This window comes from Cetorhinus maximus, chromosome 23 (genome assembly GCF_964194155.1).
Source record: "Cetorhinus maximus chromosome 23, sCetMax3.hap1.1, whole genome shotgun sequence".
NCBI lineage: Eukaryota > Metazoa > Chordata > Chondrichthyes > Lamniformes > Cetorhinidae > Cetorhinus > Cetorhinus maximus.
The window spans coordinates 15,286,881-15,431,059 of record NC_135901.1 but is presented as its reverse complement, the minus strand read 5'-3'; the positions used below and the strand labels follow the sequence as shown (position 1 = coordinate 15,431,059).

At 45.2% G+C, this 144,179-nt stretch overlaps 2 protein-coding genes, 1 long non-coding RNA gene, 2 other non-coding genes and 1 gene segment (V, D, J or C); 2 read left to right on the top strand and 4 right to left on the bottom strand.

Annotated features, from left to right (window-relative positions):
- Positions 1–17,344, top strand: part of LOC144696944 (Ig heavy chain C region, membrane-bound form-like) — an 18,301-nt gene extending 957 nt beyond the window's left edge. The window contains 7 exon segments of the C gene segment in view: positions 274–364; positions 10,656–10,955; positions 11,169–11,480; positions 11,885–12,193; positions 12,897–13,226; positions 16,635–16,762; positions 16,901–17,344. Of these exon segments, the coding sequence occupies positions 322–364; positions 10,656–10,955; positions 11,169–11,480; positions 11,885–12,193; positions 12,897–13,226; positions 16,635–16,762; positions 16,901–16,909 (1,431 nt within the window).
- Positions 17,345–23,187: 5,843 nt separating this feature from the next.
- Positions 23,188–23,269, bottom strand: trnal-uag (transfer RNA leucine (anticodon UAG)). The gene has a single exon. It is a non-coding gene; the product is annotated as a tRNA-Leu (tRNA).
- A 12,308-nt stretch (positions 23,270–35,577) lies between these two features.
- On the bottom strand, positions 35,578–42,787 carry LOC144697604 (uncharacterized). The gene is made up of 3 exons (XR_013580401.1): positions 42,713–42,787; positions 42,023–42,138; positions 35,578–35,784 (listed from the first exon to the last, which is right to left on the bottom strand). It is a non-coding gene; the product is annotated as an uncharacterized LOC144697604 (long non-coding RNA).
- A 3,220-nt stretch (positions 42,788–46,007) lies between these two features.
- On the bottom strand, positions 46,008–130,737 carry LOC144696927 (uncharacterized). The gene is made up of 6 exons (XM_078568643.1): positions 130,036–130,737; positions 129,475–129,699; positions 124,789–125,302; position 124,534; positions 52,622–52,872; positions 46,008–46,737 (listed from the first exon to the last, which is right to left on the bottom strand). Exons 1-6 carry the CDS (start codon positions 130,191–130,193, stop codon positions 46,150–46,152), a joined length of 1,737 nt encoding a protein of 578 aa, XP_078424769.1. The 5' UTR covers positions 130,194–130,737; the 3' UTR covers positions 46,008–46,149.
- LOC144697603 (uncharacterized) lies at positions 59,587–61,421 on the top strand. The gene has a single exon (XM_078569642.1). The coding sequence runs from the start codon at positions 59,927–59,929 to the stop codon at positions 61,349–61,351; it is 1,425 nt and encodes a 474-aa protein (XP_078425768.1). The 5' UTR covers positions 59,587–59,926; the 3' UTR covers positions 61,352–61,421.
- A 7,751-nt stretch (positions 130,738–138,488) lies between the features above and the next one.
- On the bottom strand, positions 138,489–138,653 carry LOC144698588 (U1 spliceosomal RNA). Its single transcript, XR_013580535.1, has one exon. It is a non-coding gene; the product is annotated as a U1 spliceosomal RNA (small nuclear RNA).
- Positions 138,654–144,179: the final 5,526 nt, after the last annotated feature.

The window sequence follows — 144,179 nt, the reverse complement described above, 5'->3', positions numbered from 1 at the left end:
CTATGTTTACAGTAAAATATTATTTTTGTCCAGCACTGCCAAAAAACATGGTTTAAAATGGAAAAACTGTGATAATTATCCATTCATCAGTTGGTGATTTCAACAACATATTCACGTGTTACTCTGTGAATTATAAAACATGAGGGTCATTTATGAATACCTAAAGATATCTAGAAATGCAAATAAAATTTCGTGAAGATTCATCGTGACCTTACTTTGCTCCTGACTTATGAATATTTTAAATAATGTTGGATTTCTGTCTTTTTCGTGCAGGGACAGTTATTGTATGGCACAGCCCAGGGAATGTAACACTGTGACGCTATGGACTACTGGGGACAAGGGACCATGGTGACGGTGACTGCAGGTAAGAACCATGCACTTATTTAGTAACTGCTTTATTTGAGTCTTTGCTTTACATTTTTGTCTATTTTAATAATTCATTCGTTCACTGAAACATGGGTTTGGTGGATTCTTTATGCGGATTTTTTTCACAATGCTTCATGTGATTCTGCTGAAATTGAGTTATATAATGGCGCTGTGTCTTGACAAAAAGTGCTGCTGAGGGATTCAGTCCCTGGTTGTTGTGATTTGGAGTTTATCTGCTGAAGATGCTGTGTAGCCGGGCTATTTGAAATATCTAACGTTTGTAAAAACAGTTTGACGTTTCTGCAATGTTTAATCTCGGTGACATCTAATGGCTGTGGGTTTTACCGTCTACTGCACGAAGGTTTAAATATGTTCGAAATCAAACCCAGTATTAGCAAAATATGCTTAAGTTTCAATAATAATTTATTAAAGATGTTCCTACTCACAATGCTGTTGACATTATCCCATATTTCTGTTTAGTTTAACTATTCATTCATTTGGTGACGAGCGAGTTGCCTGGATTCGATATTGAGATTTACCTGCAATGTTACATTGGATTCTGTTGGAAGTGTTTGTAGAATTGAGCTGCTTCACCATGAAACGGATTTCAGCCCCTCGGTGATGTGATTTGGTGTTTTTCTGCTGAGGAGATTGTGTGTCGGGCGACTTTGAATGAACAGAATTTGTGAAACGGTTTGGCGGTTCTGCATCGTTTAAACTCGGTGACATTGAGCGGTTACACATTTTGTGATTGAATAGAAACAATCTACCTGTTTGTATCTGCTCGAAGAGTGATTGTAGGCAGAAAACAGAGTCTTCAGAAATGGGGAAAAAGCGTTTAAAGATGTGTTAGAACATCCTGTTTTTATTTTAAGCGATAATCGCAGATTAAATTTAACCATGGATTATGACGCTCATTCAGAACATAATTACTTACTGCAATCAGAAGCTACATAGTTTCCAAGTTTTCAAATTGTGGAGTAAAATTAATGTAATTCCAACAATTATAATGTGGTAATATTTCTCCATATTGACTGAACAGCTTTCATATTAACCCAATTGATCATTAATCGCTTTTCACAATTCTGCTGTGCACTGCGCACAATTGACATGATCTGGAAAGTTTTTAGGCTGGAAACATTTTGTGATTATGCATGATAAAAATTCAATAAGAATATACTGATTCTACAGAATTGTTCAGTTTCACAAGAGATTTTGGATTACTTTTTTATATCCCTGATAACATTTGTATTGACTTAAAGAGGAGTTTGACATTGCAGTTTGGCAATATGTCTATCCAGTTATTATATTCTTTCTGTGCAGCCGGAACCATACTATTCCTTCAATGTCATTGGGATTTGGATAGCGAGATAGTTGTCACTAATCTAACCTTAAAGAGTTTTCTGGGGAGGGGGTGGAATTCGCTGGCAGTAAATGAATAGTTCTTACATTTTATTGAACTGTAGGAAAGTGCAGACTGCATATGAATAGAGATTGACAAGTAAAAGCTTGAAATGCAAACAGGTTTAATGGCAAACATTAATGTTAGTTTTGAACTGAATAACAAACATCCTGTCCCCCATAGCTGTGCTGTACACAGGATAGAATTATACGAGAAGAATGGATTATATCTGAGATTCATGCTTAATTCTTATTAAATATTAAATTGAAGAAGAAAATCTCGAAACAATTTAATGATATTTCAGTGTCGCAGATGATCTGAATGAATTGTTCTCATCAAGATTTATATTGATCAATTTGGATCTTCTTTCAATGAACAATATATTTAACAGTTAAATTATAGGGATTGTTATCTAGGAAGCACTTTTATTGATAATAAGTAACTGCCAGGAACATTTTTTTTACATATAGTTTCGAGTTAAGACAAGTTTGCTTTTGCAAACAGATGATGTTACAGTTCATGTTAATGCGATGTGACCCCGGCCAGATATGAAAATATTCAAAATGTTCCACTGATAAATTCGTCGTGTGAATTACTCGATGAGAATAGATGGAATTTGTGATTTCTCAATGCGTTCAGAAACACGCATAGTTTACAATTTTGTCCGTTAAAACAGAGCAGTAGAAGTAAAAGTAAAATATTAAATAGTGATTAGATTTAAGTAAAATTGATATACTTGCCTGAATGTTACCATCTACTAATTTGAAGTTTATTGTTTAACATTGTTTCAGTGTCAGGTTGATTTAAATAAACCCCAATTATTTCACAATGTACCAGGGAGAAACAAATTTTCAATTTTTGAAAACCATTTTTTTAATATTAGAGAGTAGAAGTCAGCTAACAAGAAAATGAATTGACAATAACAAGATAATTAACTTACAATATAATATTGGTGATAATTAATTCAACATAAATGAACTCCAACAATTAAGTAGTACAGTGGTCATTATAGTGAGTGCAAAATCTCAAAGGATGGAGAGAATTTGTCATTGTATCCAAAATGAATTTAGAAAATAATACTTTTCTTACTCAGCTGTGCTCAGCTCGATAAGGTGTTTCGCCTCGATGAGTTTATTGGTTATATTTATACCTAAAATCAAATCAAATCAGCGGGTAATCGGTTTTCAATGTGAGTGTTTCCTGATTTGTTTAATTCTTACCCTGTAATTGAGTGTCTGTTACGGACACCAAATTATCCTGAATCTGTACTATTTGCTGTGCTCATTTTTAGTGTACAATGCTATGGGCCAAGTGCTGGTAAATGGGATTAGATTGGTAGGTCAGGTGTTTCTCACGTGTCGTGCAGACTCGATGGGCCGAACGGCCTCTACTGCACTGCGATTCTGTGACTCTGTAACTTAAATCTTACACTGTTTGGAGATTTGAGACACATAGGGAGAATTAGATGGACTTCAAATGGAGTTTTGAAATGGAAATCAGATTAATTTCAAACTAGTTATAGAATAATTGTACTAAATTGACCATTGATCAATTATAATCAAACAGCTATAAAGAAATGGACAGATTGAACAGATCTATCTGCTGGGAACTCGATTGTTGCATCATTTGTGTCTGTTCTGTTTCTGTGCGCGTGGTCACTGTGCTGGGACCAGGAATCTTCCTGACTGGTTGTTAACCTTCTGGTTCGCTCTCCTGTATTTCAGGAAGTGCAATTTGATTTATTTCTTCAAAAAACTTGTATCTGTGAGAAATGTGAAAGTTTGACTTTTTGACCAGGCGCCTCAGAAATGAGATACCCAACCCATTGTGACAGTCAGAAAGGACAATTCAGAAACGACAGACAGACTGTCGAAGGAGGTTTGGCCTATTTTAAACCAGTGATGTATCTGCCTTGGGAGTGTTCGGTTAGGCAATGCAGAGACAGCTTTATTCTATTTTAATCCGTGCTGTAGCTGTCCTTGACCTATTTGGTTGGACAGTGTGGAGGAAGAAATTAGTCTGTATCTTATTTTTAATCCTATCATAGGGTATTGGGGTCACTGGCAGGGCCAGCATTTGTTTCCCATCCCTAAGTGCCCCTTGGGGAAGTGTTGAAATGGCGCCTTCTTGAATAGCTGCAGGTACACTCACAGTGCTTTTAGATCGGGAGTTCCAGGATTTTGACCCATTGACAGTGAAGGAACGGCGATATAGTTCCAAGTCAGGATGGTGGGTGAATTGGAGGGGAAAGTAGAGGTGGCGGTGTTTCCAAGCACCTGCTGCCCTTGTCCTTCTAGTTAGGAGAGGTTGCGTGTTTGTAAATTGCTGTAGAAGGAGCCTTGGCGTGTTGCTACAATACATCCAATACAATATACACACTGCTGTCACGGGCGGTGGGCTGGGGGGGGTGGTGGGGGGGGAATGTTTTAGGTAGTGGATGGGGAACCAATTCTGTGGGCTGCTTTGTCCTGGATAGTATCGTGTTCTTTGGGGTTTTTTGAAGTTTCACTCATTGAGGCAAGTAGAAACTATTCAATCCCAGTCCCGACTTGTGCCTTGCAGATGGTGAGTTGTCTTTGGGCAATAGGAGTTGAATTACTCGCCACAGAATTCCCAGCCTCTGACCGGCTCTTGCAGCCACAGCATTTATTTCAAAACCGGAATGAACCCTCTCCTGGACATATTTGATGGGACAATGTTGAGGAAGTTTTATTTTATATCAAACCGGTGCTGTACCTGACCTGGAGTGTTTGACAGTTGAGTGGAGAGTTGGCTTTCTGTTGAATCCCACCCTTGCAGCTGATGACAGGAGTGTACTGGGGGAGGAGTGGGGGCTTTCATATCTTACCTTGTCCTGTCCCTGACCCGAGAGTCTTCTCCCCGCAGAAGTCAATCAAACTGAATCAGCATCGAACTAACTGGCTGTGGGTTCTCGAGCCAGATCTGTAAAAATAAATTGCGTCATTGCTCTGGTGAAATGACGCACGATAATTATTTTTAACAATATTTCTGGAGAGAACATGTATAAATTTTAATGAATTAATTATGTTTCAGGATTTTGAGTATCAGAAAATCATTGAATGTGAGTGACCTGAACTTGAGCACAATTTCAGAACAAACAGAATCAGGGAGTGACAGTGAGGCTCCAGAGAGCAGCGCCTGTTCTGATCTGGTCAGAGGCTGCGAGTTATTTAAACGATTGAAATGGACAATGACCAGATTCCCGCTCCAAACAACCAGCCGCGGGGGATTTGGGGAAAAGGAGCCGCCATCAAAAACTGAGTCATTGGATTGCCACCTGCAGGGAGAGGAATGAATGACAGAAATGAGACCATGAGGACGACATTCGGCCCTTCGATCCTGCCCTCCATTCAGTAAGATCATGGCTGATCTACCTCGACACACTCAGTCTCTTAATCACTCGCTCACTCTCTCTGTCACACACGCTCTCTCTCACACACGTGCACACTTTCTCTCACACGCACTCTCTCTCACACGCACTCTCTCTGACAGACACATACTCTCTTTCTCTCGGTGTCACACACACACATACTCTCTCTCAGATTCTCTCTCTCACACACAAACTCTTTTTAACGCGCACACACTCTGTCTCTCACACATTGCCTCTCACTTCCACACATACTCTCACACAGACACTCAAATTCTCTCATATACATACTCTCTCAACTACACACACTCACACTTGAACACTATCTCTCTCACACACACATGCGCTCTTTCTTTCTCACACATGCAGTCTCACACACCCATTCTCTCTCTCTCACACACACGCACACCACAACCATTCTCCCTCTCACATACATGCACCCTATCTCCCACACACATACACACTCTCACACATGCACACACATCTTAATTCTCTCCCTCTCACACACGCAGAAACACAAACACATTCCATCTCACACACACTTTTCTCTCACACATGCACTCTCTCTCATTCTCTGTCTCTCTCACATACGCACTCTCTCTCTCCCCACTCTCTCTCTCTCTGACACACACACTGGCTCGTTCACACACTCGTTCTCTCTCACACACACACGTTCGCTCTCTCACACACTCTCTCTCATACACTTATCCTACCAACCACTCACACCCCTACAGATTCTCTCTCTCTCACACACACAGTAGCTCTCTCTCACACACACACATTTCTCTATCTCAGGCTCTCTCACACTTATACTCCCTGTGACACGCACATAAAAACACACTGCCCCTCTCTCACACACTCTCTCTCACTCTCTTTATCTCTCTCTCTCTCTCACACACACACACACACACCCTTTCTCTACCACACACACATTCTCTATCTCACACACTCTCACATTTAAACTCCCCATCTCACACACACACACTCTCTCTGTCACATACACAATACTGTCTCTCTCTGTCTCTCTCTCTCTCAAAAACACACATACACTTGCATGCAATCTCTCTCTCCCTCTCTTTCGCGCACACACACACATTCTCACACACAGAAAATGCTAATTGCAGAATGAAAATCCATTAAGCTGCATGCATGTTCATTGTTCCATTTCTGTGGTATTTTTGTGTAAAATTAAATTAAACAGGTGACATCACTATATATGTGGAGAATTTCCAAGTGTTGAACCAAACACAAAGAAACAAGGAAAGGGGAGAGATGTGATGGAGACCATGGCCTCCTGGATCCCCAACACTGGGGCACACTTGGTGCAAGATGCCTTCACGGCCCATCCTGGTTTTGCTGTAACTGTCCCCCCCAGCCCCCTCAGTCTGCCTATTCGCGCACTGACACAGGTTTCTTAAAGAAAGACATCGGCATTAAAGCAGCTGGCCAGCGATCTACATTGCTGCCTGACTTTACACAGCCGGTGTTACTGATAGCTGATCAATACGGAGAATCGGGACAGGATCGATGGAGAGGAAGGGGAGGAGGTGGAGCCGAATGGAGGAGCCTCCGGCTCGGCTGTGAACAACAGGCAACAGAAAGCTGAGCCGGGGTGGAAAATCATCCGGAGAAACATCGCCTTGATGAGCCTCCTGCACCTAGGCACCCTCACTACCCACAATCACTCACTCACCCTCACTCACTCACCCTCACTCCCTCACCCTCACTCACTTACCCTCACTCACACGTCCTCATTCCCTCGCTCACCAACCCTCGCTCATCCATCCTCACTCACTCATCCACCCTCACTCACCCACCCTCACTCACTCACTCGCCCTCACTCACGCAGCCTCACTCACCCACCCTCACCCACCTTCACTCATCCTCATTCACTCACCATCAATTATTCATTCACCTTCACTCACTCACCCTCACTCACCCTAACTCACCCTCTCTCACTCACAATCAATTACTCACTCACCCTCACTCACTCACCCTCACTCACCCAGCCTCATTCACACTCATTCACCCACCCTCACTCACCCACCCTTACTCATCCACCCTCACCCATCCTCACTCAGCCACCCATCCTTACTCATCTACCTTCACTCACACTCAATAACTCATGCACCCACCCTCACACGCCCACTCACCCTCACTCACATACCCACACTCACATACCCACCAATCCTCACTCACCCACTCATCTACCCTCATTCAATGACCCTCACTCACTCACTCATCCATTCTCACTCACCCACATTCAGACACCCACCCACGCTCACTCAGCACCCACCCTCACTCACTCCTTCACTCATCCACGCACCCGCCCTCACTCTGTCACTCAGCCACCCTTACTTTGTCAATCATGCACACGCTCACTCATTAGATCACTTTTCCTAAATCGTTGTGGGGAGGGCGGTAACTGCGAGGAAGAGAGAGCAGGAAGCGAGGCCTAAGGCCTAGCAGGGCCGAAAAGTGGAGCATGGCCTTAGGGAGAGACGAGCGTCGGTTGGAAGGGCAGAGGGGCGGGGGGAAAGGGCAGGGAGCCGGGGGATATTAGGGGGGAAGGGCATAGAGACGGGGCAAAAGTCAGCGAGCCGGGGAACGGGCAGAGAGCCAGTGGAAAAGGTAAGAGAGCCGGGCGAAGGTGCAGAGACCCATTGAGTAAGTGCGGAGATGGGGGAGAAAGGGCAGAGAGGCGGGAAGGGGAAAGGGCAGAGAGGCGTAGGGGGGGTGGGGGTGGGGGTGGGGGAAGGGTAGAGAGGAGGGAGGGAGGAAGGGCAGAGAGGCGGGAGTGAAAGGGCAGGGAGGAGGGATGGGGGGAAGGGCAGGGAGGCGCGGGGGCAGGGACCGACCGGGCAGGGAAGTGGTTGGTGGGAAGGGCAGAGAGGCGGGGGGTGGGGCGGGCAGAGAGGCGGGGGCGAAGGGCACTGAGGCCGGGGGTGGAGGAAGGGCTGAGAGCCGGGTTCTCGCGGGGAGAGCTGGGCGACAGCAGTTGCGAGCGGAGGCACCAGACGCCCTGGGCCCCACTCTCCCTATCTCTCCCTCTCTCTCCCTCCTTGTCTCTCCTCCTCCTGAAATCCTTTCCATTCCTGGGGAAAAGTGCTAAGTGCCTGGGATAGATGGGAGAGAATGTCTCTGTGCGCTTCCCTCCGGCTCCCTGCGCCTTTCTCCAGGGGGTGGTTGCTGACCCTCCAATCACAACCTGTTTGTCTCCCACTTTTACTGCTGATAGGCCCACTAGTCAGCCTATCAGCCGCTAACGTGGTAGAAGTCCCGCCTGTGATTGGAGGGGGCCATTTCAAGGGGCTTCGGGGGCCACAATCCAGCCACGGGACACGGATTGGACAAGCCCGTTAGAAAGGAAAGTAAGGAAATGGGCAGAGAAGTTGGCTAAATATTTTGGCCTCAACGAGGTGGATGCTAAAATAGCAGGGGCATTGGTTTTAATTTTCCAAAATTCCTTAGATTCTGGAAAGGTCTCTGGAAAATAGAGAATGAGGCTTTTAAATTAAATAAAGGAGGGAAAGGGAAAGCAAGGGACTATAGGCCAGTTAGCTTAACATCTGCCCGAGTGAAAATGCTGGAATCTGTTATTAAGGAGCCTCTCACGGGTCACTTAGAAAATCCAAATGCAATTATGTAGATCCATCATGGTTTTGTGGAAGGGGAATCATGTTTGGCTGATTTATTTGAGGCCTTTCGAGGAAGTAACAAGGAACATGAGTAAAGGAGAACCTGTGGATGTGCTGTACTTGGGCTTCCAGAAGGCATTGGACAAAGTGGCACATCAAAGGTTACTACACAAAATAATGGTGTCGGCAGTAACATTTCAGCATGGGTAAAAGTTTGATTAGCTAACAGGAAACAGAGAGTAGGGATAAATTGGTTATTTTAGGTTGGCAAGATGTGACAAGTGGAGTGCCACAGGGATCAATGCTGCAGCCTCAACTATTTACAATTTATACCAATGACTTGAATGAAAGGGCTGAATGAATTTGCTAAATTTGCTGATGACACAAAGATAGATAGGAAAGTAAGTGGTGAAGAGGGGATAAAGGGTCAACAAAGGGATATCGATAGGTTAAGAGAGTGGGCAAAAAAAATGACAGATGCCGTATAATGTGGGAAAATATAAACTTGTCCACTTTGGCAGGAAGAATACAAAAGCTGCGTATTATTGAAAGGGAGAGAGATTTCTGAACCCTGAGGTACAGAGGAGTGTGGATCCCTTATTGCATGAATCACAAAAAGTTACAATACAGGAACAGCAAGTGATGAGGAAGGCAAAGGGATTGTTGTCATTTATTACATGGGGAATAGAATATATAAGTAAGGATGTTTTGATGCAGTTTAACAGGGCGTCGATGAGACCTCGTCTGAATTTCTGTGTACAGATTTAGTCTCCTTTAAGAAAGGATATAAAAGCATTAGAAGCTGTTCAGAGAATGTTCATTCAAATGATACTGGGAGGTGTCGTCGGTTATCTTATGAGGAAAGTTTGGATAGGCTGGGCCTGTATCCATTGGAGTTTACAAGAATGAGAGCTGATTTTACTGAAACATATAAGATCCTGAGGGAAATTTACAGGGTGAATTCTGCAAGGATGTTTCCTCTTGTGAGAGAGACGAACGATAGGGAACACAGTTTGAAAATAAGAGGTCTCCCATTTCAGATGGAAATGAGGAGATTTTATTTTTCTCTCAAAGGGTCGTGAAACTTTGGAACTCTCTTCCCCAGAGAGCGATGGAGGAGGAGTCATTAATATTTCAAAGCAGAGGTAGAGAGATTCTTCATTGTCAAGGGAGTCAAAGGTTGGCGGAGAGTAGGCGGGAATGTGGAGTTAACGCCACAATCAGATCAGCTATGATCGGAGTGATTGGTGGAGGAGGCTCGAGAGGCCGAATGGCCTACTCCTGCTAATGATCCGCATGTTCACATGTACCTACGATTGGAAAATGTCGTACTTACTGTAACTGGTATTCAATTTAGAGTTCTATGGTCATATTTTAGTTACCATTACAAAGGTACTTTCGAAGGGCCGTTGCTATTCTTTGTTTTGGGGGAACGTGGAGAGAGGAGGGGGCATCAGTCAATTTGAACAGAGCCAATTTCCAAACTTCAATGATATAAATGACGAGACACTTTCTCTATCACTAAGTGCTGTTGATTGAGAAATAAATGGTGGCCGAAATAATGGGGAAAATGCTCTGCTCTTCCATTTTAATCCAATGAAAGAAGCGTCATTCAGATGATATCAAAATGTTCTCTTTTAGTAATGGGATAGAGGCGGAAAAAGAGGTGTGGGTTTCTAAAGAGGGAACCGACAGGTGAGGGTCACCAAAAGATGGAAATAATAAATGATCAAATGTGGATGTGGGTTTTAGTTGGAATATATTAGGATATGTTTATAGTTATAGTCACATTTTAAGCTGTTTGGTTACTTAATGATCACAAATGAGAGTCTAACTTGTTCAATCGGCCATTCTTTCCCAGCGACACCGTCTTCGCCCACTCTCTACAGCCTGGTCTCCTCCTGTCAGCAACACAACACCGACGGCTCCGTCACCTACGGCTGTTTGGCGATGGACTACTCCCCGGAAATCACCAAAATGATCTGGAAGAAAGATGGGAAGCCGATCACCACTGGATTTAAGACTTACCCGTCAGTGAGAAACCAGAAGGGAACCTTCACCCTGAGCAGCCAGTTAACCATCACCGAGTCAGAGGGGGAATGCAGCAAAATCAAGTGTGAGGTTCAATACAGCGGCTCAGACAAGAGCATTGGAATGCAATGTAAGTGTTGGGGAACCTGTGAGAAACAGAAAGACTGTGATTAACCTGTATGGGGTCTTGGTTATAACGCATTTATAGTGCTCTGCATAGTTCTGATCCCGGGAAAATCCAGGTTAGTGTCTATTAACGGGAGAAGCCTGTTAAAATATACGAACTCATTGTATCTGTTATCAATTTCTTCTGCAAGAAATGTCTAACCTGTGTTTCTTGAAGGTACTGAAACCTTCCCTCCAACTGTTCTCCTCACCATGAGTTCCCGGGAAGAAATCACAACCAACAAATTTGCAACCGCCGTCTGTTCAATCATCGATTTCCGACCAAAGTCAATCACCGTGAAGTGGCTGAAGAATGGACAACCCATGGATTCAGGAATTGTCACCTCTCCCGCCTTTGAAATGAACGGGAACTTCTCGGCGACCAGTCGGCTGAAAGTCTCCGCTGGGGAATGGTTCACCGACGCGGTCTATACCTGTCAGGTCACTCATCAAGGGGTCACCCAAAGTCGAAACGCCACCAAGTGTGAGGGTAAGAAATAAAAACGGAGGAAGCAATCGAGCATTCTGCACTCCGATGTTAATCAAATCTGGAATTTATTAAAGTTGGCAACACCTTCGGGATAGAGTGTTGGAAAGTGCAGCCACCCTATTTATAAAACGGCTTTCAGTACTGCATTCCAGGGCCCAGGAATGGTATATTTGTATTGGGACTGAGGCAACGCAGATTCATCAGAATGTTACCGGGGCTGAAGGACTTAAATTATGAGAACAATTTACACAGACCAAGCTGGCTTTGCATTGTGTAAAGAAGATTAAAGACGATAGTTCGAGGTTGATATATCGAAGGTGATATATTCTCCTTTAGAGAGTGAAGGCTGAATACTGCTGATTCTGAATGTGAAACTTTGATTGATTTTCATTTCTGTTTCACAGAACATTCCCAATGCAACGATCCCACAATTACTCTGCTGCCACCGCCAATAGAACAGGTCTTACTGGAGGCGACGGTGACATTAACCTGCATCGTTTCTAATGCCCCTTATGGAGTCCTCGAGTCCTGGACCCAAGAAAAGAAGCCTTTGAAATCAGAGATTGCCGTCCAGCCGGGAGAGGATCACAACAGCGTGGTCAGCAACGTAAACATCTCGACACAAGCCTGGCTGAGTGGGGCTGAGTTCTACTGCGTGGTGAGCCATCAGGATCTGCCGACTCCTTTAAGAAGCTCCATCCACAAAGAACCAGGTGAGCGGTGAAATTGAAGCAATAAGTGAGTCATTGTGTTTATGTCCAATGTGAGGGTCAATATTTAGTAGTCAATGTATTAAGGTCCACTCCGATTGGTAATTCCACTAACTAAACGCTCTGGGCCTGTAGACTTCAAGAAGGAAATTGAAAAGTAGATGAATGAACAATGAATTGAAGGCTGTGCTATTGGGTTTAGATGAAGTCAGGTGGGAGGAGCCTGGTGTGGAGCTTAAACACCAACACAATTGGGCCGAATAGCCTGTTTCTGTGCTGTAAACTTTGAGAAACTTTCTAGTTCAACCCCATAGGTTCTTAGGGAAAATGATTGTGTCCACCTATGTTCCGAGCTGGAAAACCGAACAGATCCCAAAATGTTTTATTAATTAATTCATGGGATGTGGGCGCCGCTGGCTCGGCCAGCGTGTACTGCCCATCCCTAATAGCCATTGAGAAGGTGGTGGTGAGCTGCCTTCTTGAACCGCTGCAGTCCATCTGGTGTGGGCACACCCACAGTGCTGTTAGGGAGGGAGTTCCAGGGTTTTGACTCAGCAATAGTGAAGGATCGGTGTTCTATTTCCAATGAGTGGATAATGTAAACCTTTAATATTCATCACAAAAATATTTCTCTCACATCTAACCAGCCATTTCATTGTCTCCGATATTCTCCAGTTGATTGACATTTATCGTATATTTTCTGCAGTTAAAAATCCGCGGGAACCGTCCGTGTCTGTCCTCCTGCCCTCGGCAGAAGATGTCTCCGCTCAGAGGTTCGTCTCCCTCAGCTGCTTAGTGAGAGGTTTCTCCCCCCGAGAGATCTTCGTCAAGTGGACCGTCAATGACAAGCCGGTGAATCCCGGGAACTACAAGAACACCGAGGTGGTGGCGGAGAACGGCAATAGCTCCTTCTTCATGTACAGCCTGTTATCCATTGCAGCGGAGGAGTGGGCCAGCGGCGCTTCTTACTCCTGTGTGGTGGGACATGAAGCGATCCCCTTAAAGATCATCAACAGAACGGTTGATAAATCCAGCGGTAAACCGAGTTTTGTGAATATTTCCCTTGCACTGATGGACACCGTTAATTCATGTCAATGAGAATCTCTCGGTCACATTTCAAACTTCAATAAATAAATAATAAAGTATTTTTCTCCAATCGTAATTTAAATTCACAATCGCTTAATTAATGTTGTTTTCCACTTTTGCTGATGTTAGACCTGTTCATTTAAAATCGGATATTTCCAGGGCTCAGAACCAAGTCTTGTACACCCAGTGCTCCCAGCTCAGATACATCCTGGGTTAGAGACAGAGTAAAGCTCATTCATTTCAGGATTCTGCAAAATAACTTCACCAGCTCTCCTCCCACTGAGGGGAAATCTAACAATTTCCCATTTCCGACAAACAAACTCAGCACATTTAGAACTCGGTGTTACTGCTTCTCTTGTTGCCCATCCCGTTAAAATGGATGTCAGCTTTAAGCTGCTGCACCACACCCACTGGGAACTGAAGTGAGGGTCACAGAGAAACATGTCCCAACAACCCCCCAACAGAGAGAGGGGGAAGGAAATTGTTAACCCACTGTACCCCAACTTCCCTAACAGAGAGGGGGGAAGGGAAATTGTTAGCCCACTGTACCCCCACTTTACCAACAAAGGGTGGGGGGGAATTGTTTGGCCACTGTGCCCCTACTTCCCCAACAGAGAGAGGGGAAGGGAAATTGTTAACCCGCTGTACCCCCACTTCCCCAACAGGGAAAACTGAAAGGAAAATTGTTATCCAATTTTACCTCCACTTACGAAACAAAAAGACGAGGAAGGTCATTGGTTAACCCGGTGTGCCTCCATCTTCTCAGCAGAGAGAACCGAAAGGAAAATTGCTTAGCCGACTACAGGGAGGGAAACTATTAACTCACTGGACTCTCAGTCCCCGAGCAGAGAATCTAGAAGAGAACAGGCCTCTGCTGTAAGGACCCAGTTACCAATAGCACAAGTCGGCTTCCAGCTTACTGTCCGCAGGCATTAACTTCCAACATGCTGAAAATGAAAAATGTAAAGTTTTAACACTCTTATTCCTATTGACCTGCTGCTAACATTGATTTCTTATAATCCGAATCTAAACTGGTGATTGAATCCTCCCTGCGTTTTTCGTGGTTCTTGCCTGAATTTGAGAGGCACGCCGTGGAATTTTTGCATTTGTTCACCTGATATCACCTTGCATCTCACAGAAAACACGTTTATATACAGAACATTGAAAATATTCACCAAACGTTTCACTGTCAGGGTCAGACTCGATCATTGGTACCCGGTGAAACTTGGAAAAATAATAAAAATACAAACAACTGACACAAATGGACACACACTCATACCTAGGCACAGCCACTCACTCACAGATACTTAGACACAGACACGCACACACACACAGTCACAGGTACACACACAGGCACGCACCCACACACCCGCACGCACCCATACACACAAACACACACACACAAACACGCACTGGCACACACACATACAATCACACACATACACAAATACACACACACAATCACACACACACAAACAAATGGGCACAGACGCACAAACACACACACACACAAACACATGCACAAACACAGACACAGACGCACACACATACGCAATCACACACGCAAATACACACACAGACACATCCACACATAAACACAATCACACACACAAATGCATACACACTCACACACATATACACAATCACACACACACAAACAGATAAAACCAGACAAGCAGACTCATACTAGGGCATAAAGCACAAATGTAATTATTAGCATATACATTATCACACGTTCATAATGACAGAAATACAGACATAAAGACACACACTGTCAACCACATTAAAACAAATGCATGGGCACACCTTAGCACATGCACACACATGAGCAGACAACACCCAGACACGCAAACACAGAAGAACAAACTAACACATTAACAGACACACATGTCGACACAAACATACACATGCACACGAGAACACAAAAAACAGACGTTAGTACATATGAAAACCTAAACACACATTGATACATAGTTCTTAATATCCATCAAGACACAAATGCACACATTAAACTCTCTCTCACACACACACATACTCACACACGCTGTGACACAGACATAAATATGCTGACACATACGTGGAACACAAAAATAAACATTAATACTCATATTAGCAGGCAAGGACGCATAAACACACAGTCACACAGATAGTAATAAATAAACATAGACATCAACGCATAAGCACACACCATAACACACTCATAATACAAATTAGCAGAAAAACAAAGTATACACACAGACGCAGACACTCAGATACACAAATCAGCACTCATTGGCGCATGAACACACACATTAACACTCTTACACACATATGGACACACAAAGAAAGAGTAATGCAAAGCACGAGATACTCATGCACACATAGACAAAAACTAAAGCACAACACAAACGCCAGTGTATTGAAGAAAGTATAATTCAAATGTACTTTTTTAATGGGCATATCCTCCAACATAAAAACAAAAATTGCTGAAAAAACTCAGCAGATCTGGCAGCATCTGTGGAGAGAAAGACAGAGTTAACATTTTGAGTCCAAATGACTCTACTTCAGAACTATAGAGAAGTAAAAATGTGGTGAAATATATACTGTTTAAGTGGGGTGGGACAGGTGAAGCTGGATAGAAGGCCAGTGATAGGTGGAGGCAAAGGAGAGATTGCGAAATAAACAAAAGGTCGAAGGGGTGTTGATGCTGGTGATACTGGTTGAAGGAGGTGCTAATAGTGACATTAAGGGTAGAAAGCAGAATGAGAAAGTGACAGGTGGCCCTAGTGGGGTGTGGGAAAAAAATCAAAATAGGCAAAAAGGTGGAGTTAAAACAATGAATGGAAATAAATTTTTAAAATAATAATAATAGAAATAGGTGGGAAAAAATATATTAAAAATATCCTCCGGCAATTGCCTCGATTACATAATGACCCGATAAACACACTGAAACAATGTTCTTACTGAGAAACTGATTTAAGTTAATGACGCACGTTGATCACAAATAAACAAACAAGATGGGAACTCACATCCGAGCTTTTAAAAAGCAACGTTCACAGTTTCCAAATAAGTAGCTCAGTGAATCTCTCTCGATATCCATCATAATATTCTCCAATAATAGATCGTACGAAATTGTTGGAAAATAAACTGCTGCTGAAGATAAGTTGTCACATTTTCCGACATGGGCTGTACGAGGAATGTAAAGGAGAAATAGTTACAGAGATAGGTTACTGAGATTCACGAACTTAACATCATATATACATTGAACATTAAATTAGAAAATACATTAATAACTTAGGAAAGAGTAAAGAGAATATTGAAAAAGATATCCTGGACTAATAAACAATCTAATTGTATTTCCTTGGCTATATCCTCGTAGATTCCAATGATGGCATCTGGATTGAAGACTCTGAGGATGATAACGGCAACATCTGGACAACCGCTTCCACGTTCATCATCCTGTTCTTCCTGAGCATTTTCTACAGCACTGCCGTCACTCTGGTGAAGGTCAGAAGATTCAATCCACTCACACTTCAAACTGACAGAAGCGGTTTGAAAAATCTCTCAATGTTTCCTTGATTAAAACACTAACACAAATGTCCCACATTCTAAACATCTGCTTCATTATTTTATCCTCTTTTTCAGATCAAGTGATCGGTTGCATTTTGGACACCGTAGACTTTCCTCAGCTGTTTACTGAGATTTCTGTGTTACAAATTTAAAATATGCCTCTTTGGTGACTCTGAAAATAAAATACCTTCTGTTTATGTTTCCGAATCTGTAACTGAGACAATCATGGGCGGTATTTCCATTTTTCTGTTTGAAATGCGCGAGGTAATTATGACTGTATTGCAATTATGGCTTATAATTTCCCTTTAATTCGAATTCCCTGTGTAAATAAGTAACTTTCCTCATTCCTCATTCACATTTATTACGTTCTCTTTATGTTGAGCTCCTATTTCCTCTTCCTGGTGTCTGTTACTGTTGTACATATAGTTGGCAGCTCAGGGCTAATGTGCTCTGTTCTCAATGTGACTTTCAGTCGTTATATTCATTTCAGTTTACTTTAAAATAAACTTTTCTGTAAAATGTTCTCTGAAAATTTTAATAAATCGCGAATGTGAAATGAACTGGCTTTTGCTGAACTCCTTCCCCCAAGGCCCATCAACACTGCTCCATTTTCCCCATTACACGGTTTTCCCATCTTTCCCAGAGAGGTATTTTTCACCAGCCCTGTCTGAGATGTGTTTGAACCCAAGGCCCTTCAGTGAAAGAGTCACTGAGCCACCCAGCGACCCATCGGTGTTAATACATCTTTCCCTCTGCCTTTTTATGGCAAATCCCAGAGGCAGAATGATTGCAGAGCGAGCAGAACCTCGGTGATTTCACTCCCACTCAGGTCTATCACAGTCACATGTCAGGTAATTGTAAACAGCAGGGATCTGCTTCATCAGAGGCCCATACAGGACAGCATATGGAGGACGGAAGTTTCCTTTACACTGTCCCATCTAACACTCTCAGGGTCGGTGCAGCAGGGGTTAGATAGGGGGTAAAAGTTTTTTCTCTCTTTATCCTTTGATGAGATGTGGGTGTCGCTAGCAAAGCCGCCCAGAACAACCTGGTTTCTGAGGCCGTTTCAGAGGGCAGTTAAATGTCAGTCACATTGCTGTGGACCTGGAATCACATGTTGGCCAGGCCGGGTAAGGATAGGAGATTTCCTTCACTAAAGGACATTAGTGCAGCAGATGGGTTTTTACGACAATCGGTGATAGTTGTCATGGTCACCATTCCTGAGGCTAGTTTTCAATCCCAGGTTTTACTAATTGAATTCACATTCCAGCAGCTGCCATGTTGGGATTTGAACCCATGCGCCCAGGGCATTCGTTTGGACTCTCTGTACCTTGTCCAATTAAACACTCACAAGGCAGAGACGTCACAGTCCACCTTCTCAATGCAATTAGGGATGGGCAATAAATGCTGGCCCAGAAAACCACGCCCACATCGCATAAATGTATAACAAAAAATACATATATGAGGCTGACAGGACAGTTGACACAAACCATGGGATAATTCCTAGAATCTAGGGCCGATCTGACACAGACACATTATCGAGCAGTAATCCTGCAAATTATTACCACAGTTGGGGTTTGTCAGGAATACCAGAGGGCACAAATCGTGGAAATTCCCAGACTCTGCTGCCTGCCTGACGCAACAAACAACTAAGCTCACTGAACATCACCCCAGGAATCATCTCGCCCTGCTCCATTCCCTCTGATACCATGCTCCTGAACTCACTGAACATCACCCTAGGGATCCTCTCTCCCTGCTCCATTTCCTCTGATACAATCCTCCTAAACTAACTGAATGTCACCCCGGTGATCCTCTCTCCCTGCTCCATTCCCTCTGATACCATCCCCCTGAACTCACTGAACATCACCCCAGGGCTCCTCTCTCTCTGCTCCATTCTTCCTGATACCATCCTCCTGAACTCACTGAACATCACCCCAGGGATCCTCTCTCCCTGCTCCATTCCCTCTGATATCATCTCTCTGAACTCACTGAGCACCACCCCAGGGACCCTCTCTCCCTGCTCCATTCCCTCTGATACCATCCGCCTGAGCTCACTGAACATCACCCCAGGGATCCTCTCTCCCTGCTCCATTCCTTCTGATATCATCTCTCTGAACTCACTGAACATCACCCCAGGGATCCTCTCTCCCTGCTTCATTCCCTCCGATACCAGTTCTGATGCGAAGTTTCAATTCTTACTCCACTGACTCTGGCAGAAGCTGTTATGCCTTTTCAGTTTTTAACCAATAATAAAATAACTCTGTTTAAGCAGTGTGGACATGCACAAAGAACCCTCATTCCCACACCTCAAATCCAACCCAGGCCGCGGCAGTAAAAGTTTTTTATTTTAAATTTTTCAATGGAATGTGGACGTCGATGACTGGGCCAGCATTTATTGCCCATCCCTATTTCAGAGTGCAATTAAAAGTCAACCACATTGCTGTGGGTCTGGAGTCACATGTAGGCCAGACCAGGTAAGGATCGCAGGTTTCCTTCCCTAAAGGACGTCAGTGAGCCAGATGGGTTTTTAACAGCAATGGTCCCTCGTCGTCATTAGACTTTTAATTCCAGATTTTTATTGTATTCAAATTCCACCATATGCCATGGTAGGAATCGAACCCGAGTCCCCAGAGCATTACCATGGAAAGTAATTGACTGACATCAAGTTCCTCCACTTTCATGTCACATCTTTTAACTCCTAATCTCCATCTCAGATATTTCCAGTTCTATTTAATACCCACGTAGAACTTTTAACTCTGGTTCTCATTCCACTGATTGTGACGACTTGCCCTGTATTTTATGTCCTGATAAAGCCATTCGTGCTATAATAAAAACAGGGGACGCTGAAGTTCACAGCAGGCCAGTCAGCATCTGTGGAGACAGAAACAGTGTTAACGTTTCCAGTCATATGACTCTTCTTCAGAACTGAAGGGAGGTAGAAATGTGCTGGGTTTTCTGCTGCTGAGGGTGGGTGGAGCAGCTGCAGCAAAATAGAAGGTCAGAGATAGGTCGGAGGTCAGGAGAGAATAAATGACAAAAATGCCATGGAACACAAGTCAAAGGGAACGGTAATGATACTATTAAAGACGAAAGCATGTGTTAATATTTTTTTTAAAAAAGGTCAGCACTGACTGGAGGGAAGGCGGTGATATTGTCACAGGACTGAGACCCCATTCCAGAGACCACAGGTAATGCTCTGAGGACCCACGTTCGAATCCCACCATGGCAGATGGTGAAATTTGAATTCAATAAAAATATGGAAAGGAACCATCGTCAATTGTTGTAAAAACCCATCTGGTTCACTAATGCCCTTCAGAGAAGCAAATCTGCCGATATGTGACTCCAGACCCACAGCAATGTGACTAACTCTGACAGATGCCCTCTGAACAAAGGCAATTAGGGACGGGCAATAAATGCTGGCCAAGCCAGGCCACATCCCATGAACAAATAAAAAGAAAGGAAACAAAGTGGTAGAATGTGTTAATAGTAGAAAAAGTGTCAGCGCTGTCTGAAAGCAAAACATGAGAACAAGATGCAGACTGGCACTTGGGGGGGTAGGGGCTGCAGGGAAACGAAAATGGAGGAATAGTTCATTGTCTGAAGTTGTTGAACTCAATATTGAGTCCAGAAAGCTGGAGAGTACTTGATGAGAAGATGAGATGCTGTTCCTTCAGTTTGCGGTGGGCTTCACTGGAATATTGTAGAAGGCTTAGGACAGAAATGTGAGCATGAGAGCGAGATGGTGAATTGAAATGGCAAGTGACAGGCAGATCTGGGTCATGCTTGCGGACTGTGTGAAAGTGTTCTGCAAAGCGGACAGTCAGTCTGTGTTTATTCTCCCCAGCATAGAGGAGACCACATTGGGAGCAGTGAATACAATAGCCTGAATTGCACGAAGTGCAAATAAATCTCAGCTTCACCTGGAAGGAGTGTTTGGGGGCCTTGGACGGTGAGGAGGGAGGAGGTAAAGGGGCAGGTGTTACACCTCCTGCGATTGCAGGCAAGGTGCCGTGGGAAGGGGATGAGTTGTTGGGCATGATAGACTTTTTCGAATCAGTAATTAGTTTCTGGTTGTGATATTTTTGCACAACAGCGAGACCGGGAATCAAACCTGGGCGATGAGAATATCGAATCCTAACCACTAGGTCACCAGGGTGTTTGTGAAACATCTTGTTTAGCGAATTCAGCTGTCAACCCAAATATTGGTGGTTTGACACCATCTAGGGCGAGTAGATTCTCTCTGTTGCTGCTTCTACTTATATTACCGACACAGTTCTGCTTTGTGTCCTTTGGCCACAAGGAAACGTTGCCCAAACTTTGCCAGTCCTGCTGTTATCCAGTAAGTTCCCAGGCAAATAATTTTCTGAATATTTATTTCGAAGAAAATGAGATAAATTAGATCAAACATGTGCATAGCATCCAAGCTGTTGGGAAGTAGCAAATAGAAATTGATTCTGTGATTGCACATATAGAACTGGAACACACCATCACACCGAGTGAATCCACTGTCAGTTGCTCTGTGAAAATTTCAATCATCCTTGACTTTGTGGCATTCGGACACAGAGCTGGTAAGCAATCTGGACTTAAAGAACATGCAAACATATGAACTCGGAGCAGGAGTAGGCCACTCGGCCCTTCAAGCCTGCTCCGCCATTCAATAAGATCACGGCTGATCTGATTGAAACCTGCTGCTTACCCTAATAACCTTTCACCCCCTTGTTGATCAAGAATCAATCTAGCTCTGCCTTAAAACGTTTCAAAGGCTCAGCTTCCACCGCATTTTGTAGAAGAGTTCCAAAGACTTACGACCCTCCGGGAGAAAAAAAAATCTCATCATCTCTGTCTCAAGTGAGCGACCCTTTATTGTTGAACAGTGGCCCCTAGTTCTAGGTTCTCCCACAAGTTTTGAAAGTTTGGTATGAAATTAGCTGCATAAATACATTTTTTGGTACAAAAACTGTATCAGAATCTCGATTCCAACTCTTCATGTCATTGGATCAGGGAAAGTCCCACAAGAGGAAACATCTTCTCCACATCCACCCTGTCAAGGCCTCTCAGGACCTGAAAGATTTCGATCAAGTCGCTTCTTAGTCTTCTAAACTCCAGCAGATAGAAGCCTAGCCTACCCAGCCTTTCTTCATAAGACAAGGGCAATTAGGGATTGGCAATAAATGCTGGCCTAGGCAGCGACGCCCTCATTCCATGAAGAATATAAAAACAAAAACCTGGCCATTCTTGGTATTAGTCCAGTAAACCTTCTCTGAACTCGTTCTAATGCATTTACATCTTTCCTTAAATAAGGAAGCCAATACTCTACACAATACTCCAGACATGGCCTCACCAGTGTCCTGCACAAGTGAAGCATAACTTCCTTACTTCAATCCCCCTCACAGTCATGATAATTAGCTTTCCTAATTACTTGTTGTGCCTAAATAGTTCAGATTTTTAAAATTCCTTTAGGTCCTTCTGAATAGCTTCGCACATCCCGAAACTCCACTCCATTTTCCATCTTTGTTACCCTGACCTGTCTAAATCTCTTTGCAGCCTATCTGTGTCCCCCCAACAGTTTACATTTCCACCGCTTTTATCAGCTAAACTTTAATGGCAGGCACTAGCAAGGATAGACCTCACAACTCCTGGTTTACAATACCAGTATTTTAACCACTGAGCTATGCTAACAGCTCCAGTCGGTAGAGAAAGGCCAATCTCCTCTTGCAACTTTTAATCCAACTGTTATTCTCTGTACCATTTACCATGAAGATACATGACGAAAGTGAATAAAATTTGCAATGGTAAAAATGCGTTTACCCCCTCAGGGAACTGAATCACATTGACACATGGAGAGGAACACACAGAGACATAGACACCGATAGTGACAGAGGCGTAAGGAGAGGCAAACATCCAGAAAGAATGGATATCACCAAATTGTCTCTGTTTTTGTTACACTTCCGGCTGCAAATTTGGTGAATGCTTGCGGTTGAACAGAAATGAAAAAGACAGAGAAACGTTTGAAGGATTTTGAGTCAATTTAATTGATAATTAGTTCTGAAAATCAAGAGTAGTGAGAAATGCAGTCTGGTAGGATTTGAACTTGTATCAGGAAACTCCAGAAGATTTCAAGCCAATTACCTTAACCACTCAGCCCTGTACACAAGGACCAGGTATCCTTTAATGTTCTGTACCTGAAATCATGCAATGGTTCAGCAGAAAATGAAGGCAGACAACCCGACCTATTCCTGCCTGGCCTGTAATTCCACCTGTGTCTCCTAGATCTTTCCGCCAGAATAGAGCACTGCACACGTCCCGAGCGCACACTGAAGGATTTGGCTACATTGATTGAAAAGGTGAATCTTGTAAAAAATTGGCAGTGGTGGGATTCGAACCCACGCCTCCATGGAGACTGGAACCTAAATCCAGCGCCTTAGACCGCTCGGCCACACTACCACAACAAAATGCGCAAATGCCATTGTCTTGACTGAATTTTTTTTTTAAAATACAGAAAGAATCAATCTCTTGCCTCTTTCAAACCTGCTTTTTCTCTCTGAACCTTTTTAATATGAAGGTGCACAACTAATGTGAATGAAGTTTGGGGTGGTAAAAATACCTCCATCCCCTCATGGAACTGACCACATTGATATATTCCAGATCCGAACCACTCACTGTGCAAAACAGAAGCCCCTTTAAAATTATAACCATTATTTTCTGTTTCCTCTCCTCTCCAACCAAAATTAATCACTTCACACTTCCTCACATTAAATTTCAGCTGCCACTTGTCCGTCCAAATGGATTTGTTGAAGAGCCCGAAAGGAGAACCGACTCAAACTGGGAATGAAAGAGTGAGAATGAAGGAGGAGAAGTGACGGGTTTTGTCGATCCCGGGGAAAGAGACTCCGGGATCAGTTCATTGTGACAGTTCACACAGCAACAAGAAAACAACATTCCCTGATGAGGGCCCAACCCGGGCGGCAGGAGTGGGAGCGCCGAATAACAGCCTGTTTCGTTAAAACACAGAAGACTTGTTCAGCCAATAACAGCATCGAGTGTGTTCGACATGAACATGAAGTGAACAGTGAGGGGAAATAGTGCCACAAGCTGCGGATGGACAACTTTCAATTTCCAAACCTACCAACAGAATCAATGCGGCTTCTCTGAAACTTTCAAGGCAAATATTGATCCTTTATAAGGTGCCGTTCCCAGAACTATCGACAGTCCTCCTGGTGTGATCTAACCAAGGCTTTGTGTCGTTGCAGCAAACCTTTCCGTCTTTTCTATAACAGCCTCTCTCACAGTGTGTAGAGCAAGGGGAATTGGATTGTGTAGATCGACTGAGAAAAATGAGGGCATGCTTGATCCCAATAAACTTAATTTGAAAGTTCGTATGAAATCAGCTGCATAAATACATTTTTTGTTTCAAAATCTATGAGAATCTCGAGTCCAACTCTTCATGTCATTGGGTCAGAGGAACTTTGTTGATGATCACACAGTCCGCATGGGCACTGCAGAAACTCCTGCACCTCTTTCAGTATTGTTTCTCTTCACTCAGAGTTTTCAAAAGCGATTTGATTATGACTTGAGAGGGGGGAAAAATCAAGGTTATGGAAAGATATCACAGACACGATGGGCCGAATTGTCTCCTAATGTACTGTGTCATTTTATGATGACATTGTTGGATCAGTCTGTCTCCAGCATTCCTATTCATAGCAGCTGAATTCCATTTCCTCAAAACAAAGATCCGAAGTGCATGACTGCACAGGCTAACATTGTGGGCAGGTCCATTGCGACCTTAGCTGCGCATTGTTTCTGCAGTGTAATGGTTACTATATTTGCCTAACACTTAACAGGTTCCTGGTTTGAAACTCAGCAAAATAAAAGCATTGTTAAAAACCCTTTTGCTTTGTTAAGTGTGAAGGGAAGCCCGCTAATTCACTTGTGTTATGAAAGACAGCGTCATACAGCCACGTGACTCCTCTTGTCCAGGTAAAGAGCATCCAACAAAATAAAAACAGCCGCCATTCCGCTGCACACAAACTAGCAAAAGTTATTAAACATTTTCAACCGTCACTCGGCAGATCTATTAGCAGTTTGATCGGTCAACAAAAGGGAAAGGATTGAATTTATTGATGCGGATTAACATTCCCTGTCTCAAAAAGTGGCTAATGAAGCTTCAGTGGATCATCCAGTCTGTCGAGACACAAGCGGAGTCACACCGATGAGAAACCATATCAATGTACAGACTGTAGAAAGAGCTTCAATTACCCGTGTGAGCTGGAGATTCATCAACGCAGCCACACTGGGGAGAGACCATTCACTTGCTCCATGTGTGGGAAAGGATTCACTCGGTCATCCATCCTACTGGAACACCAGAGAATTCACACTGTGGAGAGGCCGTTCACCTGCTCGGTGTGTGGGAAGGGATTAACTGATTTCTCTTTCGTGCTGAGACATCAGCTGGTTCATACCGATGAGAGAAAGTTTAAATGTTGTGACTGTGAAAAAAGCTTCAAACACCCTTCGACACTGAGGGAGCACCAGCACATTCACATTGGTTCCACACCGTTCAGCTGCTTTCACTGTGAGACGAGGTTCTGGGGACCTTCCAACCTGCTGAAACACCAGCGAGTTCACACTGGGGAGAGGCCATTCACTTGCCCCGAGTGCGGGAAGGGATTCACTGATTCAGCCAACCTGCAGAAACACCAGCGAGTTCACACTGATGAGAGACCTTTTAAATGCCCAGACTGCGAGAAGTGCTTTAAAAATTCTGGGGAACTGATGTCTCATCAACATGTCCGCACTGATGAGAGACCATTCAGATGTTCTCACTGTGGGGGTGGGTTCAGACGATCATCTGCTCTCACTGTACATCAGCAAGTTCACACTGGGGAGAGGCCATTCACCTGCTCCATGTGTGGAAAGGGATTCACTCAGTCGTCACAGCTCAGTAAACATTAGCTTATTCACACTGATCAGAGACCTTTTCAATGTTCTGGCTGTGAGAAGAGCTTTAAAAGCAAAACGGATCTGCTGAGGCACGAAGCCACTTACACTGGGGAAAGGCCATTCATCTGCTCTGAGTGTGGGAAGGGATTCACTCAGTCATCCAATCTGCTGAGACACCAGCACGGTCACAAGAGACTGCAGGAATTGCATTCTGCTGTTATTGATGGTGTTAATCACATCCAGGGCTGAACCATAATCACTCTGGCAGTTGTGGTTTGTTTCTGTTGATGTCATACTCCAGCCCCATTGTAGTGTTATTAATATTCTGGATACATGTCAAATAAATCAGCTTTGTTTAAAACAGATTGTTGATTATTTTTGTCTTTCCCACCTGGGTGTTTAACATCACCTGGCTGGAGCTCAGAAAGGACAATCTGGGAGAGGATCATATGGCAGAAGCAGAACTTCAGCTTGGACACAGTCCCTCAGGGTCACACTGAGAGGGACAAACGGCATTTTTGTCTTTTTCATCTCTCTTCACTGACAATAACCTCCCCAGGTGAGTGAATCCTGAGGTGTGTAAAAATGTGTCCCAGCCTCTCTCTACAATGGTTCAGAGCTCCTAGACACGGAACAGAAGGCTTCTTTGCAACTGGGTTTAGAGTCAGGAAGAAAAACAGTGCTGGAAACGTGCTGTCAAATCATAGATTGGTATTGTTGTCGTTTGCTTCGACAAACCAGGAGACTCACATACAGGTTTCGATCATTTATTATTCAAGTGTACACAGGGAGAGACATCCTTAAGCAGTCCAAGACCATACTCTAAAAAGTTACCAGTGTTCTCTCCTTATTTACACCTTGAGTCATGTACACATGTTCTAATCTTGTCAATTTACAATCACACGCTTTCCAGTCTCAGTTACATGTTTCCGGTGTGTACATACATTAAACATTGTTCTAATCCATGCAAGACCACCATATCTTGCTGATTGTGTTGGAATCTGGGCCTCCTTGATTTCAATACCCACTTCCTGGCCTTGTCCTTTGTTCTACTAGCTTGTTTATCTCTTTCTTAACCTGCCTAAACCTGCTACTCTCCCGCTCTGCTTTTCTGATTATATTTTATTTTTACTAAAAGACACTTCTAAAACCGTTTAACCCTTTCAGTGTAAAATTGTGATCTGTTCCTCACTGAAAGTGAAACGGCAGCTTTAAGTTCCCAGTCTAAAAAACGGCTCTTAATTCTGTAAAGATTTAACATGTTTGTATGACAGTCCAGAGACTAACATTTTCAGACAGATGTAAATTCACTTAATAGAAACCCACTTCAAACAAGTTGGTTAAAGTTTGTAATAAAATATCAGTTGGAGGAAATTACAGGAACCTGTCCATTGCTGTTACAATTACACAACATTTAGACCGCCAGATTAAGGACCTGCAGCGTGTTTCTAAGAATCCCCTAATTAATTGATGTGTTCAAATATCCACCTCACTTTTATAAGCCTTTAACTGCCAAAAATATAATGTAGGGAAGGGTGAAGCAGTGTCTGCTACTCTAACTGAAAAATAACTAGTGTCAGATCCTCTGTACTGTCCCTTTAAGAATGAGTGATGTCTCAGTTAATAGTTTTCTGGGCGGTCTCTTTATTTTGATCATTAGTTGTGTGTTGCCATGACCCAGCGAGCCTGGGGTGTGTGGACCCGCTCTATGCGGTGTTGGGCCGCGGACTCTTGTGTTTCTCTCCATTTCATTTATGCTGGCTCCTGCTGGCACATTTAATCTGATAGGAGATCACTAACACCCGAGTAATCAGTGGTGTGGAGCCTCCTGAGAGTCCAGCCCCTTTCCAGTCAGTATCCAAAGGAGCTGGGACACAGAAAAGAGTCTCGGTAAAATCAGGGAGACACTTGTTCACACAAACCTACCTCCCAAAGATACTGAGTTATTTCACCTTCATTCATAAGCACTCCGAATCCCCGGCTGCCTCTGGACCAATAGGGCAAAGGGGTGGGGCTGGAGGACCGAGTGGAAGCGGCTGGTCCTCTGACCAATCAGAGTGAATGAGGGGCGTGGCTGAGCTGTACTTTATCTCCCATCAGGGCTGATCACCCAAGGTGGCAATGGACAGCTCATTTTTCAAGGTTTGCTGTTGTCTCTGTCTCAGATGTTGTTCAATGTCGGTTTAAAGTTCAGAGAAAGGGTGGAACTGGATGGTCAAAACTGCTCGCAGTTTCTGCAGGGTAATTTTTTTTTGTGGAAAATATACTTTCTTCATAAAATATCTGGAAGAACATTCCAAAACATTTCAAAATCGCCATCACAAAAAGTACAATCAGATTCAACTTTTACACATGGATCACGAGGTGCATCAATACAATCAATGAATATTACAATCATTTCAATATGGTCATTTCAGACAATCAGACAATGGTATTGGAGTTATCAACATCCATCATGTTTCACTCTGAGGTGCTTCAATACAATTATAATACAATTAGTATTCAATGTATACATTCATTGTGAGCTTTAAAGCCCGAGGGGCACTAAACAATTCTCAGCCCCTCGGTGCACTGTGGCAGAAAGTTCTTAGACAGCAACCTTTCCCTATTGTGACTTTGCGGCAGCTGCCCCAAGCTTTAGTGCGTCCCTCAGCACATAGTCCTGGACCTTGGAATGTGCCAGTCTGCAACACTCGGTCGGGGACAATTCTTTGTATTGGAAGACCAACAATTTTCGGGCAGACCCAAGAGTGTCTTTCACCGAGTTGATGATCCTCCAGCTGCAGTTGATGTTTGTCTCGGTGTGTGTCCCTGAGAAAAGCCCATAGAGCACAGAGTCCTGTGTCACAGCACTGCTCGGGATGAACCTTGACAGAAACCACTGCATCTCTCTCTAGACCTTCTTTGCAAAGGCACAATCCACAAGGAGGTGAACGGTCTCGTCCACACTACAGCCACCTCGAGGGCAACGTGCAGAGAGGGTGAGACTCCTGCCGTGTTGGAAGTATCTGACGGGGAGGGCCTTTCTCACCACCAGCCAAGCTACATCTTGGTGCTTGTTGGAAAGTTCTGGCGATGAGGCATTCTCCCAAGTGACTTTGACAATCTGCTCGGGGAACCATCCGACAAGGATCCACCATCTCCTTTTCCCAAAGGGCCTCTAAGACATTACGTGCCAACCACTGCCTAATGGACTTGTGATCAAAGGTGTTTGTCTTCATAAATTTTTCCACAAGGGACAGGTGGTATGGCACGGTCTAACTGCTTGGAGCGTTCTGCAGCAGCGTGGCCAGACCCATCCTTCACAACACTGGGGACAGGTAGAACCTCAGCACGTAGAGACACTTGGTGTTTGCGTACCGAGGGTCTACGCACAGCTTGATGCAGCCACATGCAAAGGTGGCCCATCAGGATGAGGGCAATGTTAGGCATGTTTTTCCCCCCCTTATCTGGAAGCTTGTACATCGTGTCCCTGTGGACATAATCCATTTTCATCCTCCAGATAAAGCGAAAGATGGCTCGGGTGATCGCCATTGCGCAGGAGTGTGGAATGGGCCAGATCTGCGCCACGTACAGCATGAAGCTCTGAAATTCCTTCCCTAAACCTCTCGGCCACTTTCCTGATTAAAGATGCTTGTTACAATCTGCCTCTCGAATTCAGCTTTTGGCCATCTACCTTAATATCGCCCTCAGTGACTCGGTCTCTAATTTTTCTTTCTGAAACTCCTCTGAAGCACCTTGTGAAGTTTCATTGCAATAAACGTGTTCAATAAATACAAGTTGTTATTCTTTCACAACAATCAGTTTGCACAAAATAAGATTCTGAAAAAAGCAATTAGATGAATAACCAATAAGTCCAGTTTTTTTTGGTGGTGTCAGTTAAAACACGAATGTTGGTCCCACTGCACCAGGACAGTATGTGGAGTTATTGAGGTCTCCTGAGCTGAGAGTGGAGCTGATTGAGCTGTCAGGCCTGCTGTGTACCTTGAAGAGCCGCTGTCTGGGATCTTTCCTCTTAATTCACTGACTCCCAACTGAAGTTCTTTATGCAGTAAACTAGTTAATTTTGAATCTCAATCCCAATTTCATCTTTGGAGCAAAGTCTACAGTTTTAAATTAGCTGTAAAAAAGAAAGGTCTAGTGTTCATATAGCACCTTTCATGCCCTCAAAACATCCCAAAGCGATTCACAGTCAATGATGCATTTTGGAAGGAAGAATGAGAAGAGGCAGCATAAACTAAATGGTACAATTTGAAACAGAGTGCAGGAACAGAGTGACCTAGGCATGTAAGTGAACAAATCCTAGAATACGACAGGACAAATTAATCAAGCTGTTTGAAAAAAGCTAATGGGGACCTTGAATTTATCAATAGAGGTATGGAATACAAAAGCAAGTCAGTTATCCTCAAACTTTATAGATCTGTGGCTAATTCTAAACTGAAATATTTTGTTCAATTCTGTGTACCACACTTTAGGAAAGATGTCAAGGCTTTGAGAGGGTGCAGGGAAAATTTACCAGAATAGTATCAGGATGAGAAGTTTCAGCTATGTGGAGGGGCTGGAGAAGCTGAGATTGTTCTCTTTGGAGCAGAGAATGTTAAGGAACGATTGAATAGAGGTGTGGACATTTTTGAAGAGTTTTCATCTACATGGGGATAAATTGTTTCCATTGGCAGGATGGTTGGTAACCGCAGGATACAGATTTAAAAGAAGATAAATAGAGATTATTTTACTCAGTGAGTTACGATTTTCTGGAACCCATTGTCTGAATGACTGGCGGAAGCAGATTCTGTTGTAACTTTCAAAACTGATTTGGACCTTGATTTAATAAGGAAAGATTTGGAGGGCTCTCGGGAAAGAGCAGGAAAATGGGGCGGATTGATCACATTTTCAGAGACAATGCAGGCACAATGGGCTGAATGGTCACCATCCGTGATCTATGATTCTATCATATGATGCTTACTATGAATCATTATATTGTTATAGATCATAGAATCTCCTAATACAACAGCAGAGAAGGAGGCTCCATCCAATGACCTCTCACCTGACAGCTCACAATACACAGGGAATTGACTGCAGCTCTGGACCAAGAGGAATAGGGTACAGGACAGAAGGACTGAGTAGCAGCCGCTGATCCTCCAGCTAGGGGAGGCAATGGCGTAGGGGTATTGTCACTGGACTAGTATTTCAGAGACCCAGGGTAATGTTCTTGGGGCCTGGGATTGAATCCTGCCACGGTAGCTGGTGAAATTTGAATTCAATATGTGAGCGTTGCTGACAAGGTCAGCATTTGTTACCCATCCCTAATTGCTCTTAAGAAGGGGCTGGTGAACCACCTTCTTGAATGCAGTTGAGTGGCTTGTTCAGACAACTCAGAAGGCAGTTAAGAGTCAACCACATTGCAGTGGGTCTGGAGTCACATGTAGGCCAGACCGCATAAGGATGGCAGATTTCCTTCCCTGAAGGACATTAGTGAACCAGAGGGGGTTTTTAAAACAATTTTTGACAGTTGTCATGGTCACCATTACTGAGACTAGCTTTATTATCCAGGTATATTAATTCAGAGCTGTGGAAGAAAAGTCATATTGGACTCGAAACATTAACTCTGTTTCTCTCTCCACTGATACTCTCAGACCTGCTGAGTTTTTCCTGCACTTTCTGTAGATGAGGCTGGATACACAAGTGATGCAGATGAACAGCAAGTCCCAGGTGTGAACTCGCTGTGCATCCAGAGACTGGATAACTGAGTGAATGTCTTCCCACACGCACAGCACGTTTTACTGCTTCACACCAGTGTCAACTTTGTTTCTCTACCCCACCCAGGCTCACACCTTCCGTAGAATAACTGACCTCCTTACTCTTCCTACCAAACGTACTACCTCACATTTCACTGTGTTGAATTTCATTTGCCAATTATGTGTCTATTCTGTAAGTTTATTACTATCCTCCTATAATTTATTGCAGTGCTCCTCAGTACTGACTAACCCCCCCAATTTGGTGCAATCCACAAATTTCTGGAGTCTGGATGATTTGATGAATCATTTCCCACACATGGAACTGATAAATGGCCTCTCCTCCGTGTGGCAGTATCGATGTGGTTCTAGCAGGAACAGACAAGTGAATCATTTCCCAAAGTCCCCACGTTCCCATGGTTTCTCCATACAGTGGGTGTCCTTGTGTCTCTACAGGTTGTACAATCAGTTGAAGCCTTACATAGAATTAACAGGATATACAGCACAGAAACAGGCCATTTGGCCCAACCAGTCCATATCGGTGTTTATGTTCCACTCAAGCCTCCTCCCACATTTGTAGATCTAAACCTACCGTTGTAACCCAGTATTCTCTTCTCTGTTAAATGCTTGTCCAGCATCCCCTTAAATACATCCAAGTTATTCACTTCACCCACTCCCTGTGGTAGTGAGTTACACATTCTCACCACTCCCTGGATGAAGTTTAATCTGAATTGCCTGTTGGATTTCTTGGTGACTAACTTATATTGATGGTCTCTAGTTATGTTCTTCCTCACAAGAGGAAACATCCTCTCTATCAAAACCTTTCATCATTTTAAAGACCTCAATTAGGTCACCCCTGAGCCTTCATTTCTCAAGAGAAATGAGACCCAGCCTGTCAATCCTTTCCTGATATGTAAACCTATACATTTCTGGTATCATCTTTGCAAATCTTCTCTGCTCCCTCTCCAGTGTCTCTAAATCCTTTTTATAATATGGGGACCAGAGAAATGGAAAGCTCAGTTTGCTGAGAAGAGGGTTCAGAGAAAACAGAGACCAGTGAATCCTGCACCTTCTCAGCAATTACAGCAGATACTGTCCTTGTAGATTGAGGCTCCTGAACTACACCAGGTGATGTTTAAAACAGAGTTGAACACTTAGCATTCAAACCAAATGAGACAGAAGGCTTCTATGCCAAATGGAACTGCACACAGTAGTGTGGTTTAACCACGGTCCAATAAAGATCTAGCATAATCTACTTTAAAGCCTATTCCTTGATTTCTTTTTTTTTACAGCCTTGCTAACCTGGGGGACAACTTTTAGTGACTAATGTATTTGTACTTTGAATTCCCTTTGTTTCTCTACCCCACCCAGGCTCACGCCTTCCGTAGAATAACTGACCTCCTTACTCTTCCTACCAAACGTACTACCTCACATTTCACTGTGTTGAATTTCATTTGCCAATTATGTGTCTATTCTGTAAGTTTATTACTATCCTCCTATAATTTATTGCAGTGCTCCTCAGTACTGACTAACCCCCCCAATTTGGTGCAATCCACAAATTTAGAGATTGTGTATTAGATTCCAAAGTCCAAATGGTTAATGTAAATTGTGTACAGCCGTGGTCCCAGCACTGCTTAACATAGTGTTGGATGCTTAAGATGAAAACCATCGTTTCACAAGACAGAAGGATGAGGATGACAGAGGTAAGCTGAACAGAATTGTATGCTGTACTCTAAGTGTGGTCTAACCAAGGTCCAATAAAAAATGTGCATAACTTCCCTGTGTTTCAATTCTGTCCCTCCAGAAATAAAGCCGAGTTCTTGGTTTATTTTATTTATGGCTCTGAGATTTTTCTGTTTCTCCCCCTCCAACTATAATTGCAACTTTCAAGTGATGTGTCCTCCCTATTCTTCCTCCCAAAATGTACTGCCTCACAGTTCTCTGAGTTGAACGTAATTTGCCAATTATTTGCCCATTATGCATTTCCTAAATACCCTGTAATTTATTGCAGTCCTCCTCAATACTGACCACCCACCCCACCCCCCACCACCCCCATTTGGTGCCATCTGCAGGTTTTGAGATTGTGTAATTGATTCCCAAGTCCAAATAGTTAATGTAAATTGTGAACAGCCGTGGTCCCAGCACTGATCCTTGTGGAACATCACTTCCCACCTTCTGTCACTCAGAATAACTCCCCTTTACTCTCACTCTCTGCTTTCTGTCTTGAAGCCTGCTGGCAATCCATTCTGTCCCTTGTCCCCTGACTCCACATTCTCTGACCCTATTCATTAGTCTAATATGGGGCATCTTATCGAAATCCAGATGAATTACATTGACAGCACTGTCATTGTCTATCCTCTTCATTACCTCCTCAAAACATTCAATAGGGTTGGTTGGACAAGACTTTCCCTTTTGAAATCCATTCTGAATATTCATTCTCATTTCTAGATGTTCTTCGATTCCTTCCTATCATAAGGTTTACATTATCTTTCCTGTGTTAAGGTGATTGGCCTGACATTCCCTGGGCATGTTCTGTCCCCCTTCTTAAATACAGGAATAACATTAGCTATCCACCAGTCCTCTGGATGTATGTTCATATGTTCCTCTGGCGCTACAGCTTTGTGAATGAATTATGAGCAGTACTGCCTGAACTATCTCTTCCCTAGATTCTTTTAAAGTTTCTGAATTCAATCCATCTGGGCCACTGTATCTCCTTTGCATTTTATTAGTTTAAAAAACATATCCTTTCTTGGCTTTAAATGAACTTATCTCATTACTCATCTCATCATTAAAATTATGTTTCCTTGTTCTCTCTTCCTGGGAAACAACAAGGCAAAACAATTATTGAATATTTCTGCCATCTCTCTATCATCACCAGTGGTATTATCCTGCCTGTCCCTTAATGGTCCAATTCACATCATTGGCTTCCTCTTTTATTGATGCGCCTGAAAAATATTTTACTGTTTTATTTCATGGTCCTTGATAATTTAATTTCATAATGGAGGTGTCACTGTGAAGAATGTGTAAGTCAGTAAGAATTGTCAGCAAGGATTAATCAGCACTTTCTAATTGGGGATGTTCATCAGTGGAACCTTTCAGACACTGAATTGTAGATTTTCCATCAAAGATCAATTTAGGATTGAAGTAAAAGTTCGTAATTTTATTTTAAATGAGTTCCTGGTGAAAGACAATGAATTAAGGGGAAAGATCACAGATGGTGCTTTTGAAAAGAGACACTGCAGCCCCGAAAATCAGTGGTATCTCCAGGATATTAAACTCCAGCCAGTTAGCGAGAGGGAATATTAACATCAACAGAAAAAAACTTAATATTGTCAGACAATCAGTCCTGGACATGATTAACAGCAGCAATAACAGCAGAATCCAACCCTTGTAATCACTTGTGGACGCGCTGGTGTTTCATCAGGTTAGATGACTGGGTGAATCCCTTCCCACACACGGAGCAGGTGAATGGCCTCTCTCCAGTGTGAACACGCTGGTGTGACTGCAGGTTGTTTGACTGAGCGAATCCTTTCCCACACTCGAAGCAGGTGAATGGCCTCTCCCCAGTGTGAACTCGCTGGTGTGTCAGTAGGTGGGATGAATTAATGAATCCCTTTCCACACTTGGAGCAGGTGAATGGCCTCTCCCTAGTGTGAACATGCTGGTGTGTCAGCAGAGCAGTTGACTGAATGAAGCCCTTCCCACACGCAGGGCAGGAGAATGGCCGCTCCCCAGTATGAATTCTCTGGTGGACAGTGAGGTTAGATGAACACCTGAACCTCTTTCCACAGTCAGTGCAGCTGAATGGTCTCTCATCTGTGTGAGCTTGCTGGTGTGACTGGAGGGCAGAGGACTGAGTGAATCCCTTCCCACGCTTGGAGCAAGTGAATGGCCTCTCCTCAGTATGAGTGTGTTGATGACTTTTCAGCTTAGTTGGGCAAGTGACTCCCTTCCCACAGTGTCCGCATTTGCATGGTTTCTCCATGCTGTGGACGTCCTTGTGATTCTTCAGGTTGGATGATCAGCTGAACACACTCATCCACACGCACAACACATGTAAAATTTCTCCCCACTGTGAATGCTGTGATGCTTTTTCAGGCTGTGTAACTGGTGAAAGCTCTTTCCACAGTCAGTGCACTGGGACAGGCTCACTCGGGATGTATGTGTCTCGGTGTTCTTCCAGTCACGCTGATGTTTGAAATATTTTCCCTTAGACAGAACAGACAAACATCACTCCTTCCACATTCAAAGGCTGATGATATTCAGGTCCTGATGAATCGAGTGACTCTGTCAGATTGTGACGTCATGTTTGTTTTGAGTTTCGTGTCTGTAAATTGTCCCCTTCAAAAAGCCTGTAAAAGGAGATTACAAAAGTTATGTCAGTCAGGATATAAATTTATCAAATAAACTAATATCTATGGAATATTTTTTCTTGATCCCTCAAAGGTGCAAATCCCTTTCCCGCACACTCTCCCACCTCAATGTATGGACACAATGGGCCGAATAGCCTCCTCTGTGCCATTATGATTCTGTGGCTGTTTTATGTCATCTCACCTTGTAATTTAGCACTTGGGTCATCACTGTAAATACAGGACAGAAATTCAGAACAGACAATTCTCGTTTCTATGCAACATTTCGTCCTCTCTTGTTCCCCCAAAGCTGTAAATCCCCGTCCCACACACTCTCCCTCCTCCCTGGGCTGAAATCCAAACCCATCTCACCATCTCCACCATTTCTTTCCTCCACTCCCAGTTTTCTCCCTCCCTCTCCTCTGCCTGGGTTCACTTCGATCCTGCATTGAATGTGGGGGCAAATTTAATGCTTCTGTCACCGTGGGGATGTCCCGCAGATCGGACCGGGAGCTCCTTATTCGGGGCTGCAGGCCTCCAGCGGGTGTTTCTGGAAGCTCCCTGCCCAGTCCGCTGGCTCTATTCCTCCCACAGCCAGCGGCTCCAATACTCTGCAGCACGCGCCGCCTCCAGCCCTTCCGTCTGTCCCCGGGAACAGTCCCAACTGCGCATGCGCCAGTCACTGCCCCGCACTGCGCCGGCTCCACTCACTGCCCGGCAATGCGCCTGCGTGGGGAGTTCCTGCAGTGAAAATAGGGCACATTCTGACCCGCTGCGAATTCTGGGTAAGGTCCCTGCCATATTACAGCGTGATATTATTGAGTCGAAAATTTTATTTTGTGACCCGATTACAATTGGAGCCAAACGACCAAGCCATAAAATCCATTGCTACAGCAACCAACGTGCACTGCCCTCTAGCAAGAGTTCAGTCCTGGCTGTATTAAACAACTGAGCAAACCTTTATAGTTAGGTGCGAACTTAACTCCCTCCAGTTAGGAGCCTCAGCAGATGGGACGAAGAAGTGATTTTTTTTCCCATCCATGGAACACTTAAACTGCATTAAGAATGCACTGATGGTGGATCAAATCCTTTGAACCTTTAAAGCTGGAACATTGGCACGTGGGGAAACTGAGTAAATCCCTTCAGTAAATCTCCAGTGTGACTGTGCTGCTGTGTTATTTCCACATTCAGCTGGCAAACAATCTTTTGCCAACCAAATGCCTGCATACTGGAAGGAGCAGTACTGCAGTGGGAGAGAGGTCTGTGTTTCCAGCTATTATTCACCATCCTCCATTTCAGACATTATCCCATTAGCTGAATTTTTTTTATTCGTTAATGGGATGTGGGCCAGCATTTATTAACCATCCTTAATTGCCCTTGTTAAGAGCATTTAAGAGTAAACCACATTGTTGTGGGTCTGGAGTCACATGTAGGCCACACCAGGTCAGGGCGGCAGATTACCTTCTTAAAGGGCATGAGTGAATCAGATGGGTTTTTACAACAATCGAGAATGGTTTCATGGTAATCATTAAGCTTTTAATTCCAATTCCAATTGAATTCAAATTCCACTATCTGCCATCGTGGGGTTCAAACCTGGGTCCCCAGAGCCTTACCCTGGGTCTCTGGATTACTAGTCCAGTGACAATACCACTATGTCATCACCTCCAAGCAGCTGGTCTGTAACACTATGGAGCATCTGCAAAGTTGTCTCTTGACCTTACGATGAAGGCCGGGCAATCTTCACTCTTTATCCACCAATGCGACATTAAACATAACATGTTGGAGAATGACTGGATTTCAGTGCAGTGACACCAGGCCAGGATACAGTTCCATTCATAAGATTGACAAGAGCAAGAGGACAGAATTTCAAACTGTGTCTGCCTCCTCTCTGCATTTTCTAGATTAAAACTTGACTTGAATCGATTACTTTTTGTCTTGAATATATTCCAAGATGGAAATCCAAGAATATTTGGATACTAGGGGAATCAATGGATTTGGGAATAGGGCAGGAAACTGGAGTTGAGGTGTAAGATCATTTAATGATGGAGCAGGCTCAAAAGCCGTATAGTATATCCCTGCTCCTATTTCTTGTGTTCTTATGAACATCACTGTGAATTATTTCCATGTGAGCACCGCAGATGCAGCACCTGCCCTTTCACCTCCTGCCTTCCCATGTTCCTGGGCCACAAACACACTTTCCAAGTGACTCAGTGATTTACTTGTACTCCTTGCAATTCGCTGTTTTGTATTCACCCCTCACAATTTGGTCTTCTCTAAATTGAAGAGACTAAATCCAGATTGGGTGATTGCCTTGCAAAACATCATCATTCCATCTGCAAATGTGATCCTGAGCTTTTGGTCTTTTACCCTTTTAATTCTCCACCTCACTCTGACCTCTCTCTCCTCAGCTTCTTGTGCTGTTCCAATGAAGCTCAATGGAAACTCAAGGAACAGCAGCTCATCTTTGATCAGGCACTTTACAACCTTCCCGACTCCACATTCATTTCACCAATTTCAGATCATCACCACCACTCCTATCTTTTCCGAGAGTAGGTGCTGGTATTGGTTCTGCTGTTTCCATTTATACCTCCTCTGGACCAGTCTATTGTTTCTTCACTTGTCCCATTAGTTTATTTACTTGTCTCCTTATCACCCAATTTTGCTTTGAATCATCATTCCCTTTGTCATTTAATCACTCTAGCCTTCAATGCTATCATGAGACTGTTTGTTCCTTCCTCCTCTCCACCTCTATTTTTCCTGACTCTGTACTTGCCTTGTAAACTATTAAATCTCTAAATTCTTCTGGTTGGATAAAAGGTCATCAGCGGCTTTTGTGTGGAAAGATAATGTGATAACCACGACACTACAGATATCAGTGTCATAAAGTCCAGACAGAGGCCATAAATCTCTCATTCTATTTCACAAACAGGAAATGCTGGGAATACTCTGTGGTCAAACCAAGTCTGTGGACAGTGAAACACTTAATGGTTCAGATCGCTGAACTTTCATAGAACCAGAAAAAAGTTAGAGATGTTATTGATTTTGAGAAAGTTCACGGACAGGGAAAGGGGGAGGGGAAAGAACTGAAGAGAAGGTTTATGATTTCGTGGAAGGCAGGAGAGATTAAATAACAAAAGGATGGTGATCCAAGGAAAAAGTGATAGTAATGGAGATAGTGAAGAAACACAAGGTGGAAGAGCCATTCTGTATCTGTCATCTATTTCTACTCTGATTGGAAATGTGTTGCTTCTCCATTTATCCATTTCACTTCTGTCCCACACTGAAAACTCTCAATATTTCTCCACCATTACCTTTTACAAACATCTCATTGAACGAATCCACAGATCAACAAAGGAAGTTTTGTTTTTAAACATTGCAACAATGAGGCATAGAAATATTTATAGTCCAGAATGAGGCCATTGGATCCATCATGTCATTGGATACATGAAGCAGGTTCAAGGCTCAGACAAGGGGGAAACTCTAGTTACCATTTGTGCCAGTGGACTAATGGAAGAGATGGAAGCAGCAGAGGCAGCTGATCGGATTATCTCAATCTTAGTGACAAAGAAGCTCCATGAGATGAGGATGGAAAAGAAAAGGGAGAGCACTTCAAAAGGAACTAACTTGTGTCAGAGATATTAAAATGACCCGATGCACTGTGTTTAACAGAAGGCTGATTTATTTGACTTTATCCAGAATATCACCACCTATAACTGGTCTGGAGTTTATTAACATCCGCAGAAACAGACCCCAATAAACAGGGTTCAGTCCTGGATGTAATTAGCAGCAAAATCCAATCACTGTAGTTACTTGTGAACCTGCTGGTGCTTCAGCAAGTGGGATGACTGAGTGAATTCCCTTCTCACACTCTGAGCAGGTGAACGGTTTCTCCCCAGTGTGAATTCGCTGGTGTACAGTGAGCATAGATGATCGTTTGAACCCAGTCCTACAGTGAGAGCACCTGAATGGTCTCTCGTCAGTGTGAACACGTTGATGGTACAACAGTCCACTGGAATTTTTATAACACTTCCCACACTCTGGGCATTGAAAAGGTCTCGTGTCAGTGTGGACTCGCTGGTGTTTCAACAAATTTGATGACTGAGTGAATCTCTTCCCACAGTTGGAGCAGGTGAATGGCCTCTCTCCAGTGTGAACTCGCTGATGTGTCAGCAAAGTGGATAACTGAGTGAATTCCTTCCCACAGTCAGAGCAGGGGAACAGCCTCTCCCCAGTGTGAACTCGCTTGTGAGTCGACAGGTGTGAAGACTTAGTGAATCCCTTCTCACACATGGAGCAGGTGAACAGCCTCTCCCTGGTGTGACTGCGCTGATGAGTTTCCAGCCTGGATGGGTAACTGAATCCCTTCCCATAGTCCCCGCATTTCCACAGTTTCTCCCCGGTGTGGCAGTGTTTTTGTTTTGACAGCCCAGGTGATTGGCTGAAGCCTTGTCCACACACAGAACCCGTGAACGGTTTCTCCCCACTATGAATGGTGCTATTTCCTTCCATGTTCAAACTCCAATTATGCGCAGGTTAGAATAAATTAGGCGGCTTCATCAGATCCTGATATGATGTTGGGTGTGAGTTTCTGAATGCAAAGCCTCCATTCCAATACCTTGTGAAATTGATTAAAAACAGAAAAAAGGGAGAGAGAGAGAATCAGAAAAAATACAAAAGCAGGTTGTGAAATGCAGCTGAATGAATCTGGTAATTTGCAGTGCCAGCACCAGGAGAAAGTGACCATGAAAACTGCTGGGCTGTCATAAAATCCCAACTGGTTCACAAATGTCCTTCAGTGAAGGGGATCTGCCACCCAGACTGGCTCTATACAAGACCCTTTGGAAGGAGAGAGAGAGAGAGATAGAGATGGGAGAGGCAGGAGATGAAGTCGAGGGGTTATATTTACCTACAACTTAACCAGAACTTTGACAGAACATCCCAAACCACCAAACTCCTCTACCTAGAAGGACCAGAGTAGCAGGTGTACACCATCACCTCTAAGTCACACATCACTCTGACTTGGCTGACATCCAGTACTGGATGAATGGAAATTTCTTCTAGCTAAATATTGGGAAGAGGGAGGCCATATTCTTCAGTCCCCGCACAACCTCCACTCCCTAGCAACCCAGTCCATCCCTCTCCTTAACAATTGGAGTTGAACCAGACTTTTTACAGCTTTGGTGAAATATTTCACCCTGAGATGTGCTTCTAACCACATATCTGCATCATCACCAAAGCTGCCTATTTCCATCTCAGTAACATCGCCCAACTCCACCCCAGTCTCAGCTCCTCTGTTGCTGAAACTCTCAACAATTCCTTTGTTCCCTCTTGACTTAACTACCCTAACACACTCCCGGGCAACTTCCCACATTCAACCTCCCTGTAATTTTGAGGTCATCAACACTCTTCTGCCCATGTCCTCATTCACACCAAATCGTGTTCACCCATCACCCCTGTGCTCACTGACCTACAAAGGCTCCTGTCCAAGAAGCACAAAAATTTGAAAGCTGTCATTCTTGATTTAAAATCCTTCCATGGCTGGGATCATCCCGATCTCTGTAATATCCTCCAGCGACACAACCCTCTGAGAGCTCTGCTCTCATCCAATTCCAGTGTTCTTATTTGATCATGGGATGTGGGCGCCATTGGCTAGGCCAGCATTTATTGCCCACCCCTAACTGCCATCATTCAGAGGGCATTTAAAAGGATTCTCAATTTTAATCATTCTGCTATTGATGGCTGCTCTTTCAGTTGTCCAGACTTCAAGCTCCGTCACTCCCAGGATGAAAACGGAACAGAAATTGATGGTCAATATAAACTCAGAAGTGGAAGGGAAATGATCTCGAATGAAAGAAAAACAATTCCTGACCATAGAAAGATAAAGCTGGTAAATCGGAGTGAATGGCCGGGGGATGGGCAGCAGCGGAAACCTCATTTAGAAACAGTTGGTGGAAATCACAGTTAAATACCAAATATGGTTCAAATACACCCATTATTAGAGGTGGAGGAAGTTTGACAATGATACAGAGATGATTAGGGAGGGCAGTGCTCAAACAGAGCAATGGACAGACATGGATTCAGATCCACAGTAAAGAACCACACCAGCCCCGGAGCCATGGAACCACAGCACAGCATTAAAATTTCTGTATTGTAAATCAATGTTCAAAAATACTCACCTCTGAAACAATTTCACTGTTTTGACATTTAAAATCTGCTGGAGCCTGCAGCTGGAACGATTTCGGGAGCATTGGAGTCAGAGAAAAATCTGGCAATCTTCATATCTTCTAACCCTCTGTAAAAGAATAGAAGTTCAGAAGAGACAAATATTTCTCTTGATTTGAGTTTTCTGTCTTCAAACCCTCCTCCAAACCACTGTAAAAGGAGTTTCCAAAATCCATCCCGATCAGGCAAAGATAGAAATTCACAACATAGACATGGATTCAGATCCACAGTAAAGAACCACAGCATAGCACTAAAATCTCTGTATTGGAAATACAGGCATCAGGCATCCTGCTGCCTGACCCAGGATGGCCACGCATGCACCCGCAGCACATTGCCCCTGTAAAGATGGTGACCATGAGGCCAGGCCAGCTCCTCTGTGCAGAGCGAAAATTAAATCAATGAGTCAATTATTTTCTCTCCTGGTCACCGGAACCCTGAAGCCCCGCCCACTCCCTTTGCTCGACTCCCGGCTGAACCAACATGGCGGCCGTTAACCTGGGCCTGTTTCCCGGGAAAAATCCCCGGAGCTGCAAACGCGGGTCCTGCAAGATCTTATTCCGGTCTTGCGGCCTACACCAGGTATTTATGAAGCCCCCTGACCCCGACCCCCGGCTCCATTCCTCCCTCGGCCCCGCGACTCTCACCCACTGAAAAAAGCGTCACCAAAACTCATTCTGCTCTGATCGAAGTGACAATGCGCATGCTCCAGTACTGCGCCTGCGCAGTTGGCTCCTGTAGAGTGCATAGGGCGCATTCACATCCGCAAGGAATGTTGGGTAACCGCAGCGCCATTGAAACACCAAACAGGGAATAGAAAATAATTGTTTCCCAATTAAGATAAGTTAATTTTAAAAATCACAGATAAATCCTACTGGATGGGTGCTCAGCCATTCTCTGCTTCTCGAATCGATTTAAATCACTGCTCTCCTCTGAGAAAACACTGAACTTTTAAAGTTTTTCTCACTGTCCCTCCTCGCCCTCCCCTCCTCCCCCTCCGCCTGCCCTCCTCCCCCTCCGCCTCCCCTCCTCCTCCCCTCCTCCCCCTCCGCCTCCCCTCCTCCCCCTCCGCCTCCCCTCCTCCTCCTCTCCCTCCCCTCCTCCTCCTCTCCCTCCCCTCCTCCCCCTCCCCTCCTCCTCTTCTCCATCCCCCTCCCCTCCTCCCCTCCCCTCCTCCTCCTCTCCCTCCCCTCCTCCCCTCTCCTCCCCTCCTCCCCCTCCTCCCGTGAAGATGTTGAGACTGACTGGGTTCAACCCCACAGCCACTGGTTCCTCTCTCTCTCCATTCCCTGATACTGAATATTTACAGTTTTATGGAATGATACAGCACAGATAGAAGTCATTCGGCCCATTATGCCTGTGCTGCCTCTTTGGAATATCTATTAAGTTAATTCCACAGCCCTGCTGGCAGAGTCAGGATAATGTATATCAGCTGTGGTAATCCGTGAGATGAATGGAAAAGGCTTTCCAGTTGGATACTTCTCAGACACACTCGTCCATGTGAAAATATTGATTGCTGAGTGTAATAAGCAGATATCATGGGTTCATTCAGCTCTGAAGAAGAGTCATATGGATTTGAAATGTTAACTCTGTTTCTCTCTCCACAGATGCTGCCAGACCTGCTGAGGTTCTCCAGCATTTTCTGATTTTCTTTCAGATTTGAATCATCCTCAATATTTTGCTTCTATCAAGGGTTCACTGGTTAGTTAAGCACACAGGTTAACTGGCAGAGTTTATTCAAAAATTCTACACATCCCACATACCACAGTGGCATTATTAATAAAAAGGCCAAGTTAAGGGAGTATCGCTGGTGTGGTAGAGAACATGAATTATGAAGTTACAAAGCAAAGGTATTAATATCCTGCATTTCACAATCGCCAATTGGCTGGGATGTTGCAATGTGAAAGAAGCCCACTTACTTGTCAGGTGAAAGAGGCCGTGTCCAAAGGATCTGTTAAAGTCAGACCACTGGCAGTCTCAACTGGGGCTTATGTGGATGGGTCTCAGTTTTCTGAACAAGGTCCATATCAGACTGGGTGCTGTGCCTTTTCTTCCCTGTGACATCCTTTTTAAATACCCACCACATTATTTAGCCCAGAAAGCTGAGAGCAGCTTCATCACAGCCCTTCAAACTGTTACTGAGAATCACCATTTATTCTCAAAGTTCCTTTGGTTGTAATTCCCTCACGGAAAACCTGGCAAAAAAAACACAGCTTCTCCACAGCAGAAAGGAAACCACTCACCCACCATTCCAAACGATTTGGGATATTGCTGGCAAGTGTGCAGGACAAATTGTTATTTGTAAGGTGAAGGTACATCAGCAGCAGGAGTTAGTGATGAAGGTGATGGTAATAACCAGGCAGACTGACTCACCAGGAAAGCTGCTCCAGAGGGGATTCCATGGGATTCACCCAAAAACACAATCATTGGCACCGATACAACAGACTCCAGTTAACTGATTTAAAAACGTGTCAGGACCCTGACCCTGATGTGACTGTGTTCAAAGAGGCCATACACCATCGGAAAGACTTTCCCTCATCCATCGCAGCAAGTAAGGACTCACTCATCCTACATGATGAGGATTTCTATCACAAGGATGCCTCTGATTTGAATTAGATCACACCTCGATGCCTTAGGAAAGATTCAATTTTGTTCATGCATGAAATTTGAGACGTTTCTCTTTTTCAAGTCCGTGATATGTTACACAATTATTATTGGCATGCAATGCTGCACCAAGATGTCCAGCAACACCTGAACCTGTGTCTCATCTGTGTCCAAATTAATCCAGCCCTGTGAAATGAAAGGTCCCAATGGACACATCCCATCTGAATGATGTTCCCTGGGAAACATTGCAGGTGATTATACAGGCCCACTACCCAAAGCTGGTATATCCTGGTAACCATTGAGATGTTCACCTGGTGGATTGAAGGTTTCCCTGTCTGTAAAAATGATGCAGTCACGACAGCTAAAATCTTGTGGGAACAGATATTTACCAGATGGGGCTTTCTGAAAAGGATAGAGAGTGATAATGGTTCTCATTTCACAGCTGAAGTAATGCAGCAGCTCTGTCATCTTGTGGGTGTGGAACAATATTTCCACCTTCACAACCATCCAGAATCTAGTCGGATGCTCGAGATCATTAATCACTCTGGAGAAACAACACTGAAAAAAGCTGTAATGGAGGGGCATAATAATCTGGTTAAGGCAAATGACTGGATCACTGTCTTGCCTGGTATCTTACTGACCATTCACTCCACTCCTGTTCACTTGTGAATCCCCCGTTGTCCCACTCCCCAGTGCTACTCAATAAACTCAGGACCAGTTTCTCCAGAAGCTCCAATAAACCTCAGCATCCTTCCTGCTACAGGCGGTGGAGAAGATGGTGCTGCCCATCTCAACACCTCCGGGGAGAACCACCCCACCCGTTACATTAACTGTTCAATGGGAGATGAAGTCATGTTAAAAACATTTTTAAACAGGGTGGGTCTGAGGAGACCAATTGGAAAAGTCCATATGATCTTCTAGATAGATCGGGAGAAACAAATCTTATATTGACTATTCAGAAATGAGAGAAGAAAACACAATATCTGTGTTACCATGGAGATCAGTGTAAACTGTACAAAATGTAAAGGTCAGATAACTACATGGGGAATAAATGCTGATTTTATCCAACAGGGACAAGATGTGGTGGCCATCGTGCTCCTGGACTGTGTCCAGGCTGAAGTTCTGCTCCTGCCGTATGATCCTCCCCCAGGTTGTCCTTTCTGAGCTCCAGCCAGGTGATGTTAAACACTCAGGTGGGAAAGACAAAAATCTACAACAATATGTTTAAAACAAAGCTGATTTATTTGCTATATAACCAGAATACTAAACTTCAGTTCAATCATTAACATGAGCAGAAACAAACTCCAACTGTCATAATGAACATCGTCCAGTCCTGGATGTGATTAACAGCAGCAATAACAGTAGAATCCAACCCCTGCAGTCACTAGTGAACTCGCTGGTGCCTCACCAGATGAGATGACTGAGTGAATCCTTTCCCACACTCGGAGCAGGTAAACAACCCCTCCCCAGTGTGAACTCGCTAGTGTCTCAGCAGTTTGAAGGAATAGACGAATCCCTTCCCACACTCAGAGCAGGTGAATGGCCTCTTCCCAGTGTGTGTACGTTGGACTGCCAGCACTTCACGCCTGCTTTTAAAGCTATTCTCACAGTTAGAACATTTAAAAGGTCTCTGATCAGTGTGAACAAGTTGGTGTTCAGTGAGGCGGGATAATCGGGAGAATTTATTCCCACACTCGGAGCAGGTGAACAGTCTCGCCCCAGTTTGAATGTGTTGGTGTGTCAGTAACCGGTACCTGCATTTAAAGTCTTTTTCACAGTCAGAACATTTGAAAGGTTTCTTATCCGTGTGAACCAGTTGGTGTGCAGTGAGGTTGGATGACCAAGAGAATCCGTTCCCACACTCAGAGCAAGTGAATGGCCTCTCCCCAGTGTGAACTCTCTGGTGGGCCAGCAGGTGGGCTGACTGAGTGAATCCCTTCCCACAGGCGGAGCTGGTGAACGGCCTCTCCCCAGTGTGAACTCTCTGGTGGGCCAGCAGGTGGGCTGACTGAGTGAATCCCTTCCCACAGGCAGAGCAGGTGAATGGCCTCTCTCCAGTGTGAACTCGCTGGTGTGTCCGAAGGCCTGATGAATTAATGAATCTCTTCCCACACATGGAGCAGGTGAACAGCCACTCCTCAGCGTGAGTGAGTTGGTGTCTCAAAAGGTTGGATGATTGAGTGAATCCCTTTCCCACACAAGGATCAGGGGAACGGTCTCTCCCCAGTGTGAATGTGTCGATGAGTTTCCAGCCGCTGGCATTTGAATCCCTTCCCACAGTCCCCACATTTCCATGATTTCTCCATGGTGCTGGTGACCTTCTGCCTCTCCAACTTGGAAGATCAGTTGAAGCTTCGTCCACACACACACAACACGTGTACATTTTCTCCTCGCTGTGAGTGGTGTGATTCTTTTCAGGCTGTGTACCAGAACACTGGAACACTCACACTCAGGTGTGTGTGTCTCGGTGCTTTTCCAGTCACACTGATGTTTGAAGTCTCTTCCCATGGACAAACATTTCTCCTTCCATGTTCAGAGACCAATGATTTTCAGGCGCTGATGAATCGAGTGACTCTGTCAGATCTTGATAATTGGTTTTAGTTTCCCATCTGTAAATCTTCCCCTCCTAATACCCTGGAAAAAAAGCTTAGAGAATTACACAGAATCTCCAGAATAGAAATAGGTCATTTGGCCCAACTAGTCTCTGCTGGTCTTTATACTCCACATGCTTCTCATTCCATTCCATCTACCTCAGCTCAGTCTTTCACTTTATCCTTCTATTCCTTTTTCTCTCATCGAGTTTCCTTTTGAAATTATCTCAGCTTTTTGCCACAACCACTTCCTGTGGTAGTGAGTTCACTTTCTAACCGCTCTCTGTGTAAACACATTTCTCCTTATTTCCTTATTGGATTTATCAGTAACTATCTTGTATTTCTGTCCCCTGGTTTTGGATTCACCCACAAATGGAAACATTCTCTCCACATCTACACGGTCTCACATGGCAGAAAAATAAAAAAACTCAAAGGACCCCAGAGCAAGATACAAGTTGGATCCAAATTAGGCTCAATGGCTGGAAGTGATGAATGATGATTGATGGGTGTTTTATTGTGATTGGAAGGCTGTTTCCAATGGGGTTTCACACGGCTCAATACTGAGTCCTTCTTTCCTGGTTTATTTCATTCATTCAAACTTACATATAGGGATATGAATAACAAGTTTGCAGATGATACAAAAAATGGCTGTGCGCTTGGTCGTGAAATAGAAAGCTGGAGACTGCAGGAAGATAACAATGTACTGTTCAGGTAGGCAAGATCATAGGAAATAGGAGGAGTAGCCCATTCAGCCCTTTGAGGCTGCACCACCAGTTAATAAGACCATGGCTGATTTGATTGTGGTTTCAACTCCACTTTCCTGTCTGTCCCCAATCCCATTAACCTTTGATTCCCTTGAAGCTCAAAAATCTGTCAAACTCTGCCCTGAAATATTCAAAGACTCAGCCTCCACACTCTCTGCGAAAAATATTCCTCCTCCTCTCCATCTTAATTGAGAGCCTCCTTACTTTTGAACAGGAAAGGTATATACATTTTTTATTCATTCATGGGATGCGGGCGCCGCTGGCTAGGCCAGCATTAATTGGTTCAGAGGGCATTTCAGAGTCACTCACATTGCTGTGGGTCTGGATCATAGCAGATTTCCTTCCCTAAAGGACATTAGTGAACCAGATGGGCTTTTACAACAATCAACAAAGGTTTCTTGATGATCATTATACTTTTAATTCCAATTTTTATTGAATTTAAATTCCACTGTGGCAGAATTCGAACCTGGGTCTCCTGAGCAATACCCTGGGTATCGGGATTACTGGTCCAGAGACAATACCACTACGCCATTGCCTCCCCTTCTCAGCACCTACCCTGTCAGGACCCTTCAGAATCTTGTATGTTTCAAAAAGATTACCTCTCATTCTCATAGAGTCAGAGAGGTCTACAGCACAGAAAAAGGCCATTCGGCCCATCGAGTCTGCACCGGTCAAACAAGTACCCATTTTCCAGCACTAGGCCCATAGCCTAGGATGCCATGGCATCGCAAGTGCACATCCAGATACTTCTTAAATGTTATGAGGGTATCTGCCTCTACCACTCTTTCAGGCAGTGAGTTCCAGATTCCCACCACCCTCTGGGCGAAAAAATTCTTCCTCACATCTACTCTAAACCTCCTGCCCCTTACCTTAAAGCTATGCCCCCTGGTTATTGATCCCTCCACCAAGGGGAAAAGTTCCTACCTGTCAACCCTGTCTATGCCCCTCATAATTTTATACACCTCAATCATGTCCCCCCTCAATCTCCTCTGCTCCAAGGAAAATAACCTCAGTCTATCCAGTCTCTCCTCATAACTAAAACTCTCCAGCTTACGCCACATCCTGCTAAATCTCCTCTGCACTCTGTCTAGTGCAATCACATCCTTCCTATAATGCAGATTCCAGAACTGCACGCAATACTCTCGCTGTGGCCTAACCACCATTTTATACAGTTCCAGCATAATGTCCCTGCTCTTGTATTCTATGCCTCGGCTAATGAAGGCAATATCCCATATGTCTTCTTAACCACCTTATCTACCTGCCCTGCTACATTAAGGGACCGGTGGACATGTACAACAAGGTCTCTCTGATCATCAGTACTTTCCAGGATCCTACCATTCATCGTGTATTCCTGTGCCTAAGTGCATCACCTCACACTTACCCGGATTAAATTCCATTTTTGTCTCTGATCAGCCCATCTGACCAGCCCATCTATATCCTCCTGTAATCTAAGGCTACCCTCCACACTTTATACCACCCCACCAATTTTCATGTCATCCACGAACTTACTGATCAACCCTCCTACATTCAAGTCTAAATAGTTTATTTACACCTCAAAGGGACCCAACACCGATACCTGTAGAACCCACTGGAAACAGGCGTCCAGCATTAAAAACACCCCTCGACCATAAACCTCTGCTTCCTACCACTCAGCCAATTCTGCATCCAATTTGCCAAATTGCCTTGGATCCCATGGACTCTTACCTTCATTAACAATCTCCCATGCGGGGCCTTATCAAAAGCCTTGCTGAACATCAAGTAGACTATGTCAAATGCATTGCCCTCATCTACACACCTGGTCACCTCTTCGAAAAATTCAGTCAAATTGGTCAGGCATGACCTCCCCTTAACAAAACCAGGCTGACTGTCCTTGATTAATCCCTGCCCCTCCAAGTGTAGATTAATTCTATCCCTCAGAATTACTTCCAATATTTTCCCCACCACTGAGGTTAGACTGACTGGCCTGTAGTTCCCTGGTTTGTCACTTCCTCTCTTTTTGAGTAACAGTACCACATTGGCTGTCCTCCAGTCCACTGGCATCTCTTCCTGTGGCCAGAGAGGTATTGAAAAATTATTGCCAGCACCCCTGCTATCTCTTCCCTTGCCTCACTCTGTTGCCTGAGATACATTTCATCCCGGCCTGGAGATTTATCTACTTTTAAGCCTGCCAGACACTTTCTATGCTAATTTCTTTAATTATATCACAGTCCTTCTGCCTGGTTTCCATACCCACGTCGTCCCTCTCACTTGTGAACACCGACACAAAGTATTCATTTAGAAAACCTACCTATGTCTTCCAGCTCCACACACAAATTACCACCATAGTCCTTAATGGGCCCTACTCTTTCCCTAGTTATCCTTTTACTCTTGATACACTTTGTAAAATAACTTTGAATTTTCCTTTATTTTACCTGCCAATGTTTTTTCATGCCTCCTTTTTGCTCTATTTAAGTTCCCCCCTGCACATTCTATACTCCTCTTGGGCTTCCGCTGTTTTACGCCCTCAGTATCTGCCATAAGCCTCCCTTTTTCTCTTTATCTAATCCTGTATATCCCTCAACATCCAGGGTTCCCTGGATTTGTTGGTCCCACCCTTTGCCTTTATTGGAATATGTTGGCACTGTACTCTCCCTATTTCCTTCTTGAATGAGTCCCACTGCTCTAGCACAGACTTACCCAAAAGTAGCTGTTCCCAGTCCACTTTGGCCAAATCATATCTGATCTTATTAAAATCAGCCTTCCCCCAATTTAGAACTCTGATTTCTGGCCCATCCTTGTCCTTTTCCATGACAACCTTGAATCTAATGGAGTTATGATCACTGTCCGCAAAATGCTCCCCCACTGATACCTCTACCACTTGCCCAGCTTCATTTCCTAAAATTAAGTCCAGGACTGCCCCCTCTCTTGTAGGACCTTCTACGTACTAGCTTAAAAAACTCTCCTGGATGCATTTTAAGAATTCTGTTCCCTCTAAACCTATCACACTATGACTAACCCAGTTAATGTTGGGGAAGTTGAAACCCTCACTATTACTACCCTATTATTTTTACACTTCTCTGAAATTTGCCTACATATCTGCTCTTCTATTTCTCTCTGACTGTTTGGGGGCCCGTAGTACACTTCCAGCAATATGATTGCTCCTTTTTTGTTTTTAAGTTCTACCCATATGGCTTTATTTGAGGAGCCTTCTAAGATGTCATCCCTCCTTACTGCTGTAATTGATTCCTTGATCAATATTGCGATACCCCCCTCCTTTTACCTCCTTCCCTGTCTCGCCTGAAGACCCTATATCCTGGAATATTGAGCTGCTAATCCTGCCCCTCTCTCAACCATACCTCTGTAACAGCAGTTACATCATACTTCCTTGTGTTAATTTGTGCCGTCAAGTCATCTGTCTTATTTGTCAGACTCCTTGCATTAAAATAAATACCATCCAACCGTACCAAACTCCCTTGTGCCTTAACTGGCCTATAACTTATATGCCTTCTAGACTCAGTTACTCTCTCTTCTAATTTTGGCTTCTAATTCTTCTAAACTCCAATGGATACAGGCCCAGCCTTTCATCATAAGACAACACCTTCATCCCAGGAATCAGCATAGTGAACCTTCTCTGAACTGCTTCCAGTGCAAGCATATCCCTCCTTAAGTAAGGAGACCAAAACTGTACACAGTATTCCACGTGTGGTCTCACCAATTTCCTGTACAGTTGTAGCAAGACATCCCTACCTTTATACTCCATCCTTTTTGCCTTCCTAATCACTTGCAGTACCTGAATGCTGACTTTTTGTAATTCATGGCCAAGGACACCCAGATCCCTCTGTTCTGCAGCATTCTGCAGTCTCTCTCTATTTCAATAATATTCTGTTTTTTCATTCTTCCTGCCAAACTGGACATCCTCACATTTTATCACATTATACTCTATCTGCCAATTTCTTGCCACTCACTTAACCTATCTATATCTGTTTTCAGACTCTTTGTATCCTCCTCACAACTTGCTTTCATACCTATCTTTCTATCATTAGCAAATATAGCTACAATACAATTGGTCCCTTCAGTCAAGTCATTTGTATAGATCATAAATATTTGAGGCCCCAATACTGATCCCTCTGGCACTCCACTAGTTACAGTTTGCCAACCAGAAAATTACCCATTTATCCCAACTCACTCTTTCCTGTTAGTTAGCCAATCCTCTATCCATGCTAATATATCACCTCCAACACCATGAGCTCTTATCTTGTGCACTAACCTTTAATGTGACAGTTCATTGAAGGCCTTTTGTAAATTTAAACACAGTACATCTCCAGGTTCCCCTTTATCGACACTGCTTATTACATCCTCAAAGAATTCAAGGCTCCTCCATCATTTTGGAGGTGACGATGGGAGAGGCAGGGGAGAGGGAGCACCCTTCAAAAGAAACTAACATGAATTAGAGATATTAAAGAGATCCAACACACTGTGTGTTTAACACAAGGCTGATTTGACTTTTGTCCAGAATATTAATCACTGTAACTGAGCATGACTTCTTTAACATCAGAAACAGACTCCAATGAACAAATGGATTAACAGCAAAATTCAATCAGAGTAGTTACTTGTGAACTCGCTGGTGTCTCAGCAGGGTGGATGAGTGAGAAAATCCCTTTTTACACACGGAGCAGGTGAATGGCTTATCCCCTGTGTGAACTCGCTGGTGTGTCAGCAAGGTTGACGACTGAGTGAATCTCTTCCCACATTTGGAGCAGCTGAATGGTCTCTCCCCAGTGTGAACTCGCTGGTGCATCAGCAGGCATGATGACCGAGTGAATCCCTTCCCACACTCTGTGCAGGTGAATGGATTCTCTCCAGTGTGAACTCGTTCGTGCACAATGAGGTCAGATAATTGCCTGAACCCAGTCCCACAGTGAGAGCACCTGAACAGTCTCTCATCCGTATGAACACGTTGATGGCGCATCAGTTCCCTGGAACTTTTATAGCACATCACGCAGTCTGGACACCTAAAAGGTCTCTCGTCAGTGTGAAGTCGCTGGTGAGCCAACAGGTTGCATGACAGAGTGAATCCCTTCCCACATTCAGAGTATATGGTCTCTCCCCAGTGTGACTGCGACGATGAGTTTCCAGCTCAACTGGATAATTGAATCCCTTCCCACAGTCCCCACATTTCCATCGTTTCTCCCCATTGTGACTGCATTTATGTTCTGACAGGTCAGATGATTGGTTGAAGCCTCGTCCACACACAGAACACATGTACAGTTTCTCTTCACTGTGAACGGTGCTTTCTCCCTTCATGTTCAAAATCCGATGATATTAAGGTTATGATAAATTGGGCGACTGCATCAGGTCCTGATGTGATATTTGGTTGGGGTTGTCTGGATGCAAATCCTCACCTTCTAATACTCTGTGAAATTGATTTAAAACAGAAAAAAGGGAGTGAAAGGCTGCTCACAAAAACAAAAGGCAGGTTGTGAAATTGAGCTGAATGTATCTGGTAATTTGTGGGGACAGCATGAGGAAAAAACTGTTTGATTCTTGTAAAAACGCATCTGTTTCACTAATGTCCTTCAGGGAAGGGAACCTGCCAGACAGTCTGGACTTACTGAAGACTCTGACCTCTGTGGGAGGAGGGTGAGGGAAACAGGGCGAGAAGGAGGGAGATTTTATATGCCTTAAACCCGACCAGAACTTTGACAAAACCTCCGAAATCCTCAACCTCCACCACCTAAATGTAAATCCTCCCCTTCTAACCCCCTGTAAAAGGAGTTTCCAAAATCCAACCCTGTCAGTCCAGGATAGAAATGCACAATATTCTCTCCTCCTCCTGACAGGGACGAGGATGATCGCGCATGCGCCCTGGTGAATATTGCCCCCTATAAAGATGGCGGCCGTTAACTCGGGCCTGTCAGGTTCAGTTCCGCGGCTGTTGCCCTACCTGGACTCAATGCAGGATTGGTAGATTTTTAATCTTGGTCCGAGGCCTCCACTGGGTGTTTATGAAGCCTCTGCGCCCATTCCGCCGCCTCCGTTATGCCCGTATAATCAGCCGTAATTCACTGATTTCGGAGTCCAGATGACCACCTCATTGCAGTTCCAGCACCTAAACTGCACATGCGCCAGTTCCAACCCGCAGTGCGCATGCTCCATTCACAGTCCACCACTACGCCTGCGCAAGGGTTTCCTGTAGTGAGTATAGGGTACATTCTGTATCGTCGAGGATGCTGGGTAACAGCCACGCCATTGAACGATGACATTGTTCAATAGAACATTATGATTTGTGATCTGATGACGATGCAGCCATAGGGCCAATATATAAAATTATTAAATTAATTGACACAGCAAACAAAGTGGCCCTCCACCATAATTCTGTCTGGGTGTAATTCACAGCATAACAAACCACTACGGTTAAGTGTGAACTCACTGGAGTCTCAGCAGCTGGGGTGAACAAGTGATTTTTTTCCCCATACACGGAACATTTAAACCATGCCTTCCCTGTAAGAGTATACCTATTGTGGATAAAATCGTTTGAATTTATGAAGCTGAGGTGTGAATAGGTGAGCAAACTGAATAAGTCCCTGGAATTAAAACTCGAATGATGACCATGAAACCATTGTTAATTTTCGTAAAAACCCATCTGGTTCACGAATGTCGTTTAGGGAAGGAAATCTACTGTCTCACCTGGTCTGACCTACATGTGATTCCAGACCCACAGCAATGTGGTTGACTCTTTAAAAATGCCCTCTGAACAACGGCAATTAGGGATGTGCAATAAATGCTGGCCTAGCCAGCGACACCCACATCCCACAAACGAATAAAAAGAAACACGTGCGTAGTATCTGCGTGGTCACTCTCTGGTGTGACTGTCCTGCTGTGTCAGAAAATGGGATAACTGAGTGAATCCATTTCCACATTCAGCTGGTGAACGATCTATTCATGTGAATTTACCTGTGAGTCTCCAGATCAGACGGGGATCTCAAACCTTTCCGGTGTTGAATTCCAGATTCTCAACATTCTCCTGGTAAAAAAAAACTTCAAGTGCTGTAAATCTGAAATAAAAACAGAAAATTCTGCAATTTTCTGCAGAACTGGGAGCATCCACAGAGAGGAAATATAATTTACGTTTCAGATCTGCAACCTTTCATCAGAAATGTACTGTGTCAGTGCACAAAGCTGAAATGTTAACTATGTTTCCGAATCCACAGACGTTGCCAGACATAGAACCATAGAAAAGTTATAGCACAGAAGGAGGCCATTTGGCCCATCTTGTCCATGCCAGCCCGAGGACACCTAGGTGCCTAATCCCACCTTCCTGCACCCGGCCCATAGCCCTGCATCTTACAGTACTTTAGGTGAGGATTTGAAGCATTTTCTGATTGTATCTCCTGTTAAAGGAGTTTCTCCCGAATTGCACATTAGATTTGTTGGTAATAAACTTATATTTATTTTCATCCATCTCAAACTGGAACCATTTTCAACTTGCCTACCCTGTCAACCCATTTATAATCTTAAAAACTCGATCAGGTCATCTGTCACTCTCTTTGCCAGAGAAAACATCTCCAGCTTGTTCAATCTTTCTTGATAGGTATAACCTGCCAGTTCTGGCATTATTCCAGTACATTTGATACAAGCACAGCAGATATAACAACCAGCTTTTCACCTCCGTTCCCGCGTTTCAGGGCCACAAATACACTTTCTGAGTGATACAGCAATTTACTTGTACTTCTTCCAATTTAGGATCACGTATTCACTGCTCATGATGTGATCCCCTCCATACTGAGGTGACTAAATCAAGATTGGGTAACTGCTTTGTGGAATATCACCATTCAATCTTCAAATGTATTCCTGAGCATCCAGTCATTTGCTATTTTAATTCTCCACCCCATTCCTGGTCTGACCTCTCTGTCCTCAGCCTCCTGCACTGGTCATAATCACCACTCCCATTATTTCAGACTGCAGGTGCTAGTAATGATTCTGCTGATGCTATTCATACACCCTCTGGATCTGAATTTTATTTGTTCGTCATATTAGTGTATTGTCTCATTATCACACAATTGTGTCTGATATTATCCTCCCCTTTGTCATTTAATCACTCCTGCCGTCCATTAACAATGCTTTTTCCTTCTCTTCCCCTCTCTTTTTCCTGACTCTGTACTTGTTTGTGAACAATTACATCTCTAAATTCTTCAAGTTCGATAAAGGTTCACTCACCTTAAACATTAATTCTGCTGCCCTCTCCATAGAGGCTATTTGGCCTGCTGAGTGTTTCCAACTATATCTCTTTGAAATTCAGATTTGCAGCATCGCAGTGTTTTGTTTTTGGGTCACTGTGGAACAGTTTTCTCTCGCTTAATGTGACCTGTTTAAAGAAGTTAAAGAAGGAGCTATTAAGGAATGAGGCAACAGTTACTGTCACCCTGTTCCAAAACAAATGGAACAAAATGCACTTCTTAAACTATTGTTTCATGGGATGTAGGGTCGCTGTCAAGACCAGCATTTATGACCAAAACCTAATTTCCATTGAACTTTATGGCTTGATCAGCCATTTTAAAAAGTAGTAAAAAGTCAACCACATCACCATGGGCCGGGAGTCACATGTAGGTCAGACCAGGTATGGACAGGAGATTTCACCCCCTGTAGGAACTTAGAGAACCAGGTGGGTTTTCATGACAATCGATGATAGTTTCATGGTCACCATTACAGAGGCTAGTTTTGAAATTCAGACTTGTTGATTAAATTTCTCCCACTGCCATAATGGGATTTAACCTGTGCCCACGCGTCTGGGTTATTAGTCCAGTGGCCTGATCACCTGCCCTTTGCAATTGAAACACAACATTTCCACGTCGGATGAAACCAGGAATTTCACTTGTAAATCAAATATTATGATCACTGCACTATGGAAATCAGTGTCAAACATCCCTGACCAAGGGGAACTGTCCATACATCTCTCAGTCTAATTCACAAAAAGGAAATGCTGGGAATACTGAGCAGGTCAGATCGAGTCTGTGGAGAGAGAAACAGTTAATGGTCCAAGACATTGAACTTCCAGCAGGACAAGTTCACAGACACGGAAAGTGGGGGATGGGGAAATAATAAAAGAGAAGTTTGTGATTGGGATAGATTAAATTACAAAGGGGATGAGGATGCATGGCAAAAGCGATGGTAATGGAACTCGTGATGAAACTACAGGTGGAAGAACGTTATGTATCTGTCATCTATTTCTGCTCTGATTGGAAATGTGTTGCTTCTCTGTTGACCCATTCACTTCACTAAAAACTCTCATTCTTTCTCCACCATTATCTTTTATAAACATTTCATTGAACAAACATAGGCAGTTACATAGGAAAACAATCATCATTTTGAAGTGTTGAAACAATGAAACACATAGTTTCATAACCATTTTGTTCATGGTTCATCTTAATATTTTACAGATAATCTTTAGTTTGGGGAAGATTAAGGTTGTGAGGAAAAGGTTATTAACATTCTAGGCTTTTGAAATTGCCACAACACCTCAAGAAATGGTAGTTCAAAGAGTAACACATGTTTGTTTAACATGGTCTGCAGAAGAGGGAGAGAGAGAGAAAGCTATAAAATGTCAGGTGCACTCATTTGGCTAGAAATCTGGAGACAGAGTGTGTATGAGCTGTATTGTCCTGACTTTGTTAAAAAGGTAAATTTTTAAAGCAGACTTCAAGGTTAAGAAGTTTGGTTAATTAATGTAAATATCTATTGGTACATAGGCTCTCTTTTGAAATACCATCATGCATTGTACATTAGACCACACCTACAAACTTGTCCCTTGTACTTCCAGTGAAGTCGAGGGCAGTTTTCAGTGGCTGCTTCAGTGGACTGAAAATCAGAGTGATGCACAGAAACAATGTGGTTCTGATGAAAGGTCACAGACTGAAATACATGTAAATTATGTTTCTTTCTCCACAGACGCAATCAGATCTGCTGAAAATTCCAGCACTTTCTGTTTTTCATTCAGATTTCCAGCATCCGCAGTATTTTTCTTTTCCTGAACTGGAGAGTGCTGAGAAGGTGGAGCTCATTGCAAGAAGGGTTTGAGATCCCCGTCTGAGCTGGAAACTATGAGTAAAATCACAGCATGAAAAGATCATCACCATCTGGAAGCGGAAGGGGATTCAGTTGGTCATCCCATTTACTGACACAATAGCAGTCAGACTGCAGAGAGACCTTTCAGATATTTCACGAGTGAGAAAGGATTTGCTTAGTTTTCTTACCAATTTAGAAAGTTCAAAGGATTTGATTCATAAATCAGCGCTTTCTTTCTAGAAAGAGACATCTTAAGTGTTCTGAGCCTTGGGGAAAAAACAATTTCTTTCCCCCACGTTCTGAGACTCCAGTGAGTTTGAATTTAATTGTTGAAGTGTTAATTTCTATTAATTACACCCAGGACGGAACTATGGTGGAGGACCCGTGTACTTTGGCTGCTGTTTCAATTGATGTGATAATGTCATATCTTGCCCCTATGACTCCAATCGATCACAAAACACGGTTTTCTACTCAACAATATCGCTGCTCAATGGCCGGGGCTTTACCCAGCATTCGCGGCGGTGCAGAATGTGCCCGATCCTCGCTGCAGGCGCAATACTGGGTGTGAGTCGAGCATTGTGGGTGCTTTTAGGGGAGCATGCGCAGTTGCTTCCTGCAGCAAGAGCTGGTCGAAGGAGATGACAATTTCCGAGTATAGGCGAGTAACTGAAGCCGGTAGATGGGGAGGATCGGAGGTGGTGGAGTGGGCAGTGAGATTTTATACAGATCCACTGGCAGTTCGACACCCGAATAAATTGCAGTGGTCCCGCGGTCGCAGCGAACGGTCGTGGGGGCAGCTGCGGGCCGCGGTTCTCAGTAAAATGGCGGAGTTAACGGCCGCCATCTTTACTGGGATCAATGTGCAGCGGGGCGCATGCGCGGTCATCCCTGTCCCTGTCAGCAGGAGGAGAGAATATTGTGCATTTCCTGGACTGACAGGAATGGATTTTCGAAACTCCTTTTACAGGGGGTTAGAAGGGGAGGATTTACACACAGCAAACTCAAACCAAGAGAAATATTTGTCTCGTCTGACATAGGTCTTTAAAATAAAAACAAAAATTGCTGGAAAAACTCAGCAGGTCTGACAGCATCAACGGACAGAAAGACAGAGTTAATGTTTCGAGTCCATATGACTTCTTCAGAACTCAAGAGTCATACGGACTCGAAATGTTAACTCTGTCTTTCTCTCCACAGTTTCTGTCAGACCTGCTGAGTTTTTCCTGCAATTTTTGTTTTTGTTTCAGATTTCCAGCATCCGCAGTATTTTGATTTTATCTAGGTCTTTAAAATTCTCATTAGGATGGGCAGGTCGATGCGGACAGAATGTTTCCACTTGTTGGTCTGTCCAATGCTGGAGGTCTTCTGTACACAATAGTTACAAATAAATCCAACAGGAAAACTGGAGATGCTTCTTTCCTGAGGCAGTAATTAAAATGTGGAACTCACTACTACAGTAAGTGGCTGAGAAAAATACCTGAGACTCTTTCAAAAAGAAACTGGATGAGAACATGAGAGAAAAGGGATTAGAAAGATCAACTGAACGGCTGAGATTAGGTTGGCAGAATGGGAGGAAATTCATGTGGATTAGAAACTCCAGTACAGACTAGATAAACCGAATGGCCTGTTTGTGTAATGTATACTCCGTGTAATTCTTTGTAAACTTATTTTACAGGGTAATAGAAGAGGAGGATTTGCAGACAGGAATATCAAACCAAACCTCACGTCTGACAGAATCAACTGGTTCATTGGGACCTGAAGATTTGTACATCTGAAGGGAATTAATCGACCGTCTCAGCTGGAAACCGGTGAGAGGCTGTTCACCTGCTCCTCCTGTGTGAAGGGATTAATACAGCTGGTAAACATGCTGACACGACAGCGAACTCACAACAGTGAGAGGCTATTCACTTGCTCTGCATGTGGGAAGAAATTCATGTGTTCATCCAACCTGCTGGCACACCAGCTTGATCACTTTGATGAGAAGCCTCTTCAATGCTCTGACTCTGGGAAAAGCATTAAAATCTCTGAGGAACTAGTCCAACAGCAGCGAGTTCACACTGATGAAAGACCGTTCAGCTGCTCCCACTGCGGGAAGAGGTTCAGGCTGTTCTCCCGCCTTGCAGAGCACCAGCTCCTTCACACTCATGAGAGGCCGTTCAGCTGCTCTCACTGTGGGGAGTCGTTCAGCGAGTCAGGGCGTCTCACTGAGCACCAGCGAGTTCACACCAAGGACAGGCCATTCAGCTCCTCCCAGTGTGGGAAGGCATTCACTCAGTTTTCAAGCTACACTAAGCACCAACTGGTTCACTCAGATGAGAGACCTTTTAAATGCTCCGAATGTGAGAAAACCTTTAAAAGAAGCATTGATCTGCTGAGGCACCAGTGCATTCACACTGGGGAGAGACCATTCCCCTGCTCTGTGTGTGGAAAGAGATTCACTCATTCTTTCCACCTTCTGACACATAAGCGTGGTCACACCGGGGAGAGACCATTCATCTGCTCCGTGTGTGGAAAGAGTTTCATTCGGTCATCCAGCCTTCTGATACACCAACGGATTCACACCGGGGAGAGACCATTCACCTGCTCCATATGTGGCAAGGGATTCACTCGTTCAAACCAACTTCTGATACACAAGCGAGTTCATACTGGAGAGAGACCGTTCACCTGCTCCGTGTGTGGGAAGAGATTCACTCAGTCAGCCAACTTGTGGACACATCAGCGGGTTTACACTGGGGAGAGGCCGTTCATCTGCTCCGTGTGTGGCAAGAGTTTCTCTCGTTTGTCCTACCTTGAGGTACATGAGCGAGTTCACACCGGTGTGAGGCCGTTCACCTGCTCAACGTGTGGGAAGAGATTCGCTCATTCATCCCATCTGGTGAGACACCAGCGCAGTCACACTGGAGAAAGGCCATTCACCTGCACAGTATGTGGGAAGGGTTTCACTTGTTCATCTTATCTGGTGAGACACCAGCGCATTCACAATAGGGAGAGGCCGTACACCTGCTCCTTGTGTGGGAAGGGATTCAATGATTCAACCCACCTGCTGAGACACCACTGCATTCATATGGGGTTGAGGCCGTTCTCCTGTTCTGTGTGTGAGAAGGGATTCACTAATTCATCCAACCTGCTGAGACACCAACGTGTTCACACTGGGGAGAGGCCATTCACCTGCTCCGTGTGTGAGAAGAGATTTACTCGGTCATCCGACCTGCTGAAACATAAGAGAGTTCACATGTTACCAGAAAAGTTGGATTCAGTTGTTGATGCTGAGAATCACATCCAGAACTGAACCTTTTCTCCTTTCTAACTCTAGATTATTTCAGTTCTCATACCTTCAGTTACTCTCATGGACAAGTCCCAGCTCCCCGTACCTCCCAGGGCATCTCAACATTTTATGATTTACATCAATGTCTTAGATGAGGGGAGTGAAGAAGTAGCTAAATTTGCAGAGGACACAAAGATAGGTAGGAAAGTATGTTGTGAAGAGGACATGAGGAGATTGCAGATGGATATAGGTAGGTTGAGTGAGTGGACAAAGATCTGGCAAATGGAGTTTAATGTGGGAAAATGTGAAGTTCACTTTGGCAGGAAGAACGAAAAAGCAGAGCATTACTGAAATGGAGAACGGCTGCATAATTCTGAGGTGCAGAGGGATCTAGGTATTCTAGTACATGAGTCACAAAAAGTTAGTATGCAGGTACAGCAAGTAATTAAGAAGGCTAATGGAATGCGATCCTTTATTTCGAGAGGGATTGAACATAAATGTAAGGGTTTCACGCTTCAGTTGTACAGGGCATTGGTGAGATTGCACCTCGAATACTGTATACAGTTTTGGTCTCCTTATTTAAGGAAGGATATAAATGCATTGGAGGTGGTTCAAAGGAGGTTTACTGGATTGATACCTGGAATGAGTGGGTTGTCATATGAAAGGTTGGACAGACTGAGCTTGTTTCCACTGGAGTTTGGAAGAGTGAGGGGTGATTTGATTGAAGTATACAAGATCCTGAACGGCCTTGACAAGGTGGACGTCGAAAGGATGTTTCCTCTTGTGTGTGAGTCCAGAACCAGGGGGCACTGTTTTAAAATCTGGGTCACCCTTTTTGGACAGAAATTAGAACTTTTTCTCTCTCAGAGCGTTCTGCAACTTTGGAACTCTGCCTCTGAAGGCGGTGGTGGCGGGGTCACTGAAAATTTTTAAAGCAGATGTAAATAGATTCTTGTTAGGCAAGGGAATCAAATGTTATCAGGATTGAAACACAAGAAGATCAGCCATGACCTTCTTGAATAGTGGATCAGGCTCAAGGGGCCAAATGGTCTACTCCTGTTCCTATTTCTTATGTTATTATGTCTCTCCTAGCCTTAGCATCCAGGGAAGCATAACACATCCAGGATCATTATTGGTGAAATTTTGCTGAACAATTGTGAAAAGAGAGACACCCTGTTGAAGTTTTTCATCCTGCACTCATCAGGACAGATTTGTAAGAATACCAATTGTAAATGGAACAATGATTTATACTACATGAGAAGATGGGCTGATTGGTTGGCAAGAGGACTCTGATTGGTAGAGGTGTTACCACGGAAAATGCACCAGGCAATAGTTAACTGCCAAGCTTTTGTTTAAATTCAAACCAGGCAGGTTGACTCTGATTGGTCATGGGAAATGAACCAGGGAATGACTGTCCCTTAGCTTTTGTTTTGTTGAGAAAGCGCAAAGAAAGTGTGTGGACATACTCTTTCTGTTTGCAAAGGACAGGACCCTGTGTGTGAATACATGAGTTTCTAGCATGTGTAAGTGAGCTATACCGTGAGCATGACTGACAATTTTAAATTGTTTGTCAGTGTCATTCTTAGCACAATCAGATTTGTTTAGTAAGTGCTGTCCAATTGCAGAGTCACTTATCATGTTGGACACTTTGTTCTGAGATTTGCAAGCATGGGCCGGTTGATTATGGTCAGTACTTTGCCTGTTGCGAACAGCCAAAGGGATGTTCTGTTTATCAAAAATGATACCAGAAATGTGTGTGTTTACATATGAGGAAAGGATTGACAGGCTGGGTCTCTTCTCTCTTGGATAAAGGAGACTGAGAGGTGACCTAATCGAGGCCTTTAAAATGATGAAAGGTTTTGATAGAGAGGATACAGAGAGAATGTTTCCTCTTGTGGGGAAGAGAGACCATCAATATAAGATAGTCACCAAGAATCCAATAGGGAATTCAGAAGAAACTTCCTAACCCAGAGAGTGGTGAGAATGTGGAACTCACTATCACAGGGAGTGGGTGAAGTGTATAGTATGGATGTATTTAAGGGGAAACGAGATAAGCACAAGAGGGAGAAGGGAGTAGAGGGTTACAGTGATAGATTTAGATGAGGAAAGATGGGAGGAGGCTCGAGTGGATCATAAACACCAGCATGGACTGGTTAGGCTGAATGGCCTATTTCTGTGCCTTATATCCTCTGTAATCCTATGTAATCGAGCTCTGAATCCACTGTATTATTTCTGTTTGTGTCTGGAAGCAGCATGGCATTAACCTGAAGACTAAACTCAGACTCTCCCAGGCCATTGTCCTTACCACCCTGCTGTATGGAGCAGAATCCTGGGTCTGCTATCGGAGCCACGTCAAAGCTCTGGAACGCTTCCACCAAAGACACCTGAGGTCCATCACGAGGATTCGATGGCAGGACAAAATCACAAAACAACGAGGTCTCCATCGTGCTGGACTCAACAGCACAGAGACCACCCTCCAGAAAATTCCACTTGGATGGCCAGGCCATGTCCCCCACATGGATGATGACAGAATCCCCAAGCAGATCGTCAATGGGGAACTGTCTCAGGGTAAACAACATCAAGGTGGTCAGTACAAACGGTACAAGGACACCCTTAAAAAAGAGCCTTACAAACTTGTGCATTGCAGACCACCTCTCTGGGGAAAACATTGCAGCCGACCGGCCCATGTGGAGGCAAACACTGAAATTTGGTTCAGCATGTTTCAAGGACCATCTACTCCAGACTCGCAACATCCGATGTGCCCAGAGGAAGACCAGTGGTGGAGCAGCTGCAGAAGTTCCTCCGGCACCAACAACAACAACATGAACTGCCAGTTCTGTGGGCGTCCATGTTGATCCCACATCGGACTCTTCAGTCATGAGAGGAGCCACAGAAAACGATGCAATCATTGACAGCTTGGACATACTCGAACAACGAGGCGTCTACCCCAACATTACCCGTGTTCCCCGGATCAGGGAACTATACTCTGTCTGTATGATTGCAGTGCTGTTAATAAAGTCAGGAAAAGACAATCTATTGTTGTGAGTTTGATTATCTGGTGTCTGAAATCACAAGATTCAGTACTTAGAGTCAACAAGATGAACAAGGAAACACGTCATGGCCCAATATTCCAGCTTGATATTCCCAGGAGAATGTCTGTTATCTAACACCTCGAGTGGACAGAACAGAGAAAGATCCCAACTGTAAGAAACCCTCGAATCATTTGTAAATATCTTTCAAATGTTGACAGGTTCCAACTGTCAGTTTCCATTATATTGAAGTCAATGGGAGGTGAGAGAGCGGTTATTCTAGAATTATAAAGAACACGAGTTAGACCACAGCTAGAGTACTGAGTACAGTTCAGGTCACCACATTACAGGAAGGATGTGATTGTACTGGAGAGGGTAGAGAAGAGATTTATCTGGATGTTGCCCAGATTGGGGAATTTTAACTGTGAGGAAAGATCGGATAGACTGGGATTGTTTTCTGTGGAACAGAGGAGGCTGAGGGGAGATTTAATTGAGATGTATAAAATTATGAGGGGCCCAGATAGAGCAGACAGCACCTATTTCATTAACAGAGAGATCAGTAACCAGGGGGCAAAGATTTAAACTAATTAATGGAGGATTAGAGGGGAGCTGAGTAATGTTTTCACCCAGAGAGTGGTTGGGGATCTGGAACTCACTGTCTGAAAGGGTCGTAGAGACAGAAACTCTCATCACATTTAAGAAACACTCCAATATACAGTTGGAGGTGCTGTAACCTCCAGGGCTACAGACCAAGAGCTGGAAAGTGGGATTAGACTGGATAACTAATTTTCGGCCAGCACATGCATGATGGGCTCAATGGCCTCCTCTGTGCTGTAAATTTCTGTGATGACAAGTGGTCCTCGTGTTTTTATCCGAGACAGGCCTCTGCCCAGTCATTTGCTCCAAATGTTGATGTGATGGTTGAAGCTAAGAGGTGTCAGGAGCAGCAGGAGCAGTAAATAAATGGAAATGTCAGTAAATACTGATATAGTTTATCTGTATCTAGTTCCATTTTAATAACTTCTGCTGAATGTGACCCTCACCCAGTGCCAGGATATCAGATCAGAGCCACCATGGAAAATTAGTTTGACACTCCTGAGTCTCTGTAACCCCCTCCAGTTCCACAACCCTCTGTGTAAATACCAGGTGTTGTTGTTGGATTACACCCTGAGATAGACAATGTCAACGGGATCCTCAGTGTCTCTGTAGACTCCTCCAGCCCCAAACCCTCTGTGTAAATACAAGGTGTTGTTGTTGGATTCACCCTGAGATAGACAATGTCAACCCGATTCCCCTCATCCACAAACACAACAACTTCTCCACAAAACACAAACAGGTTTGCAAGTTGTGACCTTTTCTGGAAGCCATGTTGAGGATCTCTAATGGCTCCTTCTCTTCCCCAGTGATCAGAAACAGCATCTCTTAGGATCCCTTCAAGCATCTTCCCTGTGATTGACATCACACTGATGGGCCTGTCATTCCCTGGCTCTGCTTTGTCTCCAATTCGGAAAGTGGGAACTAAGTGAGCTGCCTTCCAATCACAGGGAACAATCCCCGACTCTATTGAGCTGTTGAAGATTCGGCCAAGGGGCTCAAAGAGCAGCCATCCCATCTCTTTAAGCTGCCTTGGGTGGGTATCATCTGGATCTGGAGCACCATCTAGTTTGAGATTTCCTATTTTATCCAGGATGACAATCACTTTCTACTTTAATATTGATGATGTTACTGTCAACAGCACATCCCACAGCTGGATTCTGAACATCATCCATAGGAGTGCAGACTGATGTGAAATAGTCATTTAACAGCTCTGTTATATCCTGGCAATCTGTTTCAATCTGTCCTGAGCTGACTGTGACTCAAAACCATCTTTAACTTTCTTCTCACTCCTGATGGAGCTGGAAAAGTTGTCACTATTATTCCTATAACTGTTCACCACCTTCCTTTCCAAAGATTGCTTCACTTCTCTAACAGCTGCTTGTGTCTCCCTCAATTGTGGGTGATATTTGTCCCTATTCTCCTGGACACTGAATCCATCTTGTTCTAAACTGGGTTCAATGTCAGACAGTTCAGGGAGTCGGGAATCATTCACCCCTAGACCTACACTGACAGGTAAAACCCCAGACAGCTCCTCAGTAAGGATCCCTTGGTTTTTCACCATGTATTAGTCAGGATACTGAAACCCACCTTTCTGACAGTCCACTTCCGGAGGCCCCACTCCCTGAGCCTATAACCTTCAGCAGGGTCAGTGGTGGAGTTCCACAGCGGGAGTGATCCCAGAGTAACTATTGGGATTGCACCACCATGGATATCTTGAGTTGTCTATTTATAGTTATCCTGGTGTCTAACACACGCACATCAATAAAACAGGGAATTCCTGGAAACACGGTGCAGATCCTTCTTTACCTGGAGATCAAATGTCTGTGGTATAATTGTCCCAGCATTTAACAGGCTCCTGTGAACTCCACTATCTGCTCTTTCAATGCAGATTTTAACAAATGTCTTTCAAATAAGTTAACATTGTCCTGAAATGGTAGCTGTCGTATAATTACCACAGTCATTTTCAGGCTGGAAACTTAAACCTGCCATTTCTCTTTCAAGACAAGAACACATCACAGTTTTACACCAATCTCTGATTTGACAGCACATTTCCAGCATTCACCATTGAAAAACAGAAATTGCTGCAAAATCTCAGCAGGTCTGGCAGCATCTGCAGAGAGAAAAACAGAGTTAACGTTTTAAGCCCAATATGGCTCTTCTTCGGTTCCAAAACATTAACTCTGTTTCTGTCTCCACAGATGCTGCCAGACCTGCTGAGATTTTCCAGCATTTTCTGTTTCTGGTTTAGACATCCACAGTATTTTGCTTTATTTCACTGTTGTTCTTCCTGATTCTAAACACGATTGTAAAGGAGCCTTTTATCCCATCTGAACCATGGAAAAAAGCAGCTGACACACATTTCTTCCACACTTCAGGATTAACCCGCACAAAATCTCTTCAGTGTCAGTGAAGAGATGAGAAAGACAAAAGTGCCATTTGTCCCTCAGTGTGACCCTGAAGGACTGTGTCCAGGCTGAAGTTCTGTTCCTGCCGTGTGACCCTCCCCCAGATTGTCCTTTCTGAGCTCCAGCTAGGTGATGTTAAACACGCAGGTGGGAAAGACAAAAATCTACAACAATATGTTCAAAACAAAGCTGATTTATTTGACATTTATCCAAATGTTAAACTCCAGCCCAGTTAGAGGGATAATGAACATCATCAGAAGCAAACTCCAACTCTCAGAATGAACATGGTCCAGTCCTGGATGTGATTAACAGCTGCAAGAACAGCAGAATCCAACCCCTGCAGTCACTTGTAAACTCACTGGTGTCAGTAGGTGAGATGACCGAGTGAATCTCTTCCCACACATGGAGCAGGTGAACCGCCTGTCACCAGTGTGAATGTGTTTGTGTGTCAGCAGGCCCATTTTGCTATTAAATCTCTGTTCACACAATTTAGAAAAGGTTTCTTATCAGTGTGAACAAGTTTATGTGTTTTAAGGTGGGATGACTGAGTGAATCTCTTCCCACACATGTAATAGGTGAACGGTGTCTCCCCAGTGTGAGTGCGCTGCTGGACACTGAGTTCACATGATCAACAGTACCCAGTCCCAGTGAGAGCAACTGAATGGTCTTGTCAGTGTGAACACAATGATGGTGCGTCAGCTCCATAGGACTTTTATAGCACTTCCTACAATCCAGAGATTGAAAAGATCGTCCGTCAGTGTGAACTCACTGGTTTGTTTATTGCATTAAGGCGTTATATAAAAACAAATTAAGTGTCATTGACTTGCACATATATCACTGTTCCGACATCATCACTGGGTGAAAATCCTGTAATTCCTTATCTAACAGCATTGTGGGAGCACCTTCACCACATGGACTGCAGCTGTTCAAGAAGGTCAAACATCATCTTCTCTACAGGTAAATGGGGACTGGCAATATATGCTACAGGTCTTGTTAATGACACCCAAATCCCAAGAATAAATTTTAAAAACTTGTATGTAAATATGGATATGTAAAATAAATTAAAAACACCTACAAAAATAATTGTTCTTGAAACAATATTCTTTTACATTGTCTGGACAGTGTCCGTTTAGCAACCTGATCCCCCCCTAGAATCTACCTCCCTTGACAATTTCACATTGGAAATTTCTGGGCCCGACTGGGTTCCAAAGTCCTCAGGGTTAAACCCAGCAGCTTCTCCTCCATCTCCACTCCAGCTCAAACTGATGCAACAAAGGCTTCCAAAAGGGAATTGGATAAATTGCTGGGCTATGAGGAAAGGGCAGGGGAGTGGGACCAGCTGATTTGCTGTTCTGGAGAGCCAGCACGAGCATGACGGTGAAATGGCACCTTCTGAATTGCAATCACTCAATGATCCTCAGATTCAATGAAAAAGGACTTACACCGGAGGCCAGGGACCAACTTCTGCAACCAACACGCAGCCCATTACAAATCAGTTATTAAATGGTCCATCTCTGTTTCTAGACTCAGTTCTGTGAGCAACAGCTGCAATAAAACAAATGCAAAATACTACGTTTGCTGTAAATCTGAAAGAAAAAGAGCAAATGCTGGAAATGCTCCAGGTCAGACAGTAACTGTAGAAAAAGAGAGTTAACATTTCAGGATGTGCAGAATCAATTACAGGGAATAAAAATTCAGCAGAATTTTATGGGCAGTATAAGCTCAGAAGCAGAAGAGAATGATCTCTAGTGCAGGAAATACAATTCCTGACCACGGGAAGATAAAGCTGGTAAATCAGCGGTGTATAGACGGGAGACGGGCAGCAGGGGACACCTCATTTAGACACAGCTGGCAGAAATAACAGGGAAATACCAAACATGGTTAAAATACACCCATTGTTCGATGGAGAGGAAGTTAGACAATGGAAGAGAGGTGATCAGGGAGGTAGAGGTGAAACAGAGCAATGGATGGATATAGATTCAGATCCACAGTAAAGAAGCCATACCAGCCCCAAAGCTATGGAAACCAGAGAACAGCACTAAAAGCTCTAAATTGTAGATGAATGTTGAATAATACTCACCTCTGAAACAATTTCACTGTTTTCAAATTTAAAATCTCCTGCTAGAGCCTGTAGCTGGAAAGATATTACAAGCAGTGAAAGCACCTGTAAAAGGATATTACAAAAGTCAGTCCAGGTTTGAAATTCAGAAGAGACAAACATTTATCTTGGTTTGAGTTTCCTGTGTGTTGATCCTCCTCTTCTAACCCTCTGTAAAAGGAGTTTCCAAAATCCATCACTGTTTGTCCAGGATAGAAATTCACAACATTCCCTCCTCCTGACCTAGGATTACTTAAGCAGTGACAACTTCCATTGGAAGCAGGTCAGAGATGGTTTACTCGGCCAATTCCTGGAATGAGGGGGGTTGTCTTATGAGGAAAGGTTGAGCAGGTTGGGACTATACTCATTGGAATTTATAAGAATGAGATGTGATCTTATTGAAACATGTTAGATTCTGAGGGCTCTTGACAGATGCTGAGAGGGTGTTTCCTCTCATGGGGGAATCTAGAACAAGGGTAGGGGGGCACAGTTTACAAATAAGGGGGTCTCTCATTTTACACTGAGGAGGGGAAATTTCTTATCTCAGAGGGTCATGAGTCTGTGGAACTCATTTCTCCAGAGAGCAGTGGAGTCTGGGTCATTGAATATATTCAAGGCTGAGTTAAGCAGATTTTTGATCTACAAGGTACACAAGCGTTATGTTGGGGGTGGGGGGGGAGGGAGGGGGCGCAGACAGGAGAGTAGAGTTAAGGCCACAAGCAGACCAGCTATGACCTTATTGAATGGCAGAACAGGCTCGATGGGCTGAATGGTCTCCTGATGCTCTCATTCCAGTGCTTGGGAAGACCGCGCATGCGCCCTGCAGCAAATTGCCCCTCGCAAGATGGCGGCCGTTAACCAGGGTCTGTTCCCCAGAGCTGCAAACGCCATTCCCATTCCTGCACAGTCTGATTCAGGGCTTGCGGCCTACATCGGGTGTTTATGAAGCCTCCTTTCCCTCCCCTCCCCTCCCCTCCCCACCCTCACTTACCGGCTCCATTCCTCCCTCCGCCCCGCCCGCTCTCACCCATTTCCAAAAGCCTCTCCCGCTCTCACAGGGCTCCGATCAAAGTGACACTGCGCATGCTCCAAACGGATCAGCACGGCGCCTGCGCACTGGGCTCCTGTACAGTGACTAGAGCACATTCACATCCGCATGAAATGTTGGGTAACAGCAGCGCCATTGACACTCGAAATACAAAATATAAAATCGTTCTGTTAACCAATTGGGATAAATTAATGAAAAAAAAAGACACGTAAATGTTTGTGAATTTGTGTGCTGCTAGGTTCCATCTCCCAACGTGATTTAAATCTCTGCTCCATTCCGAATACACTGAGTTTTTAAAGCTTTTTCCAACGGTTCCCCTCTCTCTCCTCCTATGCAGGTGCTGACCCTGGCTGGGTTCTATCCCACAGTCACTGGTTCCTCTCTTTCTCTCTCTATCTTATGTTACTGAATATTCACTCTTTGATATAATGATACAGCACAGATGGAAACTAATCAGCCCATCATGCCTGTGCTGACTTTTTGGACGTCTATCCAAGTAATTCCACAGCCCGGCTGGTACTGTCAAAACGATGCATATCTGCTGTAGTAATGCAGGAGGTGAATGGGAAAGGATCTCCCAGACTCTGGGAAGATTGATTGACCAGTGTTCTGAGCTGAAATAAAACAGCAAGTACCACAAAAACTCAGCAGGTCTGGCAACTCCTCTGGAGAGAGGAACAGTGTTAGTATTTTGATTCCAATATGATTCTTTATTTTATTCAATCATGGGATGTAGGTGGTCCTATCCCTAGTTGCCCTAGCTCAGAGGGCATTTAGAGTTAACCACATTGCTGTCACATGTAGTTACCATTTCACTAAAAGACATTTGTGAATCAGATGGGTAGTCATCATTCGACTTTTAATTCCAGATTTTTATTCGCACTGTGGTGGATTATCCAGCGCATTGCCCTGGGACTCTGGATTACTAGTTTAGCAACAATACCACTCTGCCGTCTACTCCCCTTCTTCGAAACTGAAATGGACGGCCATTTTTCCTGTATTCTGACATTAAAACTTACCGTGCTTTGTTTTTTTTTATACTACAGACATGACCAATCCCTTTGCCTTTTGTTCAATCACATCTTTGTTTAATCTCTCCCGTCCTTCTGATCTTCTCTTTTGTTGTACCTGACCCTCCCCACTTTTCAATACCAGAAAACCTATTTCTCCATCTCTTCAGTTCTGAAGAAGAGTCACATTGCAGTCGAAACATTAAATCTGCTTCTCTCTCCACAGATGCTGTTAGACCTGCTGAGTTTTTACAACACCTTCCGATTTTTATTTCAGATCTCCAGCATCCGCAGTATATCGCTTTTATTTAAGGGTTCACTGGTTAGTTAAGTACAGAGTACTTGGTCGAGTTTAATTCGATAATTCTGCACACCCCACATACCACAGTGACATTATTCATAAAGGGCCAAGTGAAGGGAACATCCCTGATGTGATAGAGTAGATGAATTATTGAGTTACGAATCAAGGATATTAATATGCTGTAACCTCACAAATGCCAATTCGCTGGGATGTTGCAGTTTGAAAGAAACCCACATACTTGTCCAGTGAAAGAGGCCGTGTCCATTGGACATATTAGGGCCACACCACTGTCCAATTTCACTGGTGTTCATGTGGATGGATCTCAACTTTATGAACAAGGACTGTATCAAACTGGTGCTGCATCTTATGTCCCTCATGACAGCTGTAATATCCTTATTAAATACTCAACATAATATTTAACCCAGAAATCTGAGCTTATTGTGATCACAGCCCTTCAAAATGTCACTGATGGAAACTCCAACTATTCAGAAACTATCCATTGGTTGTAACTCCATCAGGGAAAACCTACCTCTCTGGCAAAAAAAACAAAACACAACTTCTCCACAACAGAAAGGAAACCACTCACCCACCACTCCAAATGCCGAATGATTTGGTATATTGCTGGTAAGTGACGGGAACAATTTTCTATTTGTAATGTGAATATACATCAGCAGCAAGAGTTAATGAAGAGGGTGATGGTAATAACCAGGCAGACTGACTCACCAGGAAAGTTACTCCAGAGGGAATTCCATGGGATCCACCCAGAACACTGGTACTGGTACGACAGACTCCAGTTAAACGTGATTTAAAAACTTGTCAGGACCATGACCCTGATGTGACTGTGTCCAAAGAGGCTGTACACCATAGCAAAGACTTTCCCTTATCCTTTCTCAGCAAGAACTCACTCATCCAACAAGGGTGGCTCTAATTTGACTTGGGTCACACTTTGATGCCTCAGAAAAGAATTAGTTTTGTTCATGGATCAAATTTGGGACATGTTCCTCTTTTTCCAGTCCTCGACATGTTGCATAATTACTATTGACAACACAGGATGCACCAGGATTTCCATCACTACCTGAACCTGTGACCAAATTAACCCGGACTTGTGAACGGACATGTCACATCTGAATGACGTTCCGTGGGAAACATTGAAGATTGATTATACAGGCCCACTACCCACAGTAATAGGAAGGGACCGGTATATCCTGGTAGTTGTAGTTATGCTTACCTGGTGGATTGAATCTTTCCCTGCCTGTAAAAAATGATGCAGCCACTAAAGCTAAAATCTTGTGGGAACAGATCTCTATCTGATGGGACTTTCTGAAAAGGATAGAGAGTGATATTGGTTCTCATTTCATAGCTGAATTAATGCAGCAGTTCCGTCATATTGTGGGTGTGGAACAACATTTCCACATCACCTACACCGAGCACTTAGCGGGATAGTCGAGGGCTTCACTTTTCTATAAAAACAGCACTGAGAAAAGCTGCCATGAAGGGAGCTGATGATCTGGTCAAGGTCAACTGCCTTGCCTGGTGTGTTAATGACCATTCACTCCCCTCCTGTTCACTCCTCCAATTGCAGCCCATTTCAGCTCATGACAGGGCAGAAAATGCAGATTGTGCATCGCCCTGGGATCCCACTCCCCATTGCTACTCGACAGACTCAGGACCTGTTTTTCCAGAACCTCCAACAAACCTCAGCATCCTCCCTCAGTGGGACTACAGACAGTGGAGAAGATGGTGCTGCCCATCTCAACACCTCCAGGGAGAACAACCCTACCCGTTACATTAACTGTTCAATGGGAGATGAAGTCATGTTAAAAACCTTGTGAAAAGGGTTCGGGTCGGGATGTTAATTGGGAAGGTCCATATGATGTTCTAGATAGACTTGTGGGAAACAAATCTTATATTAGCGAAATGGAAATGAAGGATGGAAATGCAATATTTGTGTTATCATGAAGATCAGTGTGAACTGTATATAATGAAAATGTCAGATAACCAGATTGAGACTAAACGCTGTGTTTGATTTTATCCAACAGGGACAAGATGTGAATGGTCATCGTGCTCCTGGACTGTGTCCAGGCTGAAGTTCTGTTCCTGCCATATGATCCTCCCCTACATTGTCCTTTCTGAGCTCCAGCCAGGTGATGTTAAACACCCAGGTGGGAAAGACAAAAATCTAAAACAATATGTTTAAAACAAAGCTGATTTATTTGCTATATAACCAGAATACTAAACTTCAGTTCAATTATTAACATCAGCAGAAACAAACTGCAACTGTCAGAATGAACATAGTTGGGGGAATTAATTTCTGGCATGTTGAGTTGTAATCCGACTGGGTGTCTGGCTTATTGTGAGAGAACATCAAGCTGTCAGGGAGAGGGATGATGTTGAGGAGAGCAGGTTTCTGATGGTGGTGTGTGTGTGTGTATGTGTATGTAAGGGAGAGACAGGCTGTGCTGAGAGTTCGGTACATGCAGCACCAGTGCAGCCCTGAATGATCGAGAACATCTCTCTCTGCCGGAGTAAGACTCTCCGCTATGTGGATGCTGCAGGGAAGGAAGAGCGGCAGGAGACTCGCAAGGAGTCTCGGGACGGAGCAGAAGTGAGTGTGCTACCAAATTTTCAACACCAAATTATCAAGGGGAGCAAACAGGAATGAAACGCCAGTGGCGAAAAGTTGGTGATGCAGGTTGATAGAGACATTGAAAAGAGCAATAAGCAATTGGTTTCATTTCTAGAGGGTGAGCGTTGAAAAACAGAAGTTTTGTTCTACCCTTTATCGAGCGATGGGAGCACTGTGCACGGTTCTGGCCTCTGTATTATAAAAAAGGATATAGAGGCACCTGAGAAGATGCAAAACAAAAAAAGATTTACAAGGGCGATTCCAGATCTGAGAGGTTATAACCATCAGGAAAGACTGAACAGGCTGGGGCTCTTTTCTCTAGAAAAGAGAAGGCTGAGGGGATGACCTGATCGAGGATCTTAAAATGATGAAAGGGTTTCGAGCGGGTAGACGTAGAGAAGTTGTGGAGGAGACCAGAATTGGGCGGTGAGGGTAGGGGTGGTTAGTGGTTATCAATATCAGATTGTCATTAATAAATCCAATGGGGAATTCAGGAGAATTTACCCAGAGAGTGGGGAGAATGTGGAACTCGCTCCCATAGGGAGTGGCCGAGGTGAATAGCATTTAAGGGAAAGAGTTAGGGTGGGGGTGGTGGCAGTGAGAATAACCCGTCAGAAGTGCTGGCACGGACTCAATGGGCTCAATGGTCTCCTTCAGTGCTGCACACATTTGGTGAATGGGAGCAAAATTTCTGCCAAGTTTTCTTTCTATATCCAAACTGGTTGGGTTCAGTCCTGTCAACACATATTTGTACCGCCCTGTGGTAACCCACTCCCTCTCGAAGATGCCGCACTGCCTCCCTCGCAGGGAATGGGGGACAGCTCCGGAGCACCGGAAGTTTGTTTCTCAGGCAGTGGGTTCAACAACCTTGGTCGTTGTTAAGATTTTAGAGTCCATTATTAAGGATGAGATTTCAGAATACTTGGAAGTGCATGGTAAAATAGGGCAAAGTCAGCATGGTTTCATCAAGGGGAGGTCATGCCTGACAAATCTGTTAGAATTCTTTACGGAGGTAACGAGTAGGTTAGACAAAGGAGAGCCAATTGATGTTATCTACTTGGACTTCCAGAAGGCCTTTGACAAGGTGCCGCACAGGAGGCTGCTCAGTAAGATAAGAGTCCATGGTGTTAGAGGCAAAGTACTAGCATGGATAGAAGATTGGCTGTCTGGCAGGAGGCAGAAAGTGGGGATAAGGGGGTCCTTCTCAGAATGGCGGCCGGTGATTAGTGGAGTTCTGCAGGGGTCAGTATTGGGACCACAACTTTTCACTTTATACGTTAATGATCGAGATGAAGGAACTGAGGGCATTCTGGCTAAGTTTGCAGATGATACAAAGGTAGGTGGAGGGACAGGTAGTATTGAGGAGGCGGGGAGGCTGCAGAAGGATTTGGACAGGTTAGGAGAATGGGCAAAGAAGTGGCAGATGGAATACAACATGGGGAAATGTGAGGTCATGCACTTTGGTAGGAAGAATAGAGGCATAGACTATTTTCTAAATGGGGAGAGATTTCAGCAATCTGGAGTGCAAAGGGACTTGGGAGTCCTAGTCCAGGATTCTCTTAAGGTTAACTTGCAGGTTTAATCGGTAGTTAGGAAGGCAAATGCAATGTTGGCATTTATTTCGAGAGGACTAGAATATAAAAGCAGGGATGTGCTGCTGAGTCTTTATAAGGCTCTGGTCAGACCACATTTAGAATATTGTGAGCAATTTCGGGCCCCGTACCTCAGGAAGGATGTTCTGGCCCTGGAGAGGGTCCAAAGGAGGTTCACGAGAACGATCCAAGGAATGAAAGGCTTAACATATGAGGAACGTTTGAGGACTCTGGGTCTATACTCGATAGAGCTTAGAAGGATGAGGGGGGATTTAATTGAAACTTACAGAATACTGAAAGGCCTGGATAGAGTGGACGTGGGGAAGATGTTTCCATTAGTAAGAGAGACTAGGACCCGAGGGCACAGCCTCAGAGTAAAGGAAAGACCTTTTAGAACAGAGATGAGGAGAAACTTCTTTAGCCAGAGAGTGGTGAATCTATGGAATTCATTGCCACAGAAGGCTGTGGAGGCCAGGTCACTGAGTGTATTTAAGAGCGAGATAGATAGGTTCTTGATTGGTAAGGGGATCAAAGGTTACGGGGCGAAGGCGGGAGAATGGGGTTGAGAAACTTATCAGCCATGATTGAATGGCAGAGCAGACTCGATGGGCCGAATGGCCTAATTTCTGCTCCTATGTCTTATGGTCTTATGGGTTCGGCACAGCTCCGGGGAAAACAGTACGGAGCCAGGAAAAGGCTGCTGGTGCCCTCCTGCCACACCTGGTAAAGCTTGGCACCTTCACAGTCAGCTATTTGAGCTGTAAATGATTGGGCATTGATATCGTGACACCTTCCCTACGACCATCAGGGTTTTCGCTGGAGTAAACAAGGAGAAACTGTTTCCAGTGGCAGGAGGGTCGGTGAACAGAGGGACACAGATTGAAGGGAATCAGGAAAAGAACCAGAGGGGGAGATGAGGGGGATTTTTTTTTTTTACACAGTGAGTTGTTGTGATCTGGGAGGTGCTGCCTGAAAGGGTGGTGGAAGCAGATTCAACAGGAACTTTCAAAAGGGGAATTGAATAAATACTTGAAGGGGAAATGTTTTCAGGGCTATGGGGGAAAGAGCAACGTGGGGGAAGTGGGACTAATTGGATAGATCTTTCCGAGAGCCAGCACAAGCACAATGGGCTGAATGGCCTCTTCCTGTGTTGTAAGATTTTATGATTCATTTCTTTCTGCCCACACACTGGATTCCACAGTCACTAACTAGCATGATTGCTTGTTTTTGTCACTGTTTTATTCTGGTACTCTGTCATGTCCACCTTCCTCTCCTTCTTCCGTTTTCCCTCTCCTTCTCTCCTGCTCTCCCACTCTCCCCAGTCTCTCTCTCTCCTTCCCTCCGACTCTCCCATTCTCCCCACTCTCCCTCTCATTCTCTCCCGCTCTCCCATTTCCCCCGGTCTCCCTCTCCTTCTCTCCCACTCTCCCACTCCTCCTGGTCTCCCTCTCCTTCCCACCCGCTCTCCCATTCTCACTGGTCTCTCTTTCTCTCCTTCTCTCCCACTCTCCCACTCCCCAGTCTCTCTCTCTCTTTCTCTCCCACTCTCCCACTCCCTGGTCTCCCTCCCTTTCTTTCCTGCTCTCCCACTCCCCCTGGTCTTCCTCTCCTCGCCTGCTCTCCCACTTCTCCCAGTTTCTGTCTCCTTCTCTCCCGCTCTCCCACTCTCCCCAGTCTCTGTCTCCTTCTCTCCCGCTCTCCCACTCTCCCCAGTCTCTGTCTCCTTCTCTCCCACTCCTCCAAGTCTCTGTCTCCTTCCCTCCTAGTCTCCCTCTCCTTCCCTCCTACTATCTCAATCCACCAGTCTCCCTCTCCTTCTCTCCCGCTCTCCCACTATCCCTGTTCTCTCTCTCCTTCCCTCCCACACCCCCGGTGTCTCCTTCTCTCCCGCTCTCCCATTTTCCCTGGTCTCTCTCTCCGGCTCTCCCGTTCTCCCCGGTCTCTCCTTCCCTCCTATTCTCTCACACCCCGGTCTCTCCTTCTATCCCACTCTCCCACTCCCCATGGTCTCTCTCTCCTCTCCCGCTCTCCCATTCTCTCCAGTCTCTCTCTCCCGCTCTCCTGTTCTCTCCAGTCTCTCTCTACCACTCTCCCACTCTCTCCGGTCTCTCTCTCCTTCTCTCCCGCTCTCCCACTCCCCCCAGTCTCTCTCCCACCCTTCCATTCTCCCAGGTCTCTCTCTCCTTCTCTCCTGCTCTGCCATTCTCTCCGGTTTCTCCCTCCTTCTCTCCCACTCTCCCATTCTCCCTGGTCTCTCTCTCTCCTTCTCTTCCGCTCTCCCATTTCCCAGTTAGGGGAGGGATGGCGTAGTGGTATTGTCGCTGGACTAGTAGTCCAGAGACCCAGGGTAATGCTCTGGGGGCCTGGGTTCGAACGGTGGTGGGTTCAGATGGTGGAATTTGAATTCAGTAAAAATCTGGAATTAAAAGTCTTACGATAACCATGAAACCATTGTTGATTGTTGTGAAAACCCATCTGGTTCACTAATGCCCCTTTAGGGAGGTCATCCTTACCTGGTCTGGCCTACATATGACCCCAGACCCACAGCAATGTGGTTGACTCCTAAATGCCCTCTGAAATGGCCGAGCTGGCACTCAGTTGTATCAAAACCGCTACAAAGTCTCGAAAAAGGAACGAAACAGGATGGGCCATCTGGCATTGACATAGGCACCGGAAACAACAACAGCAATCTCAGCCCCGTCGACCCTAAGTCCTCCTTACCAACACCTGGAGGAGCCATTTAAATACTGTGGCTACAAGAGCAGGTCAAAGGCTAGGAATCCTGCGACGAGTAACTCACCTCCTGACTCCCCAAAGCATGTCCACCATCTACAAGGCACAAGTCAGGAGTGTGATGGAATAATCCCCGCTTGTCTGGATGTGTGCAGCTATGGTTCCTGTTAAAGTTGCTCAACCATGGACAGACATGTCTCCGATGTCTCTGTTGGAGTGGAAGACACTGAACTGCCTGTGCCTAATGAGGTACCTGATGTTAATGCGGTTCCAGAGAATATGGTTCCTGCAAAAGAATCGGAAGTCGTGGAGCTTCGACATTCCACACAGATCAGGAAACCATCTTAAAGACTGAATTTGTAATTTCATGACCTGTGTAAATATTGTGATGGCATGAGATAAATACAAAAGGTAGAGAAAAGTTTAAGGTTGGGGGGGGGTGGGTGGGTGGTGGCTCCAGTAATTATAGTTCTGATAAATGTAGGACTGTAGCTTTAAGAATACTCCTGTGTTGTAAGATCACATGATCTGTATGGATCAATGAGTTAGCAGCACGGGGACCCACGAGGAGAGAATTCTTCTCTAGTTATAGAGTTAGATGCACACATGTAACTGCTGCTGCCGTCTTGTAAATAAAGTTCAACGTTTCCACCAAGCAAAGCTGCCTAGAAAATCAACTCTATCACACTTTCCTTCCCGAAAGTACATCAGTGAAACAAACAGGGTATTTATGACAATTGATGGTCACCATTACTGAGACTAGCTTTCAATTCCAGATTTATTAATTGAATTTAAATTCCACCTACCACTGTGGTGGGAATTGAACCCATGTCTCCCAGATCATTAGCCTAGGCCTCTGGCTTAGTAGTCCAAACATTAATGCTATACCACCATCTCACCTTTTAGTGACAATCAAATATTGATAGCCCTTAGTTCTGGTCTCACCCCACACAGATAGAAAGACTTTCGCTGCCCTATCGAAAAACCCCTTTCATCGTCATAATCAGGTCACCCCTCAGCTTTCTCATTTCTAGAGAAAAGAGCCCCAGCCTGTTCAGTCTTTCCCGAGAGTTATAACCTCACGGATTTTGGCAGTGTAGGAAATGCAGAATAGATGAAGAATAGCCTTCTTCGGTGCTGTGAAGTCCTGAGATGATCGGGAAAAGGGGTTTAATTTCACTCCACCTGGCGGAAAGTGCACAGCAACAGACTTAAAATGATAGCGGACAACTTGCTTCTCCAGCCCTTTTGGCACCGGGTGGCGGGGCTGTGACAGGAAGAATAAAAAATAGGCATATTATCTAAATGGTGAGAGATTGCAGAGCTCTGAGATGCAAAGGTATCTGGGTGTCCTAGTGCATGAATCACAAAAGGCTAATAGCCTTTACATCAAGTAATTAGGAAGGCTAATAGAATGTTATCGTTTATTGCGAGGAGAATTGATTGTAGGGAGGTTATGCTTCAGTTCTACGGGGCACTGGTGAGACCGTATCTGGAGTACTGTGTACAGTATTGGTCACCTTATTTAAGGAAAGGTGTCAATGCGTTAGAAGCAGTTCAGAAGATGTTTACCAGGCTAATACAAAGAATGTGTGGATTGTCTTATGAGGAAAGGTTGGACAGGTTAGGCTCGTATCCACTGGAATTTAGATGAGTAAGAGGTGACTTGATTGAAACATTTAAGATCCCGAGGGGTCTTGACAGGGTGGATGTGGAGAGGATGTTTCCTCTTGTGGGAGAATCTAGAACGAGGGGTCACTGTTTAAAAATAAGGGGTCGCTCATTTAAGACAGAGATGAGGAGAACTATTTTCTCTCAGAGGGTCGTGAGTCTTTGGAACTCTCTTCCTCAAAAGGCAGTAGATGCAGAGTCTTTGAATATTTCTAAGGCAGAGCTCGATAGGTTCTTCGTTAACAAGGGGTTGAAAGGTTATCGGGGTAGGCAGGAATGTGGGGTTGAGGTTACAATCAGGTCAGCCAAGATCTTATTGAATGGCAGAACAGGCTCAAGGAGCCGAGTGGCCTACTCGTGCTCCTTATTCATAATTTGTGATGTGTCCATCTGAATTCATACACATCAGGGCTCCAGTGGGGTACATGACACACGTGTGCCATTGTCAGTGGAGTGCCCTCTGGGCTGTACAAGGGGAGTTAGACTCTTCCTCCCTCTCTTCACCGTCCCCCGCCCCCACCTCCCTCCTCAGGCTTTTACCCACCACCCTCCCTCCTTCCTCCATTACTTTCCCTGGGCTCCCTAGTTTTGGGAGGAGTGGGGCCAGCGAGACCCAACGGCCAGCGAGAGGCCCTTTCATGACTCCAAGTTCTCCAGATGTGCATTGACAAGGTTCGCCCCTTCCTTCCTGCAGCTCGATAGAGAATGGGACCCTCCCATGGGAGCGGCTGTCCCGCTTGTGATCCTGGTTGGAAATGGTGGGAAACTGGGAAATATTGGTGTGCAGAGGGACCTGGGTGTCCTTGTACACGAATCATAGAAAGTCAGCATGTAGGTACAGCAAGGAACTCGAAAGGTAAATGGCATGTTCGCTTTCATTGCAAACGGATTGGCATATAAAAGTAAAGAAATCTTAAAATAATTATATAGATCTTTGGTGAGACTACACCCGAATATTGTGCACAGTTCTGGATCCCTAACCTCAAACCCAACCATAACTCCCTCACCCCATCCCTAACTCCCTATCCCTAATCCTAACTCCCTAACCCCATCCCTAACTCTCCAACCCCATCCCAACTCCCAACTCCAGCCCTAACCCCATCCCTAACTCCCTACCTCATCCCTAACTCCCCAAACCCCACGCCTAACTCACTACCCCTAACCTAACTCCATCCTTAACTCCCTACTCCTAACCCTAACTCCTTAACCCCATCCTTAACTCCCTAACCCCATCCCTAACTCTAACTAAACTGATTCCTGGGATGAGAGGGATGTCCTATGAGGGGAGATTGAGTAGAATGGCCCTATATTCTCTGGAGTTTAGAAGAATGAGAGGTAATCTAATTGAAATGTACAAAATTCTTCAGGGGTTTAACAGGGTCGATTCTGGGAGTCTGTTAACCCCCACCCTCTCCCCTGGCTGGGTAGTCTGGAACAATGGTGGGGGTCAGAGTCTTAGGATAAGAGGTCAGCCATTTTGGACTGAGATGAGGAGAAATTTCTTCACTCAGAGGATTGGGAATCTTTGGAATTATCTACCCCAGAGAGCTATGGATGCTCCATCATTGGGTATACTCAAGACTCAGATTGATAGATTTTTGGGCACTGAGGGTGGGAAAGTGGAGTTGAAGTAGAACATCATCCATGATCTTATTGAATGGGTGGGGCAGGCTCGAGAGGCCGAATGGCCGCCTCCTGCTCCGATTTGTCTGGTTGTTTGCTAGTTCTTGGGAGTATTGTGTACCTTTTTCCGATTGGATCAATGGATCCTCATCCTCAACCTCCCTTGGTTGTCATGGCTACAGGAGTACGCCATTTGACCTATTGAACTTACTTCCCTGCTTCACTCACCACCTATTTTGGAGCTTTTTAAAGACCATCCGGTTCATTAACAGCTCTAACCTGTTTCTTGTACACCCCTTGCAGGTATACAGCGGGTGCCACGCCAATGCTCTACAATATCCAAGCGGAGAGTCACGTTGATGATAACCATGGTTTGGATGCTGTCCTTCGCCATCTCATGCCCGCTGCTCTTCGGGCTAAAAAACCACCCTGGTAAGCTGTGCCCATCAAGAACCCTTCTTTCATCTTTTATTCCTCTGTTGTCTCCTTCTATAGTAAGGGAGGGGCATGAGAATTCTCACAGCAGTCCCAAGGATTGGGGAATTCATTTATATGGAGAGACCAGATCAGCTGGGATTGTTCTCCTTAGAGCAGAGAAGGTTCAGGGGGAGATTTAATTGAGGCATGCAAAATCATGAGAGGTTTTGACAGAGTAAATAAGGAGAAAGTGTTTCCAATTGCAGGAGGGTCGGTAACCAGAGGACCACAGATTGAAGAGAGTCGGGAAAACAACCAGAGGTGGGGAGGAGGAGAATTTATACTCCACATAAGCCCACTCCCACACCCTCTTTATCTCCCCTATCACCATTTCCTTCTATACCTTTCTCCCTCATGTGTTTATCCAACTTCCCCATTAAATACATCGATATTATTAACCTCAACCACTCCCTGTGGGAGTGTGTTCCACATTTTCCCCACTCTCTGGGTGAAGAAGTTTCTCCTGAATTCCCCATTGGATTTACTAGTTGTTGCCCTATACTGATAGTGCTGGTATCCCACCACTGCCAACCATATTGTATTATGGTGCGCAGTGGTGTCTCAACGATGCAACCTTAAAAATTGTGGATTTAAACATGAACTCTTTATCTATTTACAGATCTCAGGTTACTGTCATGCATGGCGCTGCTACCTCCATGCAGGCTGGTTCCAGAGTGTTCTCTCTAGACTGTTCTCTCAGTCTGTTACCATGTGACTTTATACATCATACCGTGGGTGGTGCTATTCTCCAGTCCCTCTCTAACCCTTACTCTGCCGTGTACCTTTACATTACAGTGGCATGCAGGCACATAAAACACTAGTGATTATCTTATATTGATGGCCGTCTAGTTCTGTCTTCCATCAGCCTTACCCTCCCCCATCCCACCCCACCCCAAAAATGGAAACAACTTCTCTAGGTTCACCCTGTCAAAACTCTTTCATAGTTTTAAAGGCTTCTATCAGGTCACCCCTCAGCCTTCTCTTTTCTAGAGGAAAGAGTCCCAGCCTGTTCAGTCTTGCCTGATAGTTATCAGCTCGTAATTCGAGTGCCATCTTTGTGAACCTTTAGTTACACCTTCCCCAGTGCTCAATGACAGTTTTTGCAATTATAGAGACCAGGAATGTGCTCTGTCCTCTTCCAGATAAAAGGGAAGAGACCATCTGTGCCATCATGAACACTTCTTTCATCTTAGATTCTTCTTACGTTCCCTTCATCGTGACGCTGTTAGTTTACATCCAGATCTATGCCATGCTGAGATGGAGGAGGAAGCACAGGGCAGCTAAGAGGATCAGCGTTGCCATGGAGCATGAAACCCAACCGCCCATAAAGGCCGAAAGAGTAAATAACAAGCTCAAATATTAAAATGAGGGGATGTGCGTACTGGGCGTGGTGTAAGTGACTGACCTTTAACCTCTAGACACTGCAATTAAATCCTGCCCAAGTTTGCTTTGCGTAGAGGCTGCACGGGTTCAATTCGACATGGGTTAGAGTGGCTTCGATCCATTTTGTATCAGACACGCTGTCATGATGCAGAGTTGCTTTCAACCTGCCATTTAAGGGAGGATACAGGATGACTGAGGAAGTGATGTCACCACAAGTATAGGATGTTGGTCATTTGTAAGAGGCTGCAGATTGGCAGGTATAGAGGGAAATGTACACCTAACCCCATGTAGTACCTGCCCTGGGAGTGTTTGATGTGGACAGTGTAGAGGGAGCTTTACTCTGTATCTAACCCCGTGCTGTACCTGTCCTGGGAGTGTTTGAAGGGGACAGTATCTTGCTTTATTATTTAAAAAACATGCTTTTTAGAGTGAAATTTCCTTGTGCAATATTACTGTATGTTTCACACAATCATATTCCACCTGAAACATTCACTCCCTCCACCACCGACGCACAGTGGCAGCAGAGTGTACCATCTACAAGACGCACTGCAGCAACTCACCAAGCCTCCTTAGATAGCACCTCCCAAACCCACGACCATGACCATCTAGAAGGACAAGGGTAGAAGATAGGTGGGAACACCACCACCTGGAGGTTCCTCACCAAGTCACTCACTATCCTGACTTGGAAATACATCGGCCGTTCCTTCACTGTCGCTGGGTCAAAATCCTGGAACTCCCTCCCTAACAGCAATGTGGGTGCACCTACACCTCATGGACTGCAACGGTTCAAGAAGGCAGCTCACCCCCACCTTCTCAAGGGGCAATTAGGTATGGGCAACAAATGCTGGCCCAGCCGCCGAAGCCCACATCCCATGAACGAATAAATTTTTTAAAAATGCAATACTTAAGTCAGCAATTTTGAAAGGATTTTTGCCCTATTTAATGGATAATCTCTCAATTCAAATTGTAAACAATGAATTTTCTTTATGGCCAATATGAAGTATTTGTATCCATGTTCGTGCCTACACTGTTCCCAGGGTCGATAATTCCATTTTATGTTTTATTTAGTTTCAGAATAAGTGCACACACCCGGAAGATGTCAAACTTTGCACTTTAATGGTCCAATCAAACGGGAGCACCAGTGTGAGTAAAAAGAAATTGGTGAAGCCTCATCTGGAGACATCGGAATCCTCAGAGCTGATTGACAATTTCCCAGTTCAATTTGAGTGGCCGAAATTCCCACTTGTCACTAAGGTCACCATTCATTGCAATGGTCATTGATCAACTCTCTTCCCATTCGCTGCTATCGCACGGAATCGCAATGGACCCAAACCTCTTCCCACTCACTCCCACTGTACACAATCCCAATGGAACAAGCCCCTTCTCCTTCACTCCTATTGCGCAGAATGTCAATAGATCGATCCATTCCCATCGCACAGAACCCTAATTCCTTTCACTTCCACGGGGAGATTGGAGAAGTTGGGATTGTTCTCCTTAGAGCAGAGAAGGTTAAGAGAGAGATTTAATCGAGATGGGTGAAATCATGAGGGGTTTGGATAAAGTAAATAAGGAGAAACTGTTTCCTGTGTCAGGAGGGTCGGAAACCAGAGGGACACAGATTGAAGAGAATCAGTGAAAGAAAGAGGGGGAGATGAGGAGAATGTTTTTTCTTTTTACACAGTGAGTTTCTGTGATCTGGAAGGCGCTGGCTGAAAGGGCGGTGGAAGCAGGTTCAGTAAGAACTTTCAAAAGGGGAACTGGATAGATAGTTGAAGGGAAAAAATTTGCTGGGCTGTTAGGCAAAGAGCGGGCGGAAGTGTGATTGGAAAGCTCTTTCAAAGAGCCAGCAGAGGCTCGATGGGCTTAATGGCCTTCTCCTGTGCAGTATGATTCTGTGAACAAGTTAACTGCCCACACCCCATGTACAAAATGGTGACTTGGAACCAAGGGCCTTTTGTTATTCCCTTCCTTGTCCTCTCCTGTGATTTGTGTGTGCTCTGGTCTGTGCTGTTGGCTGTTGGTAACACCCATTTTCTCTTCTTTTTGGCATCCTAGACACTGGTACGAGAAGCAATCCCTTGCTCTGAAGAATCTGAGGGAGCCCGCTTTGTGGGGCATCCCGAGAGGTCAAGGCCAACAGGAACTCTGCTGGCTTTCCAGCTTGGGACCACTTCCGGATCCTGCCTGATGGCTGGTAAATGGAAGGCCCCTTCCTCCATCGAGGCATCCGGGGACCCCGAGTGCGATGGCCAAGCAAGTTTCTTCAGGCGGAGTGCTTTTGAGGTGCAGAGGGTGTTGGACGAGAAACAGGTGCCAGTGGCCAAATCAGCAGCGAAAGCAAACTGTCCCACCAGAAGGAGAAGAAAGCAACACAGATGTTGGCGGTTGTCTGAGGTGAGTCTAGAACAAACTAGAACCATAGACTATGTTCCACCGAGACACAATGATTTAGAACAATAGCCCAAGATCCACAGCCTCGGTGGTCTAGAACAATGTTTTAGGTGCCATTGTGTCAACATGATCTAAAATAGGCAAAGTCTATCGGTTCTTACAATGATCTAGAACAACAGACCGAGTTCAATGTAGTTACAACCATCTAGAACAATAAACGAGATTCCATTGTGTCTCAATTATTTATAAGAACAGGATAGGTTCCATGGATCTTGAAATGATCTAGGGCTGTAGGATAAATTACATGCTCTATAACTGTGGACTAACTTCCATAGTCTTGAAATGATCTAGCAAAATAGGCAAAGTTTCCTTGTGGCACAATGATCTAGAACCATAGGTTAAGTTGCATTGTAGCACAATGACTTAGATCAACAGTCCAAGTTCTTGGGTTTTGCTGTGATCTCGAACAATAGGCTGCATTCCACCAGACTGCAAAGTTCTAGAGCAGTAGGCCAAGCTGCACGGAAATGTAATGATCTAGACTAATTGGCTGTGTATGGTGTTATCATACTCCCAGTAGATTAGTCTGAGTCCTATAGTGTTACAATGATCTAGAAAAATAGGCTAAGTTGTATGAAATCGCTATGTTCTAGGATTGGATTCTATACCGATGATACCAAATTTGTAAGCTCGTGTGCCAGGGATGTAATGTGAATTTTAGCAAAGAACTAGCAACTGTAAGTAATTAATGGAGCCCTGTTGCCATATGGTTGAGGAGCTCTGAGTGGGGTAGGAACCCTTTCGCGAGTCACTGTGTTGCGATGACAAATGGCCCACACGTGCATTGACGACTCTTTTCCTCTCTCTCTCTCTCTGTCGGATTGGCAGGCATCTTCATCATCTGCTGGCTGCCGTTTTTCATCACTCACATCCTGAACGTCCACTGCCAGACGTGCTACATCCCGCCAGCGCTCTACAGCGCCTGCGCCTGGCTGGGTTACGTCATCAACCCCATCATCTACACAACCTTCAACGTGGAGTTCTGCAAAGCCATCATGAAGATCTTGCATTGCTGAAGCTGGAACAGGGACTGACTCTGGAACAGGGACTGACTCTGGAACAGGGACTGAGAGCCAAGCGGACCAGACCATGAAACTTGCAACTGATGTCTCCACACGAGAGACACGGGCTTTTAAGGATCCCAGACTAGAAAACACCTTGTCTCTGCTGTCTTCACCACACCATAACAGGATGCCAGAATGATCCCTTCCTGCCAAAGATGGAGGAACATGAGTGCACCACACACTGGCACCTTTTGAACACGACAATAAAAGGATGAGTGCTCACACCACAATGTTATGTAGTTTACATACAGTCTCTCTACACCTAAACACCTTACATCGCCACCTACTCTGAGTTTAGTTGTTGCGTTCCTTACTGAAGTTCCCATTTCCTGGCACCCAAACTGGTATCCTCAGAATTAAACGCAACCCTTGATCATTGTGCCACCACGAAATGTAACGTATGGGTGATGTGGAGATGAGCAGAGAGACATTAGCCCAAACCTAAAGGTGGCAGGTACCTAATTTTCCGTTCATTCATGGCTGGCATTTATTGCCCCTCCCTCATTTCCCCTTGAGAAGATGATGGGGATTTGCCTTCTTGAATTCCACTGAGTGGCTTGCTGGGCCATTGCAGAGGGCAGCTAGGAGTCAACCACATTGCTGTGGTTCTGGAATCACATGCAGGCCAGACCGGGTAAGGATGACAGATTTCCTTCCCTAAAGGACATTAATGAACCAAATGGTTTTTTACAACAAGAATGATAGTATCATGATCACTGTTACTCACTTTTAATTCCAGATTCATTTAATGAACCTAATTTAAATTCCTTCTGGCCATGGTGGGATTTGAACTCACGTCTCCTGATTATTAGTCCAGTAACATGACCACAAGGCTACTGTTCAACTCAACAGAGTTGATAAAGTGATAATAAAAGCAAATGGGTTCCTTGAGTTTAGAAATGGAGGCACAGAATATAAAAGCAATGTGATTGTACCAGAACTTGCATGACTGTCCTTTCAGAGAGCCAGCACAGTCACAATGGGCCAAATGGCCATCTTCTGTGCTCTAATTTAATGGCAACGTAAGCCTTTTCTTCTCCTTAATCCACTCTTGGACAGAGATAATGCCTCGAAGCAGTGAATATACTGAGAAATATACGCAATTCTCCTGATTCCCGTTTGGGTAGAGATGTGACCTCTGTCCTTGTCTCACTTTACAGATTGTGATGGAAAGCTCAAATCTTTATAGATCTCTAGTCATGCACACTGTGCTAGATGCTTCAGCAAAGCTGTCCCAGAAACGAGATGGTGCCTGAAAAAAAATGCCATATGCCAATCTGTCCACCATCAAGTTAGAATTTGAGACAATAAGTGATCACTGTTTTAAAAAAAACCGTTCACAGGATGTGGGCTACGTTGGCTGGGCCAGCATTTATTGTCCATCCCCAATCACCCCTTGAGAAGTTGGTATTGAGCTGCCTTCTTGAACCGCTGCAGTCCATGTGGTGTAGGTACACCCACGCTGCTGTTAGGGAGGGAGTTCCAGGATTTTGACCCAGCGACAGTGAAGGAACGGCAATATATTTCCAAGTCCGGATTTCCACCTTGGCTGGAGAGGCAGAACGGGGGCGGGGGCGGAGTGGCGGGGTTGTTGGTGGGTGGGTGGGTGGGTGGTGGGGTGGTGGGGTGGTGGGTGGGCGGGCCGGCGCAGCCTCAGGATAAAGGGTCGGCAATTTTGGACTGAGATGAGGAGAAACTTCTTCGCTCAGAGCATTGTGAACCTTTGGAATTCCCTGCCCTAAAAAATTGTGGATGCTCAGACGTTGAGTATATTCAAGACTGAGATTGATACGTTTTTGGATATTAAGGGATATGGGGATATGTCAGGCGAGGAAGTGGAGTGAGGTAGAAGATCAGCTACGATCTTATTGAATGGCGGAGCAGGCCCTTCTGCTCCATGATGGCCCCTTCTTGCCTAATAATCTATTGTCTGACTGATTAAACTTCGCCATTCAGTATAACCTTAGCAGTGCACTCAGCTAAATTGTACAGTGACACACTAAACTCAGGAGCATCTTGGGGGATGAACAATTTGAACCATTTCTTTAAGCAACATTCGTGAATCGTTAAGTGCCAGGCAATGACAATTGCCAACAAGAGAGAATCTAACCATCTCCCCTTGATGTTCAATGACATTACCATCACAGAAACCCCCACTATCAACACCCTGGGAGTTTACCATTGGCCAGAAACTGAACTGGACGAACCATATAAAATACTATCGCTACAAGAGCTACAGACTGGGAATTCTGAGGTGAGTAACTCACCTCCTGACTTCCCAAAGCCTGTCCACCATCTACAAGGCACAAGTCAGGTGTGTGATGGAATACTCTTCACTTGCCTATATGAGTGTAGCTCCCACAACACACAAGAAGCTCGACACAATCCAGGACAAAGCAGCCGGCTTGATTGGCACCACATCCACAAACATTCACTCCCTCCACCACCGACGCACAATGGCAGCAGTGTGCCCCATCTACAAGGTGCACTGCAGCAACTCACCAAGGATCCTTTGACAGTACGTCCCAAACCTGCAACCTGCACCACCACAAAGGACAAGGGCAGCAGATAAATGGGAACACCACCACCTGGAAGTTCTCCTCCACGTCACATACTATCCTGACTTGGAAGTATATCGCCGTTCCTTCACTATCACTGGAACTCCCTCTCTAACAGCACTGTGGGTGTACCTACGCCACAGGGACTGCAGCTGTTCAAGAAGACAGCTCACCGCCACCTTCTCAAGGGGCAATTAGGAATGGGCAATAAATGAAAGAATGAAAAAACAATTTTACAACAGGACAAACTATCTTTAAGTTTTTTTTTAAAGTTTTTAATTTTAACCATACCAATTCCTAGCCCTGTGTAAGCATGTCTAGAGGATTGGGGTATTAAACGTCATACATTGATAGAGACAACTGGAAGATGGCCAGTAATCATTGATCCATCCCAATAATTTCTTAGTTCCACAGGAAGGTGGTTTGCATGGAGCACATCAAAGGTAACAAGCAATTCAGTTGAAGAGAATTAGCTGCTAAATGCCAACTGGAGAAGACAGGGCCTCAGTTTAATGTGTCATCCGAATGTCATCCCTACAACAGTGCAGCATTCCCTCAGGACTCATCCTCTGACAGTGCAGCACTCCCTCAATACTGACCCTCCGTCAGTGCAGCGCTCCCTCAGTACTGACCCTCCGACAGGGCAGCACTCCCTCAGTACTGACCCTCCGACAGGGCAGCACTCCCTCAGTACTGACCCTCCGACAGGGCAGCACTCCCTCAGTACTGACCCTCCGACAGGGCAGCACTCCCTCAGTACTGACCCTCCGACAGGGCAGCACTCCCTCAGTACTGACCCTCCGACAGGGCAGCACTCCCTCAGTACTGACCCTCCGACAGGGCAGCACTCCCTCAGTACTGACCCTCCGACAGGGCAGCACTCCCTCAGTACTGACCCTCCGACAGGGCAGCACTCCCTCAGTACTGACCCTCCAACAGTGCAGCGTTCCCTCAGTACTGACCCTCTGACACGGCACCGCACCCTCTGTACTTACCCTCTGACAGTGCTGCACTCGCTCAGTACTGACCTTCCGACAGTACTGCGCTCCCTCAATACTGACCCTCCAACAGTGCAGCATTCCCTCAGTACTCATCCTCTGACAGTGCAGCACTCCCTCAGTACTGACCCTTTGACCAGTCATCGCTCCCTCAGTACTGACCCTCCGACAGGGCAGCACTCCCTCAGTACTGACCCTCCAACAGTCTAGCATTCCTTCAGTACTCACCCTCTGACAGTGCAGCACTCCCTCAGTACTGACCGTCCAACAGTGCAGCACTCTCTCAGCATTGACCCTCCGACAGTGCAGCACTCCCTCTACTGACCCTCTGACAGGGCGGCGCTGCCTCAGTACTCACCCTCCCCACCCCTAACAGTGCAGCACACCGTCAGTACATCTTGCCTTCAGTGCTGACCCTCTAAGAGGCAGTACTCCCTCTGTACTGATCCCCGCTCCAACACTGCAGCAGTCTCTCAGTACTGACCCTCCGACAATGCAGCGCTCCTCATTTCTGACCCTCTGACAGTACAGCGCTCCCTCAGTACTGACCCTCTGACAGTGCAGATCATCCTCAGTGCTGACCCTCTGACAGTGCAGCAGTCCCTCAGTACTGACCCTCTGACAGTGCAGATCATCCTCAGTACTGACCCTCTGACAGAGCAGCACTCTCTCAGTACTGGCCCTCTGACAGGGCAGCACACTCTCAGTACTGGCACTGAGGAGTGTGAGACTTGATGTTCTGCTCATGTCTTTGGAATGGGACTACAAATCTACAACCTTTTGATTCGGGGGCGAGATTACTACCCCTTGCACCCTGACTACTATTTAACTGTCGTGTCCCAAGGGGGTGGCCATTTTACTTGACCATTATCATGTCTAAGTGGATGCAACATTTCACAGCTGGTTTCTGAGTCAAGTTAGTCACTTTGGATGCCCCTTTGCTTCCATTAACCAATAATTGGCTCAATCAGATGGTGGAGATGTTACATAATAAATATTCTGAGAGGCGACAATGAGTCAATGGAAACTGGACTGCACCTTTTTCAAATTGACGTAGGTGCTTCAGTTAAGTAGTCAGAAGAAATCAATTAGCATTATATAAAAGCTGTGGGAGCATTTGGCAGAGTTGTGTGATTGGATGGTTAGTGGAGGATATTCAGCCAGGTAAATGGATGATGGGCCTTCAGTTGAAGACAAACAGGAAATGTTGGAAATAATCAGCAGGCTGGGCACTATCTGTGGGGAGAAAGGAGAAAAGCAAGTAGAGTTAATGTTTCAGGCTGAGGACCTCTTATCAGAACTGAGTAAAGATAGAAATGGAATAGATTTTCAGCAAGTGGAGATGATTGCTTTCAAAATTGAAATGCAAGTGATTGAAGGATGAGAGGTTTCATGGTGTGGTGTCAAGGGAATTCGTTTTGGGATAAGTAAAAAAGCAAAATGTGTCTATAGGTGTGAATGGCAGAATTTTTAAGAGCAGCTGTTGTCTGAATGCCTTAAAAAAAGTAAAAATGAAACTGGCAAAGGAAACAAAGTGGGGGCAGAGATTAGTCTGAAATTGTTGAACTTTGAAGGCTATAGGTAGTGTCTGATTCGAGAAATGAAGTGCTGTTCCTTGGGCTTCACTGGAATAGTGGAGCAGGCTGAGGACAGAGGTTGTAGTGAAAGTAAGGTAGAGAATTAAAATGGCTGGTAACAGTTTTTGTGAACTATTGAGGAAAAAACCCATTGTTCCCCTCATCTTTGTCATAGCACTATTATCCGTTTTAGCATGCTTGTTACTTCTGTGGTGAGTGAGGAACCTAAAAGCTCTTGAAGCAACGTTCCCTTTGCGTTTTTGGAAATTTGAATTACTGAGCAGCTCCTTGTCTGTCCTTCCACTAAACAAATTAGGGAGGCTCTGATTGTTTCCAGTGAGCTCAGAGAGACTTGTCCAAAACCATTAAAGTTTCTTAGTGAATGATTCATGGAATAACATGTCCAAGAGGAAGAAGGCTATTTGTGTTGGTTTATTTGAAAGAGCTACCTGTTCGTCCTGTAATTGTGACTGGTAGTGCAGAGTCGATCCTCCTTTAATATGACTAATCTTCGTTGGAGCTGTTGGCCTCCAGCCTAAACCAGAAAACTGATTTGAAATTGAGATAGAAATGGTTTGTGGGAGAGGGAAAGTGAATGTTTGGTGTCTGTAATTAATTTCCAGTCCCTTTTTAGCACGATATAATCTCTCAGTTGAATAATGCTGTCTTGGTGGAGATATATGTTAAATCTAAATGTGCTAAGCACTGCAGTGATAGATTAATCAGGCCATTGAGCAGCTTTGCACAATTAATTTGATTTGAAATGCTATTGATTTTCCTGACAAATAACGATGCTTATTAATTTGAGTTGCTAGTCTAGAGTTCTGACTGAGTTGTAATGTTACATTATTTTACAGTGAAAAATCTGACTTTGTTCTAAATTGGATATTCTGGCTTATTTTTTTTGAGAATCACCCAATCATGTTCCCTAGTACTTAGCTTTTAGATGCTGACTGGGATCTTTAAACATATGAAAGTGATTATAATAGGTTTCCACTTGTGGGGGAGACCAGATTTAGGCATCATCGATATAAGATTGTCACTAATAAATCCAGTGGGGAATTCAGGAGGAACTTCTTCTCCCAGAGAGTGCAGGAGAATGTGGAACTCGCTCCCACAGGGAGTGGTTGAGGTGAATAGTGTAGATGTATTTATCCATCTTCCCCCTTTTTTAAATACATTAGGGAAATGGGAATAGAGAGGTATACTAAGTTAGGTTGGGAGGAGGCTTGACTGGAACATTACCACTGGTGTGGGCAGGAGGGGTTGTATGAGGTTTCCCAATGTTCCAAAGAAAATATTGATTGATATATTCTCTAGATTCACAATGATTCCTGGGATGAAGAACTGTAGCTATAAGGATAGGCTGGGACTCTCTTGGAGAAAATAAGGCTGAGAAGAGACTAAATAAGAGAGATTCAAGATCCTGAGGGGTATGGACAGGGTAAGTAGTGAGAAACTGTTCCCACTCAAGAGAACATCAAGAACTAGAGGGCACAGATTCAAAATAATTGTGGGAAAAGGAGTAAATGTGATGTGAGGAAAATGTTTTCACCCAGAGGGTGGTTGGAGTCTGGAACGAACTTCCTGAAAGGGTGGTGGAGGCACGTTCAACTGAGCTATTCAAAGGGAAATTGGATTGCTCCCTGAAAAGTGTGCGAGGTTATAGGGATAAGGCAGAGGAGTGGGACTAGGCAGAATGCTCTTTCAGAGAGCCAGTGCAGACACAACGGGCCAAGTGTTGTCCTCTTGCACTGTAAAGATACTTTTGGCATTGTATCATAGTATTTCTTGGATTGATGTGCAAATCAAAGGTTGAATTTGAGTGGTTTGTTTAGTTCTATGCTGTCAGAATTGACTTCCCCTGGTCAGTGACCCTGACAGCCTGCTTGAGATCTTTTGAAGAAATGATTTACCCGCGCACTAACATAGACAACTGGTCATAGAGGGCCCTGTGCCTTGCGGTTGTCCTCTCTACATCCGAGTAGAAATGGGTTTGGTTGACTTCTTACATATGGGACTTGCCTCCATTAGGTATAATTAATCCTGCGTTTATTTACACTGCCGTCCAGCTGAATGCTTGACCATCTGCAGGCTAAACAGTTTCTGCATTTGTACAGCACGGGGAGGCCATTCAGCCCATCCTGCATGTACTGACTCTTGTCTGATTAGTTCTGCACTTGCGGTTTTCCCTGTAGCCTTTAAGTTCCACAAATAGGAATATTCACTTTAGAATCTGCTGCTGCCATCTTTTCACAACCGTTTTTTAAAAAAACTTTCTCGTGTTGCTACGGTTTTTTTCAGCAACCCCCGTTTAAAATCTAACTCTGCTGCCATTGAACGGTTTGTGATTTTTTTTTAAGAACTTCAATGTCCTCTTAAGCTTCTCGATTCTCAAGAGAGCAATCCCAGCTTCTCCACGTTTTACCTGTACGAGGAAAAGCTGATGATACTGATTATACCAAGGACTAGGAACACAGATTGTAGTTAAGAGACGGGGTGTGTGGGGCGGGGGGAGGGGGTGGAAGAGGAGGAGAAGTGTGAAGGACATTTTTATTTCTTAGCACTGCGAGTGTGGTGCCCGCGAGGGGTGGTGGAAGTGGGGGGGTCGAAATGGATGGATGAATGATTTCAAAAGTGGGGCTTTTTTTCCCCAAGCCTCAGTTTTGATGTGATCCAATTTTTGTTAACCACTCCACAGCAAACTCGAGGGTAGAATCGGAGGAGTAGTTTATTTTACACGTACAAAGCAGGAAGGAGGGTTTGCCACCTCCCCCCCCCCACCCCCCCACACCCCCACTTTTACATTCATACAAAAGAGAGATAAAGGAAGAAGTACAGGGCAAAGACCACAGAAAATAAAAATTATTTCACTGGACTCCAGAATCAAAGGTCCAATGATATATTCCTTTCAGAGTCGGCAGGTTGAAGACTAATCCTGGATAATTCACTTTTCCAGCGCGCAGAACTTCTATGATGAGATGAATTAGTCTTGTAGGCGCTGGTGCAGTAAGTTCCAGTAGAAACAGTGTAGATGGGGGCTAGGGCCATTTAAACTTGGACAGAGTCCTGGCTCTGCTGCCACTTGCTCTATGGAAGATAGCAATCTGCTTCGCAGCTCCACAAGGCAGGGTAACTGGTTCTCCCAGTTAGGATGGTGGGGAAATCATGTGATATTACTCCCACTTCTCCACTTTGGTTCGGACAAAGGATTTATTTATAATCCTTAGTCTGGATTCTTGATGGTTAATGTTTCAACCATTTAATCATTCCAAGAGGTTTTGGGGTCCTTTGAACTATCAGACTGGTCTTCTCTGTTGGCCAGGCCTTGGCCTCAGAAATGTAATTGGTCTTTGTACAATTCCCTTGGATTTGATCTTTGCAGTCACAACAATCATTGGCATCTCTTCAGAGATAACGAAGTGGCAGCTGTTCGGAGTGCCAGGAAGTTACTTTTGTTTGAGTCGGCCAGCAATGGCTCCAGTCATTTGAAAGCCTTTATCCAGTTTTTTAAGTATGTAACTTAGCCATTTAAGTTTTATAAAAATAGTGAGATCTTGGCTACAGGACAGCAGAATATGCAGGACTACAGGGGAATGGCACTAGTTGAATTGATCAGTTGACAGATCGAATGGCCTCCTTGCGTGCTAGTCTGCTAGATACAACAACAAGATTTGTCACACAAGAGATTAAAATCAGGCCTCCATCTATACAAAGTGACCTGTCTGTTTCCTCAAGGCCTGAGAAAAAGGTGACTTCCCTCAGTTGGCATTGAGTTAAATTTTCTTCTTCATTCATGGGGCGTGGGTGTCAGAATTAACGGCATGTAGGCCAGACCAGGTAAGGACAGCGGCAGATTTCCTTCCCGAAAGGGCATTAGTGAACCAGATCGGTTCGTGGCCGTCAATAGATTTTTAGTTCCAGATTTTTATAGAATTCTAATTCCACCAACCCGGGCCCATACAGCATTGCCCTGTGTCTCTGGATTACTAGTGCCATCCATTATGTGGCACCTCCACTCCCTCTCTCCTCCCACGTGTTGTTTGTGGGTCTTAGAAACGGAAGGAGGACTCTTGGAGCTCATCGGTGTGTTCATTCTTTGTTCTATGCTGTAGATTAGATTCCAACTCTGGTTTATTTTTCTCTCAGTTTACGAGCATGGATTTGGAAATTGCGGGGATTATAGGAAGATTTTTAGATGCCATGAGCCGTGGCGGGATATCCGAAGTGGCATCTTTGGTGAAAGCTGAGAGGAGCAGATTGGAAAGTGTGACGGTTCATGTGGCGGTCACCGGGACCCCGAGAGTGGGGAAGTCTGCTTTCATTAATTCAGTCATGGGTTACAAGGATGGCGAAGATGGCGCGGCACCCACCGGCCCCGCCCAACAGGTGACAAAGCCGGCGCCTTACAGCCGGCCGGGGAACCCCAGCTCTGTGTTCTGGGAGCTGCCCAGCGTTCGGGGATCCGGCTTCTCGTCGGGCGACTACCTGAAGGCGGTGGAGGTCGACAAGTACGTCGGCTTCTTCATCCTGTCATCGACGTGGTTCACGTGGGAGGTCGCAGCCATTGCCAGCGAGCTCAGGCGGATTGGCAAGCAGTTCTACCTCATTCGCACCAAGATTGACTTGGGCCCTCCTGGCTACAGGGACAAGGAGTTCGTTGAGGACGTCCTGAATGTTTTCACCGCCGGCTACTTTGAAAACCTGGACATTGAATACGCGATTGCTCACTTCTTCTGTGTCTCCTGCCACCAGGTTGACAAGTTCGACTTTCTGGAGTGCGTCCAGGCTCTGCAGAGAAATTCCTCTCCCCCACTCCAGAAACACGCCCTGCTGCTCTCCCTGCACTACTTGGCCAACAAGATGGAGCTGAAGCACTCCCTGAGGGAGTTCATTCCGGTGTCGGCGGTCTACAGCTGCCTCATCGACCCCATCCCGATCGAGCAGCTGCCTTACCAGGCCAATGTCCACTTTCTGTACAACGAGATCCGGCTTTACCGCGTCCTGTTAGGGCTGGACTACCCGGCCTTGAGCAAAAGGGCCAAGCTGATTCGCCAGCCGACCTTTGTCCTCTCGGATGAGATCCAGACCACGATGGCAAAGATGCTGACGGAGAAGGGAGTCTCGGAGGAGCTGCTGAAGTGGACGGAGATAAACGCGTCGGTCTCCCACAGCTACGTGAAGTGGATTCCCTTTCTCGAGACCCTGCCTGGAGGGAAGCTGTCTGGGGCTTCCACCATCCGCTTGTTGGATACCATGCTGCAGAAGTTTACGGACGATGCCTGCCGTGTTCAGAGGAAAATGGAGGATGTACTGAAGGGTGAATAACATTGTTTGAGGCCCAACAATCTAATGGTGTTTGGTACACATGAAGGGAGAGCAAAGCTCAACTTCAGTATCAAAGGCCAACGTTGGTATCCTCTGGTAGGTGACGTGGCTTAATTCCCTATTCTTTTCCTCCATAGTCTGCAATGTAACCTTTGTTGCAGAGGCATTCCATGCTCTGCCAGTCCAAGATTGTTAATGCACAATGCCTTCTCTTCTGAAAGTACAAAACATATCCATTTCATCCCAAGACCTTCAGATGAAATTCTACTTGGCAGTTCACATGGGCATGGGCCAAAATTGAAGGCTAGGCACTACAAGACTCGTATTTCACTGCAGCTGGTAGCTACCATGCTAGGTGGGTGTGAAGTTTTGCCTAAGCACATTACTGCAACCCTGCAGCTGTTGTCAATGCAACATATTGACTGACCCTCTTTGTCTGAATGAGCAACATAACCCAGATGTGTTTTCTTTTGTAAGCTTTTAAGCTGTATTGTACATCCAAGTGTTGATGCAATATTGGGGATAATTTCTTCTATCCTTCCCATGTTAAACGTAGCAATAGCTCTTGTAGATGTTGTAATAGTAAACACCATCATTAAACAGCTAATGACGGTCTTTGTAAGCCCTAGTGTAGATTGAATTGCTGACTCTCCACTTTTAAAGGTGATGGGCGTGATATTTTTGACTTTAACCTGAGTCCAGTGTGGTTGTCGAGCAGTTGGGGATATGATGCAACACTTCAATTTTTTTTTTTAAAAAATGAACCTTTGTTTCAAGCACATCAACACTAATTAATTGAGCCCAATATTTTGGCAGAATGGCTGACTATTGACGGCAATGCTTTGTTTTCCTCTCCTCCCAACAGGAGGAGATATTAGAAACTTGTCACTGCAGGGGGAGTTGGTGGGTGAAAGGCCAGGATTCAATAAGGAAATGCCAAATGTGTGCAAAAGAAATGAAAGATGTGATTTCTGAGCAATGCAAGTAAACTCTTTTTTGCTGAAAATGTAAACAAAGCTGTTTCTTGTACAGATTACAGCTGAGTGAGTCTCATTTTTATTTCACGAAAGGAATGCTATTGGGAGTGTCAAAATTCGCACAACTTAACGTTTCAGTCTATTTCCAGTTGATAACTGAACCCACTACGGTTATTTGAGAAACTTCAGAATTTAAATAAAATTATTAATGTGTACAGACTGATCTGACTTTTCAAAGTAGCTTTAGTGAAGGGTTTAACTGCAGTTGACTTAAAAAAAAAAAAAAAAAAAATTTTAAAGGCTTCAACATTTTTTGTTAACTGCTGCATGTAACCTGTTTGTCATCCACTTTTTCATTTTCCAGTTCTGTTCAAGAATTTCCTGTAAATACTGTTTTCATAAATGCAGGTTTGTATGTGGGTCATCAAAGACTTTTTGTTGGAGCTGCCTGTCACTCGTGAGGAATTGATTTATTAAAATGAATAACTTATGCAATTTATCCTGGAGTCAGCTACCTTGGAATTTTTTCTCTATGATAACTGTGTAGTTATGTTTCTGAAACTGGATTAGGTATACACACGTTCCCAAACCCTGGATAACTTTAAAAGCAATTTTTGTTTTGATTTGCAGCATAGTGAAGCCATTTAGCCCATGTCTGTGCCAACTGGGATTGGTCCCTAGCCTTGTGGGTTACAGCATGACACGCAGATTTCCAAGTGCATTTTTTGGGGAAGTGGTGGCGTAGTGGTATTGTCACCAGGCTGGTATTCCAGAGACCCAGGGTAATGCTCAGGGACCTAGGTCCAAATCCCAATGGTGAAATTTGAATTAAATTTATATTTTAAAAAAAAAAATAGACCCCACGTCTGACCATTTTTCTTGTTGTAAAGTTCCATCTGGTTCACTGACCTTCAGATGTTCTTGTCCTTATCTGGCCTACATGTGACAACAGATCCACAGCAATGTGGTTGACTCTTAATGTCTGAACAAGGTCAATTAGGGATGGGCAATAAATGCTGACCAAGCCAGCGATGTCCACATCCAATAAAAGTGTGTAAAGTTGCTGCCTGTACCCCATCACATATGAATTTCTAAAAATTCATTCATGGGATGTGGGCTATGCTGGCTGGGCCAGCATTAATTATCCATCCCTAGTCGCCCTTGAGGGTGGTAGTGAGCTGCCTTGAACAGCTGCAGTACATGTGGTACAGATACACCCACAGTGCTGTTAGGGAGGGAGTTCCACGAGTTTGACCCAATGACAATGAAGAAATGGCTGATATATTTCCAACTCGGGATGGTGAGTGACAATGATTGCAACTTCCAGGTGGTGGTGTTCCCATGTGTCTGCTGCCCTTGTCCTTCTCGATGGTGGTGGTTGTGGGTTTGGAAGGTGCTTTGAAGGGGATTTGGTGAATTCCTGCAGTGTCTTGTAGATGGTGTACACTGCTGCTACTGTCACTGATGGAGGGAGTGAATGTTTGTGGATGGGGTGCCAATCAAATGGGGCTGCTTTGTCCTGGTTGGTGTCGAGCTTCTTGAGTGTTGTGGGAGCTGCACTCATCCAGACAAGTGGAGTTTTCCATCACACTCCTGACTTGTGCTTTGCAGATGGTGGACAGGCTTTGGAGTCAGGAGATGAGTTACTTGTCACATGGTTTCTGACCTCTCGTAGCCACAATATTTATATGGCAGTTCAGTTTCTATGCCCATCTAATCCTTCTGCCAATGACATTAAATTTGTCTCCTGGTTGTTGAAGGATACCAACATTCCCCTTGGTGAGGTCAATCTGTGGGCAATGGTGGGCAGGTAGCAAATGATCCATTCAGAGGGGTGTCTTCACTTGGTGTACCTTTCTCTTTGAAGGCCAAGTGACAGGTTCTGTCTCAGGCACTGCACCATGAAGCTGCCAAGTGACATTGGGGATTGTTGCCACTGACCATTTGTGGCATAGCATGCCAACCCATAAGAATTGATTCCCAGGTGCAATTGTCGATGCTTAGGGTCTTCGTGTCATGGCTACAAGCATCCTTGAACCATTCCTTTGGTTGTCCACTAGTAATTTGTCTCCATGTACCTTGCTACACGGATGGTCCTTGGGAGTGTGACCATCTTCCATTGTTATAACCACAGCCAGTGTTAATTGTTGTGCAAACCAAATCTCAGGGAAACTTGTCTTATGGACTATACCCTTGTTTACATAATACAAAAAAAAGGCGATGTACCGATCTTAGTAAGAAGTCCAGTAATGCTTTTACTTTCTTAAAATCGCAAGAGTTTTATTAGCAACAATAAAGGGAAACGTAAACACACAAGATTAGTTACACCATTGATGTTAGGTTTTTTTTTTTAAAACATTCCCCCAAAAAAAAGGAAAATTCTACTTGGTCAAACCTACAAGTAAACACCTCCCAGGCAACAGTCCCTTTTATAGATGGTTAACTATAAAATCCAGTAATATTACACAAGGCCAAGTGTTGTAGCTTTAATAAAAGCATAGCACATGACCTCTACCCTCTTCCACTCTGTTGGAATCCACTTCAGAATAAAACTGCTTGTTGCAGCCCAGGACTTTTCTGTTGACTGAATGGCCGGTTCAAATGGCATCCTCTCCGGGCCCAGGGCTCCAGCTATCTCTAATCCTAAACTCTTTCCCCTTCCATCCCAGTTCCATTGTTCTCACACCTCTTTGAAACTCAAACCCTTCCACATATAAAATCTTTTTCTGTTTCTGTCTTGTCTTTGCTTTTTGGGTCAATAAAATATAGTAACCCCACTACTCTACCTATGGCACTCATGCAAAATGTAAAGATGGTTTTTGGTATCGCTGACTCCCCTTTGATATTCAAACAAACTCTCAACTTCTCTAAAAATGCAAATATTAGATCTAACCTAGTTACTTATACCTCAAGCTTAACACCCCTATCCTTTCCATCTTTCAAAACCAACAAGACAACCTGACTCCTATTAATCTCCTGCACGCACACGTGCGCACACACTGCCTCTGTTTGAGTGCTGACACACTTAGGCAGTCCTCTCAAATACAGAGCTCCTGAGGTAAATGGGTACTTCATATCCACTCTGCATCATGGCCCTCCCCATTACAGATAAAATGCCTAACTTTGTACACCACTTACATCTGTTCCTCGGTCTCTGTGCCAAAGAAAGCGAAATCGGGAACATTTCCTTCAGGGAAGCCCCTTTGGAAGGGCCAGATTTAAGGTAAGACCGCAGCCATTAAATTGGGTTCCATTTTAGATAGGAAGCCTGCGAGTTTGAAATGGGCCTGGAGGATTCTGACGACTAAACCTCAAATTTTTCCATATCGGCAAACAAAGAATATCATTACCAAGTTGATGAGTCCCTCTAGGTAGCATCTATGCTAGCAGAATGATTTAATATGCTACAACATCAGCACATTTGGCACCTTGACTTCCCAATATATGGTGTGTTTGGGGGGAAAAAAATCTTAAAAATGAGTCAAATGTCCAACCACCTCTATGCAGAGTCCCTCAAAAGCATAATTATGCGTAATCATTCCTGCAGTTTATTTTCTTTAAACTAGAAAGGCCATCCAACACCAGCTTCCTCTTCCCAAGCCAGTATGCCCAGTGGCGAGGCGCAAGTCACTCCAAACCTACTCTGGTGCGCAGGACAGTTCTTTCATATGCCTGATACCAGACTCTGGAAGCAACTGCTGTACTCAGAATTCAGTGGAGGCAGGAGACGCTTCATTGACTCTTCTTCCTCCCCACCCCCCTTCCCCTCCCCCCGCCCCAAGTAACACCGACTCATGGGAGTCCCTGGCTTGTGACCGACCAAAATGGATGGAGGAGGTTCTTTTGTGAAGGTGAAGCCCAGGCGTCCGAAAGAGGATGCAAACCCGTGAAGGAGCCATCTGCCCCACCCTTCAATCTCCAGCTGTCGCTGCATGTGGCACAGTCTGCAGATGGTACGCTGGGCTTCTCAGCCACCATAGAACCCATTGGACTGGAGTGGAAGCAAGTCATCCTCGACCCTGAAGGGCTGCCCAAGTAGGAGATGTTAAATCACTGCACAAATTATCACCACCTTTCAAAATATTAAACAGGAATTTTATCCAAATAAACATTTTAAAGTTTTCCTCTCTAGCATTTCATTTACATAGTTTTGAAAAGTAATGCACGCACTGATGAGGGTTGAACCAGGACATTCAGTGACTCGTCTGTCTCAGTGCCCTTATATTCCAGCTACGAGGGAGCCTTTGATATATATTTAGACAGTGAAAATACAGCTGCAAGTGAATGGATATTGAGTCTTAAACCCAAAGTGCTGGAAGAGGTTGAGACCTTTTGAATGGAAACTCCGATGGGGAATTCGGGAGAAACTTCATTTCCCAGCGAGTGATGAGAATGTGGAAATCGCTACCACAGGGAGGGGTTGAGGTGGATAGCACAGATATGTTTAAAGGGAAGTTGGAGAGACATTAGAGAGAAAGGAACAGAAGGGTGTGGTAAGCGGGTGGGAGGAGGCTCATGTGGAGCATAAATACTGGCATGCAGCAGATGGGCCAAATGGTCTGTTTCTGTGCTGCTGTCGTGTAGAAAAGTCGGCCCTTTCAAATAAAAACCCTATGGATAAATTTAATCATGTGAAATGTGTAATTTTTTTAAAGTCTCAATTTGTATGCTAGAAGTTTTAATGAGTTGAAAAAGCAAATGGAAATTTGTGTAGAAATTTTTTGGCTATATGTAGGAAAAGAGACTTTAACATTTTGTTCAATAGTAGGGTATAAGGCCACAGATGATAGTCAATGAGCCATTACCACTTAGAAGGGAGGCCATTTGGCCCATCGAGTCCATACTGGTCCTCTGTAGAGCAATCCAGTCAGTCCCATTCCCTCCACTCTATCCCCGTACCCCTGCAAGTTTATTTCCATCAGGTTTCCACCCAATTTCCTTTTGAAATCATTCATCGTCTCTGCTTCCACCACCCTCGTGGGCAGCGAGTTCATTACCACTCGCTGTGTAAAAAAGTTCTTCCTCACATCACCCCCGCATCCCCTGTGCAAAACCTTAAATCTGTGTCTCCTGTACCTCGCTAATGGGAACATGTTTACTTTGTCTACTTTATCTAAACCTGCCCTAATCTTATTCACCTCTAACAGTGGAGATGTTAACATTTTTCCCCATAGGAAATATTGACATGATTGGAACATTAGAACATAAGAAATAGGAACAAGAGTGGACCATTCAGCCCCTCGAGCCTGCTCCGCCATTCAATAAGATCATGACTGATCCTCTTGTGTTTCGATTTCTACATTCCCATCTAACCCCGGTAACCTTTGATTCCCTTGCCTCATAAGAATCTGTCCACCTCCGCCTTAAATATATTCAATTACTCCGGCTCCACCGTCTTCTGAGGCAGAGAATTTGAAAGTCGCACAGCCCTCTGAGAGAAAAAAAAATTTCCTCATCTCTGTCCTAAAAGGGCGACCTCTAATTTTAAAACAGTGCCCCCTAGTTCTGGACTCACCCATAAGAGGGAACATCCTTTCGACATCCACCTTGTCAAGGCCGTTCCGGATCTTGTATACACTTCAATCAAATTACCCTGATTTTTGAATACAAAGCCTGACTGTATAACCAGCATAGCTTGTTGGCTAGCAGCCTGGCCGCAGGGTCAGAGGCTGTAGATTCAAGGCCCAGTCCAGTGAATCGAGCCCACAAGCTGGGCTGACACTCCTGATGCAGTGCTGAGGGAATGCTGCACTGCCATATGAGGCCTTTAACCGAGGACCCCCCGTCTGCCCTCTCGGGTGGATGTAAAGGATTGCAAGGGTACTATTCCAAAGAAGAGCAGGGGAATTATCCCTACTGTGCCATGAGCATTTATCTCTTGGCCAATGACACTGAAAAAAGCAGTAATCACATTGGTAATCCGACAATGCGACAGTGCTTACACTTCAAAAGTACTTCATTGACTTGTAAAGTGCTTTGGGATGTCATGAAAGGTGCTTTATAAAGGCAACATATCTACCAAATTGTTTAGAATAGATAAGAGTTGTGTATTGCTGAGGAGACATGCAGCAAAGATTTTCGTCTTGCACTTAGCAGATTGGTCAAGGTGTTACTTTGGACAATGCACCAAGGGAACTGTTTCCCCTCAGGCTTTTGTTTAATTCAAAAAAAGGCGTAATGCCTGGACATGTTCCTTTTGCCTGCAGAGGACAGGTTCCTCTTTCTGAATATATGTCGCTTCTGCTAAATCTTCTTGATCGGAACCCGTGTCCCCTAAGCGTTAGCCTGGACCACTGGATTACTAGCCCAGTGACAGTACCACTACACCGCCATCTCCCCCGAAACTCTTTGGGCTACATTTAAGTTTTTAGTGGGTGGTTGCACCTCAAGAAAGTTTAGTGACTCTTGATGGCTTGTGTTAACAACTCTTGTTTGGACATGGAGGCAATTATTTGGCCTTGATCAACCATCCTGGCGTTGACCGTTGATTAACTTGCCTTCGATATTTCCTCCCAATTTTTCAGCAATTAGATGAGGTTTGTTCTTTTTTAGCCATCTTAATGCTTTTTAAGGAAATATGTCCTCTTTTTCAATCCTCTTAATGCTTCTTAAGAAGATATTTTCCCTTTTTCCATATCTTAATGCTTTTTAAAGAAGATATTTTCCTTTGTTCAATTATCTTAATGCCTTTTGAGAAATGCTCTCTTTTTCAGTCATCTTAATGCCTTATAATATGCCGCCTCCATGCATTTGAGGAGATATTTGATCATCTTAATGCCTTTTAAGAAGCTTTTCAACATTCTCCAGATTTTGGGAAGGTTCCATTAGGTAGGCATATAGCAAATGTGATTCCTTTATTCAAGAAGGGAGGGAGACAGGAAGCAGGAAACTACAGGTTCGTTAGCTTAACATCTGTCATAGGGAAAATGTTAGAAGCTATTATTAAGGATGTTATAGCAAGGCATTTAGAAAAACTCAAAGCAATCAGGCAGAGTCAACATGGTGTTTTGAAAGGGGAATCATGTTTAACCAATTTATTGGCCTTCTTTGAAGGAGCCACATGTGCTATGGATAAAGGGGAACCGGTAGATGTACTGTACTTAGATTTTCAGATGGCATTTGATAAAGTGCCACACAAACGCTATTGTGGAAAATAAAAGCTCGTGGGTGTAGGGATGTATTGACATGGATAGAAGATTGGCTGGCTAACAGGAAACAGAGGGTAGCCATAAATGTATTTTCTCTGGTTGGCAGGATGTGACGAGTGGTGTGCCGCAGGGATCAATGCTAGGACCTCAACTTTTTACAAATTATGTAAATGACTTGGATGAAGGGGCAGATGGTTTGGTGGCTACATTTGCTGCCGACACAAAGATAGGTAGGAAAGTAAGCTGTGAAGAGGACATGAAGAGGGAGACATAGATAGGTTAAGTGAGTGGACAAAGACCAGGCAAATGGAGTACAATGTGGGCAAATGTGAAATTGTTCATTTTGGCAGGAAGAATAAAAAAGAAGCATATTATCTAAATGGTGAGAGATTGCAGAGATCTAAGATTCTGGATGAGCTGGGTGTCCTAGTGCATGAATCACAAAAGGTTAGTATGCAGATACAACAAGTAATTAGGAAAGCTAATAGCATGTCATAGTTTATTCGAGGTGAATTGAATACAAAAGTAGGGAGGTTATGCTTCAGTTGTACAGGGCACTGGTGAGACCACGCCTGGAGAACTGTGTACAGTATTGGTCACCTTATTTAAGGAAGGTTGTAAGTGCGTTGGAAGCAGTTCAGTGAAGGTTTACTAGACTAATACCAGGAATGGATGGGTGTCTTATGAGGAAACATTGGACAGCTTAGGTTTGTATCCGCTGGAGTTTAGAAGAGTAAGAGGTGACTTGATTGAAACATTTATGATCCTGAGGGGTCAGTGGATGTGGAGAAGATGTTTTCTCGTGGGAGAATCTAGAACTAGGGGTCACTATTTAAAAATAAGGGGTCGCTCATTTAAGACAGAGATGAGGAGAAATTTTATCTCTCGGAGGGTGGTGGGTCATGAAACTCTCTTATTTGAAAGGCGGTGGAAGCAAGGTTTTTTAATATTTTTAAGGCAGAGCTACATAGATTCTTGATTGACAAGGGGGTGAAAGGTTATCAGGGGTAGGAGGAGGTTACAATCAGATCAGCCATGATTTTATTGAATGGCGGAGCAGACTTGAAGGGTCTTGTGGCCTACTCCTGCTCCTAGTTCATATGTTTGTATATGTCCTCATTTTGGTTATCTTAATGCATTTAAGAAGATATGTTCTCTTTTTCAGTCATCTCAATGCCTTCTGAGAAGATATGTTCTGTATCTTAATGCATTTTAGAACATTTGTCCTCTTTTCCAGTCATTTGGGAAGATGTATTCTATTTATCAATCATCTTAATGCCTTTTGAGAAAATATGTCCTTTTTAGTCATCTCATGGCCTTTTAAGAAGATGTGCTCTCCTTTTGCGAATGCCTTTTAAGATGTTCTCTTTTTCAGTCATCTTAATGTCTTCATCTTCATGTCTTTTGAGAAGATAGGTCCCCATATCCTTCAGCATGTTAATGCCTTTTTGCGATGCATTTTTGGGGAAAGGGGCTTGTAATGGCGGGAGGGGCCGAATAACCACCCCAACCACGTGGTCCTCATTTTGAATTCCGACCGTTGGCGGGAAAGCTCGAGCCGCCCTCCGCCCGCACAGGGTCTGGAGGTGGTGGGGAGCTGATTGGACGGCGGGCCGCCGCCACGCGATGGGCGAAACAGAAGCGCCCGCCGTGATTGGTCGCGGGGGCGTGGCGATGGCTGTCCCCGCCCCCTCCCTGCGGCCGCCCATGTATTTAAGCCGTTAGATGGAGGGGGAAGCGACGCTATTTGAGGGTGTGAGGTGGAGGGGCTGGTCATGGAATAAAGTAGAAATAAAACATTATAAGAGGGAACACAGTTTTTGAAATAAGGTTACTCTAATCAGGGTTTATTTGTATTTATTTGTTTTAAAAAGTGAAATAAAAGGCAGCCAGGACCTCATTGGGATGCCAGTTTAGGCAGGGTCAAAGGTCACCCAAACATTGGCCAACTAACGTGGCTCTGACTGCATGTCAGAACTGTTGGACTTAAATGAAAAGTTTCCCTCTTAAGAGGAAAGATAGGCTTTAAGAGATAGGAGAGGTTGCGACATAGTAATAGTGCAACTCAGCGAAGCGTGTCAGGTTGGAGGTAGGCAAGTGACCAGTGGCAGGCTGAAGAGTTGAAATAAGGCAGTAAAGGGTCTCAGAGCACCAAAGGTCCAGGTAAGACGAAATGGCAGGAGTTACGTGCACACACACACACACACACACCATCATCATCATCATCATTGCATGTGGGGCAAAAGGGAGAACGGCGCAAATTTCACTTGGGATTCGCCGAGTTCCCCTCGCTCAAAGGGAGCCAGGGCGACGCCCCGGAGCGAACTGCTTTGGCTTTGCACCCTTCAGCCACCGTGCGGAGCCCTGGCCAACGTTGACACGTGGGAGAATTTGGGTGCCCCACACCCGTAACGCGGCAAGCTGCCCCGCTGGCGGCAGCAAGCAATAAAGGGCGGCGAATGGCATGTCGGTTCTCCCCTTGCGAGGGAGGTGCTGTTTTAAGAGTAAGGAAGTTTTGCCGCCATTATACAAGGCCTTGGCGAGACCACGCCTGGAGCACATGTGCACAAGTTTCGGTCTCCTTAGCTAAGGAGACTTGCCTTTGGTGGGGATGCAGTGAGGGTTCACGAGACTGATGCCTGGGATGCTGGCATGGGGGTGAAGCGCAGAATGGCCTCCTTACTCATTCCGTGAATCCCTATGAGAGAGCCGTCCTACGAGGTGAGATTGAAATAGGGGAGCCTGTTACCGCTGGAGTTTGGAAGAACGAGAGGTGATCTGATTGAAACTTTGAACATTCTTCGAGGGTTTGACGGGGTCGGTGCTGACAGACTGTTTCCCTCCTGCGGCTGTAAAGTCTATAATGGGGGGCGGCGGGGGCGTCACAGTCTCAGGGTGAGGGGTCGTCGATTTTGGACTGAGATGAGGGGAAATTCCTTCACTCGGAGGGTTGTGAATCTTTGGAATTCTAACCCCCCCCCCCCCCCAACTCCCCACCGAGAGCTGTGGATGCTCCGTCGCTAAGTCTATTCAAGTCTGTGACTGATAGGATTTTGGGCGCGAAGGGATAGGGCGGGAAGGTGGAGTCGAGGCAGAAGATCAGCCGCCATCCTATTGAATGGGGGAGGGGGGGCAGGCCCGAGGAGCTGAATGGCCTCTCCCTGTGCTCCTTGAGAAAGTGGTGGCGAGTTGCTGCCTTGAGTATAACTGAGAGGCTTGCTAGGCCATTTCAGAGGGCAGTTCGGAGTCAATCATATTGTTGGGGCCTGGAGTCACACGTGGGCCAGACCAGGTAAGGTTGGCAGATTTCCTTCCCTAAAGGACATTAGTGACCCAGATGGGATGAGTCTGAAGGAGTTCTTCCAAATGACCCTTGTGACACCAGTTGTTGAACGTTCAACATTTTGACCGATTTACTGATGACTGAGACAGTAATCTAGAGGTTATTACTTTTGTTTTTGCTTTTTAATTTAGGTCCTAGCTGCTCATGCTCCCTGAGCAGAACCTTTTACACGATAATACCTATGTAGCTGGTACCTACATGAACCACGATAACTGGGCCCTCTCCCTCCCTCTCCACATTACTCTCCAGCCCGAGGAGATGTCCTTAAATCCATTACTGAGCAGGCTGCACAGCATTCGGGACTCACACCCTTGGCTACAGTCCCCGACTGTTCCTACACTCTGTTCTCTCCGCCACCCACCACCCCCAGCTTGAATGGTCCCCTGTAACTCGGTAACATGGTCACTTTGCTCATACATCAAGCTGCTGTCCTCATGGCTCCAAGAACTTTGAATTTACTGGACAAGTGCAAAGTGCTACCTTCTTGATACCCATACCTGTATCACCAGTATTCACACCCTCCCATCCCTGACCACAGACTAAATCTGATATTATGTAACTTAAGGAGAGTGGCTGCTTGCTGAATCAAATTGTCCAGGCAACTTTCTCCCTATTGTCCAAAGTTCAGGCTCCAGCTCAACAACTCTGAGCTGAAGTTCCTCGAGCTGCACTTACTGCAAATGTTGTTGTTGTGGATCACATTCGTGCCTACCAACGTCCAAATGCTACGGCTGCAACACATCATATCAAGTCAATTCTGACCTGGAAGTTGCTCAATATCAGAGTATTTCCATCATTTTCTATTTTTATTGCATATTTTCAGCATCCACAGTATTTTTGCTTTTCTTTGACCAGGGGAATGTGAGAATATGGAATTCGTTATATTAAGAGTTTGCGAAGCATGTCAGAACTGGGAACTCATGGGTACAACCACACCACAAATACACCGTCCACCAGCTGTATGTAGACAGGGATTCACTTGGTCATCCCATTTACTGACACAAGAACACAGTCACGTCAGAGGGAGACCATTCAGATACTTTATATGCGCGGAGGGATCTATTCAGTATTTCCACTAGTTAACACTCCAGCTTTAAAAGTTCAAAGCAATTGATATACAATCAATTGGTGATGAGGAGCTGTTTAAATGTTCTGTTTACGAGAAAAGACACACTCGTTCACACCGCCTGCTAAGAATCCAGTGAGTTCACATTTGACATTGAGGGTTTTTTCCTGCTGTTAATCAAGTCCAGGATAGAACTATAGATACTGTGTCAACTGACTTAACCATTTTATATCCAGGGTTCAAATCGTAAACAGACCACAAAAGATGATGTTGTATTCGATGAAACAGGTTGTCAATGGCGGTGGGACTTACCCAGCATTCACCGAGAGGCAGAATGTGCCCTATCTGTACAACAGGCGATTGTTGCGCAGGCGCAGTGTCGCTCTGACTGGAGCATGCGCAGTGCAGGTGTTCGGACGGGCCGGTGTCGGAACCGCAGGGAGACAGAAACTGACTGGAGGCGGCGGGTGAGTGAGGCCGAATCGAGCCGGCGGGTCGGGGGAGAGGCTTCAGAAACACCCGGTGTAGGCCGCAATCCCGGATCATAGCCTCCATGTCCCGCGTTTGCAGCTCCGGGGCTTCTTCCCGGTGACAGAGCCGGGTTCGGGGGAAGAGGCTCCGGAGCGGGAGATTCAAAAATTACGGGGAGACCGCGGGCCGCCCGAGGGCTCAGAAACTGGGAGGACGGACACAGGGTCCGGCTAAGACCCACCCGGGAGGGTCCCCCCTCCTGTGTCCCGCCCGGCGGCAGCTGGGGTCCAGCCTGAGACCCTGAATCAGAGACACAGGAGCTGGAGAACTGAACCAAGGCAGAGGAGAGGGAGGGAGAAAACTGGGAGAAACTGTTTTCAGATGCAGGAGTTTGTAACCAGAGGACACAGATTTATGATTTTGACAACAGAACCAGAGGGGGTGATGAGGAGAATATTTTTACGCAGTGATTTGATGTGATCTGGAATGCACACACTGACGGGGTTGGAAGCAGATAAAATAGCAACTTTCAAAGGGAATTGGATCAATAAATGAAGAGGGGAAAATTGGCAGAGTTATGGTGAATGGAACTAATTGGACGGCTCACTGATCTTTGTGACATTCTGAATTTTCCTCTCCTGAGGTTTTAACATTTGATCTTTTCAATCATAATGTGTCTCAAACAGAAGATTTAAAACGTTGGTTTCTACGAGCTGTCAGATCTGTTTCCTGTGTGTCTGTGCAACTTGGGAACTGCAGGCAAGGGTGAGAAGGAACCGATTCTTTTCAGTTCCTCAGATGCACCATTATCACCTCAGATAACAGAAATCTCTGGAGTTCCCCATGTCGTCATTGCCCTCCCCTTGGGTACAACAGCTCTCAGTCAAGTGGAGTCAGTCACACGTGTCTCTGTCATGACATTTCCACTCCTATTTTATCACACACCTCCCTGTGACACTCACCATAACACAGAAACCCAAATATCATTGCTTCCTTACACCTTGTCCTCCTATTACAATCGGATCTTTATTCTGCCTCTTTCCTCACTTAATGTAAGGTTCCCTGCAGTTAAAGTGACCTCTGTTATTAAGAACTGGAGTCGGCCTGTGTGATTATTTTTACACCAGACTCCAGTCAGCCCCACGTGCTGCAGTCGTAACTCCCTTCACAAACCCAAAGAGGAAGAGATTTTTTTTAAGGAGTGGATGGGCACGTCAAACCTGCAATCATGTCCCAGGAATGCTTTGCTGGATGGAGCAACTGCCCAGAATTGTCCCGTCTGTCATTCCCTTCACTCCTTCTGAGTCTAAGAAAATATTCGGCAAAAGAACAGAGACTCCCATTTATAATGACACCAGGAGCATCGGCTCGGATGATGTGGTCGAGTTTCTGGAGGGGGCTTGAACCCACATCCTTCTGACTCGGGGTGAGAGTGCCACCAATTAGTCAATATTGATATCAGTTCCCATTCCACTAGACCATGTCTGTGTTATTACATTAAACCCATCCCATTCCCATTGCAGTGATCCTTGGCTCTGTTATTAGACATTAGGCAACACATTGACATCATATTATACTAATAGACCATGACTCACTTACATTGCTAGATGAGACCCAAACTTTGGTTTTGCTGCACTAGATACTGACTGCATTATCATCACATTGGATCCAATGATGTGTTAACTAACACACTGCAGCCTAACTCTTATTATTGGAACAAATACTGTATTTGTTACACTCAAGGTGAGCCAAACCTTTGTTATTCTTCCTTTGGGCCCATCTGCACTCTTACTGTATCAGACCCTGTGTTTGTAATTGTTACACTTATACTATGCCACTGTTATTATTAGAAAATAGCCTGTCTTTTATTCCAGTTCTGGTGTCTGTGTTTATTATTATCACTGGAAACATTTTTCCTGCTAGTTTTCAACTGGAACCTGTTTCTGCTATTTGATTGTCATATTTCCATGTTTTTAACTTTATTATTTAGTCTCTATGTGAATTTCCTCATGTAAGTCACACTGCAATTCAGCCTTTGGTCTGAAAACTTGCTTCTTGAATAAAATACCGTTATTATAGCTCACAGTGTAGGATCATAAGCTCAGAATTACCACTTGGCAGGGTACAGGTGGGTAAACAGTAACTGGGATTGAACCTCACCATCACACAGCACCTTCATGAAAGAAAGGAAGAAAAATCAGTGTTGCATCCCTTTTGATGTTGATGGGCCATATTCTACCACCTGAAGCATTCCGGGTATCATCATCTGCCATTGTCTTCAGATGGTACAGGAGCTAATGGATGGTGTTCAGCTCATCGTGTTTGTACCAGCGCTTTAGTGTAGCTATCGAATTAGTCCCACTCCCCTGCTCTTTACTCCTAGACTTGGATATTTCTTCCTTCAACTATTTATTCAATTCTCCCAAAAATGTTGCTCTTGAATCTGCTTCCAGCACCCTTTCAGGCAGTGATTTCCAGATCACAGCAACACACTGCTTAAAAAAAAGTTCTGAAATCTGTGTCCTCAGATTAGCAATTTTTCTGCTACTGGACACCCTTATTCTTTCAGTTTGTCAAAACTGTTCATGATTTTGAAAACCGCTTTGCATCTTTTTTGAGAAGGTGGTGGTGAGCCATCTTTTTGGCCTGCTGCAGTCCATGGTGTAAGTTCTGGGTATTTTAAGAGTCAACCATATTGCTGTGGGTCTGGAGTCATATGCAGGCCAGACCAGGTGAAGATGGCATATTTCTTTCTCTAAAGGGTATTAGTGAATCAGATGGGTTTTTATGACAAGCAACAATGGCTTCAGGGTCATCATGAGACCTGGTGGGAATCGAAACCCAGCCTCCAGAGCATTAACCCTGGTCTCTGGGTTACTAATCCAGTGACAATACCATCATGCCACCACCACCACCATCCTGCTTAACCCTTTGCTCCAAGGAAAACAATCCCAGTTTCTCCATATAGCTGAAGCCTCTTACCTTTGGTACCATTCTAGCAAATCTCTTCTGCACCCTCTCTAAGGCTTTCACATCCTGTTTAAAGTGTGATGCCCATAACTGAATACAGCACTCCAACTGAGGCATAACCGTTGGTTTATAAAATCAGTATTAACTCATTGAATGTAAGCACACTCAAAATAATTTTTTTTAAATCTGCACTAAGAGATCGCATGGAGGTGTTCACAGGAGGCTTTTAACTGCTGCTACAATTGTATAACTGACATTCAATCCCCAGATAAAGAAGGGTACGATAACATCATGGTTATCCATCAGTAATCCCTTCTGTCAAGGGTGATTCTTCCTTGTGGATGACTGGGTGCAAGTGATACGTCAGTGTTAGTTGTGTATTCACAGGTGACTAATGTGTCCTATCTTAGCCTTGCAGGCTCTCCTTACAGTGAGGACATGGGGTTTGTTGGCCAGTAGAGTTGGTGATGGATTGTTGACTCGAGCAGCTGCTCTCTCTGTCCCTCTCTCTCAGTGGCTGTTCTTGTTGATTGAAAAGTTCATGGATGATGATTCACCGTTTTGGAGGCAATTGGGAATCTGCTTCCCAAGTGTTTCTGTTAATAGAGCAGAATGTCAGGTAGGCCTTGAGATTGTCTTTGAAAAGTTTCCTTTGGCCCCATGTGAAGAGCCTCCCTGGTGTAGCTCCGAGTACAGCACCTGTTTGTCAATCTGAATTCAGGCATTCTGACAACATGCCCAGGCATAGTGGTTACATTACTGGATTAGCAATCTAGAGGGAATAATAATCTGGAGATGTGAGTTCAAAACTCATCACAACAGTTAGAGATTTTAAATTCAGTTAATTCAATAAATCTGGAATAAAAATCTACTATAAAAGCTGTTATCAGTGATCATGAAATGAATGGATTGTTATAAAAGTCCAACTGGTTCCCTGACATTCTTTAGGATGCCATCCCAACCTCATCTGGTCTACTGGTGACTGCAGACCAACTACAATGTGATGTGTTTGACCCTTTGAAATGGTGCATAAGCCACTTGGTCATATCAAAGCCGCTCGAAGAAAGTAAAATTCAATTGGATTGCAGCGGTTTGGGAAGGCAGGTCACCATCACATTCTCAAAGGCAATTACGGATGGCAATAAATGCCCGCATTGCCAGTGACACCCACATCCTGTGACGAATGAAAAAAAGGAGCTGCAGCCTGTTTCCAGATTACTGTGTTATTGGTATGTGACAGCATAACTAAAAATGCACAACCAGGAATATCCACGAGACAACAATCCTGACAGTTACTCACTGAAAGGATTCACTCAGTCACCCCATCTGCTAAGTTCACATTTGACTGGAGGGATTGGATTCCCCGTCATTGCTGCTGTTCTGGTAAAACTTTGGGGGATTTGCAATTCACCATCAATTCCCTTTTTGGTGGATAATGGAGTTTCTGTGCACTTGGGCTTCTGTATAATTTGGTTCCTAATTTAAAAGCAAAATACTGCGGATACTGGAAATCTGAAACAAAAGCAAAAATTGCTGGAAAAACTCAGCAGGTCTGACAGCATCTGTGGAGAGGAAGACAGAGTTAATGTTACTACGGACTCGAAACATTAACCCTGTCTTCCTCTCCACAGGTGCTGTCAGACCTGCTGAGTTTTTCCAGCAATTTTTGTTTTTGTGTTGGTTCCTAATTTTATTGACTGCCCGACACTCGCCCCAATCCCCACATCTTTGCAAAAAAAACACTCACCACTACCAATTAGGCCATTCTATGGCAAGGAATTTACCCAGCATCCCCCGCGGTGGTGAATGTCCCCTTTCCCCGCCAGAGGAGAGCAATGCGCAGGTGCATTATCGCCCAGTGTTTGGAGCATGCGCCATAATGGCGATGTGGCGTCTTCTGTCTGTCTTATCTTCAAACTGGAAAGGAAATGAAAACACGGAGGAACGATGGAGGCGCCGGGAGGACGGGGAGGGTTTCTAAACACTTTGTAAAGGCTCCAAACCTTGAATAAGACCCTGAGATACCCCTGTTTGCAGCCCGGTTCTTTTTTCCGAAGAAGCGCGTTAACGGCCGCCATTTTGGATCAGCGGGGTGCAGTGCGCATGCGCGGACGTCTTGTTTTTTTTGGTAAAAATTTACTTTATTCATAAAATGTCGTCAACCACATTCCAAACCATTTCAAACACACCATTACAAAGGTACAATCAGGTTCAACTTTTACAACATGTATCACCAGGTGCATCAGTACAAACAATATTACAATCATTTGCAGACATTCATTTTGAGCTGGACAGCCCGAGGGGATTTAAGCAGTTCCCAGTCCCTCGGTGCACTGTAGCAGAAAGGTCTTAGACAGCGACCCTTCCCCATTGCGCCTTTGCGGCAGCTGCCCCAAGCTTTAGTGCGTCCCTCAGCACGTAGTCCTGGACTTTGGAATGTGCCAGTCTGCAACACTCGGTCGGGGACAACTCTTTGCGCTGGAAGACCAACAAGTTTCGGGCAGACCAAAGAGCGTCTTTCACCGAGTTGATGATCCTCCAGCTGCAGTTGATGTTTGTCTCGGTGTGTGTCCCTGGGAACAGCCCGTAGAGCACAGAGTCCTGTGTCACAGAACTGCTCGGGATGAACCTCGACAGAAACCACTGCATCTCTCTCCAGACCTTCTTTGCAAAGGCACAATCTACAAGGAGGTGAACAACGGTCTCTTCCCCACCACAGCCACCTCGAGGGCAACGTGCCGAGGGGGTGAGACTCCTGGCGTGTAAGAAGGATCTGACGGGGAGGGCCTTTCTCACCACCAGCCAAGCTACGTCTTGGTGCTTGTTGGAAAGTTCTGGCGATGAGGCATTCTGCCAAATGACTTTGACAGTCTGCTCGGGGTACCATCCCAAAGGATCCACCCTCTCCTTTTCCCTCAGGGCCTCTAAGACGTTACGTGCCGACCACTGCCTGATGGACTTGTGGTCGAAGGTGTTTCACTGCATAAATTTTTCCATGAGGGACAGGTGGTACGGCACGGTCCAACTACTTGGAGCGTTCTGCGGTAGCGTGGCCAGACCCATCCTTCGCAACACCGGGGACAGGTAGAACTTCAGCACATAGTAATACTTGGTATTTGCGTACTGAGGGTCTACGCACCGCTTGATGCAGCCACACACAAAGGTGGCCATCGGTATGAGGGCGATGTTGGGCACGTTTTTTCCAACGTGTTCACATCCTTCCTGTGGTGCCCAGAACTGTACACAGTACTTCAGCTGAGATCTAAATAATGTCATATATAAGCTCAGCATAACCTACTTGCTCATGTAGTCTATGCCCCTATTGATAAAGCCCGGGATACTGTATGCTTTATTAACTGCTCTCTCCACCTGTCCTGCCACCTTTAATGATTTATGCACATATACACCCAAGTCCCTCTGCTCCAGCACCCCCTGAACAATTGTATCTTTATTTCATATTGTCTCTCCATGTTCTTCCTACCAAAATGCCACATCCAGTCGTGAATGATGGTGGACAATTAAACAACTCACTGGAGGAGGAGGTTCCACAAATATCTCCATCCTCAATGATGGAGGAGCCAAGAATATCAGTACAATAAATGCTGAAGCATTTGCTACAATCTTCAGCCAGAAGTGCCGAGTGGATGATCTATCTCGGCTTCCTCCGGAGGTCCCAAGTATTACAAATGCCAGCCTTCAGCCAATTCAATTCATTCCATATGATGTCAAGGCACGAGATACTACAACGGCTATAGGCCCTCTCAACATTCCGGCAATAGTACTGAAGACTTGTGCTCCAGAACTTGCCGCGCCTCTTACCAAGCTGCTCCAGTACAGCTGCTACACTGGCATCTACCCAGCTATGTGGAAAATTGCTCCAGTATGTCCTGTGCACAAAAAGCAGGACAAGTCCAACCTGGACAATTACTGCCCCATCAGCCTACTCTCGATCTTCAGTAAAGTAATGGGGAGGGGTCATCGACATTGCTATCAAGCGGTACTTGCTTGGCAATAGCCTACTCATTGACGTCCAGTTTGGGTTCCACCAGGGTCACTCAGCTCCTGACCTCATTACAGCCTTAGTTCAAACATGGACAAGAGAGCTGAACTCCCATGTGAGGTGAGAGTGATTGCCCTTGACATCAAGGCCGCATTTGACCGAGTGTAGCATCAAGGAGCCCTAGCAAAACTGAAGTCAATGGGAATCATAAGGAAAACTCTCCGCTGGTTGGAGTCATAGCTAGCACAAAGGAAGATGGTTGTGGTTGTTGGAGATCAGTCGTCTCAGCTCCAGGACATCACTGCAGGAGTTCCTTAAGGTAGTGTCCTCAGCCCAACAATCTTCAGCTGCTTCATCAATGGACCTTCCTTCCATCATAAGGTCAGAAGTAGGGATGTTCGCTGATGTTTGCACATTGTTCCGCGATTCTTCAGATACTCAAGCAGTCCATGTCCAAATACAACAAGGCCTGGATAATATCCAGGCTTATGCTGACAAGTGGCAAGTAACATTCACGTCACACAAGTGCCAGGTAGTGACCATCTCCAACAAGAGACAATCCAACCATTTCCCCTTGATGTTCAACGGCATTACCATCATTGCATCCCCCACTATCAACATTCTGTCAGTTACCATTGACCAGAAACTTAACTGGACTAGCCATATAAATGCTGTGGCTATAATAGCAGGACAGAGGCTAGGAATCATGCGAGGAGTAACTCACCTCCTGACTCCCCAAAGCCTGTCCACCATCTAAAAGGTACAAGTCAGGAGTGTGATGGAATACTCCCCACTTGCGTAGATGAGTGCAGCTCCCACAACACTCAAGAAGCTTGACACTGTCCAGGACAAAGCAGCCTGCTTGATTGGCATCACATCCACAAACATTCACTCCCTCCACCACCAACACACAGTTGCAGCAGTGTGTACCATCTACAAGATGCACTGCAGGAATTCACCAAGGGTCCTTCGGCAGCACCATACAAACCCACGACCACTACCATCTAGAAGGACAAGTGCAGAAGATAGATGGGAACGCCACCAGTTGAAAGTTCCCCTCCAAGTCACTCACCATCCTGACTTGGAAATATATCACCGTTCCTTCACTTTCGCACAGTGGATGTACCTACTTCACATGAAGTGCAGCGGTTCAAGAAGGCAGCTCACTACCACCTTCTGAAGAGCAACTAGGGATGGGCAATAAATGATGGCCCAGCCAGCGAAGCCCACATCCCATGAATGAATAAAAACAAAAATCACCTCACACTTCTCCACAACGAACATCATCTGCCAGATAGATGTGCCTTGACAGATAGTGTCCACTCCACAAACTTGCCTCCGTCCTTTTGAAGTTCAACATTGTGCTTCTCAAAGTTTACAATTCTTCCAAGTTTCCTATCACCCCCCAACTTCGAGATTATCCGAACTCTTTGGCTGCAATTCCAATTGAATGAAAACGATATTTCGAGTCTGCGCGGGTGAAACAAGTACCTAATTTTAATCCCATTTTCCAGCAGGAGGCCCATGGCCTTGTATGCCATGGCATCGCAAGTGCACATCCAAATTAAATATTATGAGGGTATCTGCCTCTACCACCCTTTCAGGCAGTGAATTCCAGACTCCCACTACCCTTTGGGTGAAAAAATACTTCCTCAAATCCCCTCTAATCCTCCTTCCCCTTACTTTAAATCTATGCCCCCTGGTTATTGATCCCTCCATCAAGGGGAAAAGTCCCTTCCTGTCTACCCTATCTATGCCCCACATAATTTTATACACCTCAATCATATCCCCCCTCAATCTCCTCTGCTCCAGGGAAAATAACCCCAGTCTATCCAATCTCTCCTCATAACTAAAACTCTCCAGCCCAGGCAACATCCTGGTAAATCTCCTCTGCACTCTGTCTAGTGCAATCACATCCTTCCTATAATTCAGATTCCAGAACTAAAGGCAATACTCTAACTGTGGCCTAACCAGCGTTTTATACCGTTCCAACATAACCTCCCTATTCTTATATTCTATGCCTCGGCTAATAAAGGCAAGTATCCCATATGCCTTATCTACCTGTTCAGCTACATTAAGGGACCAGTGGACGTGCACACCAAGGTCCCCCTGATCCTCGGTACTTCCCAGGGTGCTCCCATTCATCGTGTATTCCCGTGCCTTGTTTGTCCTGCCCAAGTGCATCACCTCAAACTTATCTGGATTAATTTCCATTTGCCACTGACCAGCCCGACTATATCCTCCTACAATCTAAGGCTATCCTCCTCACTATTTACCACCCCATCAATTTTCGTGTCATCCATGAACTTACTGATCAATCCTCCTACATTCAAGTCTAAATCGTTTATATATACAGCAAACAGCAAGAGACCCAACACTGATCCCTGTGGAACCCCGCTGGACACAGGCATTCAGTTACAAAAACACCCCTCGACCATCACCGTCTGCTTCCTGCCACTCAACCAATTCTGGATCCAATTTGCCAAATTGCCTTGGATCCCATGGGCTCTTACCTTCATTATCAGTCTCCCATGTGGGACTTTATCAAAAGCCTTGCTGAAGTCCAAATAGACTACGTCAAATGCATTGCCCTCATCTGCACACCTGGCCACCTCTTCAAAAGATTCAATCAAATTGGTCAGACATGACCTCCCCTTAACAAAACCATGCTGACTGTTCTTGTTTAATCCCTGCCTCTCCAAGTGTAGATTAATTCCATCCCCCAGAATTGCTTCCAATAGTTTCCCCACCACTGAGGTTAGACTGACTGGCCTGTAGCTTCCTGGTTTATCCCTTCCTGCATTCTTGAATGACGGGACCACATTGGCTGTCCTCCAGTTCTCTGGCATCTCTCCTGTGGCCAGACTTGCCTCACTGACTGACAGGAATGGATTTTGGAAACTCCTTTTACAGGGGGTTAGAAAAGGAGGATTTACAGAAGGGAAACTAAAATGTTTGATGGGATCTTCTACAGGAATTGTGTTGGTGAGTGGTCAGAAAAGGGCAAATGAAATTAAATCCAGAAAAGTGCGAGGTAATGCATTTGAGGAAAGCAAACAAAGCAAGGGAATACTCAATAAACGGGAGGATATTGAGAGGGCTGAAGGAAGTGAGAGACCTTGGACTGCATGTCCACTGGTCCCTGAAGGTGGCAGGACAGATTTACAAGAATGTTGCCAGGACCGGATAATTGCAGCTATGAAGAAAGATTGGATCGGCTAGGGTCGTTTTCCTTAGAACAGAGGAGGCTGAGGGGTGACGTAACTGAGGTACACAAAATTATGAGGGGTCCAGATAGCATAGACAGTAAAGGCTTGTTTTCCCTAGCTGAGAGGTCAATTACCAGGGTCCATAGATTTAACGTGATTTGGTAGGAAGATTAGAGGGGACTTAAGGAAAAATCTCTTCACCCAGAGTGTGGTGGGTGTTTGGAATTCACTGCCTGGTTTGGCGGTGGAGGCAGAAACCCTCAACTCATTTAAAAGGTACCTGGGTCTGCATCCAAAGTGCTGTAACCTGCAAGGCTACGGACCATGTGCAGGAAGGTGGGATTAGAATGGGTGGCTAGTTTTTTATTTTTCGGCCTGCATAGATGCGATGGGCTGAATGGCCTCTTTCTGTGCCATAACTTTTCTGTAGTTCAATGAATTGTTTCTGAACTGCCTCACTATCCCATTAATATAAATAGACTGTCGGTTGCTGTGAGTGTCAGACTATATTGTGTCTCCTCATTCTTCCCCCTTCTCCCACTCCGAGTTCCAGGCTGGAGGCTCCTGCGGCTCGATGTGTAGCTTTGGTGGGAATGTGGGACAGTTCTTGGGCCCAGAGATCCTGGAGGGTTGTAGGGCTGGAGGAGATAATAGAGATTGGGAGAGGGGAGGCCATGGAGAGATTTGAAAACAAGGATCAGCATTTTAAAATTCAGGTGCTGCTGAACCGGGAGCCAATGTGGGTCAGCAAGCACGGGATGGTAGACCAATGGGACTTGGTGTGAGTGAGGACATAGACAGCAGAGTTTTGGATGATCTCACGTTTACTGAAGGTAGAATATGGGAGGCCGGTCACGATTGTGTTAGAATAATCAAGTTTAAAGTTAACAGTTTGATGGATGTAAGTTTCAGAAGCAGATGAGCTGAGGCAGGGGCAAAGTCAGGCAATGTTACTGAGGTGGAAATGGGCAGTCTTAGTGATAGTGCAGATTTGTGGTCAGAAGCTCACCTTCTGGTCAAATATGAAATTGAGGTTGCAAACAACGTGCTTTAACTTCACACAGTTTGTGTACCATCGACAAGGTGCACTGCAGCAACTCACCAAGGCTCCTTCGACAGCACCTTCCAAAGCTGAGACCTCTGCCATCTAGAAGGACAAGGGCTGCAGATAGATAGTAACACCACCACCTGGAAGATCCCCCCCAAGCCACACACCATCCTGACTTGGAAATATATCATCATTCCTTCACTGTCGCTGGGTCAAAATCCTAGAACTCCCTCCCTAACAGCACTGTGTGCGTACCGACACCACATAGACTGCAGCGGTTCAAGAAGGCTAAAAGATTAGTTAAGGAAAAAGTGGGACCTATCAGAGATGAAGATGGAAACTTGTGTGTAAATGCAGAGGCTGTGAGAAGGGTTTTGAATGAATATTTTGTCTCCATGTTTACAAAGGAAAGGAGGATGGAAATATAGTAGTCCAGGAGGAACACTGCAAGATATTGGACTGGATAGTCATAAAGAGAGAGGAAGTACTCGAAGGGTTGAAACCTTGAAAGTTGATAAGTCACCAGGGCCAGATGGATTGTTTCCAAGGCTGCTGAAGGAAGTCAGGGAGGAGATAGCAGATGCTCTGAGGATGATTTTCCAATCTTCACTAGATACAGGGGAGGTACTGGAGGACTGGAGAAATACAAACGTAGTTCCATTGTTTAAAAAGGGATCAAAGGAAATGCCAATTATAGGCCAGTTAGTCTTACATCGGTGGTGAGCAAATTAGCAGAATCAATCCTGAGAGATTGGATTAACTGTCATGTGGAAAGGCATGGGCTTGTCAGGGATGGTCAGCATGGATTTGTTAAAGAAAGGTCCTGCCTCATAAATTTGATTGAATTCTTTGAGGAAGTGACAAGAAGGGTTGATGAAGGTAGTGCAGTGGATGTTGTGTACATGGATTTTAGCAAGGCGTTTGACAAGGTCCCACATGGCAGATTGGTCAGGAAAGTAAAAGCCCATGGGATTCAGGGTAATGTTGCAAACTGGATAAAAGGTTGGCTTTGTAACAGGAAACAAAGGGTAATGTTCGATGGATGCCCTTGCGAATGGAAAGTTGTCTCATTTGGTGTTCCCCAGGGCTCAGTGTTGGGACCCTTGCTGTTTGTGTTATACATTAACGATTTGGACGTGAACGTGGGGGGGACGATTGGGAAATTTGCAGATGACACAAAGATTGGCAGAGTAGTGGATAGTGTAGAGGATAGCCATAATCTCTAAAACAATATAGATGGGTTGGTGGAGTGGGCGTTAAAGTGGCAGATGGATTTTAACATAGATAAGTGTGAGGTCATACATTTAGGGAGGTCAAACAGTTACAAGGATTACACAATAAATGGGAATATACTGATAGGGGTAGATGAAGTGAGAGATCTTGGCGTACAAGTACACAGGTCCCTGAAGGCAGCAATTCAAGTAGACAAGGTTGTAAAGAAGGCATATGAATGCTCTCCTTCATTGGCAGAGGTATAGAATATAAAAGTAAGGATATCATGTTGGAATTGTATAAAACACTGGAGAGGCCACAACTGGAGTGTTGTGTGCAGTTCTGGTCACCACATTATGGGAAGGACATAATAGCTCTGGAGAGAGTGCAGAGGAGGTTTATAAGAATGTTGCCAGGGTTAGAAAAGTGTAACTATGAGGAGAGATTGGATAGGTTGGGGTTATTTTCCTTAGAACAAAGAAGGCTGAGAGGTGACTTGATTGAGGTGTACAAAATTATGAGGGGAATAGATAGAGAGGACAGGATAAAATTGTTTTCCTTGGTAGAGAATTCTAGATCCAGGGGACGTAGATTCAAGATAAGTGGCAGAAGGTGTAGGGGGGAACATGAGGAAGAACTTTTTTACGCAGAGGGTAGTGGGTGTCTGGAATTCGCTGCCCAAGTTGGTGGTAGAGGCAGAAACTTTAAACTCCTTTAAAAAGTACCTGGATCTGCACCTAAAGTGCTGTAAGCTGCAGGGCTATGGGCCGGGAGCAGGAAGGTGGGATTAGAAAGGGTACCTGGGTGTCCTCGGGCTGGCATGGACAAGATGGGCCAAATGGCCTCCTTCTGTGCTGTAACTTTTCTACAGTTCTATGGGTATAATGATGGCAGATTTGAAGGAAAGATGGACAGTACTTGAGAGAGAAAACTGTTGACATATTCAGTGAAAATGGGGAAGTTGAGTGATCAGTAGTTTAGTGGGTGTAGGGTCAATAGAGCAAGAGATGAATTTCATGGAGAAGATGAGCTCTGAGAGGGCATGAGGGGAGATGGAAGGGAAACTACAGAAAGATGTGAGTTCAGGGCTCAGGTATTGGGGAACTTTAGGGAGGGCGAGTGGAAAGGAGGGAAGCAGCAAAGGCAGCTCATCCGATTGTCTCAATCTTGGTGACAAAGAAGCTCCATGAGACCCTCACACCAGTTGTTGGGGGTGAGGATGGAGGGAGAGCATTTCAAAAGGAATGAACTTGTGTTAGAGATATTAAAAAGGTTCAACACATTGTGTCTTTTAACACAAAACTAATTTATTTGATATTTATCCAGAATACTAGCCCCCCTAAGTGGTCTGTAGTTTATTAACATCAGCAGAAACAGATCCCAATGAACATGGTTCGGTCCTGGATGTGATTACCAGCAAAATCCCACCACTTTAGTTACTTGTGAACTCGCTGGTGTGTCAGCAGGTTGGATGAGGTAGTGAATCCTTTCCCACAACGGGGGCAGGTGAATGGCCTCTCCCCAGTGTGAACTCGTTGGTGTGTCAGCAGGTGGGATGAGGTAGTGAATCCCTTCCCACAATGGGGGCAGGTGAATGGTCTCTCCCCAGTGTGAATTCGTTGGTGTGTCAGCAGGTGGGATGAATTAATAAATGCCTTCCCACACTGGAGGCAAGTGAACGGCCTCTCCCCAGTGTGAATTCGTTGGTGTGCCAGCAGGTTGGATGAGGTAGTGAATCTCTTCCCACACTGAGGGCAGATGAATGGCCTCTCCCCAGTGTGAAATCGTTGGTGTGTCAGCAGGTGAGATGACTGAGTGAACCCCTTCCCACACTGAGGGCAGGTGAATGGCCTCTCCCCAGTGTGAATTTGCTGGTGTGTCAGCAGGCTAGATAACTGAGTGAATCCCTTCTCACACTGGGGGCAGGTGAATGGCTTCTCCCCAGTGTGAATTCGCTGGTGTACAGTGAGTTGAAATGATCGCCAGAACCCAGTCCTGCATTGAGAGCACCTGAACGGTCTCTCGTCAGTGTGAACACGTTGATGGGACATCAGCTCGCAGGAACTTTTAAAGCACTTCCCACAGTCTGGGCATTTAAAAGGTCTCTCTTCACTGTGAACTCGCTGGTGGCTCAGCAGGTAGCTTGAAAGAGTAAACCCCTTCCCACACGTTGAGCAGGTGAACGGCCTCTCCCCAGTGTGACTCCGCCGATGCTCTTCCAGCTCTGACGGGAATCTGAATCCCTTCCCCCAGTCCCCACATTTCCATGGTTTCTCCCCGATGTGGCTGCGCTGGTGTCTTGACAGGCCAGATGATCGGTTGAAGCCTCGTCTACACACAGAACACATGTACGATTTCTCTCCACTGTGAATGGTACTTTTTCCTTCCATGTTCAAAATCAAATGATATTCAGGTTATGATAAATCGAGCGAATGTCAGATTCTGCTGTGATGTTTTGTTTCTGTTTCCCGACTGCAAATCATCCCCTTCTAATACCCTGTGAAATTGATTTAAAACAGAAAAAAAGGTGTGAGAGAGAATCCACAAAAACACAAATGCAGGTTGTGAAATTGAGCTGAATGAATCTGGTAATTTGTGGGGCCGGCACGAGGGAAAAGTGACCACGAAAACTGCCGGATTGTCATAAAAACCCAACTGGTTCACTAATGTCCTTCAGGGAATGGAACCTGTCACCTGGTCTGGGTCTACACAAGACTCCGGCCTCCATGGGATGAAAGAGAGAGGTGGGAGGTGCAGGGGGTGAAGATGTGTTTAATACATCTTCAGCTCAACCAGAACTTTGGCAGAATATCCCAAACCCTCAACATCCACTACCTAGAAGTATGAAGGTAACAGGTGTCAATGAACACCATCACCTCCAACTCACACACTGTCCTAACTTGTCTGACATCCAGTACTGGATGAGCAGAAATTTCCTCCATTTAAATGTTGGGAAGATGAAAGCCATTGTCTCCACTCCCTAACCACCGACTCCATCCCTCTTGCAGTCTCTGAGGCTGAACCAGACTGTTCACAATCTTGTTGTCATGTTTCAGCCCAAGCTGAGCTTCTGACTACAAATCACTAAAACCACCCATTTCCACCTCAGTAACATCGCCCAGCTGTGCCCCTGCCTCAGAGCACAGCCCGGTCCCCACGCTGGCGCTCTGGGTTCCTGTTCTCATTGATAGGGGACCTTCTGACCCACAGGGCATTCTGGATAAACCAGCCGCCATCGAGACCAATCAGTGAACGGGCATTTTGTTTCCCCCAGTTGGTAAAACAGAAAGTCCATGGATGAGGGGGATATTGGACAGGAAGCACAATGAAAGGTTCAGACACTTTATTGAATACTCACAGCAGAAGCACGTTAATCTGATTGGAGATCACTTCCACACGAGCAGTCAGCGGTTTGGAGCCTCCTGAGATTCCGGTCCCTTTCCCGTCAGTATTTACAGGAGCTGCGACACGGAAAAGAGTCTCAGTAAAATCAGGGATTTATTTGTTCACTGCTTTACAATGGGTCTGGGGTCACACTTGAGGTTCGTGCAGCCTGTGATTCCCTGAGTTTATTAACTCTCCCCCCTCCAGACCCTTTGGGCTCTCTATTGTTGGACTCTCTATTGCTTTTCAATGTCCTCCTGGCCTTGTTGTATCTGATCCAATAAAAACCCTCCTTACATCACACAGGGAACAGCTTTAGACATGTTCTGACTTTTCATCTCAATCTTATTCTGCTGAATGATCTCACTGACCGTTCCTTTTCTCTCGATCCGTCCGTCCACCATCTCTTTTCTGGATTTCACTCCTTCTTGTTGTTCCAGGATTTCATCTCTCTGCCTTTTATTTCTTTTACTGAAGATTCCTGTCCATTGCTGCCTCACAGCCTCGTCCTGTTCCCAAATATTCTCCATGTCTAAGTGCTTCCCAGCGGCCGTGCCAGCCGTGGCCCCTATTCCAGCCCAGTCACTGATCCCTCTCTTCCCTCCACCCTTTTTACTGGTGTCACTATCACAGGGACGATCGCGGTGTTTTCCCAAAACTGCCTTAACACCGGGGTCTCGGCTACTGGGTGGTCATAGTCCACCCATCTCTCTCCCTGCATTCTGACTTATGAAATTCCTGGATAATTCCCTTATCATCCTAACATCAAGGTCCTTGTAGATGGGATGACATAACCTTAGGGACGGGTGTGTGGTGTTCAGGGCACATATTACAGGAACTATTTTAAATCTTGTATCATTATGTAGGTTCTGTGAGTACAAGTGATGATTAAACCATTTGTGGAACCAATTTCGTGTGGCAGGACAGATTGAGGGGGTATCAGTGAAGCATATGGGGGTCTTGGGCTTCATAAATAGAGGTACTGAGTACAAAAACAGGGAAGTGCACCAACAGAGAATTGTTCTGATCTGGAACCCTTTCCCTGAAAAGGTGCTAGAACCTGATTCTATGTTTAGCCTCTGCCCACTGGTCCTAGATTCCCCAACCAGTGGAAATAGTTCCTCTCTATCTATCCTGTCAGTTCCAATATCCCAAAAACTTTGATCAAATCAGCTTTTAATCTTATAAATTCCAGGGATTACAACCCTCACAGTGAGGTGATGTATTTTATCAGGAGGAATAGGGAGAGGGAAAATATTATTCATGGCACAGCTCTAAAGAGTGAGCAGGGACAGAGGGACCTGGGGCTTCATGGCTTTGATCTCTGAAGGTGACAGAATGTATTACGAGAGTGGTTAGCAAAGCCGATTAGATTTTGAGCTTCATAAATAGTGATATTGAGAACAAAAACAGGAAAGTTATGTTGAATTCTTTATAAAGCTCTGGTTAGGCCACAATTTGAGAATTGCATCCAGTTCTGGTCACCTCACTTTAGGGAGGATGTGAAGGTCATTGAGAAGGTGCAGAGGAGATTTACCAGAATGGTTCCTGCAAAGGAGGTTGAGGGGAGATTGGGAGAGGTGTACGAGATTATGACAGGTTTAGATATGGTGGACAAAGAAAAGCTATTCCCATCAGCTGATCATACAAGGACTCAAGGACAGAGGTTTAAAATTTTGGGTAAAAGCTGCGGGAGATGTGAGGAAGAATATTTTTACACAGTGAGTGGTGATGACCTGGAGGTTACTGCCTATGAGGGGGGTGGAAATGGACATGGTAGTGATTTCAAAAGGAAATTGGACAGAAGCATGAGGGAAATAAACTTGCAAGGATACGGGGATAGAGCAGGGGAACGGGACTGATTGGATTGCTCTACATAGCTGGCATGGACTCAATGAGTCTAATGGCCTCCTCTGTGCCATAATGACTCTGTGACTCTTATGTGTAATCTCATTCTGTAACTTAACCCTTGGAGCTCAGATCACTCAGGTAAATATGTGCTACACTCCCTCCTAGGCCATTCTATCTTTCCTGATGTTTGTTGCCCAGAACTGAACACAGTTCTTCAGGAATGCTCTAACCTGGGTTTGTGTGTCTCTGCATTTTTCCCGTCACACCTGAAATCGTCTCAGAATCACAGAGTGCAGAAGAGGCCCTTTGGCCCATCGATTCTGCATCAACATGTGAGAAACACCTGACCTACCTACCTAATCCCATTTACCAGCACTTGGCCCATAGCCTTGAATGTTGGTCAAGATGTCAAGGCCCATTGGTCCCTAATGGGCCCTACTCTTTCCCTGGTTATCCTCTTCCCATTGGCATTGAAAAAAAATATTTAGATCCCTGCAGTTGAATCTTTCAGACACTGAATTGTAGATTTTTCACCAAATATCAATTTACGATTGTAGTAAAAGTTCATAATTTTGTCAAGGGGGTCCTGCTGAAAGTTTTTCAAATTAAGGGGAAGGATCACAGATGGTGCTTTTAAAAAGGGACATTGCAGCCCTGAAAATCAGTGACACCTTCAGAATATTAGACTCCAGCCAGTTATAGGGTTGTTAACATCAGCAGAAACAAAATATTGCCAGACTTTCAATATTAAACAAGCTTACAAGCAGCAAGAACAGCAGGATCCAACCCCTGCAGTCACTTATGAACTTGCTGATGTCTCAGGAGGCATCGTGACTGAGTGAATCCCTTCCCACACACCGACAGTTGAATAACCTCTTCTCAATGTGAGTGCGTTGGTGGTCAGCAGGTTGAAAGACTTTGCAAATCCCTTCCCACACAGCGAGCAAGTGAACAGCCTCTCCCTAGTGTGAACTCGCTGGTGTGCAGTGAGGTTGGATGACTGCCTGAAACTCTTCCCACAGGAAGTGCAGCTAAATGGCTTCTCCCCAGTGTGAATTCGCTGGTGTCTCAGCAGGGTGGGTAAAACTGTGAATCCCTTCCCACACATGGAGCAAGTGAACGGTCTCTCCCCAGTGTAAACTTGCTGGTGTAAAATGAGGGAGGATGCCTGTCTGAAACGCTTTCCACAGGAAGTGCAAGTGAACAGCCTCTCTCCAGTGTGAACTCACTGGTGTGTCAGAAGATGGAATGACTGAGTGAATCCCTTCCCACACTCGGAGCAGGTGAACGGCCTCTCCCCAGTTTGGGTGCATTGTTGTACAGTGAGTGCTGAAGAGTGCCTGAACCTCTTTCCACAGGAAGTGCAGCTGAATAGCTTCTCCTCAGTGTGAATTCACTGGTGTGACCAAAGGCCAGATGACTGAGTAAATCCCTCCTCACACACAGAGCAGGTGAATGGCCTTTCCCCTGTGTGACTGCGTCGATGGTTTTCCAGCAGGGATGGGTAACTGAATCCTTTCCCACAGTCCTCACATTTCCACAGTTCTCCATAGTGTGGGTGTCCTTGTGTCTCTCCAGGTTGAATGATTAGTTGAAACCTTGTCCAGACACAGAACATGTGTATGGTTTTCCTCACTGTGAACGATGTGATGCTTTTTCAGGCTGTTTAACTGGTTAAAGCTCTTTCCACAGTCAGTTCACTGAACACTCTCACTCGGGTGTGTGTGTGTGCCTCGGTGTTTATCCAGTGACACTGAAGTTCAGTATCTTTCCCCACTGACAGAACAGACAAACATTTCTCCTTCCACATTCAAAGTCTGAGAATATTCAGGTCCTGGTGAATCAATTGACTCTGTCAGAAGATGTTTGGTTTGAGTTTCACATCTGCAAATCCTTCCCTTCTAATACTCTGGAAAACGAGTTTATAAAAGTCGTCACTGTCAGTCCGGGATGGAAATTCAGAACAGACAATTCTAGTTTTAATGGAATATTGTTTTCTCTCTTGTTCCCCCAAAGCTGTAAATTCCCGTCCCACACACTCTCCCTCCTCCCTGGGCTGAAATCCAAACCCATCTCCACCATTTCTTTCCTCCACTCCCAGTTTTCTCCCTCCCTCTCCTCTGCCTGGGTTCAGTTCTCCAGCTCCTGTCTGCAGACTGACAATAAAATCAATGAATTTTCCAAAATCCATCCCTGTCAGTCCAAGATAGAAATGCACAATATTCTCTCCTCCTGCTGACAGGGGCAGGGATGAGCGCGCATGCGCCCTGCTGCACAAGATGGCGGTGGTTAATCCGGGCCTCTCACCGAGGAACGCGGATCGGGGCAACTGCCGCCCACAGATACCAGCGAGGAACCGGTAGCTTGTTATTCTGGCTTCAGAGCGGCTCAAGGTGTTTACGAAACCTGCGTGTCCACCCGCCGGTTGCATCTCTCCTGCAATTCCGCCCTTTATCTTACCGGCTGCGGACCTGACAAACAAGCAGCTTTCCTTTGCCCTCACACACTGCCCATGCTCCAAACTCGAGGCGGGATTGCACCTGCGCACTGATGTCCAGCAACCACACTGCGCATGCTCCCATCACAATGCCTGGGTGATTGACGGCAGCTCTGAGCCAATAGCAAGAGGTTGCAGGACCAAAGGGGTGCGGCTGGCCCTCCAGCCAATTGGAGTGAATGAGGGGCGGGGCCTAACCAGGATCTCCCTCATTGGCTGAAACTCTGCATCATTTTGGAAGATGATTTGCCTCAAACTTCAGGAGAAAACTGGACCTTTCTTGCTTGTGGCTTTAAACAGATGAAACCCTGTGGGTGTGGAACAAATATTTCAATATTTGTTACTGAAATGTGGGAACATGGTGAAACAAGGCACAAACTTAAAGAAATAACTGGGCAGACAGGGAATTCACCATTTGAACAAGGGGAGTCCTTGGTTTCAATAAATGAACCTGCAGGAGGGTTAGGACAGGTCAGGGATAAGGTTAATATTCAGAACAATACAGAATGTAAAGGAAAAACTGATCTCAAAGACAATTTGTTGTAATGTGTGTGGAGGGGATGTACTGAACCAGGTTTAAAGAGGTTAAACATGTTTTCCATATTGCACAATCACAATGCTTCAAAGATGAGACATGAAAGCCCTCAACATTAATCATGACAAGTGGGAAGCTAATTGATGATTGATGCAACTGGAAACACCAGCTGTGGGCAGGAGTTCACCACCACAGCAACATGTCGTTTCAGAAACTTCAACACAGACAAACAAGGTGTCAGCAGAAATCATCTCGCAACACGAGTAAGGAAAACCTTCATACGAGGCACTTTTGCCTTTACAGAATCGGCTTGTTCAGCCATCAGATGAAGTGCAGCAGATCGTCTCATCTGATCTCACCAAAGTTCTGAGGCTGCATTCCCATCATCTCTCACAGATGGACAGATGCTAAACATATGGGACAATCACATTAAAATCTGGAACTCAGATGTGGATAAGGATTGGTGTTAGGTGAGAAGGTCTGGATCAATGTCTTACTCCAGGAAGCTTTAAAATCAGAATGGCAGCATTTCAGAAATTATTCCTGTGATATCAGTGATCCCATTCCTATCTGTTAGTAAGACCGATGGAAGTATTTAGTGGAGACAGTAGCATGCTGGAGGATGATGTACACAAGGGTTTTCTGAACTGAGGATAATAGTGAGGGGAAAGGAAGGGATCTTGAAAAAAAACCAGACTCTTCATGTTGTTACAAAGGACATGGGACCTTCCACTTGGATTGACACAACACACACACAAACCCACATGAATTCACTTCCTATCGATCAGGTGGACCAGGTTTTGCCTCATACCGCCAACTAACTAAGTTACTGACTAAGACTGGCGATAAAATATCAGTGTCTGTAAGGACCAAAAAGTTATAGAAATTCAAGTAAACATCACCCTCCAGGGACTCAAAGCAGTTTTGACTATCTAATTCCAGCACTTTCTCTGAACCTTAATCTATAATGGACAACATCTTGAACAGACATAATGACAAAAAGCTAAGCCACCAATAGATATTAGGCGGTTTATGGCCACTCTGGTGATCAGCCCTGGTGGGAGATTTTAGACAATGCAGAACATCTTTGCATAATTGCAGCCTCTACTTTCCTATTGGTATTCCGGATAATTCCCCTTATATTGATGGTCTCGGTGAAGGTCAGGCCACAGAGCAGAATGGATGAAAAGATGGCTCCAAACTCCCTCTAAATCTAACCCTCTGATTTCGGTTTTGTAGCCATCTTTCCATCCATCTGCTGCCTGGCCCTTCACTCCACACAGCCTGATCTTGGTCACCTTGTGCACACTGTTATGGATAACAAGCGGGTTACAAAACAGAAAACAGAGAAAAGAGGTTAAGAGTAGCAACTCAGACTGGTAAAAGGTGGGAATTGATGTTCCACAGGGAGCAATGCTGGAACCACTGTTATTCAAATTTATATAAACGATTTGGACTCAGAAATCAGAAACCCAATTTTAAAATTTGGGAGCAGAATTACAGTAAATCACAGATAAGAATTCCCAATTAACAAAACTTTGTTGTACAGTTCATTAAATCTTTAATTCAGTAGCACAGTGTACAATGACATGAGGAAGTGATTAACTGATTTATTTATGAATTAATTGATTACCAAATTGGGAAGTACAGTTAATACTGAGGAAGACTGCAACAAAATCCTGGGATCTAACACACACACATCAATATAGCAGGGAATTCTTGGAAACATGGTGCAGGTCCTTCTTTATCTGGAGATCAAATGTCTGTTGTATAATTGTCCCAGGAGTTAAAAGGATCCTGTGAATTCCTCCTTGTGTTATTTTAATACAGACTTTACACTATTTACTTTTAGCTACGTTTTACTATGTTAAAGGTGCTATGTCAATACAAGTTGTTGTTGACATTGGCTTAAAGTAGTGGACTCAGGACTGTCACCAATAAACCTTAAAAACTTCACAGAATAATCACCACAGTCATTTTTAAACTGGAGACTTATTCCTGCCATTTCAGTTTCAGTCAGGAACAGAGCACACTTTTACACCAATCTCTGATTTAACAGCACATTTCCAGACTGCCTGACTCAGGTTGTGTACAACCACAGTTGTAAAGGAGCCTTCTACTCGGTGCCTGGGAACTTTGAAACCCAATGATTCCAAACAGAAATCAGAGGGTTAGATTTACAGGGAGTTTGTATTTTTCCATCCATTTTTCTACGTGGCCTTGGACTCCACAGCCTGACCTTGGTCATCTTTAGGCTGTATATACTGCACAGAAGTGGCTGTGACACATTTCTCACACACCTCAGGATTAATCCACATGTGGGTTTTGCTGTCAGTGAAGAAATATGAGAAAGACCAAAGTGCCATTTGTCCCTCTCAGTGTGACCCTAAAGGACTGCGCCCAGGCTGAAGTTCTGTTCCTGCTGTATGATCCTCCCCCTGTTTGTCCTTCCTGAGCTCCAGCCAGGTGATGTTAAACACTCAGGTACGAAAGACAAAATTGTACAACAATGTGTGAAAAACAAAGTTTGACATGCTATGTCCAACAAGCCTAGTCTGTCCAACCTTTCCTCATAAGACAACCCGCCCATTCCTGGTAATGATCAACTAAACCTTCGCTGAACTGCTTCCATTGCATTTACATCTTTCCTTAAATAATGAGACCAATATTACACATAGTACTCCAGATGTGGGCTCACCAAGTGCCCTGTATAACTGAAGCATAACCTCCCTACTTTTGTATTCAATTTCCCTTGCAATGAACGATAATATTCTTTCAGCTTTGCTAATTTCTTGTGGTACCTGCACACTAACCTTTTGCGATTCATGCACTGGGACACCCAGATCCCTCTGAATCTCAGAGCTCTGCAGTCTCTCACCATTTAAATATGATTTTTTATTCGTCCTGCCAACATGGACAATGTCACATCTCCCCACATTATACTCCACTTGCCTGATCTTTTCCCACTCACCTAACCTATTTGTATCCTTTTGTAGCCTCCTTATGTCCTCTTCATAATTTATTTTCCTACCTGTGTGTCATAAGCAAATTTAGCAACCATACCATTGGTTTCTTCATCCAAATCATTTATATAAATTATAAAGAGTTGAGGTCCCAGCACTGATCCTTGTGGCACACTAACCATCACATTCTGCTAATCAGAAATATACCCATTTATGCCCACTCTCTGTTTCCTGTTAGCTAGCTAATCTTCCATTCATGTCAATATGTTACCCCCTACACCATGAGATTTTATTTTCCACAATAACCTTTAATGTGACATCTTATCAAAAGCCCTCTGCAATTATACACCAACATCCACCAGTTCCCCTTTATCCACAGCACCTATTACTTCTTCAAAGAACCCCAATAAATTGGTTAAGCATGATTTCCCTCTCACAAAACCTTGTTGACTCTGCCTGATTACCTTGAATTTATCTAAGTGCCCTGTTATAACACTTGTAACATTTTTCCTATGATAGATATTAAGTTAACTGGCCTATACTTTCCTGCTCTCTGTCTCCCTCCCTTTTCTATTTTCCTATCTCATGAGACCTTCCCCGAATCTAGCGAATTTTGGAAAATTAAAACCAACGCATCAACTATCTCACTAGCCACTTTTTTTAAGACCCGAGGATGAAATCCATCAGGACAGGGGGACTTGTCAGTCTGCAGCTCCAACAATTTGCTCAGTACCACTTCCCTGGTGATTGTAATTTTCTTCAGCTCTTCCCCCCTTCCAAATCCTGATATACAGCCATTCTTGGCATATTACTTGTATCCTCTATAGTGAAGACAATGCAAAATCCCTCTTCAATTCATCTGCCATTATTAACTCCCCAGACTCACTTTCTATAGGAGCAACCCTCACTTTGTTAACTCTTTTCATTTTAAAATATAAATATTTACTCTTACTATCTGTCTTTATATTTCTAACTAGCTTTCTCTCGTTCTCGACCTTTTCCCTCTTTAGTAATCTTTCAGTCATTCTTTTCTTTTTTAAAATTCTGTCCAGTTTTCTGAGCTGCCACCCACCTTTGCACAATTATATTTCAGCAGAAACAAACTCCAGCTGTCAGAATGAAAGAATTCAATCCTGAGCAGGATTAACGGCAACAGTAACCAGATTTCAATCCCCATAGTCACTCGTGAACTCGCTGGTGTGTAATCAGATCCTTTTCACTTTTAAAAGTCTTCTCAGAGTCAGAACATTTAAAAGGTCTCTGATCAGTATGAACAAGTTGATGTGTCAGAAGGTGGGATGACCGAATGAATCCCTTTCCACACATGGAACATGTGAATGGCCTCTCGCCAGTGTGAACTCGCTGATGTGTCAACAGGTCAGATGAATTGGTGTATCCCTTCCCGCACATGGAGCAGGTGAATGGCCTCTCCCCAGTGTGAATTCGCTGGTGTGTCAGTAGTTTGGATGGCCGATTAAATCCCTTCCCACAGATAAAGCAGGTGTATGGACTTTCCCCAGTGTGAATTCTCTGATGAGTCAGAAGCCTGGATAATCGGTTAAATCCCTCTCCACACAAGGAACAGATGAATGGACTGTCCCCAGTGTGAATGCACTGGTGTGTCAGCAGGTAGGATGAGTGAATCCCTTCCCGCACACAGAGCAGGTGAACGGCCTCTCTAAACTGTGAGTTTGCTGGTGCCTCAGAAAGTTTGATGAATGACTGATTGCCTTCCCACACACGGAGCAGATGACTGAACTCTGCTCAGTGTGAATGTGCTCGTGTCTCAGAAGGTTGGATGAATGAGTGAATCCCTTCCCACACACGGAGCAGGTGAATGGCCTCTCCTCAGTGTGGCTGCGTTGATGAATTTCCAGCTTTGATGGGGAACCAAATCCCTTCCCACAGTTCCCACAATTCCACGGTTTCACCATGGTGCCGGTGTCCTTGTGGCTGTCCGTGTTGGATGGTCAGTTCAAATCTCATCCACACAATTTGTCCTCGCTGTGAATGGTGCAATGGTTTTTCAGGCTGTGCAATTGGTAAAACATTTCTCCTTCTATATTAAAGATTCAATGATATCCAGCTCCTGATGTATTGAGTGAATCTGTCAGATTTTGACGTGATGTTTTCTTTGAGTTTCCTGTCAGCAAATCTTCCTGTTCAAGTATCCTGTAAAAGGAGTTTACAAAAGTCAGTAAGGGATAGAAATTCAGAACAGACAATTCCAGTTTCTTTCCTTTTGCTAATTTGTTCATGTGATGTGGGTGTCACTGGCAAGACCAGTATTTGATGCCCAGCTGGAATTGCCTTGAGAAGATGGTGGTGAGCCACTTCCTTGAACTGCTGCAGTCCACGTGGTGTCGGTGCTGTTAGGAAGGGAGGCCCATGATTTCAACTCAGCGACAGTGAAGGAACAGCGATACATTCCCAAGTCTGACTTATGATGGATGAAAGGTGATTGGTAAAGCAGCTGAAGATGGTTGGGCCTCGGACACTGACCTGAGGAACTCCAACAAAGATGTCCTGGGATTGAGATAACAAAGAATAAAAAAACACTGAGAAATGTTAACTTGTGTTGTTGATAAAAGAGATACTCATTTAATTTTTCAGAGATGACTGATTCCCCAGGGGTTCACTCTGACTCCCCTGACTGACTGACTCAGGGTCCAGTCCTCAATGCCCCCGATTGGTGACTGAACTCGCTGCTCCTTTGCTCCTCCGGCCTCTGAGCTCCTCTTGCTGTTGTTTCCCAGGACAGTCAATGTCCGCTCTCCAACATGACCCTGTCAGATGGAGTTCAGGGGCTCAGAGGAAGAAAAGAAAATGAGGCGGTGAATATGAGTTGGGAGAAACAAGGAGAGAAACAGGATTCAATGGAGAAACTGAGCGGGGGGCAAGCGCAGCCTCAGGAACAGCGAGTGCGGCTCTCAGAGGCCGAATGAGAGCGGCCGGGCCCGGCGGCCGTGCGGTGATCTCCCCGGGCTGGGGGTCGGGGCTGCCCATTAAAGCGATGCTGCAGCGCCTCCCCCATCCTCGCCGCGGCTTCCCGGTTTCTTCTCCATTTCCACCGAGTCCGACTCACAACAAAGGAGCCGCCCAGAAATGGGATTCTTGTTGGTCATTTTCTATTCATTTTACGGAGGTTTTGGGTTTAGATTTCTTTCTGTCTCTCTCCAGCTTTCTTTCTCCGTTTATTTCTTCGCTTTGCGCTATTGAAGTCTTGAAGAAATAATGGCAAGTGAATGGAAAGCCTGTTTATGAGATAAACACACAGCAGGGGAAGTGAGCTGCAGAAGGGGCAGGGAAAGACTTTACACATGGGGAGAGGGGGGCAGGAGTTTGAGAAGGTAGAAATCACAGAGTGAGCTGTTGAAGTGGGAGATTATACAGAGGGGGTAGGAGGCTGCTGTTGATTTCGGAGGGGGGTAATTAGAATGTACATGGGGACAGGGTACTTGCACATGTTTGAAATAGTGAGGGTTCGCAGTTGCATGTTTTAAATGGTGAATGTATATGAATGATGATATTATAACGAAGTCCAGAGAGATACGGGGTGGGTTGGGAGGTGGAGGGTGGTGCTGGAAGGAGTGCAGGGACTGTTTTGATGGTGGGTTGGGTATTATATGGGGGTTTGAGAGAGAATATTGGAGTGGGCAAATACGGGGTTAAAAATGGCGCGTGGAATTTGGCGGCCGCAAAAGAAATGACAGCGATAAAATGATGCGGAGATGGAATAATCGCCTGTTGATAATCGCAGGGAGGAAAAGAATGGGGGTTGGATAGTTGCGGGAGGGAAAACAAAAGAGTCTAGATTTCGAAAGAGTATTTTGTGGCCCAAATTGTTTACATTGGATAAGATACAACAAAGAACCTCATTAAACAAACAAGTTGAAGTCTATTTTTTGAATTGTAAACCAGGGGAGAGCGCGAACGCATTCCCCCACTACCACAAATTTTGCAGTCGAGTATCCAGCATTTGGGGACATCGCAGGCATCAGCACATCCGAAGTGCAAGGGGATAGCCTCGTCCTGCGAGAACAACCTTTTTTTTTGTAAAAATATACTTTATTCATAAAATATCTTCAATCACATTCAAAACCATTTCAAAAACAACATTACAAGGGTACAATCCAGGTTAAACTTTTACAAAATGTATCACCAGGTGCATCAGTACAAACAATATTACAATCATTTACAGCCTTTCATTTTGATCTGTACAGCCCGAGGGGCTCTAAACAGTTCCCAGTCTCTCGGTGCGCTGTGGTAGAAAGGTCTTAGACAGCGACCCTTCCCCATTGCGCCTTTGCGGCAGCTGCCCCAAGCTTTAGTGCGTCCCTCAGCACGTAGTCCATGACTTTGGATTGTGCCAGTCCGCAACAATCGGTCGGGGACAACTCTTTGTGCTGGAAGACCAACAAGTTTCGGGCAGACCAAAGCGCGTCTTTCACCGAGTTGATGATCCTCCAGCTGCAGTTGATGTTTGTCTCGGTGTGTGTCCCTGGGAACAGCCCGTAGAGCACAGAGTCCTGTGTCACAGAGCTGCTCGGGATGAACCTCGACAGCAACCACTGCATCTCTCTCCAGACTTTCTTTGCAAAGGCACAATCCACAAGGAGGTGAACAACGGTCTCTTCCCCACCACAGCCACCTCGAGGGCAACGTGCAGAGGGGGTGAGCCTCCTGGCGTGTAGGAAGGATCTGACGGGGAGGGCCTTTCTCACCACCAGCCAAGCTACGTCTTGGTGCTTGTTGGAAAGTTCTGGCGATGAGGCGTTCTGCCAAATGACTTTGACAGTCTGCTCGGGGAACCATCCCACAGGGTCCACCCTCTCCTTTTCCCTCAGGGCCTCTAGGACGTTACGTGCTGACCACTGCCTGATGGACTTGTGGTCAAAGGTGTTTTTCTGCATAAATTTTTCCACCAGGGACAGGTGGTACGGCACGGTCCAACTACTTGGAGCGTTCCGCGGCAGCGTGGCCAGACCCATCCTTCGCAACACCGGGGACAGGTAGAACCTCAGCACGTAGTGACATTTGGTGTTTGCGTACTGAGGGTCTACGCACCGCTTGATGCAGCCACACACAAAGGTGGCCATCAGTATGAGGGCGATGTTGGGCACGTTTTTTCCCCCTTTATCTAGAGGCTTGTACATCGCGTCCCTGCGGACACGATCCATTTTCGACCTCCAGATAAAGCGGAAGATGGCTCGAGTGATCGCCGTCGCGCAGGAGTCTGGAATGGGCCAGACCTGCGCCACGTACAGCAACAGCGAGAGTACCTCACACCTGATGACCAGGTTCTTACCCGCAATGGAGAGGGAGCGTCGCTCCCACATGCCCAGTTTCCTTTTCACCATAGCCACTCGCTCCTTCCAGTTTCTAACGCATGCCCCGGTCCCTCCGAACCATATCCCCAGCACCTTCAGGCCGTCAGCCCTGACAGTGAAGGGGAAAAAGGATCGGTCAGCCCAGTTCCCAAAGAACATGGCCTCGCTCTTCCCCCGATTTACCTTGGCTCCCGAGGCCAGTTCGAACTGGTCGCAGATGTGCATCAGTCTGCGCACCGACAGCGGGTCCGAGCAGAAGACGGCGACGTCGTCCATGTACAGGGAGGCTTTTACCTGAGTGCCTCCACTGCCTGGGATCGTCACTCCTCTTATGCCCGGATCCTTCCTGATGGACTCGGCAAAGGGTTCTATGCAACACACGAAAAGGACAGGCGAGAGAGGACAGCCCTGCCTGACTCCAGATTTAATCGGAAAGCTATCTGTTTCCCACCCATTGATTGAGACTGCGCTGCTGATGTTAGTGTAGAGCAGTTGGATCCAATTTCGAATTCCCTCCCCAAACCACATTTTGGAGAGCACATCCCCCATGTAGGTGTGCGATATTCTGTCAAAGGCCTTCTCCTGATCCAAGCTGATGAGGCAGGTATCCACACCCCTGTCCTGTACATAGGCAATCGTATCCCTGAGCAGCGCCAGGCTGTCAGAGATCTTCCTGCCTGGCACAGAGCAGGTCTGGTCAGGGTGAATCACCAATTCCAGAGCGGATTTGACCCGATTGGCGATGACCTTGGACAGAATCTTATAGTCCATATTCAACAGTGAAATGGGTCGCCAATTTCTAATTTCCTCCCTTTCCCCCTTGTGCTTGTAGATGAGGGTGATGATGCCTTTCCTCATGGATTCTGACATACTACCGGCCAGGAGCATACTCTCGTACACCCCTAGCAGGTCTGGGCCGATCAAGTCCCACAGAGCCGAATACAACTCCGCCGGCAAGCCGTCGCTTCCGGGGGTTTTACTCTTCTCGAAGGACTCGAGGGCCTTAGTCAGTTCATCAGGAGTTAGCGGTTTGTCTAGGCTCTCCCGCGTACTGTGGTCTAAGACCTCCGTGATAGAGGACAGGAAGGACTGGGAGGCCGTGCTGTCCGTGGGCTTCACGTCATACAGTCCGGCATAAAAGGATTTGCTGATCCTCAGAATGTCGGACCGTGATGACTTTACTGAGCCGTCTTCTTCCTTCAGGCTGCTGATCACAGAGCGCTCTCTGTGTACCTTTTGGAAGAAGAAACGTGAGCACGTCTCATCCTGCTCCACGGAGCGGACCCTGGAACGGAAAATGATCTTGGAGGCCTCCGAGGCAAAGTGCGAGGCTTGCTGGCCCTTCACCTCTTGGAGCTCCTCCTTGACATCGACCCCCATCGACTGCAGCCGGAGCAGATTCTGCATCTTTTTCTGGAGTCGGGACATTTCCCTCTGTTCCTTTCTAGCTTTCTGGGTGCCTTTGAGGATGAAAAACCTCTTGATGCTTCCCTTGATCGCTTCCCACCAGTGTGTCAGGGACTCAAAGAGGGGTTTCACGGTTCTCCAACCTTTGTAATCCCTCTTGAGCTCCTCAATGTTCTCTGGGGTCAGCAGTTGCACATTTAGCTTCCATGCCCCCCTGCCCACCCTCAGGTCCTTCTCCAAGTGGCAGTCCGCCAGTAGGAGGCAGTGGTCAGAGAAGAACACCGGCTTGACCTCGGTGGATCTGACTGTGAATGCACGGGACACAAACAGGAAGTCTATCCTGGAACGAATGGACCCGTCTGGCCGCGACCAGGTGTATCTACGCTGCGCTCCGTCTGCAGGGTTGCTGAAGACGTCGTGCAGCTTGGCATCCTTAACTGTTTCCATCAGGGATCTGGACGTAGCGTCCAATCTGCTTCCGGCCCTGCCGGATCGTCCAGCCGCATCGATGATGCAGTTGAAGTCCCCGCCCAGAATGACCGGCCTGGAGGTCGCCAGCAGCAGTGGGAGCTGCTGAAAAACCTCCAGCCGCTCAGCCCCTTGTGCCGGGCCATACACGTTAATTAACCGGAGTGGAGCGTTCTTGTACACTACGTCTGCTACGAGGAGTCGCCCGCCCACCACCTCCTTGACCTCGGAGACGGTGAAGTTGCCTCCCCGCAGCAGAATACCCAGGCCGGAGGAACGAGAGTCGTTTCCGCCCGACCAGATCGATGGCCCGTGGGACCACCATCGTGACCATTGCCTGTAGGAGCTGAGGTGCGGTATCGCACACTCCTGCAGAAACAACAGGTCAGCTTTGACCTTGGCTAGGTAGTCCAAGGTCGCAACACATCGCGTAGTAGATTTAATGCTACGCACATTTATGGATACAATCTTTAAACCCATTTTAAAGCATTTATTCTCCTACCAAACCCACTGTCTCTGAGAGTCCCAGACCTTTAGTCTGCTCCTTCATACCCGTAGTGAGCTCAAATTCCTTCACTTTGGATGGGCTGAGGTAGATCTCCTTGGCCGTGTTCTGCTCCAGTGGCATCTGGAGGTTCACGTCGAGAGCGGGTTTTGAGATGACCTTTGCTGGAGAAGCTTCTCCAAAACTCACCCCCTCTGGGGTGTTGCTGTTCCCGGCTTCCTGGAGCTGGGGTGCGATGATTGCCTCACTGCTCCCAGATTCCAGGGGCTGTGGTGCACTGGCCTCCTCAGGTTGCAGGCAAAGTTGGGGTGCGCTGGTCTCCTTGTTGTCTCCAATTTTCTGGAGCTCGGGTGTCTCGTCCTCCAACGCCCTGGAGCTTTGCCGCCTCTTCTGTCGGTGCCGCTCTGGCACTTCATCATCCGAAGAGCTGCTGCCCTTGTCATCCGTGTCGGATGGGAGACGCCTCTTGCCGCTTCTCTGGGAAACGCCTTTGCTTCTTCTTCGCTCCCTCTTACTTTTCTTGTTCTTCACCGTCCGCCACTCCCCCTGCTGCTTTTCCACTGCTGCCTCCTCCTCCATTGATTCGCTGTCCTGAGGACTGGGAGGTTCAGGGGGTAGTGCTGTTGATTGGCTCTCTGTTGCCTCGATCTCTTTCTCCACCTTGTCTCTCTCTGTGTCCTCCTTTGTCCCGTTGAGCTCCCTGGGGGCCTTGGTGGTTGGAGTGACACGAAACATTTCTTCTGCTTCCCCCTGGTCGGCTTTGGCTGCCTGTGCGTAAGTACGGCAGCGTTTGGGGCAGGTCCTGTAGAGGTGACTTGCCTCGCCACACAGGTTGCAGCACTTGGCCTGTTTGCAGTCTTTTGTCTGGTGCCCTTCCTGTTTGCAGATCTTGCAGAGGGAGGCGCTGCAGTTGGCCGCCACATGACCAGCCTTGCCGCATGAGCGACAATGCTTGGGTTGCCCAGCGTAGACCAGGTAGCCCCGGTTTCCCCCGATAGCGAAACTGGAGGGAGGGTGGAAAATGGCTCCCTTACCATCGGTCTTTAGCGTGACCTTAAACAGGCGTTTGCCTGTCCAGATCCCCAAGTCGTCTCGAATCTCGGTGCCGCTCCCCACCTTATCGAAGTACCTGGTGAGGAAGGTGACCACGTCGGCGACAGGGACGAAGGGGTTGTACACATGCACCATCACCTCACGTTCCCGTTGCAACGGCAGAGAAAAGTGCGGCTCCGCCGTCAGGATCTTCATCTCCGGCAGGTCTCTCTTCTCCTCGAACACCCTCAGGAGCCGGACGCAGTCTGCCATCCGCTTGAACGTCACGTCAAAATAACCGCCTTTGCGGGAGTCATGCAGGGTGAAGATCTCCGTAGCTTGGAAGCCGCACGCCTTCAACAGGATCCTCCTGGTGAAGAAGCCCCGATCCATAGGTGATCCTCCTTCGCTGTGGTTCACCGTGACTCGGACGGTGATAGGTAACCCACGGTATGGATTTGGATTGCGATTGGTTATCGCCCTTCCATCCCGACCTTGCCTTGGCAGGACCATGGTGTCCTAAACCCTCCTGCCTGCTCATTTATTGAAACCAAGGACTCCCTTGTTGTGGTGACATTCCCTGTCTGCCCAGTTATTCCTTTAAGTTTGTGCCTCGTTTCATGCAGGGTGAAGATCTCCGTAGCTTGGAAGCCGCACGCCTTCAACAGGATCCTCCTGGTGAAGAAGTCCCGATCCATAGGTGATCCTCCTTCGCTGTGGTTCACCGTGACTCGGACGGTGATAGGTAACCCACGGTATGGATTTGGATTGCGATTGGTTATCGCCCTTCCATCCCGACCTTGCCTTGGCAGGACCATGGTGTCCTAAACCCTCCTGCCTGCTCATTTATTGAAACCAAGGACTCCC

Coding starts and splice junctions, on each gene's coding strand:
- LOC144697603 (XM_078569642.1), top strand. CDS start 59,927: ATGCTGACACGACAGCGAACTCACAACAGTGAGAGGCTATTCACTTGC.
- LOC144696927 (XM_078568643.1), bottom strand. CDS start 130,193: ATGTTCTGTGTCTGGACAAGGTTTCAACTAATCATTCAACCTGGAGAG. Junction 129,700..130,035: donor CGCAGTCACACAGGGGAAAG/GCCATTCACCTG, acceptor CACTGGGGAGAG/ACCGTTCACTTGCTCCATGT. Junction 46,738..52,621: donor CCCTGCTGAGACACCAGCGA/GTTCACAAGTAA, acceptor CGGACACACCAG/CGAGTTCACACTGGAGAGAG.